At 40.7% G+C, this 144179-nt stretch overlaps 7 protein-coding genes across 10 annotated transcripts; 4 read left to right on the top strand and 3 right to left on the bottom strand.

The window, feature by feature from the left end:
- Positions 1-20263: 20263 nt before the first annotated feature.
- On the bottom strand, positions 20264-21463 carry rps29 (ribosomal protein S29). Its single transcript, XM_083899135.1, has 3 exons — positions 21362-21463; positions 20765-20864; positions 20264-20379 (listed from the first exon to the last, which is right to left on the bottom strand). The coding sequence occupies exons 1-3, from the start codon at positions 21421-21423 to the stop codon at positions 20371-20373; spliced, it is 171 nt and encodes a 56-aa protein (XP_083755261.1). The 5' UTR covers positions 21424-21463; the 3' UTR covers positions 20264-20370.
- Positions 21464-22071: 608 nt separating this feature from the next.
- mgat2 (alpha-1,6-mannosyl-glycoprotein 2-beta-N-acetylglucosaminyltransferase) lies at positions 22072-26148 on the top strand. The gene is made up of 2 exons (XM_083898271.1): positions 22072-22200; positions 24351-26148. Exon 2 carries the CDS (start codon positions 24597-24599, stop codon positions 26013-26015), a length of 1419 nt encoding a protein of 472 aa, XP_083754397.1. The 5' UTR covers positions 22072-22200; positions 24351-24596; the 3' UTR covers positions 26016-26148.
- Positions 26149-30754: 4606 nt separating this feature from the next.
- Positions 30755-38058, bottom strand: wdr20b (WD repeat domain 20b; the record flags this gene model as incomplete). 2 transcript variants are annotated; one of them, XM_083899145.1, is made up of 5 exons in its annotated part: positions 30755-32560; positions 32850-33333; positions 33535-34373; positions 34466-34648; positions 37810-38058. In XM_083899145.1, 5 exons carry the CDS (start codon positions 38056-38058, stop codon positions 32504-32506), a joined length of 1812 nt encoding a protein of 603 aa, XP_083755271.1. In that variant the 3' UTR covers positions 30755-32503. The 2 variants fall into 2 exon arrangements, with proteins under 2 accessions (XP_083755271.1, XP_083755270.1); XM_083899144.1 differs by having other exon boundaries at positions 32850-34373.
- Positions 38059-39616: 1558 nt separating this feature from the next.
- hsp90aa1.1 (heat shock protein 90, alpha (cytosolic), class A member 1, tandem duplicate 1) lies at positions 39617-44023 on the top strand. The gene is made up of 11 exons (XM_083898740.1): positions 39617-39758; positions 40639-40788; positions 40878-41244; positions 41339-41472; positions 41575-41880; positions 41971-42136; positions 42270-42460; positions 42552-42699; positions 42809-43077; positions 43168-43501; positions 43599-44023. Exons 2-11 carry the CDS (start codon positions 40639-40641, stop codon positions 43706-43708), a joined length of 2175 nt encoding a protein of 724 aa, XP_083754866.1. The 5' UTR covers positions 39617-39758; the 3' UTR covers positions 43709-44023.
- An 884-nt stretch (positions 44024-44907) lies between these two features.
- LOC310934936 (heat shock protein HSP 90-alpha) lies at positions 44908-51016 on the top strand. Its single transcript, XM_083898741.1, has 11 exons — positions 44908-45013; positions 46803-46952; positions 47229-47595; positions 47685-47818; positions 48797-49117; positions 49229-49394; positions 49540-49730; positions 49842-49989; positions 50107-50375; positions 50455-50788; positions 50888-51016. Exons 2-11 carry the CDS (start codon positions 46803-46805, stop codon positions 50998-51000), a joined length of 2193 nt encoding a protein of 730 aa, XP_083754867.1. The 5' UTR covers positions 44908-45013; the 3' UTR covers positions 51001-51016.
- Positions 51017-52814: 1798 nt separating this feature from the next.
- On the top strand, positions 52815-76135 carry ppp2r5cb (protein phosphatase 2, regulatory subunit B', gamma b). 3 transcript variants are annotated; one of them, XM_083898401.1, is made up of 16 exons: positions 52815-52902; positions 53414-53473; positions 54889-55054; positions 66280-66479; positions 69242-69352; positions 69456-69548; positions 69634-69764; positions 69857-69916; positions 70059-70167; positions 70280-70333; positions 70685-70855; positions 70959-71086; positions 71206-71307; positions 71524-71596; positions 72142-72258; positions 73213-76135. In XM_083898401.1, the coding sequence occupies exons 1-16, from the start codon at positions 52876-52878 to the stop codon at positions 73345-73347; spliced, it is 1737 nt and encodes a 578-aa protein (XP_083754527.1). In that variant the 5' UTR covers positions 52815-52875; the 3' UTR covers positions 73348-76135. The 3 variants fall into 3 exon arrangements, with proteins under 3 accessions (XP_083754527.1, XP_083754528.1, XP_083754529.1); XM_083898402.1 differs by having other exon boundaries at positions 54892-55054; XM_083898403.1 differs by lacking the exons at positions 52815-52902; positions 53414-53473; positions 54889-55054 and adding an exon at positions 62663-62809.
- Positions 76136-98405: 22270 nt separating this feature from the next.
- On the bottom strand, positions 98406-99710 carry LOC310935300 (thyroxine 5-deiodinase-like; the record flags this gene model as incomplete). Its single annotated transcript, XM_083899163.1, has 1 exon — positions 98406-99710. The coding sequence occupies one exon, from the start codon at positions 99708-99710 to the stop codon at positions 98904-98906; it is 807 nt and encodes a 268-aa protein (XP_083755289.1). The 3' UTR covers positions 98406-98903.
- Between the last annotated feature and the right edge of the window lie 44469 nt (positions 99711-144179).

Genomic DNA, 144179 nt, shown 5'->3' on the forward strand with positions numbered 1-144179 from the left:
GTACTGACCTGTCCGGTGCTGGGAATAAACAAGGACTGGTGGTTATAAGTGGATGTGGCTCTGTGGTCCAACACGTTTGTGAATTCCATAAAACGGCAAGGCATCTGTAGGAAGGTAAGTGAAAACACATAGGCTTAGAACTGGGGGAAACAAAAAAAACTGCTCGTACTTAACTCAATAGCTGGCGGTAGTTGTACCACGTATGGATAACCAACAATCTGGCGGCGAGCGAGCAGCTTAAGTGTGTTCAGTGAGCCAACACTGCCACAGGTGAGTCGAATGAGCAATCAGCCCACAATCACAGCACCTGCCAGGAAGTCCACCAACCAGCACTGGGAAAACAGGAAAGACTACAAAATAAAAGCATTGCCAAAAAAAAACCCCACAAACCCTCACAATCCTTGAGCAATGAATGAATGGCAAAACTGTAGTGTTAAGCAGTTTGTCAAGACTAGAAACTCTTCTTCTTCTGATTTTATTTGGTAGTAACGAGTAACAAAAATAGTTAGAGGAAATGTAATGGAAGAAAAATAAGAGTTTCATCCTTCCGCCTTTCGCCCTCATATGGAGAATAAAGCAGTTGAAGATGAAAATGAGACACGAAAAGCAACAATAAAGTCTTGAAATCTATCGATTGGTTTACAAACCCATTTACGAGGATGAGAGATTATGTGGCATTTTTTCAGTTACGTAAACCCACCAACCATGAGCTCCTCACAGTCTGAGCCCCTATAGCAAGCTGCAACCTCAATGGTCCTATTGATCCCAGTGACATTCAGATCGACTGAGTGAGAAAAGCAGACCATTTCCCTAAATGGTCCTCCATTGCACATACAGAGGACAACGCGTGTTCCGTCCTCCTTCATCATCTCACACCTCCCTCCCTCTCCCTCTGTCTCTGTGTAAACTGGGAATGCTTTTCATGCTTCATTTAGACGAGCACCGAGTTTCCATTTAAATCCATTACTTCATAAAGCTCAGCGACACACAGTGGTGATGATGTTCTCATAACCCCATTTAAGACTTCATTGCTGCTAAAATGAGCTCCGGTGTAATTCATAAGTACTAATGACATTTAGACCAGTGTCGCAACAGTTTCTCTTCCCAGCGTCTACGACGGCTCTTTGCCAGGGAAACTCATCTGTTGTGCCTTATTGCGACTCAATCTGTAAACATCATTGATAATTCTGCGTAAACACCAGTGCATAGAGAGGACACCTCATTCGTCGTTCCTCGTCGCACGCTGAGAAATGTTCTCATAAAAGCAACAGAAATATAATGTAATATTTTCATTCATCCACATGCACAGATGTTGTCAAGTCCATTTGGAAGCATAAGCCCCCCTCGCCCTCCACAATGAACTGTTTTCTAGAGTTCGCAGAGGAGAAGGCCGTAGCACTTAAAGGGGTCATATTATACCCTATTTCTCCAAGTTAATCTAGTTCCCTGGTGTCCTAATGGTCAATGGTCAAACTACCATAAGAATGAAGCACCACAGCAGTTCAATCACTCTGCCAAAACAGCCCTGTTCAGAACACTCTGTTTAGTAGTATCTCTTTAGGTCCACCTTAAAGGTCCACCTTAAACAAAAGTAAAACGAAACTTAAGGGACAGGCAATGACATCAGCCATAGAGGCTACTGGGAGCTAACAGCAGTTAGTATTTGGAAAAGTGATCATATGCAGGCTCTAGCAGGCACATTGCTGTCATATATAACATGTATCCACTAGACAGATAAATCCTCTGAGGCTGGAAGTTTGTGTAGAACTCTGTGCTGCACTGAGCCAAGAATAGAACTTTTCGCGAAACTCCGGTTTTCGGATACTGTTGCCCTCGCCAACACTCTCACATGTTTTACGGACAAAGCAGAGCTCCGCGAGTCAACAATTCCAGGAATTTAGCGCATTGTGATGTTCCAGTGAGTGTGGAAGTCAACATTGCGTGTTTTATCTCCTGTACTTAGACTGAGGAGGATCACAAAACATGAGTGAGTCATCTCTTTCCACACTTTACCGGCTGATAGGACTCCAGAGTCCCAAATATAAGGATTTAAATCATTAAAAAGTTGATTTGTTTGTTATGATAAACCTCTTACCTGTGTAACCCCCCACCCCACCACCACCACCACCACTTCTTAATAAGCTCCATTCATCCGAATTCCATTTGGCCACAATCAACCACAGTGATTTCTTCCTCTCTCAAGGCTAAATTATGCCTCATACATCATCATTTCCTCGAGCCAGAGCAGATGCTCCAAGCAGAATGAGGTTGGAAAGGGTGTATCAAATTAATCTAAATAATTGGCGCCATAGCTTGTTCGAGTGGACTCTCGCACAGATCGCAGACGGCGTAATGAAGTCGGGACGGCCGCTCCCTAAGACGAGGAGCGGGCCGGTCGGCCACAGCTCATGAGTAGCACGTGTTATGGGCATATTAAGTGGTTACGTCTACGGTGAGGAGAGACGCCGCGTGTACAGAGCACCCCTGACCTTAGCGCTCATAAATCATAAGCGCCATATTGTCGTCCTAATCTTGTCTATAAATAATAGTGTCAAGTCCAAAGCTGCTGAATTATTCATGCTTGACTAATGGGAGTATTTAAGGATAGTTTATGTTGCTTTACACGTGTAATGTGAACACTTTACCTTGTTAAAGACTCTTGGGATATGTAAAGACAAGCTTTAGCGGAATCGTTCATGTGAGAAAGGCCGACCATGGGGAAAAAGACACAACACGATCCTTTTTAAATAATAATAATAATGATTTAAAAAATCAGTTTGGGCTATCTGCACATATGTTATTTATCCTTTTTTATTAGCCTATTTATTGATCCTATTTTTTTAATCGGCTGGCTTGCAGTGGATTATTCTTCAAGAAATCTGGTCAGAGTTTGGCAAAGATTTATGAGGTTGTTTTTTTTCTGAATCTGTTGCTATGAAGCTAAATTCCCAGCAGTGGTAACTGGTGCGTTTCAATATAGCTGATGTCCTCTGCTCCATCCAGCTCGGAGTAACTTTTAAATCTAAATGAATGTCCGTTACATTCTAACCATGCTCAAATGAGTTCTCCCACTGCTGATTAAGCTCATTGGGTATGATGACACTTTGTGCCATATTGTGGAGCGCATCCAGACAATGTTTAATACGCGCATTTGTTGTTTTATACGCAAAAGGTCAGTCAATGATATGGCACAAACTCAAAAATATAGCAGCGTTTAGTTTCTGTGTCATCCAGCGCTGGAGAGAGATGCTTTTTACGTCTGAAGGAAGGAGGACGGAAACATATGAGCTATATTAAGCAAACGATTGGTATATGGATCTAGAGACAGACATAGTCTGTGTGCATGTGTGTCTTCCTCACTGTCTGTTTTTGCTTGCAGCAGCTTCAATCAGCAACCATAAGAAGAAGAAGAAGTACCCGCAATGTCTTTGATTCGCTGCTTGGTCACAACTTTTGTGTCATCAAATTACTTCTTCCCTTCCTACAAAAAAATAAGAGGAAAATTGCATTGCCTTTCTGCCTTGTAATAAGAAAACTTCACTAAAGTAAGAAAACTTGGTGGTGTTGGTGTCCAGAAGATGATTAAAGTCACTATAGAAAACAAAGCTAAACTTTGAAACTATAGGAGCAGCAACAGAGATGTAACATTATGTGGACCACAAAGTTTATCTTTTGGGCAAATTGGTCAATAGCCTTGCTGTACAAAGTTCCCGGGGTTCCCTCTCTTCATGTCAGCATGGTTGAACATAATTTGCTCATTTGCACGTTTGAGTGCAAGAACCTCAAATGTTCTTCAGGCGAGTGGCAAGTGGCACATTATTTGCCAATGTAACAAAAAGAATGCAAGGCTTGCACTTCATCTTTAAGTTTCTCTCGACCATCTGCTCTGAAATTAGCCATAAATCCCGCCTGTCTCAATTTCTATATCCATTTGGTCAGAGATGGAGCAGCAGAACGCTTCACCTCAGCTATTTCTCGCCATGGGTGTGAGGTTATAACAAAATGTTTCATGCTGGAAAACAAGACTCTCCCACTTGGTTTGGATCTATGTCAAGACTCAAACTGTGGCCTCTGCAGAGTTTTTGTTTTGCTATTTTGCCCTGGAGCAGGAAGTGTGGAGGAAGTTTGTATACAGCAGTGATTCATATGGAAATACTCAAGTAGAGGAAGCAGTGAGGACAAACTCAGATGATCAAAGACAAGAGCAGGGAAGGGGAATAGGTGTTGCATGATGTGCTTTAAATTGTTTTTATAAATAAAACTCGGAACTTCCCCGAACCTTTTCTGCAGTGATCCTCTCAGAAAAGACAGCACAGATGCATTTTTAAAACGTACACAAGCAAACACGAGCCTGTTTCTACTTGGGTTTTTCGCAACATATGCACACGCACTTCGCTGCGCACCGCAATATTACATCAAGCGCTCTAAACGACGCTGCTAAATGATGTGTACCAGCTACATAATGAAGTGTACTCTGTAAAAATGTCCTGTTTTTGTTTCCTGCACAGTGGAGCTTGAGAGAGAGAGAGAGTGGGGATAAACGGAGGGAGCTCTTGCTGTTCTTTGAGCAGGGGCACAGAAGCATGCTGAGCGTTACTGTGATTTGCTATGACAGCCGTGCCCCAGTGCAACATTCATTTAAAGCACAAAGTACAGTTTGTCCATATGTTTCCGCTGCTGTGTGTGTGTGTGTGTGTGTGGGTGAGCACAGGGGAGGACAGTGAGATGAATACATTTCCACTGCCAGGCGGAATCAGACTGTCTTTTCTTTCTTTTCTTTTTTTTTTCCAAATGACAGATGAGCTCAGAGACCATCTACATATCCTGTTTTTGCCAGACTGATCACCACAAGAGCGCTGCAGTCCCTGCAGTGCCTGGATTGTAGACTTAATAATTTCATGAGAGGCTGAAGACGGTGACAATTACGCCAGGCAGACAAGAGAGTGTGCTTATTTTCAGCAGCAGGCAGTCAGGCGGTACTATATGACTGCTTATGATATTAAAGAGTCACACACACACACACACACACACACACACACACACACACACACACACACACACACACACACACATGAACTGTGTCTGACGTGTTCTCTACTTCATGTTGTCCCATCTGTTCAGATATGGCGCGTTTCGAACACAATCGGCAGAAGCCAGCACTGTGTGCCGCACCAGGGGAAGGCTCATGTCCTGAAGTCTTCTAAAAGTCATATTTACATAGATGTTATAATACTAACTAGCTATCTGACATTTCAAATTAACTTTTGGCTATCTGTTTTAAGTTAACATTAGCACTTATAATGTTAATAATATCCCCTGTATTCATTCTAGGTACTAGATGACGAAACAACATTAAAACGTGCTAGCTAACGCTGTTTTGGGTTAATATTAGCACTTATAATGTTAATATTATCCTGTGCATTAATTCCATAATAAATGGCGAAACAACATTAAAACACGGTAGCTAACGCTGTTTTGGGTTAATATTAGCACTTACAATGTTAATATAATCCGGTGTATTAATTCTACATACCATACTAGATGGCAAAACAACATTAAAACGTGCTAGCTAGTGCTGTTTTTGGTTAATATTAGCACTTACAATGTTAATATGATCCCCTATTCATTGTAGATACTAGATGGTGAAACAACATTAAAATGTGCTAGCTAACGCTGTTTTCAGTTATTAGCACTTATAATGTTAATATCACGTGTATTAATTCTACATGCCATACTAGATGGCGAAACAACATTAAAACGCGCTAGCTAGCGCTGTTTTTGGTTAATATTAGCAGTTACAATGTTAATATTATCCCCTGCGAAACAACATTAAAATGCGCTGGCAACTTGTTCGATTGTTCTCAAATGTTAATTAAACACATTTACAGTACCTTCTTCTTCTTCTTCTTCAGATTCACTATAGTCTGACAATACATGATGCTGCAATCCACAGAGCTCTCCTGTTATCGGTGGGGGCGCTGATGTAAGTAACGCTCCCATGGGTCGTATTCGAGGGCACACACAAACGACCTATGTGGTCGTATGATTTGGAGGGCTTTTTCTTCTTTATTCTTCACTCCTGTGTCTAAGGATTCATCAAGAAAAATGTGATTACTGCTGTTTTGGCTAAACAGTATATTAAACTTGATTCATGTGCTGTTTTATATACATGCAAAGAAATGAAGGGATATGTGGGAACCTATTGAGAGTAAATGTTCGGGGGAATTCAGATTTATGCCTCACGTGGAGGACTTGAAATTGCGTTCATCATTGAAGGGTTCTGTAAAAGGGCGTTTGTCTCTGGCTCCTGACTCTGTTTTATGTGTGCGAGGTGACTGCACTCTTTATCCTCTCTGTCTCTCGTGGCACTGCCCATGTCCATGTTGCTCTCGGAACCGTTTGTCATGCAGGTTCATGAGATCAAGTGGGTGTTTGTCATTCTCCGGCACACTCCTTCACCGTGGTTGACTGCCTGTGTCCCTGTGATACCACAGCGGAGACAAAACACACTCATCTTCTGAACAGAAAGGGAAAGGAGAGAGGCCGCTTCTCGGATGTTGTTCTGTTTTACTTTATTGATGATGGTCGGGCAGAAGGTATTTGTTTGAGTCTGGTGTCAGTGCTGTGGCAGCTGCTTGTACACCACCGGAAATATAAGGCAGATGCACGGTGGAATAGGGAGTTCACACACACACACACACATTGACAGTCACAGCAAGCATGAGAGTGACCTCACTAATAGCGATGAGGCTATTACAGCTAACACAGTCGAGGCTGGAGCCCGGAGACTGTGCGACAGTAAGAAAAAAAAAAAAAAAAAAAAAAAGGGAGAGTACAGCGTGTTCCTCGGAAAGGCCAGAGTTCAGGACGTGCTTAGTCCCTCGCACTCGTCCTCAGCCGTAGATACAGAGGACGGCGAGCCGGTGACATCACAGGGCCACTGGCAGTGACTCGCAGACACTAATTATGGTTTCAACCTCCTGCTCTCACTCAGTTTGACTCCTCTCCACCTCACCGCTGACATTTCCACCTGCGACATTTTGACAATCCCTCTCAAATCTCTCGCTCGCGCTTTCTGAACTTTCTCGCTCACCCTTTTGTGCGTGTGTCTCCCTAACACACACACACACACACATCCTTTATGCAACGATTAAATTTGATGGCAAAATTTACATTCACTTCATGTTTGAGTCATCATCTTCTGTGCCTCGCTGTCTCCCAGCAGACCTTGCCCTCTTTGGAAATCACATTTTAAGTTCCTGTAAGAGCAGAGAAGCAATTGTGCACAGTGTCTAGAGGAAATGGACTCAGGGGGTGATAAAATTCTGACAGTTGACTGGGGGAAAAAAAAAACTGAAACAATTGTTTGGGTAAATCGTCTTTTTTTGGGGGGGGTCGGGTTTGTGAGAATCCTATTAAGGGATGATGCACTCGACATCCACATCCACTCAGAGACCAGTGAATGGACCGTGGTAGAAAGGTTTCATGATGAAAAGAGAGATGTGGAAGAGTGAGGTGGGCGAGAAGGCAGAGATTGTAACAAGCAAACTTTTGCGGGGGGAAACGGCTCGGTAATAGGGACGGTTTTGTCTGCAGCAGACAGTCGGGTGGGTTTCTGTTTGCACAAGCGGTTAGCATCTCGGTTGACTGATATGACCATGCCTTGGCAGAGCAGTGAGCCGTGCGGCCTACACACCTGAGGAGTAAACATGACAGATGCTGATAGACCCTGACTCAGACTGATAAGCGCTCTCTCTCTCACCACTATCCCGCCATTGCTGTCCACAGCGGTGCAGAAACCTTATCGCGCTCTGCACCGTGCCAAGCCTGCCTCCCTTAACGCTGCCGCCATCCCATCCCATCGCAGTCACCCACTCACGCGGCCACCCTGATAGCCAGGCAGCACACCACCGTGAGCCCAAACGGCCCGTAGCGTGACGTAGGCCGCGCGCGCTCGACCCAGCGGGCCCCTGGAAATTATACTTGACTCCTACAATTATTCATCTCATCTTGGTTACCAGCATGTTTTATTAACATCCTGAGGCTTGATTGAGTACCACTCCAAACCCAAGTGTAATGATGTAGAGCAGGCTATCGCAGGGAGAGAGAAAAAAAGAAAAGAAGAAAATGAATGATGAGATGCCAACATCACACCAGTTATATGGAAATCGGCCAATAAAGATATCTCTCTATGCAATTATGTGTAGGCTGAGAAATAATCAAATCAGATGGACGAGCCTCTGTAAACGGTCTCTGTGTGAGAAGAGGTGGCAGGGAAATCAGATGCAGGGAGAAGTAATCCCTCCTAATGCCTGAACTCTGAGACTGAAGAGCAACTTCAGGAAGTGCATGCAGTAATAAGCAGTCCTGTCAGTGGGTGCACGACACCAGGGCCTCGGAACCTGATGCAAACCTGAGCCACAGGGGCTTTAATAATGTGTTATTTGTGTGCTCAGACAGGCAAACACAGCAACTGTCACAGTTTTGACTCCACCAAACTCCACTATCTGCTCAATAACTCAATTAAAACTTTATTCAAGACTCACAAGAGAGTCCTCAGCAGATACTTATAAAGAAATAAATAAAACGGGAGTATAATGTGTATAATTCAGCTGCTTAAAGCCTCAAAGAAGCAGTTCACAGATTCATTAAGGTGACACATCAGACATGACATGGGGGAAAAAAAACTCTAATTTGTGGGTTTGGTATCATTCCCATCAACACTTGGGTGATGCTCCATTTTGCTGGATCAGCAAATGGAGCACACCCTCAGAAAGATATTCACAGATTTGAACTTCCACGATCGATAGCATTTAAAGAAAACATTGTTAAAACACATATTTTGAATCAAAGTGATGCAGACGACAAGCTACAAGCTCATTTTCATCCAAAAGAGCTGGAGAAACTACATCGATCTCTATGTGCAGTCGTCAGTGAGAGCGGAGCGCAGGGACCGTGTATTATCACGTACAGTACCACTGTGACATTTACAGAACGGAAGACGGCTCTTTTTGATTAAAATTAGTTTCTAACTTTACTTAACTTCGGTAATAATGATTCCTTGCGATGCCAGAGTAATCTGTATCTTTGTAATATCTTTCTAACTCATTCCCAACCTAAAATTAATAAATCTCCCGTTTTTGCTTATGCAGCTCTCAAGGTAAATCATGGAAAAGATATAAAAGGTACCCTAATATATTCTATTTCTCCAAGTTAAACTAGTTCCCTGGTGTCCTAATGAACATGTCTGTGACATGCTTTGGTCAAAATACCATGAGGATGAAGCACCACAGCAGTTCAATCACCCTGCCAAAACAGCCCAGAACGCTCTGTTTAGTAGTATCTCTTTAGGTCCACCTTAAATAAAAGTAAAACGAAACTTAAGGGACAGGAAATGACATCAGCCACAGAGGCTACTGGGAGCTAACAACAGTTAGCATTTGGGAAAGTGATCATTTGCAGGCTCTAGCAGGCACATTGCTGTCATATATAACATGTATCTACTGGACAGATAAATCCTCTGAGGCTGGAAGTTTGTATAGAACTCTGTGCTGCACTGTGGAGCCAAGAATTGTGTTTTGCAGACAAAGCGGACAAAACGAGAGACCAATTCCTGGACTTTCTTACGTCTTGTGATGTCCCAAGGAGCGCGGAAGTCAACATTGCGTGATTTATCTCCTGTAGGACCACAGAAACATGAGTGAGTCATCTTTTTGTCACACTTTGGCGACTGGTAGGGCCTCCAGAGTCCCAAATATAAGTATTATTAAATTATTAAAAAGTTGATTTTGCATAAAATGCGACCTTTAAAATAAATTTGTATTTTGTGGCGACAAATTCTAGTTCCCCCCCCCCCCCCCCCCCGTCTGGGGCTCAGTACACATAAAGGAAGACGAGTGGACACATAAAAGTTGACTGGCATTTTTCTCTCTGAGAGTCAGTTAGATCAGTCAGAACGTTTCCATGCACACTTAAGTCGAGCTACAGCTGTAGCTCAACTACACCGTTCAGTTAGATTACTGTTCTTGGCCAAGTTTACAAGCGCTATTGAGCTCATTGCCACACTCCTCACTCACTGCACATCTTTATAACCCTCAACCCTAATCCTACCCCCTGACCGTGGCGCGAGCCGCTGGATATCACTGGGGGGGGGAATCCACTTATTGAATGAAGTGCGACTGCCTCTGCTATTAGGAGGTTTAGCTGTCGGCTAGTTGTTAGCATTCTAAGTCTTCCCGACGTCCATGACCTTTGAAATATTCAATTATTTAAGATGTCAGAGCAGAAATAAGTTTCCTTATCAGTCCAGCACGTGTCGGCCTGGATTTCGCCTTGTTTTTGTCACCGTTGTCTTCAATCCCCCTCTGAACTCACTGGTGATTCTTAAAATGCTTATGATTTCTATTGACCTGTCTCCAGTGATGCCTCTATCAGCCTATACACTCACCCAATCAATGATATACATAACTCTAACTGATCCCTATTACTCTCAATTACGCCAATCACACTTTGGTCTGCTGATCCACCCGCTTCTTGAATATGTGGACTCTGCATCATGTTAACTGGTATCGGATCCTCTGGTGGGCGGACAGGCTGAAATCAATAAAGGCAAAGAGGATCCCAGTGCAGCAGCAGTAGCAGTCGCGAGTGGGCAGGTCATGCTGCCGCAGGCAAACAGACGGGGAACCTACTGGGGAAAGACTCGTCTCAGCAACCACAATGTACTAGACTATGCTTTTCTGCGCGACTTCTTAATCCTACACTTGTCATTGCTGTGGGCAAGAAAACCATTGTGCTGTAACCAAGTGATTTAACCTCTCCAGATCCCAGAAGTCATAGAAAGGTGTCTTAAGTTATGGTCTGACGAACATGATGCAATGTTTAGGCAATAAAATTGCACACACTGTGCAGTATATATATCATAACATATAGTGAAAGGTTGCATAACCTCTCATCTAAAGCACCAACCTCCAGCAGAACATGTTATTACTCTTGAAGTGCAGCCCTAAAAGGCTGAACGTTGCTGAGTCTTCCTCTCAACAATAAAGGGAGGCTTTCATCAACATAATAATAATAATAATAATAACAAAAACATAATCAGCAGTGAGTGCTGAGGTCAAAATGGTAGTTCATGCAGAGACGGCGCCAGACAGACAAACACTTGATCTGCATTACAAATGCAGCTTTGAGTGGCGACTAACTGTGCCAGTCGGAAAAAAAAGTGCTCCACCAAAGGACAAAGGTGATCAAGTGCTCAACTTCCAGTGTGTGTCTGTGTGTGTGTGTGTGTGTCCTGGAAATGTGTTTTTCTGAAAACAGTAAGCGTTAGATGACTCAAAGTCGGCATTAGGCCTGTTTGTCAAAAAATAATATCCGTTTTGCACCATCCATCTATTTCCCTCAAGAGGAAAATGGGCCTCTCTGCAATGACGGCATGAGGACTGTGTGTCATATTTAATGCCAGTCATTTCCTGGTCAGTCCACAGAGATGTTGTGCGTAATAGCCAGAGGCTTAATGGTCATAGCAGGAGTGTGGTTAACAAAAATAAAAAAAATAAAAATTAGAAAGGCTAAACCTGGAGGTTGCAGCAAAACTACGACTCCTCCAATCCACTGTGGCTGCATCATTCACACGTTCATCCTGAAAAACACAGATGCATCTGTCACTGTCACTCCATTTGATTACCTCCCTAAAATATTCTAAATTTGGAGAGGAAAAAAGAAAAAGGATCCAGCCTGCGGATTAGCCCACACTCCACCAATACAGGTGTTGTCACGGAAACCATGCTACCACTTTTAACAATGAAACATCTCATTTTCCCCTCCCTCCGCATTGTGGCATGAGCGAAGGCCGAGCCGTGGCAGAATGTCACAACTGGATGGCAGACGCTTTCGCAACTTGAGGCGCAGTAGAAAGAATTAGCGACGACTAATAAGATCAGTAGGTGGCAGCTGTTCACTTTGCCGTCTTCAACATCTGCCTCTCTCTCCCACGTCAAACGAATCCGGAGTCTGCGATCCAGGGGAAGCGGCTCCGCGGCGGCGCAGGAACGCGTTAGTATCTCTGCTGTTGCAAAAATAGAAATCACGTATCAATCCGTCAATCTGACATCTTCTCCTCCTGTCATCTTTCCCTCTGCGGCTGATGCCGTGCTGCTGCTGCTGCTTAATATGCACCTCAGCACAATGCGCATGCAAATCACATTTTAACATTTCAATTGTAGTGACGCAGGCGCTGTCTCGGATACACATAAATGTGACGGAGAAATGTTAGCAAGGGTCATATTCAGGCCAGGCATTGTGAATTTTAAAGGTTAACATTCAAACCAGTGTACAAAAGAGATTGGCAGACAGGGTTATGGCGGAATATTTCCATCCTGCATAAAGACTTTATGGTTATGTCAGGACTCTGGAAGGCATGATTGCACCTATATACCTACCTCTGCTTCTATATGCATGGCCATAATGGCGGATTATAACAAAACACCACAGAGTAGCGTTAAGTATATGGTGTGATTGCCCAGCTATGACCTGTGTGAGAAAAATAAATTACAACGCTGACAGAACATCACATACACTTAGCCCAAGAGAGAGCTGGGAGGCAAGGCCCCGCGTGACACCATTTCTTCGTAGGTTGTTAAATGCCACGATTTGATCTTTTCCATTTATGAGCAATATGTTTTTTTTCCCCCCCGCTCCTCGTGTGCTAAGCTATGTATGGCGGTTCCAGCCAAATGCTGAAGCAGCCACTGACCTCCACTGTTGAAACTAATACCCTTTTTCATTGCAGGACGCCTTCAGATCAGACTGAAAATAATGACCCTACGATTTAAATGGGACATATTATGCAAAATCAACTTTTTAATCATTTAAATCCTTATATTTGGGACTCTGGAGGACCTATCAGTCAGCTAAGTGTGAAAAAAGATGACTCACTCATGTTTTTGTGTTCCTCCTCAGTCTAAGTACAGGAGATAAAACATGCAATGTTGACTTCCGCACTCATTGGGACGCTAGAGTGCTGGCGAGGGCAACTGTAAACTGGAAGTCTATTCTTCGCTCCACAGTGCAGCACAGAGTTCTACACAAACTTCCAGCCTCAGAGGATTTATCTGTCCAGTGGATACATGTTATATATGATGGCAATGTGTCTGCTAGAGCCTGCAAATGATCACTTTTCCAAATGCTAACTGCTGTTAGTTCCCAGTAGTCTTTTTTTTTTTAAATGTTAAGGTGGACCTAAAGAGATACTACTAAACAGAGCGTTCTGAACAGGTCTGTTTTGGCAGCTTGATTGAACTGCTGTGGTGCTTCATCCTTATGGTATTTTGACCACAGCATGTCACAGACATGTTTTTTAGGACACCAGGGAATTAGTTTAACTTGGAGAAAATAGGGTATAATATGTCCCCTTTAAGTGATTTTTTTATCAGTCGCTCTCCTTCACCTTTCATTTATTCCGCAGATGACAGACTCGTCGCCTGTGGATTTCCCCGCATTCATTCGGCGCCGCCAACAGTACACGCGTGAAGACGACGGGAGATGTTGAACAAACATCTTATGTATTTCGCTCTTTGATTTGTGTTTTTGTTTGGCGAAGGCTGCTCTCCCACTGTGTCCGCCCTACGCTGGCTTCTCTTTTCCGCTCCTGTGGTACACTCCACACTTCAAATGGCATGCCCTAGCCCATTCAATTAGTCGTGCCTCAAGCTGACAGCATGATCAAGGTTGTCTCTTCCCTTCTTCTGCGGCTCTCTTTTTTTTTTCGCGACTGAAGCACTCCTTTCCAGAGAACAGCAGCACCTCTTGTCACATCGCCTCTCCAGTTCTCCTGGCGCCTTCCTATCTGAGGCCCAGCTTTGGCACAACACTGCCCCAACAGGCATGGTTTGGAAAGGGCAAAATTATTATTTGGAATAAAAATCATTATTTCTAATCTTGTCAATGTCTTGACTATATTTTCTATTCATTTCGCAACTCTTTTGATGAATAAAAGTGTGACTGTTAATGGAAAACACCAAAAAACTTTTGAACGGTAGTGTATATCAAGAAATTATAAAGATACATAAAAAATAAGGAAGCTACAACACAAAACAGGGACACCCACAAAAACAACAACGGTTCCACATGCTTGTCAGGTCAAGCAGTAGAGATTGAAACTAATTTTGAGAAATTATACATCAAATAATTAAAATAAATGACATATATCATCAAAGTTTACAACATAATTGGCATTGTTGCACATTAACATTAACATTAACCATTAAGATGTGACTTTCTTCAATAAAGTACATTTTTCCAGCTTTTCATTTCCAAAGAAAAATGTCAGTTTCTGATGGATTCAATTACCGTGTGTAATCTGTGACATTTAGCGGCGTGCCAATCACAAAAGTCCCCGCCGATCACGTCGGGTCTCTCTGTTGTCATAGTTGATAAGCGATGCATTTGTCGACGCACTTATTACTTCAGCCGCGAATTAGGGAGTGACAGCGAGGCGTCGGTGCAGATCATCTATCTCGCTTTGCAGAGAGGTGAGACCTTCCTTATTCCCCCTGTCATCAAGCAGAGGTAAAAGTATTGGCGATTAATATTAAGTGCACCGGTTCTATATTTATACAGCACAGCTGTTTGAGCTTCATGGGTCGATAACCTGCTCTCTGGTCTGTGAAATATGAAGGTGTGTGCACACTAGAACATTTGGCCCAGTCACGACCGAAGATGTAAAGATCTTCTGTAACCTGCACTGCTACACGCTTAGAAATAAAAGTGGAAAGTAGAACCATATAAGGTTCTTCGGCTTGTCCTCATAGGAGAACCCTTTTTGGTTTCAGGTAGAACCTTTTATAAAGCTTCCACCTTTAAACCTTAGTGTTACCAAGAACCCTTTAAAAACCCTTTATGCAGGAAAGTGGTTTTAAAGGGTTCTCTGGATCAAAATGGTTCTTACTGGAACCATTAGTGTTACCAAGAACCCTTGAAAAACTTTTCTTTCGGGAAAGGGTTTTTCAGAAGCAAATGGGTCCAGGTAGAAGCTCAAGCCTTTGTAGAAGGACTCTTTTGGAACCCTTATTTCTAAGAGTGTCCAAAAACATGCAGATTTGAGGATTAGGCTAAATTAGACACTCGTAGGTGTGAGTGTGAGAGAGATGTTGGCCCTGTGATGGATTGGCGACCTGTCCTTTGGCAACTATGCCAGCTGGGATTGGCACCAGCGACCCTCATATGGAGGATAAAGCGGCAGGAAAATGGATGGATGGATAATCGTGGGATGCTTGGTGGTTAGTCGTGTTACCACAGTTGTACTTCCTGTTCCTGAAACACACTTTCAAAGCTACAGTTCAACCTCTGAGATAAAAGACAAGACTCGTCCACACTTTGAAACTACAAAGTGCTCAGAAAGCCCATACCTTCTTTAACACTTGAAACACCCAATCTTGCAGTGTTTAAAAAAAAAAAATCTGTATTCATCGCTTTAATTGGATCCGCTAAAAAAAAAATTAATGACTTCTTTGAGGACCAAGTCCCACCTCCAAAAATATTTCATAGAAATCAGTTAAATGGTTTTTTGAGTTATTCTTCAGACAGCACTGGAAACCTCCTTAATAATGAATAATGTATAATGCATATATACTGCACATATATATTTGGAATTTCTCTTCACATGTTTTATCTTTTCTTATCTTGAAACCTTTTTTTGTGTGCTTGAGTGAACATTCATTTTATAAACATGTCAATCTGCCTAACAGCTATTAGACAATATAAACTTTGTGTAAGTGATTATGTGGTGGTTACAAATACTAATACAAATAAGTACAAATACTATGTTACTGTGCTTAAGCACACAATTCACGTATCTGTACTTTACTTCCTTATTTGTGTTTTTCGCAACTGTCTTTGTTACTCGTTACTACCAAATAAAATCAGAAGAAGAAGAAGAGTTGGTATTATGGTCTGTATTTATATGGACCTTTTATAGTATTAATGATCTGCTTTACACTACAGTTTTGTTATTTGCCCATTCACACATATCTTTCATACCCAATCACACACTTCACTTGGGGTTAAGTGTCTTGCTCAAGGACACATATAGACGAGCACACTCTTAGAAATAAGGGTTCCAAAGGGTTTCTTCTACAAGGGCTGAGGTTCTACCTGGAACCATTTACTTCTGAAAAACCCTAAGAACCATTTTGATCCAGAGAACCCTTTAAAGCCCTTTTCCTGAATAAAGGAAAATGGTTATTGTATAACCCCCTAACCCTAACCCTATTATTATAATATAAAAAGGTTCTACCTGGTGCCAAAAAGGGTTCTCCGGACAACCCGAAGAACCTTACACCTGCAACCTCTGGACTGGAAAATACACCATACTAGCTTTCCACAGCAGCCATTTTGAGATGTCATTGCATGTGAAGCACACGTGCAACTAATAACATTGACAGTGGCTGTGTTCCACGTTAATGTCCCAGTTAGCAGCAGTGAGCCAAAATACAGCAGGACGCTGGAGCTGGTTTCACCGACATGGAAAGCAGCCATGATTGTTATTAATTACTCATGTGCCCTTCCTGCTGTGACACATCAGCCGGGAAAGAGTTAGAAGCTTTTTTCTTTTTTTTTTACTATAGCTCAGAGTCATTTATTAGACGCTGCCATTTTATCCTTTTATGTGACATTAGTGTGAAGACAGATAGATAGACTCCACATTTCTCTGTAATAAGGGCTGTGGGTGAAGTCCGTGTTGTGTGCACTGCTTCCAGGCAATCGTCAGTTTCCATATCCGCACCTTGGAATCTTCAGAGAAATTAATGTTTGCTAAAGTCATCTCATCCTAAATTGAGGCTTAGCATCGGGAGAAGGCTTTATTCCATGGTGGTTTGAGAATTAGCTGCTGTTTGACCAGAACAACTGAGTCAGCCAGGTGCTCCATACTGGGCTGCAATAAAGCTCGTAGCAGTGCACAGCTCACTTCTCAGGGGGAATGTGCCTTAACAGGGGGAAATATCCAGGAAACGCCGCAGTCTGGTGATGTTTGTCGCTAATATTAGTTTTTTCTGATAAAAAAAAAAAAAAGGACTAGATTTTAGAGCAGGGATGTCAAACATACGGCCCGCGGGCCAGAACCGGCCCACCAGAGGGTTCAATCGGGCCCGCAGGATGAATTTGTGAATCCAATCATAATGCGATATATTATTCTTTTCAGTTCCAGATACCTGTGACTAAATGTTTTGTGCATAATATTGTTGAAAGTGCACTTAATTTTTCCATCTTATATCCGGTTGTTCATGTGTTTTGTAAAAAGATGCTTTGTTGCCCAAAGAAAATAAGTGTATCATGATCAAATGATCAGATCATGATCAACACTTAGAGCTGTGTTCACCATAGCCTCTTGATTGCTTTGCAATTTCACAATATAAATCAACTGCTCCTTTACCAGCGCTGCTCTTTTGATGAATTAAACTTCTCTTCTCTGCAACATTTCTTCATTTGTTTACTTGTTTCATTTTTATTCCATTTATCTTTCTTTTTTTGTTGTTGCCATCGCTGAGCAACAACAACCCCCGACTCAAACAAAACTGAAGGAGAGCCTGAATGAGCCTGCTCACAGCCCATTTGAGGAACCTTGTAACAAGAAGTGCCTCTTGATCTAACATTTGAAAGGTAGGTAAACCCTCAGGAATGTTTCCATGCCAACCGTGCACCATATATATATATATATTTACTATTTTCCTTCCACCTATTTCCCCTATAATCTCGGAGATGGTATGTGAAAGCCCTGTGATATACCTGGCACTCAGTCTGAGCAGCGTTGAGACTTCGGGTCCCAAACCATCACACAAGTGATCCCTTCTGATTTCCTCTGACCAGTGTTTCACTCAGGTTTGCTCTCAGTGGTGAATCTAACCATGACGCGTCCACACAGTAAAGTGTCTTAGAACGGGCTTCTAAAATAGGATTTTTTTGCCATCATCATGTTACTTTATGGAATATATAGCATCCAGTTTTAGGCACTTCAATCACACTACAGATCAAAATCAGAATAACTTGGCCTCTACCTTTTTATTTTCCACTTGTGACCTTCCACCCTCCCTTATTGTAAAAGAATATCACTAAAACACTACTTTAACACAATAAAACTGACAATCTTAATGACACTAATGTAAGAGAAAATCCAGTAGTAACAAAAGCACACACACACAAGTGAATATTAATGTAAACACACACACACACACACAAGTGACTATTAATGTTCGCAAACGATGAGAAACACAAGTAAACGAAAGCGAATGTTACTACATACTCATCTCTATGTGTAAACACACACAGTCCTACGCCATTACATCTATAATGAGGTGATAATATGTCAGGACTGTATATGCATTTAAGTCGAGGACTTCTTCTGCCCCCATGTGGCAAAAAAATGCAGTTTCATACAGAATATACTGCATGTATGTTTATTTTTTACATGCTACTGGACATTTTAAATCAAATATTACATATTATTATTTGATACGTGGCTCTCTTATGAGGATGGAGTGGTTCTAATTGATATGTTTTAGACTGAAACAATGAGGGCCAGTTTGGATTAAGGCAACAACAGCATTAAAATTGAACTGAAAAGACAACACCGTCCGTCCTCCTTCACTCTCTGCCGCTCCCACACTCCACACAAACTCTTCTTTATGCATAGGAGTTAGTGCTTATATAATATGCACATACATATTTAATGAACGCAGACATGCTGCATCTCCTAATGCATGCCAGCCTTGCAGATTGTGTTGCCATTTCTTGTTTTTTTAATGAGATAATGAAATTTAAACTGCTCACATAATGAATATTATGACAGTTACATACTGCATGTTCTTTTACTCCATTATGTATTCCATTACCACTGAGATTGCTCATTTGTGGACGCGCACGATTTTCCGTCACATAGTCGAAGACGCTAACACCTTACGGCGTGTCATCTTCACTTTGTCGCAAAGTTATTTTTGTACCAATTGTGCTCAGGTCAATTAAAATCGAGTCTTTAAATCTATATTAGTTGGGAGAAACGAGGCAGAACGATAAACCACACATCTAACAGTTAAGTCCATGAACAGGATATCTATATTCAGTGATTCTCCCAGACAAACTGGACATCTTTAACATCAAACCTGTTACTCTCTGTTTACTGGACACCAAATGACCAGTAAGATCACACTTAAAGAATTGTGAATGGGTAAAATGATCATATCATGAATTCAGAAAATGCTTAAAAGTTCTATTGTGTTCAACAATATCACTGAGGTTGAGTTATGAAGTGTTGCTGCCACCTAGTGCTTCATATTTAGCCCTCTCTCTTTGAACCAGGGGAGGAAAAAAAAAAATGAAATCCAGGGTAGCTAATGTAGGATCAACATAGAATCCCTAGTGCCAAGGTACCTCGCAACTGCTGAGCTCATCTATTATTTAAAGTTTTGTGACCAAAGTCACAATGCAATTAGCCGCACAGCAGGGGAGCGCAGATTTCATTCATTTTTAATGACCAATATCTCAGCATGTTACAAAGTCTTGATGTTAAGAGGACATGCTGACTTTGAACATCTATTCAATCGCTTAAGATCATCGGTTTCTCCTTTGCTGTAGTCACAGTACAAGCTACCGTGATCAATTGCCATGTTTAATTTCTCATAGATAAAAAAAGAAAGGCTCAGGGGATAAGCCTGTTTGTGATGTTCAGCGATGTAAGTAACAGGGGAGTTTAAATATCTATTCCCTCTGGTTTTATCTACACACAGATAACCAGCATCTGTTTCTATGGTTAACTCAATGTATTACGCACCATCTATTAATTATGAAGTGTGCATTAATCACTTTGACTGTGATTAGATGACAGCAATACACCAGTCTGATATAAACAGATGTGATAATCAGGCTTACAATCTCCCTTTAACGTTACCTTTTAATCACAGGCCATTTGAGCTTACTGGAATCCGTTACCTCAAATATTTAGCAGTTGTGTTCCATCACCTGACGGCAGTTGAACCACCATAAAATGTTTTCACCATCAACTTTTGAAAATTCACATTATCATATCCTTATCTTATAAAGCCCATTTGTGAAAGTGTGAGAAAACCAACCAACTCAAAACACCCATTAAAAAATTTGGAATTGTCAGATTAACAGTTAACTATTTGGAAAACTTGAAATCAGCATCTTGACAGTCCCAGCGTAAACACAGCATATTAAGCAGAATGTAAATAACCAAGCTGCACAAATCAAGTAATTTGGACAAAAAAACACATTTATTTGCAGTGCTGAATTATCCCATCATCTCGGCTGGTCTTCCAGAGATCACTTGACCCCATCTGAAGTGACAGCACAAGAGATCTAGTCCAGCTGTGAGGAAAAAAACAAACAAGGCATTAGTTTTGATCAAAAAGACGCTGCACTTGAGTTCAAAACTCCCAGGACCTATCATTTAGCATATCATTAGCTACATTATGATAATAGCATATCATAATATAGCAAACACCAAACCAGAAATACACCTTTGACAATGATTATGAATTGCTGCAAAATGTTAATAAGAACTACTAAATATTCATTTAAAATGTAAAATACAAAATTTGCACAACTTGGAACTATGCTCGTGGAAAAGTGATCAACTGCTTGGATGTTTACAAGTCTTTATGACACCCATTACAAATGTACACCATGTACAAACACAACCATGTAATGTCACACAGAGCATTAATTAAATATAATGTATAATAGTACTTGCCTTCACGAAGCCGATGTCTTTAGCGTACTGCCTGAAGCACTGGCGGCACATGTTGAGCCCGTATTTACGGATCAGACCGTGTCTGTTCGAGCATACACGGCTGGAAAGAAAAAACAAAGTTGGATGGATTATTAACAGCGACTGCGATTAAGTTTTAAGCCAATTTATTTATAATTACAGGAAGTGAAGTGCACCTCTCGTAACTGCCGGTTAACAGTACTATTTTCCTTTAACATCAAGGCTAATCCTAGCCTAGCTCAACTAAATGCATACTTTCCACCAATAATAGTTAAATAAACTGGCAATGTTCGAATATATAACATGACGCGTATCACCTCAGAACACGCATATGAAAGTGTTTTAATATTTAAGGAAATTAAACGCGGACAAATTCGCTTTAAACGCAGTCCGCGATTGACTCAGGGCGGCTGTGATGCTCGTATCGCACAGGCTCAACCGCCATGTTAGCTCACGGCCGGTCCCCATGCGGTGCACGAATGGTGATGAATTATCACTTATTTCAGACCACAAACACAGCAAAACCGGGTATTTTCGGCTCATAGGCGGATAATCGTCTCGTTCAAGGCAGATACTGACCAGGATCTGGATCCCTGACCGAATTTTCTGGGGTGACTCCAATAGAGCTGTTGATGGCCCATCTTGTCTCTTTCGCTCGAGTGTCGGAAAGGAAGAAAGAAGGCCGCGCGTGCGCACAAGAAGCGTTCACAGCCTGTGCTTCCGGTAACGGAGTTTGCGCACACCGCCCCCTAGTGGCAAAGAGAACAACAGCAATGGCGCAAGGACGCCTGAGGGAGGCGCTACGTGTATGAAACAAACTTGTCATAAATGCAGGCAGAGCCTTACACAGTCAACCAAAGAACAAGTGATGAAAAGAACGTTTTACTTCATTTGTGGGACATACCGTAGCTGTTTTAAAAATATAGCCGAATTCAATAAAAAACCCTAAAAATGATTTACATTCTGACAACATAAGTTCAGGAGGCCTAAATTAAACCCAGTGTGATACGTGTATCTCACAATGTTGTTTATTTAAAATAGAAAATATAATTAGAAAATACAGATGTACATTGACTGGCAACTCTGGTAATGATAATAATAAATAATAATAAATGCTGTGTTTGGGTTGTTTTTTTGCTAAACCAAAATATCTAAACGCAAAAGTAAACATGTTTGGTCTATGTATGTTTGAGTACATGATATAAAGTCATAAATATTAGGGTCTCTCGGGTGCCCCCCGCTGGACCAGTGCATTGTGGGACAGCGGCAGACAGCACACAACTGGTTCCCTATTTAGGATTTCTTTAGCTAGCTTCTAGTTGCGTTTCCATGCAGCTCCGTGGAGGGTATGGAGAGAACGGGAGCCCACCGCACTGACGTTTCCCGCTGAACGGACCGCACGGCTGCTCCAGTTTTCGGTAACTAGTTTCAAATTTGGTCGCTGTGGTTCGCCACGGACGGGGTTGTTGACGAGGCTCGCTGTGAACGGACGGGTTGCTCGCAAGTTGCTAGCTGAAGCTAAAATACAGCTAGCATTGTTTATCTTGGACGCCTGTTAACAGATAAACGCTAAAGTGACACGACAGCTGTTGTTTTTAGTCGCTTCAGCAGCGTTTCACATCAGTCATAACGGTAACGGCGACTCATGTAATATACGACATGAGCTGTCGTTGGCTCCGTTTCATGAACAGCGGCCAATTCAGCACACTGTAACTAATGGTAGTAGTCTTCGAATTCATTATCGCATTTTTAAACGAGGGGGAAAACGATGTAGGTGCAGATATTTGTAGAATAAAACGCATTTTCAATGGCTATGTTAGTGCAGTGAAAACAGCAAAACAAACGTTACACTTGATTTGACTTTTAACATGTAGATATACTGTACATACATGCATGCTTCACTAAACAGGGATACAATAGATGCAATGTGCAGCCAACATTGCTTTCAAAGACTGTAAAGTCAGATCAAATATTTCTATCTTTTAAATATGTATGGACTGGTAGCATGTCAGTGTTTTAAGTGTTTTATCAGCAACCATTTGCAATAGGATTATATACGATGTTATTACGGTGCGATATACTTGTATTGTCCCCGTGGGGTAATTGGTCTTGGATTCGATTTTACATAATAATACCTTTAACACATGACAGGCTATAACACTCAAAGTGAACAGTGTATTGCACGCACCCCATACTCATAAATACGTAAAAATAATGATTAAAAACATCACGAGTCTGTTGCACAATCTCTACAGCCTCGAGCAGAGTTATTTAAAAGTCTGATTGAATTTGGCACAAATTATTTTTAAATGATATAGTTTACAGTGGGGGACTCTGTAACATCTGTAAAAACTCATAATCTGTGGAGAACATGTGATGTGTCAGTCACTACTCACTATCCTCTGAGCCTGCCAAAAAAACAGACTGCTCATAGATTGTCTGAAGGGACAGGTACTTTGTCTTCCCCATCACTTATCTACATAGCATCGTGTTGTACCAACCCCGGAGAGCTTTTTTTTTGCTGTACAGCCAGGGTTACCACACCACTCTGACGTTCCTTATCTGACTAAGCTCTCCAGTACCACCTGATGACTTAATAATCATACTCAAAGATACTGTCCTATGTCTGTGTGCCAGTCCTTCTGTGTCAACATTAGTATTTTGTAGCATTTGATGTTTACGAATCTAAAAAAATATATATATTAAAGTATATTATAGTTTAAATAATATTGTGATTTGCACTCATCATGAAAGTTGATGTTTATATCTATATCCTACACCAAGTTACCATTATCATATACTATGGTAGATGAGCTGAGGAGTCTGCTGGCAGAGATTCGCCTGATGAATGGGGTCATGTACCAGGAAGCCACTAATTTAATGACAGATAAGTGATAGAGTTTTGTTCAGCAGAAAGGCCCGATCAATATTTATAAAGCAGTTAACAACAGAGATTTACGCTCAAGAAAATACACTGAAAATATAATATGCGGTAACTCAAAAGTGTGACAGCAAGCCCAGGTTTAGGCATGTAATAAATCATGTTTGTGGTTTTGGTGTTAATTATTTATAGTTGAGTAATTTTTCATAGAGACCAATTGACTCTTGTTTAAATTAAGTGTGAGCTATTTTTGCAAATGTATTGTACTGGATTATAGTATCATATTCCAAATGAAAAATGCCCGCCTATCATAATTGAATTATGTTGTCAATTTGCGTCCAGAACGTTGGGACAAGTATTTTCACATGATATTAACTGTAGAGCAACAAGAAGCTTTTTCAGAGCTTTAAACTACATCTCCTCAACAAATCAAGTTTGCTCAGTTGTCGTAGTGTGTTTTATTTGTTTTTCGTCAACAAGCAACCTACACAATGTGCATTTTTTTATTGAGATGCCTGTGAGCAGATCTTCAGTTAAGATTATTCTGTCAGTCTCTGACTTGAACACATATTGAATTGAACTAGACAGGTAATTGCCAAAAACATCTCTTCTTTTCTTTTTACAGTGTATTTAACAGAACATATTGTGTATGGTCTGGATTAATTTTGTGTCTTATTTTCCATTCAGGTGGTTCATGCACACTGCAACACTGCTGCCTCCCAGCACCGGTCATGCCTTATGGAATATTTATTCACCACCAATGACATTCCAGTGGGATCCATGTTTACAGCAACAGTTAATTTTCTCAACAATTAGCCCCATTATAGCTTCCTTTTAATCAAGCTTGCTCCCTGTAAGCACAGCTGCAAACCTGTGGTTTTTGTTTCTCTACAATCAACTTCTCTCCCTATCGCAAGAGGCTGACCCCCTATCATGAGATTCCGAATCTACAAGAGGAAGGTGGTGATACTGACTGTGGTGGTTGTCGTCTGTGGCCTAGCTTTCTGGAGCAGTGGAAGGCAGAAAAAGAGCGACGGTGGATCGTTACCCAAGGAAGGGGAGCCGGTGAGGAAAAGCAGCAGCATTAGCAGCAGCAGTAGCAGCATCATCAACAACAACCATATCCCGGTGCAAGCCACACCTGCGGTCAGCAGGGCACCTGTTCCACCTCCTGTTTTACAAGCAAATGACACACATCCAGAAAAAGCAAAGGATAAGGATAAGGAGAAGGTCCCCAAGCCAGAGGTGGATAACACCACTTTAGTTTACCGTGGCATCGTCTTCCAGCTAAATTTTGACCAGACAATAAGAAATGAGGAGACGTTTGAGAGCTCGCGGAAGAAGGACGATCTGGTTGTGTTGGTTCAGGTCCATAACCGAGTAGACTACCTTAAGTTGTTAGTGGACAGTTTGCGGAAGGTCCAAGGTGTGGAGAGCATACTGCTGATATTCAGCCACGACTATTGGTCCCCTGAGATCAACAAAGTGGTGGCTTCTATTGACTTTTGCCAAGTCCTTCAAATTTTCTTCCCTTTCAGCATCCAGCTGTACCCACATGAGTTTCCTGGAAATGATCCCAAGGACTGCCCCAGAGACATCCCCAAAAAAGATGCCTTAAACCTGGGATGCATCAATGCAGAATACCCTGACTCGTTTGGTCACTACCGTGAGGCTAAGTTCTCCCAGACTAAACACCACTGGTGGTGGAAGCTGCACTTTGTATGGGACAGGGTCCGGGCTCTGAAGGACCATAAGGGTCTGGTCCTGTTGATCGAAGAGGACCACTATATGTCTCCAGACTTTATCCATCTCTTAAAGCTGATGTCGGCTCTCAAAAGGGAGCAGTGCACAGACTGTGACATCCTCTCACTGGGAAGCTACAGCCACATTGGCTACTCGAGTAAAGCAAATAAGGTGGAGGTGAAGGCCTGGAAGTCCACCGAGCACAACATGGGAATGGCTCTGAGTAGAGAGACGTACCAGAAGCTTATTCAGTGCACTGACACATTCTGCACTTACGACGACTACAACTGGGACTGGTCCTTGCAACACCTGACCGTGTCCTGTCTGCCCTCCTACTGGAAGGTCATGGTGAGTGAGGCACCGCGGGTGTTTCATGCCGGAGACTGTGGCATGCATCATAAGAAGGTTTCTTGCATGCCGATCAGCCAGAAAACCAAGATAGAAAACATCTTACAGAGCAGTGGGAACCAGCTGTTCCCAAAGAACCTCCTGATAACAAAGAGACTGCCAGCCAACGGGGTCGGAGGTGTTGCCCCACATGTGAAAAATGGGGGCTGGGGAGATATCAGGGACCATGAACTCTGCAAGAGTTATGTTCGATTACAGTGACCTTAATTGCTACTATTCTATATTATTGTCTCTTTTGCATCCTCTATAAAGAAAAAAAGCCTTTTAAAAGTAAATCTTTATGGAATATTCTTCATATTGCCTGTTTTATTGGACTGTTCTAAATAAAGACGAATGTTGGATTTTTGCTTCTTTAACAGAACTATGTCTCCACATTGACTTATTTGAATGACTCCTGCCTGGTCTACACACATTCATAGCAACATACTGTTGTGTTTTATTTAAAGCCTTTCAAATGAAAACAGTTTAGTGACTTAAAGTTTCCAAAAATGTGCTGTAGCGCTTAACTTTGAGTTGGAAAGAGCAAGCCAAGTGCTCACTGGGGCAGTCTTAAATTTGGGGAATCTGCAATGCCCCTGTGAATGAATATTTAATTTGAGGATATTTATATCACCTAGCAGCTAAATGGTTGAGGACAAAAGAGACCCTTGGAGACGCCTATTCTTTTTTTTAAATAATCTCCCATGTAGCTCATCTTCAACAGGTATTTTTAAACACGTGAAGATTCTTGTCACTCCTTCAACTGCACTGAAGAACACAGCATTAAGTCATAAAGTGGAAAACTACTGTGTTCCATTGGGTCGTGTTGTACAGTGCGGCGCAAGTTGCAATGCATCACTGTCCAGTTTAATACCTCACATACACTAAAGCTAAATCTGGCCTCTGTATCCGTGCAGAGATAACCTCACAGAAAACTGCTCACCATGCACCTGCACAAATCCCAAGACGCTGATAGACTTGGTCTTTTGTGTTGTTGCCGTTGAAGACGCATTTCCATTTTAAGTGCTTAGACCACAGCTCAGTATTGATGGTTTCCGCAGAGGCTCGAGCACGGAGGCTGCGCTGGTAGCTGCATTAATTCCCATCCCCCTCCTCCTCTGCCAACGTTTAACAATCGGTTCTGCACACTGTTCAGAAATCGGGAGTAACTGCAAAGTTATTGCTGACTTGCCTACAGTTGGTAATAAATAACTATATCCTCTGGCAGACTCTGCTGTAGGCCGTCCTCACTGCGAGACACATCCTCTGCATAGATGTTCACCAAGACAAACGACCGTGTCCCGAGTTGCACTGAATCCTTGTCTGCGAATGTCTTCGGGGGTGAGAAGCCCCGTCTCATTTTCTATCCATGAACTTTAATTCTTAATGCGGTGTGAAGACGTGACGCTGGGAGTGTTGTACTGAGGTCATGTGACTGTCAAATTTGCAGCTGCTCCCATGATGGAGGCCAAGTAATTGGGTCCGCACCTCAAGGGACTCGGCTTAGAATAGAATGGAGAATAGGAGGAAGTGGCACTTTGTGCTTGATTCTTGGTGACTAATGGTTAACACCTAATGTGTTGTTGACACTGAGAGTGATCGTCTGTTTGTTTGAGGGCCATAATGAAGAGGAAAGTATGTGAAATCTATTCATGGGCCGGGCTAATGTATTCCATTTATCTGCACTTTTAGCTCGAGAGCACATTTTTCACAGATTGACTAATGATGAACAATGCTGCGTCATTAAATCACAAATTTAATTGTAGTAATGAGTTCAATTTAAGGTAAAAATGTATAATTTAATTTTTTTTCATAGGAGTGGAATAATTGATATTTTCCTCTGTCTCAGGTCCACTGATTTCTCCTCATGATTTATTTTTAAAAAGTTTTAAAAGTGTGGATTTTCTCTCCCCGTCTGTGAAAGCGTATACAGCTCTGGGATATTAAATTACCTGAGAGCGCCGTCATAATAAATGTTTAATTCGAGGTCAATCGAACCATGTCTTGGCAGTAACTCTTAGAGTTAGATTTGAGTTTAAAATCAAATGTATAGTGCAGTTTAAAAACATCATAACAAAACAATATTGATAAAAGATGTTTACTTTTTTTTCCACAACAGCCTCATAGTTCACATTAAAGCAGCTATGAATGTATAGATTTCATTATACAGTCATTATATCTACTTTGCAACATCTTCTGATTTCACTAATGAGCTCAAAGGGGCTAGAAAATGTGTTATTTAATTGTAAAACCTTCTGTAAAACAATGATTTTCTTGCAACACATTGCATGGTGCTTATTATGCCTATATAGCTGTTAGCAACTGCAGTAATAATTTTTTTTGCATCGCTGCAGATATTGCAAGGTAAACAAAACACTGGGTCAATATATGGAGGCATGCAGGCAACTGCAACACACTGACAAGATCATTTAATCGGGGCCTTACATAAGAAATGGGATTCTCTCTCAAGTTATTGAATTTCCATTAAGTGGGACCAATTTCCCTAAGGATCCAAGATAAATGAAGCCGTTTTCATCGTTTGGACTGAACGCCACGGGATTACATTGCTATTGAGATGAGAGGGTGATCTGATGAGTTTGTACAAATGAACACGTGTGGACAAAATCTACGTGGAGACGCAGGAAAATCAGAACATACAGGAAATACCGTCACACACACAGTACAAATCCTGACCGATACCTGTCCAACACTGATGTGTGTGAGCAGCCTCGGGGGGGGAAAGCTGGCAGACAGTCACTCACTCAGTCTGTCACTGAGTCATTGAGTCAGATCCTGTCTTGCAGTGGAGTGACACACTGACAGGATGATCAGGCCTCTCCGGCCAGATGATCACACTCCCCCACCCCCCCACGCTGATGCCACAGGCTGCAAAGTGTTTCTTCTCAAAGTGACTTATAAATTATGGAGGGGCAGTTTTATTCCCCACTTGGTTTATAAAGTATATATATATATATATATATATATATATATATATATGTATGAAGAGCAGAGATGGGGTGGGAATGTATTGGCAAAGGGAGACATAAGCATGTACATATGGACAATGTTTTTCCCCATTTCATCAAGGATGACTGTTAACCCTTTAAGTTACTACTCAACCATTTGGTCGACCACACTGTAAGTTACTATATCTAATTGAAAAATGCATAAAGCTGAACTCACTAACGCTTAAAGGTGCCATATGTAAGAATGTGGCCAAAAACGTTTACTACATTCAAATTCAAAATACCGAGGTCTTTTAGGTTTCGTTTTCTGACGTAACTGGCAACCCGTGGTTGCTCGGCAGCTGAGACTCTACTGACTGCAATAATTGATAGATGTCGGTAGGTGGCGCCACATGCCAAAATATGATTTCAAAACATAAACATGATTTGCAGTCTGCAAAATACATATATTTAATGCAAATATTTTGTCTGTACTGTTGTTGTTGGTGAGTTCAGTTTGTTATATGAACATTATTCCTGAGTCTCTGTGACATATTAGGAGGATTTTATGGCCAGTTGCTTTAGATTTATTACATAATGCACCTTTAATCACTTGCTCTGAATGTTGTACTTTATGAATTAAGCAAAGCAGGTTTATTATGAACAGACGTCTCAACCGTTTGGTAGAGGCTTGTATCTGAAATACTGTAGGGTCTAATTTAAAAAATATATATTTTTTGATTGTTGTTATTGTTATCATAAGTATATAAAATAAAGTAATAAAAAATGCAAAGAAATAATTTTTTCTTTGTTTTTTTCTTGGTACTAAAAAAATTGCAAGATCACTATTAGTCTGAGCAATACTGCCCCTTACTGGCCAGCTGGAACAATAACATTCCTTTTGCAGATACTTTCAAGTTGAGTATTGTGTTGAAATGTGAAAATACAAAGTCATAATCTAGACCAATATTAAGAGTTTATCCTCAGATTTTTTAGGACCTGGTACATTTATTTTATAATAATAAATCCCGCAGTTTATTATTGGCTTATTTCGCAGAATAATTAAACAAACCCAAACATAGTAATCAGTAAGCATCTACGAGGGTACGTATAGATTGCAGCTGTAGTGTTACCATTTACACTATTTTCCATTATTACAGTAACTTCATAATACTACAACTAACCAAAGTCACAAAATTAAATACAAAATGTGCATCATATAATGTTGTTGGAAGACATTTGAAGCTCTAGCAGAGCAGGAAATGCATAGGTGACAATGGCTTTGTGTGAGGGCAGTGTGACAGCGAGCCAACCTTTAAACTGAGGAAGCTAAATGGAACACAACCATCGTTATTTTGGTTATTATTTCCACCCGTGTTATCCTGCTGACTGATCGAAATGTCATAAAAGTAGCCTCCAGTGTGGGGATGAATGAGGGAATAACTAAAAAACAAGTCTCCAATAACTCCAATAAATCATGTCAGGAAAATTAGATATTTAAAAAGGACTAAAATCAGGGAATAAAACAAACTTGACCCCAGTGAGGAAAACATACTGGAGGCAGTAAAACATTGGGGGGGGGGGACATTTGGATTTCTGGGTAATATTTTTCCAGGAATGAGGAGGAAGTAGTACATTAGAATCAAATGGCTGAATTCAATTTGCATCAGCTGAACCTTTAGTTAGTGTCGTCCTTATTTTCTCCACAATAACCTTTTTGTTTTATATATAAAGGGCGGTTATCATCACAGGTTGTTTTCTACTGTAGGTCCAGTAGCTTACCTCATTCCATGAGAGTCGGGACAATATGACAACGAACCACCCAGAAACTGAGGAAGTAAAATGGAACTCAGTCATCCCTAATTTGATTGTTTCCACCTGTGATTTCCCAATTGTGACCCGCCAAAATGGCTGCTTTGCAAAAACCCATTGGTGTCGAGAATATTCTGCATAGTTCATGGGGGCGATAACTACTGTGTGGACACTAAAACAAAATCAACACAAACAGAACATAAAGTCTGTCAAAGCTGTTTTAATAAGCGTCACATGGAGAAAAAGACTCCTACTATTTCTTTTTTTTTTTTTTTTTAAATCCTCAATCTTCCTCGGTGGTGGGTGCTCGAGACATCCACCCCCTCACTTGAAAACACTCACACCACCGTCGAAGTGCTGACATCAGTCAGTTGGTATTCAACACAGTGTCAAAAGTTTGTTCAGCATCAGTTCAGTAATTATTATTTCAATGCAGCGGGAGTCACAGGTCTCAGCCCTGTCTGCAGAACGTGGTTTGTCAGTCAGTATTTGTTAAAGTCAATTCACACTCGTGTTTGATGGATGGGACCAGTGCTAACGGGCAGAGGGGGGTGTGTGTGGATGGGATGGTGGCGGGGGGGATCTATGCCAGCGTTAGTCTTTCTGTGGTTTACCTGAGCTCAGAGTGATGGCTAAATCAGAACGCTACGTCTGCGCCTACCTGCCTATGTTGTACAAGGAATCTGCAGCAACAGGCTAGCTAGCATTCAGCACTACCTGTAAGATAAGAGGACTTCATAGGTCTCTTATACCAAACTTTTCATTAATAAAAAATACACCTGAATTCTCTTTATGTACAACAGAAAACATTTTCACCTGCATATTCAAGATTTATTTTTTAATATTAGGTATAGATTTTCTGTTTTAGAAATATCACTATTTTCTGAAATGAGCATCTTTCAACTAATGTAATAATCATTTCATCCATAAATCATTGAAGTACAATATTTACATATAATACAGAGCCCATTTAATCTGAAACAATATTAAAATAAATGTTTAATAGATACAAAGGTTTGTTTTTTTAACTCTATATTTCAACCTTTCAGGGAGTCCATACATACTCCAAAAATGTAAAGCCATTCTCCTCTAACAAACTATTAAGTGCAAACAAATTTTTCTCCATGTAAAAAACTATAACTGCAGCATCCAGCGTAGAGACAGGAGGCAATAACACACCATTTCCCCCCAAGTGCTTCCAAAAACTGTCTTCAAATTGTTTCACTCGTGTTTCACTGTCATGAATTCAAATATAAGGAAAACAAGAGAAACAGAAAAAAAGAATATCTGTGCAAAATACAGTTTAAAGTGTGACACTTCCGAAGCAAAAACAAAAAAGTTCCAGTCTCTCTTGAGCAGGTGTTTTGAGGAATGTGGCAGTGCAAGAGATCACCCAGAAGGTAAAAGAAACCAATGAAAGGGGACATAGAGCTGAGGATATGCTGAATATCCACCGTCTTATTCCCTTTATCTTTGGGGGGGATTATTATTATTAAAAAAAACTATGACCAAATCAAGCCCATGCAAAAGCTTAGGTTAAAGCATTATCGCAACACTTGCAGCATCTCTAATCTTTGAAGAACTACAAACACAGAGGGTTGTGTGTATGAGAGTTTGTTATTTTTAAAACAACGACTTGATATGACCGGGAACCGCTTTCATGAACCTCCTGGATAATTTCACGCTTGCCCTGCAACTTCCCATAGCACCCTTATCACCCCCACTAGAGGGGACAGAACGGGGGATCAGGTCTCTAACCCTGGCTTGGCCAACATTGGATATTGAAACAGGTACACAAAAGAGAGCATTTGGGTGGTTGTAGTGATGAGAATGAAGGTGACACTGGAGGTCATGTGGTGTGTGACAGTGTATGAAGAAGCGCTGCAGGGCCTTGGCCATGGTCATCCCCGTCTCTGATGCATGGAGCTGTCATTAGCAGCACCAGCACTGGGGCTATACTACTGTTCCACTGGGGGAGTTGGCTGGGTTGTTTTGAGTTGATAGCAATCCCTGTGGAGAGACAGATAACACAATGATAACAAACAACAGTGTAATTTGACTGTAAAAGAAGCGGCAGAACAGTGAGGCCATGAGGTTTACTGTCGGGAAGAGGATGTGCTGTACTAGTTTAACCATAAAAATACTGAGAACTTAGTGCAAATTTGACATGAAGTAACCGGAAGCGATGCACGGTGGTATTAGCAGCTTCTGAATGCAGCAAGAAAAAAATTCCTGTACTAGAAGCAATGTGAGTTTAGAGGTGTCACATGACAGTATCCTCGGGAGGCCTGTCACTCACCACTTTCCCAGGCCTAGCCCAAGTGCAAACGAAACCCTCCTGACAGGCTGTTACCAGACAGTCCTCAAGGAAGATTAACACAGTGAGTCTCTCATGAGCAATCTTCTTGCACACCAGCGGCTCGAGCAGTGGCACTTCATCCATGCGCGGGCACAGGGTAGTGCCCAGAGTCTTAGCTGCGTCAGCTTTTGCCGTCCGTGTCGAGCTAAGCTGGTTGAGCTTGTCACTGCTCTTGCTGCTGATGTGGCCCATGCTGTGGTTTCGTTTGTGGTCCTTCTCGTGGCGCTCCTTGCGCGAATCGTGCAACGACAACGTTGCAAACTTGCTGACTCCAGTGGCAATGAAAGCACTGTCAATTATACTGTTGCCCTTGGTGGTAGAAGCAGAAGTAGAAGTAGAAGTAGAAGTAGAAGTAGAAGTAGAAGAAGAAGTAGTAGTAGTAGTAGTAGTAGTAGTGGTGGTGGTGGCTGCGGTGGTACTGCTGCTGCTGCTGTTGCTGCTGCTGCCTGTGTGACTGTTGGGGGTGTTGCCCCCTGTTGGGTTAGAGTGTGGCAAGCTATTGGACCGGGGCAGGGTGCTGGGGAGAGAGTTAGCTGGGTTACCAATGGAGCTGCTATTGCTCACATTATCTTTACAATTGGAGCCACTGGGATTAGTAGTAGTGGTGGATACAGTAGTAGTAGTAGAAGTAGTAGTAGTAGTAGTTTGTCCAGTGGCTGGAGGACTTGTAGCGCTCATAACATTCGTGTGAGTCCTTGTGCGCGACAAAGGAAGGTGAGGGAAAAGAATGTCCTCTGTAAGGTCCCACAGACAGAGCTGGGTGTCCTGGCCCACTGAGCCAAATCTGTAGGTCACACTAACAGGTCTACTGTCTGTAGAGTTTCTCTTAGAAAGCCGAGAATGACTGCTGTTCGCTCGATCTCTGCCTGTTCCAAAGTGAATCTGCTCATGGAACTCCTCATCACTCCCACTGAACTCCGCAGGGAGATCACCATCTTCCACGCTCGTGGTGCAGTGGTCAAACGCCACCACACTCACCCACGACTTGTGACCGTGTCCCCGTGCGATCACTCTGCAGTCCGAAAACGACCACACTGTCACCAGGTCGTCCTCCCCTCCCGCCACAATATATCGTCCGTCCGGGCTCCAGCACACACAGAGTAAGCCACCAAAGTAGCTTTTCATTGTTCCGTGGAGCTCGGCAGCGTCAAAGCCAAAAACACGCAGGAAGCCATCCTGGCTCGCGCAGGCGAGAAACTTGCCATCTGGAGAGAAGGCAAACTCGTTGAGTGCCCCCTCACCCACTGTCCACCGGAGCAACGGGTTACGAGCCGACTTGCTCTTGCAGGTATGCACGGCATAGTTTTCACCCTGCTTAAGGAGTTGGTAGTGAGGTGCAGTGGTCCCACAGGTGTTTTCCACATTGTACAAATACATGCTTCCACTGGAGTGAGCCACCAGGAACAGGCTCTCTGAACCAGGAACCCATCTTACACACGTGACTCTGGACTTGTCTATTAGTCTCTGGAGGTGACAGGGACAAATTGAGAAAAAATTAGAGACTGATCGGCCACTTATTCCATTATTATGATTAAGTAAGGCAGACTGTAACCCACCTCTTCATTGAAGAGTTTGCTGGTTTCCTTCTTTATTGGGTCTATGAGCTGAACCTGGCCTGCTGAAAAGCCCACCAGGAGGGAGACGCTCTCTGCTGTAGCTGTGAGTGGGTTGAAATCATGACATGTAGGCTGCGTTCCTTTATATATCCTCTTGTCTATGGGTTTACTGAGATCGGCAGCCTGGAACAATAAATTCACACAGATGAGAACATTTGAAAACATACAGGTTTTTGTTTTTTTTGTAGCAATAGCAAAGTTTATCCTACTAAGAAAAGACAATAATCAATAGACTTTTCCTTGGTTACTATTGCAACTCCTCCTACAAAGTGACTAATACTTTGCTATGCAACACTTGTGTTTACCTCCTCCTCCTTGACTTGCTTAAGATTTCTCATACAGGGAATAATGAGGATATATTTCAGTCACAGTATAGAACACATCTGTAACCCCTCCAGAGGAACTCTGTCAGAGATTAGAATGTGAGAAATTGGGCCACTTAAACTCTCCATCTATGGAAAAATTACACTTACATGCCAGGTATTATTACGTAAAAAGCATTGTTGGATGCTTTTGCTATTAAGTGCCCACCCAGTGTTCCTGGTGCATTATGATTATGGATTTTGACATCCATCTAATCTAAAGCAAATATGACACCATAAAGATTTCAGACCTGAAAAAGTGGTGTTTTTCAGAGGCAAATGACACAATATCTTCTTCTCTTCCTTTCCATTAAACAACTTCTTTTTTTTAATTTAATGTTTATCAGTACTTAAAGCTTTTACATTACAAAAATCTATAAATAAAATGATGCATTAACTGCCCTACGATTTTGGACCAGTTTTTTTACGAGCAAAGTGCAACAAATAATGGCACAGCCTTTTATTATTTTACCTCTTGTCATTTACATAGATGTTGAGTAACACCAGGTAAGCTGCTCGAAAGCAAATGGCCCAGAGGAAGACAAGGCAGCAGAGCCACAGTAGCGCATTTTGTAATTACATAATATAGGGCCCTATGAAATCCGTTTTATTTTTTTCCAAATTCCGTTTTATTTTTTCCCAAATTCCGTTTTTTCCGTTTTAATTTTTTAGAATTCCGTTTTATTTTTTTTTATTCTGTTTTTTTTACCTTTTATACTTACTTTACCACCATATAATGTGTGCTTTTTGTGTCAGTGAATAAAATGTCCACTGAAATGCAACTTTCTTCTTGAATCCACTGACTTCTCAATTGTTCAATTGTTTTGACTTAAGTTAAATCCTAATTAAGTAAATGCCAGTGAATCTTAAAACAAGCCATGCAATGCTGGTCACATTTAAAAGTAAAATAATTAACATAAAAAAAAAAGTGGTAGTGCCCCCTCATCTGGTGCAGACGGATTTCTGAGCACCGCCTCTGCTCTGTACTGTTCTCCCTCTCCTGCGCCGTGCGCTTCTCCGTATCCGACTGGATCTTTTCTCTACACGCAATATTACCCCTACAACTCTGCAATTAAGGGAATAACAGATGCATCAGATGAGCTGATGTCTTTAGTTAACTGTTCAAAGAGAGAGAATGTTCTCTGCTGTGAAGTGAAAGTCGCGGGGAGTTCATAAGTTTCACTTTTGCGCAGAGACTTTCCAGCATTTAACAGGCGATGTTCCACAGTTTACTCGCCGTGTTTCGGCCGCCGAATTATCGGTGCATTCCTTAATAAAACATCTTTATTGACAATAACAATATAACCGTAATAATCGCGTATTTGATGGTGTGACTTGAGTTTCAATCGGCACCTGGACAAGGGGACGCTCGCCGGTTACATGCGGGCGCAGCGCATTTGTTCCGCGGTTTAGAAAAAAAAAAGTGTATATAGCAACACGCACTGGGGGAGACCCTGGCCGGGTGAGTGTTTGTGGGGAGATGCACAGGTGGTGCCACGAATGAGCGTTCCCCGGAACATTTCTCCAGACAAACGTTCCTTCTCCTCACGATGACAGCATTTCAGTCACATTATGTCAATTTCCGCGATATTCCGCGTTTAACATTAGATTCCGTTTTCATTGGCCAATTCCACGATTCCGTCCGCGATTCCGTTAACACGGAAATCATAGGGCCCTAATAATAATAATCAGTGATAGTTATAATAAAACACAAATACAGAGCAAAATGCCACATATCGGCCCCTAATTATCAGCCAGGCTGAGTGTGAAACAATGAATAATAAGTTAACTTCCATACAACCTGCTCCCAAATCAAGATGCCAAATGTAGGACAGCTAAAACTGCATATACCTTTGCTGGCTACTTGACAAATTGCACCTGCTCAATTGCTTGTAAAAGCAATATTTACAAGGCAACAACTCGATGTGTTTCGTCATATAAACGTGGTCAAGATGAGCTGCTGAAGTTCAACCCGAGCATCAGAATGGTTGAAAAAAAAAGAAAAAAAAAAGGTTGATTTAGTGTAAGTGGCCATGATTGTTGATGCCAGACAGGTTGGTCTGAGTATTTCAGAAAGTGCCCATTTTCACAAACACAGCATCTCTAGGGTTTACAGAGAAAGGTCTGAAAAAAGAGAATGTTCAGTGAGTGGCACTTCTCTGGGTGAAAGTGCCTTGTTGATGCCAGCGGTCAGAAGAGAATGATCACACTGATACAAAGGCAGACATAACTCAGATAGCCCCTCATTATAGCCTAGGTAACCAGAAGACCACATGTGAACCATCAACACATCAAACCCAGAAGCAGATGGCTGAAATATGTATATGTACAACATTATCCTAAGCTTCTGTGTATTTGTAGTATGACAACAACCCAACTATCACTGTCACCAGTCATGCTAATCAGCAACTTGCTGCAATACACAAAACCACTGTGTACAAACCACAGCCTGGATCACATCACCCTCAAACCCCGACAGTGGAATGCACACATTGCATCACAAATAGCAACACACCCTTTACCTTTACACCAAAGCTAAAGCTAACTCCTGTTAAGTCTGTTGACATCATGACACTTCCACAGAGGATTACCATGTAAAGAGCGTGGAATAAACAAACACACCCCGAGCCATGACACGACACCCCTCGGTTACACGTCCCCCACGTCACTCGCAAACCTCAATAACTTCAGTGCACACAGGTCGTTCCAAGTTAAAAACAACTGTGGCGATGTTAGCTGAGAATGCTAATTAGCTCCTAACTTAGCCAGGTCTGCTACATGGCCTTGTCGTTGACTGTGTGCGCACTTCAATGACAGACGCTGAGTGAGTTGACAGCCGGAGTGCAGCGCGTTTTGACATGTCAAATCGGCCAGCTGTTCCTGGACAGCGCGGGCTCCGTCGCCCCGGTCGATATTGTTTACCTTTCTCACGCCTTTGTAGATATAAAAGTAGAGTTCCCGGCCCACATTGAAACAGATCCTGTCGCCGTTGCCGGACTGGTCGTTTACATTGACGAAGGAGACCTTGACGGGATTGGAGCCCTGCGAGTTGAAAGGCACCCTGTTTGGGCGACTGTATTCAGAGTGAGTGAGGAGTTTGTAGACGCCTTCTCGAGTGGTGAACTGAGTTTTAATTTCGTTCATCTCCTTCCCTCCTCCCTCCGCCGCCATCTTGGAAACTTGCGTTCATTCTTGTCCGAGTCCCGGATGTAACCGACAGCGCATGCGTGTGGTTATGGAAGCACAGGAGTCATGCGTGTCCGCGTGTTTATACATCTACATCCTACTGAAGATTGTTACATAAAATAAAATGCTGTAATAATCATGGAATAGCGTGCAGATAAACAATAAAATATAATATATTACATTTGTAGAAAACATATGATAAGATATATACAGTATGCAATTCTAAAATAATACAACAACCCATTTGGAAGACTAAAACGGATACAACAGTAATACACGATACACGGTTCACATCATGAAACCCCTGCAACTAAACAACTTTATTATAATAACTTTATTCAAATAATATCTGTTCTTAGATACAGTCTTTATATCCACTATCCATCCTAAATTCAAGACGAATCCATGTGTGTATCACACAAACATAGACTCACCATTCTAATGCAGAACACTATTTCAACTATGGGGAACCTGGCATCACTGTTTAAGAAAATATCACCTTACACAGTGTCCTCCTATTAACTGGGAACATTTGGATGACGTAACAGATGTGGCAAGTGAAATATACTGCCATCATCTGGTCAGATGGAGTCACTGACACCAGCATAGACCAGTGCACTGTAGTCTTCTATAGTAATAAAGGTTGTGTTTATGTATGGAGGACGAAAAATGAAAAATAAATAAAATATTGGATGAATACATTAATACATGAATGACTCAATGACAAGACAAATACGGACATTTTTACAGAAATACATTATTATTGACATATATTTCCATGTGCACCATATACAGATTGTAAAGTGTGTACAGTTCTGTCATTTATGGTTTCTGTTTCATCTTAGAATCTCATTTTAACTTGATATCATAATTAAATAGCATGTGAATACTTGCTCTTTAATTATTAAATCATTCAATTAAATGAGACAAAGGCCTGTGTTTTCATACTGTCTCACATGTCAAAAACAACAACAAAAAAAGACTGCTTCCACTCATGAACACCATGACATTTTCATGGTATTGACCTTGTGCAAAGAATGTGTAATATTTCACAGTATGACTCAAACCTCTTTGGCCCATAAAATTCCAGGGCCAATTGTGTCTCTGCGTCTCTGGGTTAGGGTTATACAGCACACAAGCTGTCTGAAAAGATGTCAAACCTTCTGCATTTACTCCACTTTTACATGCCAAAAAAAGAAAGGAGCCTATGGTGTGTATGTGAATGTCCAGCACTGCAGCAGCAGCTGATGGCAAAGGCAGTGCACAGCTGTGATGCTTACAGGGGGGTCTGGGGCCTAACAGCTAGACAAGCTATCAGGAAAGCTCTTGCTGTGAGTGACAGGCACTCCTTGTGACTCCGTGCCCCTATAAGGACACACAGACTTTAGGTGTCTCAATCACCACCCCCCGTTCCCGGCGTTTCCCTGACCCCCTCTCTCCTGCTGCCGTATCTTCTAGAAGCTTCAGAATGGGAGCTTCTAGAAACCACCCCTGAAGTATAAAAAGACACCGGCATGTCATGAGGTCTGCATAGAGTCAAAGATACTCACTGGAACACACCAGAGAGACTTACTACACACAGGCGCAGCGCAGCACATGCTTGGACCTCTACACTAAGAGAAGACAAGCTCAGTGATTTGATATTGGACAACTATCAACAAAAAGTCACAGGACACAAACTCAAGGTAAGACTGGAATGACTAAAATCACATATTACAGTATTTCTTTCTTTTTTTGCAATACTCCTAAAATGTTAACTTAAATGCTTGGAACAAAGTCACAGACACCAATGTTTTTGCTCAAATGGTTCCAGAAAAGATCTAATTAATTAAATTACACGTAACACACACATCAGTTAAAAGTGTTGAATAGTAGCCTTCTTACCATCACTATCTTAATGAGTCTATATTATGAGGAGCACATGGCAAGCAGGGTGACCCTGAGAGTGAGAGCAATGGCGATTGGGCAAGAAGGAAAAAAAGTCAGCACAAGGAGCAAATGCGGCACATTTGAATCTTAATGCAAACAATATTAACATGATGGAAGCAAACTGATCGATCATATATTACCTTTAATTAATCATAAGTCATGCATGTGTTACTAAGGAAATGAAGTAATGATAGAACAGTGTTCTGCTACAGACATATACCAGTTTAAATAAATAAACGATCCTCACTGCTCTCTGGATCAAAACACTTTTTCCTTTAATCTTTTTAGTTTGAAACTGGCATTCATTCCTTTAACACTAAGGTGGCACATGTTAACAACCATGGGGGTTGGGAAAAGCATCAGAGCTCCACCCATATTCCCAAATGGCATCTTTGATTGACAGAAGGGACATGTGTTCGTCTGGCATTAGCAGTAGCTCACCCCCCCCCCCCCCCCCCTTTAAGCCACATGGCTGTCAGCAACATTAGGGAGCAAGAGAATTTAGATATTTCAGCAAACTGTTTCCAAGATAACATAGGAATTAAAATTTTATTTTAGAGCAAAATAGCTGTTCAACTATAAGAGCTATTACAATGAATTAATAAGATGTTATTAAGCATATGTGCTTTCCTTTAGATGCCTGAGAACGCTGGACACGTTATGGAGGAGGAAGTGGAGACCTTTGCCTTCCAGGCTGAGATTGCTCAGCTTATGTCTCTTATCATCAACACATTCTACTCAAACAAAGAGATCTTCCTTAGAGAGCTCATCTCCAACTCCTCAGATGTAAGTAAAATCAGCATTCCATCGACATTTGTAACACACATATATACACGTACACATATATTTAACGCACCTATATCTCTTCTGATCAGGCCTTGGACAAAATTAGATACGAAAGCTTGACAGACCCCAGCAGACTTGAATCCTGCAAGGAGCTGAAGATTGAAATCAGGCCTGACCTGCACGCTCGCACGCTGACCCTGATGGACACAGGTATCGGCATGACCAAGGCTGACCTGATCAACAACCTGGGCACAATCGCCAAGTCTGGCACCAAGGCTTTCATGGAGGCTCTGCAGGCTGGAGCCGACATCTCCATGATCGGTCAGTTTGGTGTTGGCTTCTACTCTGCCTACCTGGTGGCTGAGAGGGTGACAGTCATCACCAAGCACAACGACGACGAGCAGTACATTTGGGAGTCTGCAGCCGGAGGCTCGTTCACAGTCAAACCTGATACCGGTACGTTTTATTTCACTAAAGAATCTTACTCCATGTAATAAAATGCACTAATTTGACTGATTGTTCTCATCATTGATTTTATTGGTGATTTTAGGAGAGTCTATTGGCAGAGGCACAAAAGTCACCCTTCACCTCAAGGAGGATCAGACAGAATACTGTGAGGAGAAGCGCGTTAAAGAAGTTGTGAAGAAGCACTCGCAGTTCATTGGCTACCCGATTACTCTTTATGTAAGTTCTTATATGAAGAATCAAACAAAGACCGAACCATTTTTCTAAACAGTGAGAGTGACCCTGAATTCATAAATGTCCTCCTTTTTATATAAATTTAAGGTGGAGAAGACAAGGGAGAAAGAGGTGGACCTTGAGGAGGGAGAAAAGGAGGAGGAAGTTGAGAAAGAGGCTGCTGAGGACAAGGACAAACCAAAGATCGAGGATGTCGGCTCTGATGAGGATGAGGACTCAAAGGACGGCCAGAACAAGAGGAAGAAGAAGGTCAAGGAGAAGTATATGGATGCACAGGAGCTGAACAAGACCAAACCTATCTGGACCCGCAACCCCGATGACATCACCAATGAAGAATATGGAGAATTCTACAAGAGTCTCACCAACGACTGGGAGGACCACCTCGCTGTCAAGGTATACCACACGACAACTTCAATGCTTTGTTATAATCAGATAATATTATACTTTTAAGCTAACAAATCACATCTCTATCTTGACGCGCAGCATTTCTCGGTGGAGGGTCAGCTGGAGTTCCGTGCCTTGCTATTTGTTCCCAGAAGAGCTGCATTTGACCTCTTTGAAAATAAGAAAAAGAGAAACAACATCAAGCTTTATGTGCGCAGGGTCTTTATCATGGACAACTGTGAGGAGCTGATTCCAGAGTACCTCAGTAAGTAACATATTATTAATGTGACAATATAATAAACATACTATAAATCACACTGAACTATGCATTCCACCTTTGAGAAATTGATTTTTGTCTGGTTTTGTATAACTAAACAGTTTTTATCTTCTTCAATCAGATTTCATCAAGGGTGTGGTGGACTCAGAGGATCTGCCCCTGAACATCTCCAGAGAGATGCTGCAGCAGAGCAAGATCCTGAAGGTCATCCGCAAGAACCTGGTCAAGAAGGGCATGGAGCTTTTCACTGAGCTTTCCGAGGACAAGGACAACTACAAAAAGTTCTATGAGCAGTTCTCCAAGAACATCAAGGTAAGTTTCTTTAACCGTAATTCTTTAGAATAAATATTTGAAATTCATCGGCTGATTTTCATTCGAAGTAATGTTTTGTGTCATATTTAAGCTTGGCATCCACGAGGATTCACAAAACAGAAAGAAACTGTCTGACATGCTGCGCTACTACACCTCAGCCTCTGGAGATGAAATGATTTCCATGAAGGACTATGTTTCTCGCATGAAGGAAAACCAGAAACACATCTACTACATCACAGGTGAGCTGTTCTTGATTTTCATTCTTTCTGGTCATTTCAATTTCCTTTGCACTTGTGATTTAATGATAAAGATGTGGATTTGATTGATCTGAATCACTGAATTTTACAGGCGAGACCAAAGACCAGGTGGCCAACTCTGCCTTTGTGGAGCGCCTTCGCAAAGCCGGCCTGGAGGTCATCTACATGATCGAGCCCATTGATGAGTATTGTGTCCAGCAGCTGAAGGAGTACGATGGCAAGAACCTGGTCTCAGTGACCAAGGAAGGTCTGGAGCTGCCAGAGGATGAGGATGAAAAGAAGAAACAGGAGGAGCTCAAAAATAAGTTTGAGAACCTTTGCAAGATCATGAAGGACATCCTTGACAAGAAGATTGAAAAGGTAATGGAGATGACAGAATAATTTATTTTACCCTATTTTACCCAATTGGGACAAAGGATGATGCTATTGTTTCTTTACCTCCTCACACAGGTCACTGTCTCCAACCGCCTGGTCTCTTCCCCCTGCTGCATCGTTACCAGCACCTACGGTTGGACGGCCAACATGGAGAGGATCATGAAGTCTCAGGCCCTGAGGGATAACTCCACCATGGGCTACATGACAGCTAAGAAACATCTTGAAATCAACCCCATGCATCCGATCGTTGAGACCTTGAGGGTGAAGGCAGAGGCCGACAAGAACGACAAGGCTGTTAAGGACCTGGTCATCCTCCTGTTCGAGACCGCCCTGTTGTCCTCAGGATTCAGTCTGGAAGACCCACAGACACACGCCAACCGCATCTACAGGATGATCAAGCTCGGTCTTGGTGAGTTTTTCTCTGTGGCTTTTGACAACCACAGACCAAAAGTGGAATGATTCTTCTTATTGAAAGTGTCTGTTTGCTAATAAATTACCACTTTCAGGAATTGATGATGACGATTCTGCTGTTGAAGACCTCATTCAGCCTGCTGATGAAGACATGCCAGTCCTGGAGGGTGATGATGACACATCAAGAATGGAGGAAGTTGACTAAAAAGACCCAGTGTACTTTTCCTGCTTTTTTCTTTCTTTTTTCTTTTTTTAAATTTTTGTAATATACAGTATATCGCCTTTTCAAACAGCCAATTCATTTTCACAAAACAAAAATTTCTTAAGCTGCAATAACAGGACAATACAGGTTAATTTAATTCAGACCACAGTGTAGATGAATCTACATTATTTCAGCTGCACATACGGTACTACTGACAACGATTAAGATTAATGTAAAGTCACTGGGAATTCTCTTTTTGTAACGGTTACATTTTATATTAAATAGATTCTGATTTGGAATAAAATTCATTCAGAACTAGATTTGTAGTCTGACTGAGTCTATTGCTTGCTGTAATTCATGGCTTTGTTTGTTAATATTCTCACCAATAATGTCTGAAATTACAAAGGACTTGAAATACATATATTTCTAATTGTTAAATGAACTTTTCCCCCCACCAAATGCATATTTACAAACCTTGTTCTAGAACATGTGGACCATCTGAGATTAAAGGCATAATCTTCCAATAAAATGTAATGTTCTGTACTGTAAGTTAAAGGTGCCATATGTAAGAATGTGGCCAAAAACGGTTACTACATTCAAATTCAAAATACAGAGGTCTTTTAGGTTTCGCTTTTTGATGTAACTGGCAACCCATGGTTGCGCGGCAGCTGAGACACATGCCAAAACATGATTTCAAAACATAAACATGATTTGCAGTCTGCAAAATACATTTTTTAATGTAAATATTTTGGCTGTACTGTTGTTGTTGGTGAGTTCAGTTTGTTATATGATTAGGATAGGATTTTATTGCCAGTTGCTTTAGATTTATTACATAATGCACCTTTATGGCTTAACAGAACATTATTAATATGTTGTAGATAGATAGTGCAGACATTTGGAATGCACTCATAAAACCTGTCTGTCATGGTTATTATGTTCAGTTCTGGAATTTTCGACACACCCCCCCCCCCACACACACACACACACACACTAGTTTGCATACAACCGGCTGGTACACGGTGCACAGAGCTCCCTCCTTTAATCCGGCCTCCTCAGCCAATAAGAAGCAAAGGAGGCGTGCACACGCCGTGATTGACAGCACAGCGGGCCAATCAGAAGCCACCGGCCGAGCTTTTGCGAGGAAGATTCCAGATGGTTCTGGAAGCTCAAGTTGGTTAATTCTCTATTGCTCAGGGGGGAGAAGACTTCTAATAAAGCAGCACTTCTCCCACTTTGACAACCCGTTTTCCACCGACTTCAAAGACGAACCCCACGCCGAAGTTTTTCGCTGCAACACCGAAGAACACGGTAAGTGAATAAAATACACACGTTTATAATTACAGAGGAGATGCCAAACGATAAGAACATAACATCACTTTAACAATTTTTGTTAGCTTAGTTGTTATATGGATGTCATTTAGCCGGATAGCATTGAAGCAGACGTTGTATAACGTATTAGCATAAGGAATGTACACGATGTAATATTGTTATGATAATAATTAATCACAGGCCTATCATTTTCAGACAGGTTCATATCGTGTTTATTGACATAATCACGAGACGTTTCCAAGGAAAATCAATGTCACCCTCATTAACTTAGTAATCATTTCCCAGCATTATCTTAGTTAACGATACTACCGTTGCTACATGGACCACATGGTGCATTCATGATGCACTTGATTGACAGGAGTTATTATAAGTAGGCGCTCAACTAAGTGAAGCCTAATCAGATTTCCTCATGTAATTAAGCTGTAATATAGAAACGGCCCGTGTCCCACAGGTCATTTGATTCAGTGTAAGATCATTTAAGAATCCAATTCACAGTTCATTCTCAAATGTTTAAGAGGAGGAGTTTTCTTTTAAATGTATTGTGGAAACTGCTACAGTTCCTGCTTGGTACTTTCTAGAAACTTGCACTACGCCCATGAAACCGACAGGTGGAGTCATTTCAGTTGATTATAATCTGTAATTCTAGCCACCTGCAACGCTCTGATTCATTAAACAGTCATGCCAAAAACAGGAGGATTGTGCGGTTCTTTTTGTACATGTACTATTTGTACTTGGTTGAACAGATTTCTATTAATTAACACCACTAAGATGTCACTTGTAATTTTTTAAATATAAACTAAACAAAATCTAGATTTTGAAATTGTGTCAAATACAACATTCACATTACCATCCTCATATATATATATATATATATATATATATATATATATATATATATATATATATATATATATTTAATGCTCTTGCAAATGTTCAAATAATAAATGACTTGGATGAAGCAGGTGGCTCAAGTCCCCTTTCCCAGAGATGGATTATAGTGAGGTGGAACAGTGAGTAGACCTGGGCAGTCTGTCACACCACCTGTCTATGTGTGAGCTAAACATGCTTCTAATAATCTAATAACCTTGTAGGGGCACCTAGTTAGTCAACAGTATGAACAGATCTACATTGTGTAATCTCAGGGATGTGTAAGAAATATTTGTACTCTAACAGATTTGCTGATTTAGCACTAGGGCAGTTATTGGGATTGTGTGTGTGTTTTAAAATAAAATATTGTAAGGTGTACTTATATTATCATAATATATTACAGTGCTTAATATGGGTCTGACTGTGTAGTGACTCACACTGTGCCGCAGCTGCAATGATTAATTGAATATTAAATGAATCACCAACCAATTTGATAATGGTTTGTGGTGTCTTGTGGGTCCATAGTAACTAATCCAATCCACTTTATTTATAGAGCATTTTTTTTTTTTTTTAAATCAACACAGTAACGAGAGAAATATGTAACTCGAAAACACATTATCTTTGGACTGTGGACAAAACGAAACATTTGAAGATGTTGTGGAATCCATGTTGTCATTCTATAGACCAAATAATACAATAGAACATATAATAAAAGGGTTATTTGATTATGAAAAGAATCAGTAGTTGCAGCCCTACCACAGACTAATTAACACAATCCAGCAGAAAGGCCTGTTAAATTTCTTTTTTGTTTGTTAAATAAATTGAGAACAAATGGAAAACAGTGTGCAAATATAAAGAAAATGTCAGCTGTCTGTTAAATGCATGTTTGTCTCCTCTTTAGATGCCTGAGGCACATGACCAACCAATGGAGGAGGAGCCAGAGACCTTTGCATTCCAGGCTGAGATTGCTCAGCTGATGTCCCTGATCATCAACACTTTTTATTCAAATAAAGAGATCTTCCTTAGAGAACTCATCTCCAACTCCTCAGATGTAAGTAAAATTGTAACACAAACTATATACACTTACATATTTTTAACACACCTATATCTTAGGGAGATTATCTCCAACTCCTCAGATGTAAGTTAGTAAAAAAAAAACAAGTCTATAGATGATGATGATTCCTTGAAGGTTGTGCAAAACATGTAAATGGAGCTTGTTTCATATTATATTTTATGACCATATAAGATATGCTGATAAATACCAAGTACTAAACAATTGAAAAGGTGCAGCATTTCTATCAAATATGTTGACATTTTTTCCCTCTAGGCGCTGGACAAAATCCGCTATGAGAGTCTCACGGACCCCTCCAAACTGGACAGTGGCAAAGACCTCAAAATTGAAGTAATTCCCAACAAGGAAGAACGCACCCTGACCCTGATTGATACAGGTATCGGCATGACCAAGGCTGACCTGATTAATAATCTGGGCACAATTGCAAAATCGGGCACCAAGGCTTTCATGGAGGCTCTGCAGGCTGGAGCCGACATCTCCATGATTGGTCAGTTTGGTGTTGGTTTTTACTCTGCCTACCTGGTGGCTGATAGGGTGACAGTCATCACCAAGCACAACGACGACGAGCAGTACGCATGGGAATCCTCTGCTGGTGGCTCATTCACTGTCAAAGTAGACAACGGTAAGTAATTCACTGGAACTGCTTTTGTTTTGGAAGTTATGGAACATTGAATTCATATACAGATAAAAACGTCTCTTATCCCCATGCAGCTGAGCCAATAGGTCGTGGCACCATGGTGATCCTGCACCTGAAGGAAGACCAGACAGAATACCTGGAGGAGCGAAGAGTCAAAGAGATAGTGAAGAAGCACTCACAGTTTATTGGCTACCCCATCACACTGTTTGTATGTACTCCTTTTAATCATTCACACATTTTTAAAAGTGTAAATCTGCTTTCAGATGTACCTGCAATAGATAAATAAATAATATCACAGTGGCAATTAATTATCGAGACCGATTCCATAATATCCTAATATATAATAGCATATAATATCCATAATATATGCTAAAAACACATTTTTCGGCTTTATCTTCCAGACTGTTGGAGATATTGCCTTCAAATGTTGTACAATGATTCATGTAACAACTATCTACAAGTACAATCATTATTACTTTGGCTATGATTGGTAATAGTTACATAATAAGTTAACTAGTTAACTTATTAGTGAACACAGAAAAAATAGTTGAGGCATTTTTTCTCTATTATTGAGCTCATTTGGACACATTGAGGATATCATGGGTTTATTTAGCACTTTTTCATAATATTTATTACATTATAATATACATTTATTTATTATCATATAAAAAATAGTTAAGCCTCCATTTCTTTATTAATGCATTGAATGGAAAGTTTGAGCATATTGTATGCTTTTTCATGAAATTGATTAAACATAGTGTATGCTTTTTTATGAAATTTGGACACTTTGAAGATATGGCAGGTGTGGTTAGCATTTTAATATTCATAATATTTAACAAGATATAATAGGTTAACTAGTTTTATTAAAAACTAGAGAGAAATGTATGAGTTCAGGTATTCTGTGTTCAATATAGACTTTATATGGATACTTTGAACATGTATAAAGTGTAGTCAGCATTATATCATAATATTTAACAGTTATTTTGTTGAATTTATTAATAATTAATTAAAACAGTTAGTGGCAGGTGTGAGTGCGTATACTTTGGGTATATTGGAAAGTTGAGGATTGGACAAGTTCGTGGATATACCCCTTGCTGTCGGCCCCCGACAGCGTAGGCTAGTTTAAAGGGTAGTTGGTCAGTTGTTAGCTGTTTCAACCTTTGGCTAACAAGTGTATTTTCATCAGGTGGAGAAAGAGCGTGACAAGGAAGTGAGTGATGATGAGGCAGAGGAGGAAGAGAAAGAGAAAGACAAGGATGAAGAAGAGGAAAAGGACGAGGAAAAGCCAGAGATTGAGGATGTTGGGTCAGATGATGAGCATGACCACGACAAATGTTCAGACAAAAAGAAGAAAAAGAAGAAGATCAAGGAGAAGTACATTGACCAGGAGGAGCTGAATAAAACCAAGCCTCTGTGGACCCGTAACCCAGATGACATCACTAATGAGGAGTATGGAGAGTTCTACAAGAGTCTGACCAATGACTGGGAGGAGCACCTGGCTGTCAAGGTAGCTGTCACAGTGATGATTTTTCTTTTAAATATTTAAGTTGTTGTCATTGTAATATTATTATAAACAAATTTGGAAAATTACTAGAATCTCAACTTATTTTCTCAATAGCACTTTTCGGTCGAGGGTCAGCTGGAATTCCGTGCCCTGCTCTTTGTGCCTCGGCGCGCTCCCTTTGACCTCTTTGAGAACAAGAAGAAAAAGAACAACATTAAGCTCTACGTGCGCAGGGTCTTCATCATGGACAACTGTGATGAGCTCATCCCTGAGTACCTCAGTGAGTATCAGCCCGAGTGTGGAATTTAATAGCTTCTCCATTTGTTCCTAAATAAATCAATACTTATGCTGTAATATAAAGAAAATGCATCTGTCATCTCAGTTATGTGAATTTATTGACCAGGGTGTTATATGCATCCCATTAGATTTCATCAAAGGTGTGGTGGACTCAGAGGATCTGCCCCTGAACATCTCCAGAGAGATGCTGCAGCAGAGCAAGATCCTGAAGGTCATCCGCAAGAACCTGGTCAAGAAGTGTCTGGAACTTTTCATGGAGCTTGCTGAGGACAAGGATAACTACAAAAAATACTATGAGCAGTTCTCCAAGAACATCAAGGTCAGTGTCATCTGCAGGTTGTTCTTATCTTGTCCCTTAAAAACTATTGGCAGCCACCTTGAGTTAAACCCAGAGTAATAACACCTGATAATGTTTTCTCCCTATTCTTAGCTTGGTATCCATGAGGACTCGCAGAACAGGAAGAAGCTGTCTGAACTGCTGTGCTACTACACCTCATCCTCTGGAGATGAGATGGTTTCTCTGAAGGACTATGTCACACGTATGAAAGATAACCAAAAACACATCTATTATATCACAGGTGAGGATGCGCTTCATCTATATGAACAATATAAATATAAAGAAGCATTTTAAAATCAAGTGAATAGAGTTACTGTGATATTACATAAATTATAACGTTTCCATGTTTGTATCTCAGGTGAAACCAAAGACCAGGTGGCCAACTCTGCCTTTGTGGAGCGTTTGCGCAAAGCCGGCCTGGAGGTCATTTACATGATCGAGCCAATTGATGAGTACTGTGTCCAGCAGCTGAAGGAATTTGAGGGCAAAAACCTGGTTTCAGTGACCAAAGAAGGCCTGGAGCTGCCAGAGGATGAGGACGAGAAGAAGAAACAGGAGGAGAAAAAGTCTCAGTTTGAGAACCTGTGCAAGATCATGAAAGACATCTTGGAGAAGAAGGTGGAGAAGGTGAGCAGATCAATAAATGAGTTATGAATGTATAACCATAATTGTGCATTTGGGATATTAATTATCTACTTTCACACAGGTCACTGTCTCGAACCGCCTTGTCTCTTCCCCATGCTGCATCGTAACCAGCACCTACGGTTGGACGGCCAACATGGAGAGAATCATGAAGGCCCAGGCCCTGAGAGACAACTCCACAATGGGCTACATGGCTGCTAAAAAGCACCTTGAGATCAACCCTGAACACCCCATTGTGGAGACACTGAGGCAGAAGGCAGAGGCTGATAAGAATGACAAGTCTGTGAAGGATCTGGTCATCCTGCTCTTCGAGACCGCCCTGCTCTCCTCAGGATTCAGTCTGGATGACCCTCAGACCCACTCAAATCGCATCTACAGAATGATCAAGCTGGGTCTCGGTTAGTGTCTGTTGCACAATGTTTTTGCAAATGACTTATGGTTGTTAATGAATCACACACTGCATGTCTCCTAACCCTGATTTATTACCTCTTCTCCAGGTATTGATGAAGATGATATGACACCAGAGGAAGCCACACCTGCTCCCACTGAAGAAATGCCCCCTCTTGAAGGTGAAGATGATGACACTTCTAGGATGGAGGAGGTGGATTAGGCCTCTTTCTTTAGTAGAGTACAGTAAAGTCAAGTTAAAAACATGTCCTCCACTCAACCTCTTTTTGACCAACTTCTCTGTATCTAACTGCATATTAACCATATGCAGTTCAGATCAATTCCATTCAGATCTATTTTTTAAGTTGTTAGGTTTTGTATCATAAGTTTTGTCAATTACTATTTGTTTTTGTATTTATTGACTTTCCAATGTTTTTGTGTGTTCTCACATTAATTGTAAATATTTGAAAATTGATACCGTTCTTAAAAATGGTGGGACCCATAAATAAAGGTTCATGTTAACAAGCTTCCTTTTGTCATCCTTAAATGGTTTATAACAAATGTGAGTGACAAAATAAACTTGTATAGAGGTAATATTTTCAGGGCTCAGTGGGCTCTTTGTTACTGAGCAGCATTTGCACGGTATGGCGATCACACACTTTGACTGATTTGGGTTATGTTGATGGATGGTACCATGCATTTTATAGTGTAAATCTATCATAAGCATCAATATATGGGTGTTACTACAGCCAGTCTTGTAGTGTGTGGCTCATCTAGAGCTATGCAACACCATGGATGGGTGGGAGGTGTTGCTTGTCCAACACAGAAGCATGTTCAGTGATAGACTCATCCCACACACTCGTTTTTGCAATAACAAAATCCATTTGCTATATATTGTGAATTCATTCTTTGCTGCTACTGTAACTGCTCTTCTGAGCCATGTGGGTTTGACAGTTGGATTATATTTTAAACTGCTTTTTGTGCATTATATGTGCACACTATTATACAATTATATGTCAGAATTTCAAATGAGTTATAAAAGGGTCATATTTCCCTCTGGAAAGAGGCTGTTGAGGACCAATACAAACCTCTGCAGCCGATCTCTTCAACAAGAAGCAAAGGTGCAATCATCTGCCACAACTGTGCCCTGTCTGTCTGTCACCTTTGACCCCATAAACTGCTACTCAAGCCTCCTAATTTCTGTTTTGACTGAATGCACAGCTCCATACTGCACAGACAATAGCTACTCTCTGTCTTGACAGAATGTAGTATTCATAGTGCACTACTTTTGCACTGGGTCTCATTTTGCACTGATGTTTGTTTTAAATGATATTCACTCTGTTGTAAATAAGTATTTTCTATTGTATGTTCCTTATATTATGTATCCATCTTTATCTTTATGTATACCACTGAGCAAATTCCCAGTTGCTTATTATAATTTATACCAAGTTCTATATTTAATGCGAAATGTTTTTGTTTTTTTTCTTAATATTCATTAACTCAATTTTACACAATATTAGTTGTTTGTATTGTGTTTTGATAAAGGTGTTTTTGTTTTTCTACTCTTGAGTGTTCCTGGGTATGGAGGACGAAACCTGACATATCAATCAATAAATAAATATATACAGGAATAAATAAATAAATATATAAATAAATGTAAATAAATACATAAGTACATAAAAAAAAAACATACTTTACATACTTTATGGATTTATTTAATTATTGATATGTCAGGTCTGTCCTCCATACCTGGGTTCCTGAGTGTAATTCTGAAGGAGTAAATGCAACTGAATTTTCTTTTCCTTGCGATTCTGCTCGTCTTTTAATATTGTAGTAATACCTGCCGCCACCAGGGGGCTCCCACCCTCCTCTGCGCCGCTCACCCTGTCATTGCCGTGGATGGTCAGTGTGAGGCGCTGCAGTCAACTGACCTACAGCCAGCAAATCACAGCGCGATGACAGGCTGAACCGCCTTGCAGTGTGTGTGTGTGTGTGTGTGTGTGTGTGTGTGTGAGTGTGAGTGTGTGGTACCCGAGAGTTGTCAAGGTTCTGGTTGTGGAGTATTCGGGAGGGGAGCAAGGGCGGCTACGGTTCTACAATGCCGAATAAAACGAAAAAGGACAAGGTGAGTTTGAATTTTGCCCAGAGTTTCATTCAGAGTGTCATTTAAAATGTATTCATATATACGCCGGCCTCGCGAGGGAACATTTAGCTCATAGTAGCGATGTGTGTCCCATATTTACGCTAGCCGACCAGCAAGCATCAGCTAGCCGCAACCCTCTGTCAGCATGTTAGTACTTTGTACGTTCCGTCCGCTTATTTTAATAATGCACATGTTATTCTTTCAATGCGTATAATTCCCCACACAGCGTATGTGTATTGAGGTGTAAATGTGATCACTTTTTTATATTTTTATAGCTGAAATCCGGTGTCGCGCAAAGGTATTGGCAGGGAAGTAACGTCATCGAGCAAGCAGATTTATCAGGGTGTTGAGAGAGGTGTGAGAGGCTGGGTGGGCAGGCGTTGCTATATTTAGCCAGGACTTTGCATAGCGGCGTTCACTTATAGACTCCCTGTTGATGTTGTCAACCTTCTTATGTTTATGACACTGAAGTGACTCAAACTTTTGATTTCAGGACTCTGCGAAGTCTGCTAAAGTGGGCAAAGGTGGAGGACAAGAGAATGCAGAGCATGAGGTGAGACTCTTCCCACGTCACACTTGGGCCAATCCTTTAATGCCACTAATATTGCGTTGTCACTGGTTGACAATGGAGTGTGTTATCAGTGAGATAATGAATCGACACGCCCAGTCCTTGCATTAGTGTTGCAGTCTTGTGATGTGATTTAAGTAACCCATGATTTAATGCCAATTAATTATGAGAAGATTTGCCACACAATACGTTCCTCCCCTGTTGTCCAAGTGAATATATTATTTCCGAAGCCTTGGATTACCTGTCCATATCTTGCTTGGTCATAATCATGCATGGTGTGTGTCCGCAGATCTACTAATACTAAAGCTTTGTGTCAAAATTAAAATTGTTGGCCTCTCTGAGCTGCTCTCATTACCACCATGCCTTTTGTCATATGGACATCTGTTGCATGTAAGTGAAACGAGATTGAAGGCTTATTTGTCTTGTCTCAGTGAGAAGCATCTGTGAGGAATTGCACTGAGAGATCTTTTATTACATTAAAATGTAATCTAGATCATAACTGAGGCCAGCTCAGCCTCGTTTCCCCACTGCACTCAACAGCTTGCTAGCTGGCCCAGCCTCTAAGCTCCTGTCCTGAAGCATTGTACGCTGTGTCCGCCTTTAACCCGGGCTTTCATGAATTTGATGAAGCCGCTGTGACTCAGTTGAATTTGGGAAGCCTTCAGGTCTGTGGTGGTGAATGAACACCAACAAGCAGGTGGGACCAGCCCACTTTTAAATTATATCCAGCCTTACAAACCTGTATGTGTTTACTTTAAAAACATTAGCGTGGCTTGATCTGCACAGCCATGATTTTTAAAAGTATAGTTAAAGATATTATCTGTACATTGGCTGATGGTGAAGATGGAGAATTATTACATGTAATTTTAATCGAATAATGAATAATGAACTGTCTCGTAGAGGACCATGACACTCACTCATCTTCTACCGCTTTATCCTCCACATGAGGGTTGCGGGGGTCACTGGTGCCAATGCCACCTCAGACAGGTCACCAGTCCATCACACTCATGGTCAATGTAGAGTGTCCAATTGGCCTAATCCACAAATATGCATGTCTTTGGACTGTGGGAGGAGATAACCCACACACACACGGGGAGAACATGCAAACTCCATATGCAGAAAGACCCTTGTTCTGACCGGGTCGCAGACCTGGGTCTTCTTTCTGCAAAGGAAAGAGTGCTAACCACTACACCAACGGTGTGTCCTGAAATGGTGACACATTGTATGTAATTGAAAATATCTGTCAAGTGTATGGCAGCCAAACTGCTTGGCTGGGGTGGCTACATGCACACAGTTGCATTAGATTCCTGCAGAGGCAGCCTTTCACACTGTATGCACCATTGACTGGCATGTGCTTGCTCTTACATCACTGTCATTAATGTGCATTTCTCCTGTTACAGCAGAGCTCAAACAGGAAGACCAGTAACAGCGTTCCTCCCACCACTCAGCTGCTAAAGGGGAAACAGCCTGGTTCCCAGACGCCTGTCAAAAAGGACAAGAGGCAGAGCTCCTCTCGCTTCAGCTTGAGCAACAACAGAGAGCTGCAGAAACTGCCGGCTTTTAAAGGTATTTACCTGCACAGTCCCTCTGTCCCGTCACCTGATCATATGATGAACTAAATACCCAGTGATCTCTAGGTTTTATAACTGTATAACTCTGCTGTTTCAATGCCCAAATGTTTTGCATAAGCAACAGAATTTGTTACCAACAAACCGACAAACACGATTGCATTTAGTGTAAGCTTCACAGACTACCAGACACTCTCAGTCAGTATGATTCTGTGCACAGTTAAGTCGAGCTACAGTTGTAGGACGACTGCCTTTCAGCTTGTTAATATGAGGTGTTTTCCAGTTTAGCTGGCGGCTAATTCCTAGTGTGTTCGAGTGCCATTCAGAGTCCTCCTACCATCCATTACGTTTAAAATATTCAGTTCTTTAAGCTGACGGAGCATACTGTCGATCTCCTTGTTAGTCAAACAAATGTACTGGCCTGGATTTCTCAGTTTGTTTTTGCCACTGTTTCTTCTGTGCACCAGCTTCTTCTTCTTATTCTGTTATGTAGGGATCTAAGCAAGGGTGTGGGAACTGTGCTGCATCCCCAGAGCCCCCAGGCCGGCTTCCGTCTGACTCTGGTTCGACGAAATGTATACATGCACTATTAATTAGACTTCCAGCCACAGTATCTAACTGTGTTAGTCTGACTTTAGTACCATTTCATTTGGCCTAACATGTTTACATGTATTTTAAAAATCTGGTGTTAATCGGATTATCAGTAATTTATTCAGATGGAAAAAAATTATTGAATAATTAAGTCAATAATAATGAACATCCCTGGCTGCATCACCGTCATTTTACTACTAAAGCTAGCATGACATTATGCAATACACGGAAACAAATAGAGGATGTACATGGCATGGACTTTGTGCTGGATTTAACCCAAGTGTCTATATTTAGTGGTAATCCAGAGATAAAGCTTTAATTCCTTGGTCCCTGTGTTTCAGGCTGTTGTTAGTGACCAGACAAGCTGTGTCTCTTCCTCTTTCTTTTCTTCCTCCTGTCGAGGAGAAATTAATGGATCTTTGCAAATGAATATTGATATTTACTTTGATGTCCAAGCTCCGTGTCAGCAAAGCACCAGATGGAAAAGCAAGGACTGGACACTGACGACAGCGCTCTGGACATATTGTCTATACATGATTGTGGGCGTGCATGCACGAAGCAATGCTGTCCATTGCTTTGTTTCAGCTAGTTGTCTAACCTTAGTGGTGAATTGAAAACAAACTGCTATGACTACATTATGGGATAAGTACATATGCAATAAATGCACATTGAAAAGTAAAGGCAGTAAGGGATCGGATACATGAAAACAATTTCAGGAGAATAAGTGTTAAGTGTTTTTAGTGTATCAGCTTTTTATTCACACAGAACTAGCATTTTGGGATCACTGAAAGACTATTTTTGAAAAACAGGTCCTAGAGTGGGAAAATGCGTTGGCGTTCACTTTCTTCTACGTCACCTTCCTCTTCTTGTATTGGATTTCACTTTTATTTTGATCTCTTGGTCCCCCTGGCTTGTATCATTCTGTCTGCATTTAGGTAATTGTATACATTGTCATGTATACTTGCTTTATTTTAAAAAAAGGTTTGCACACATTGCCTTCTCTGCTTTGTGGATAAAGACATGAAACTTGAAACAATGCCTTGTTTATGGCAAACTTTGTGAAAACGACAAAGAAACAGATTGTATAGATAAAGTTCTCTTTCTGTGGGGATAACATCTAAAATTGAAAGGAGTCAGCTGTTGCAAAAAAGTTGGTCATTGATGCTAAATACATAACTATAATACATCTACATATACAAATTAGCAACAGTCAGAAAATATGAAGAAAAAAACAACCTGAGGCAATTTGCACTTTGATCATAAGTTAAATGACTTCACATTTTAACACACGAGGTGTTGTTTGATATCTATAGAGAATACACATAAAAAGTTTAAGTTACCCTTTTCCAAGAAAGACTATGTCATAGTGTTTCTCAGTACTTAGAATTCATTTGTTACTTGCCACTCCATGACCCCCCCCCCCCTTCCTTCGCTCTCTCTCTTAATTAAAATAAAACAATAATGTTTATTAGAAAGTCAGGTCATGGAATATAATGGTTTTAACTAACATTTACAGTTGTCAAGACTGTTTTCCTGTCTTCCTCTTCTCCTTGGACATAGCTCGTTCATCCTGTGACAGCCAATCTCCATTGTTAGTGTCTGTTCATGGTCACTGTCTTTCTCAGTGACAGAGGTCATATAATCACCTTGGACTGTATGTCATCAACACATTTTGTGTAGGTCGGTAGGTCTGAGTCGGTAGTTTACTTATAAGAGGACCAGTGGCTGAAAGTGAGCTTCTGCAGGAAGAACAGCACTTGGAACCCCAAATTGCCCTAGAAGTGGACAAGTGATAGAGGCGCTATATATGGAACTGCACACTAGCAAAGGGTGCATGCTAAAATTACATTTCTCTTTTTGGAAGTCTTGCCATTTTCCTTGTTTCCACCAAGTGGTACAGTGCAGTTCAGCTCATCGTGGTGTGGTTTGGAACGGTACGCCCTGATTTGACTTGCATTTCCACCATGGGGTGTGTGGGCTGGATAAGTAACTTATGTAGCTATTATGTAATATGTGTTGGCGACATAATAGCGCAATGTCATACCAGTCCAACACAGTGTAACCTGTCAATAAATTCCACAAAAAGATGTTGCAGTTAACTTAGAACAACAATGGAGGACATCCAGCATTCCATGTTGTTTCTTTTTAGCATGTGCTTATGATAACGCAGCAGTTTTCCCTACTGTTGCAAACAAGTCACGGATCTCTGTTGACAATTCAACAGATTGCAGTGTGTCAAGCTCCACCCTGTAGAAACCTTACCACTGTGTTTGGTACACGAAGTTGGTACACTGAAGTTCTCAGTGTTTGATAGTAGGAATGCAAATCATTTTGTGATGCACTGAACTAAATTGTACAGCTGTACTGGAAATGGGGCTTCAGTGTCATATAGTAAAATAGAGTCACAAATGGAGTCTCAAGGGAACAGCAGCTGTTGTTGTGCACCATTTGTTTACCAGCCTTTTCGATTAGAATTATAGGAAATGTAAAGTTGTTTGCTCAACCATAAACTATACCCGCTTCGTCATTGTGGTTAGCTATTACCCTAAGCCGTAACTTGATTTCTGATAAGGGCTGTTCACCTCACACACCCCAAGGAGGACTTTGATAACATTCTGCAAAACATTATCCCAGAGTGGCTCAGTAGATGTTATCATCACTCCGTCCTGTCCAAACAGGCTCCTTGCTTGGCCTGTTTTCACTCCAGGCATGTTCACCAGGTCCTGATGGAAGCACATGTCCATGAGCTTGTCCTGCAGAGCCACGAGGTTAAGACAATAACAACAAACTCTGACCAGAATCAGGCCTTTCCATCAATTCACCCCCCAAAACCCTGCTCATTGCATGGCATTCCAACTTTTCAGTATCTTAGCAGTAACATTTTTATTACTTTCTGTTAAAGACTGTTTTCTGAAGATATAATGCCTGAAGGAAGTTAAGATATAGATATATTTGTTTTTTACATTCTAAAAAAACAACAACAATTGTTACCTCCTGAATGGTTTCTCTTTTAAATTGCGAGCGGTCCTGCATGAAGTATCTGACCAACTGGGTTTGTCGACATCTGCTAGTTACAGCATAGAGAAAATAATTCTCCCTCAACAAAGCAAATATTTTCAAACTCAAAATGTATTATAAACTGTACTTAACCTGTGAAGTTAAGTGCTTTTAAAAACATGAAACTCATGAGGGGATGCGTCATAATATTGCACTGTAAAGCAGTGTAGATTTTTTCCTTTGGCACAGAGTTGTTTCATATGCATGAGAATGAGACTTTGGCTTCAAGAAGATGTTATCTAACGGAAGAGGAAATCTGCATGTATCTTACCTCACCCAATACATAAACAGTGCACAAAATATTGTGTGCTTAAGACCTGCAACCTTATCAGCAGGTGACGCATAAAGACAGTCAGACAAATTGGCAACAGTGCTCATAAAAGTTTCTTGCGTGTTAGCAGCCAGTTTAAAACTGTGCCTTTTGACGTGACATCATACATACACAGGCACTGAATGGTTGCTCTGATCACGTGTAGATGACGCTACTACAGGGCTGAACGCTCTCAATCCCTCCTGAATGCTTCCTTGGATCAAAGTACGAAAACCACATTTGCCTGCGTTTGAGGACACGTGGACACAGTCCTCACAGTCTTTCCCCACAATGGATTTGTGTTTTTTTTTTTCCTTACACCAATCAGTGCTGGTACATACATTTATTTGAAGCCACCATCACAATATTAACATTGTGTGCTATGCAATCTTTCTCATGGTTAAAGTCTTAATTCATGTTATAGCACCGTGTGTAGAGCTTTGATTAATTTAGCTTTTCACCACTCTCTCTCTGTCAGATATGCTGATACACAAACACATTGCCATCAGACACATCTGCACAACGAGACTCATTAAAGAACAGACATGGCGTCACTTTGAATTTGAATAGACACTTGGTGCTGTATGCATGCGATCGGTTCACTGGGGAGATGGATGTTAATGCCAGGTCTGAACAGGGCCTTAAAGCAGGATGCAGAGGCCAAGGCGAGTTTCAGGGAAGGATTTCCTTTGCCACTCCCACAGGTGGTAGAGGAAAAGACTCCCACATCTCATGAGAATGACTTCCCTGAGCAGCTGTCTCGCATGAAAACACACAAAGAAATCCCACTCCCTGACTGTGATCGCGACCTTGAGCACCTAGCGTAGATGTTTGACGTGATTGTGATCTCACACAAGATACAAGAGAAAAAGATGAAGGCAAATGTGCCTGAGTGCCTGCCTGCACAAAAAAACAAAACAGTCAACTGGATATAAAAAAAAAAGATATCTCTCCTCTGGCTTTGGGGCATTAACAATGCATTGTTGATGATGATGTTTTATTGGTGAGCTTAAATGCACAAGACAACTTTTATGGAGCAATAATACAGTTCTATCACAGAGAAAACAGAACCTATGTCAGAGCAATAATTTAGCCTCAGGGCATGTTTTAATACTGAATGCCATTTACCACCACGTCTTCTTGTCAAGAAAAATTGTCAAATCTTCCATACGGATATGATGAACTGTTGCGGATGAATGTGACATCATTTTTGTACAATTATAGATGGCACAGGTTACACATTTCATGTGTATTTTTGATGGGCTGAGTTAAATTCTGAATCTGCTGCCAAGAACCTGTTTTCTTTTCATATTTTCAGATCTGGTGTCAAAGTAATAGACACAGTAATAGATAATTTGATCATTTTTTATATCAAGTGTCAGGCTAAGCACGTAATTGAGAATTAATGTGAGACACAGGAAGATCTTTTTCTGTCTTTGAAAGCTCCTTAAGGGTAAAAGTAGTTTTCAGCTTGTATCCTCAGCTGTGTTGATTGATCGGTTTCTCCAAATAGATTCAAGCCTTAAGCGTGTATTAGAGTGAGGGCCGTGACACTGGAAATCAGCAGACCTAAATAAATTGAACCATACCACTGTGAATTTTAGGCTGGCCTGCTCCCACAGTGAGGAATATAGTGAAAGCCCGGCCATAGTTGAGCACACTGTCCCCCATCCAGTGCAGACTCATGATGCCTCACAGGTTCATTCTCTTTCTCCTGCCAGAAATAGCACAGACAAAACGGAAAGCACAAGCCTGATGAATGCATGTGCCAGAGGAGCATTTGGAGACTTGTTTGTAACAAGCGGTCGTATTTAGCGCTATCTTGTCTTCGTCTGAACAGCAGATCTTTAGATTGCAGTTTGCCCCATGATGAGTCAATAGAACGGCAAGAAAGAGGCTTTTATATGCTCAGATTCAGCCCTGCTGCTGAAATGCACCATTATTGTATATAATATGCAGTATAAAGATCAGCCACACTTAATGTTAAAAGTTATTTTGCTCTGCTGTTGACTTTACAGCATTACATTGGGAAAGGACTGTTTATCCCCCAAATCAAGTTTCTGAACTTGCTGATAGATATAGTGTAAATGGCTTTTTTTTAAACACACGTTTTCAAGTTTGCAAAAGCATGCAAGTGTTGCGTGTAAAACTGACAACAGTGGTAAACATATTGTTGTTTTCACCACTTTTAGAAAGGTTTTGTTTTGGATTCATTCTTGTTCTGTCTACCATTTTATTTCCTTGCTGCTCCTTTCTGTGACTCTGCATCATATTGTTTTAATTTGTCGTCCCGCTGCTGCCTGTGGTTGAAAAACTGAAAATCCTGTCCCAACTATATCATCCATAAGATATTAGCCCTACTTACAGACACATCTGCTGTACAAACTATACAAAAATAAACTAATAATGCATAAGTGGCACTTAAAAAAAGATATATTATACTGTATTAAACATAATAAATCATGTCAAAACACAATCTGCTACATTTACATGTCACCATTGTGTTTTAAATTAAAATTAATGCTCATTCTAATTTTGAAAGTATACTCCTCTTTAGACATCTGTGGGGTTGGAGAAACAAACATTAGTTAAATCATTGCACTAACACACTAACTGGGCATGACACATACACACAATGTGATGACAAATATACACATGGGGATTGGGGTTGATATATTGTGTGTTACAGTGTGTGTAATGTCTGACTGGTTCAAGAATTAACTTGTTGCTGCACAGTCAATGTCATATGTGTATTTGAAGGGCTCCTGTAATTGCAAATAGTTTGTGATTATTATTGTCTGTTTCTTGCACAGCTTCACAGTGCAGTGATATGCTGTTGAGACAGAGCGTGTGCTGCTCACTGCATGTGCACATCCTGTGCTGCTCACATTGAGACTTCCTGCCTTCCTGTTTCTCTGTCACATACACCTGGGCTCGGGCTGTGCTCCTCAAGAGCCATCTGTCATGCAAAAACAGACACACACTGTCAGCACACATATAGGCAGATGCACAAGTGCCAAGGGCTTTTATCTGACAAGCGGCGTTAACGCTGCCACTCGTCTTCTCTCATAAGACTTAGGATTTGGCTGTTCTTAGAGGGGTTTTATATTAAGCAAGAAACATGTTTGAACTTGCCTTGCCTTTGGCTTGAATATTAACACTTTTGGTTACATGTGTAATCTTTAGTGGATTCAGCTTATTTGCTGCTGCTTAATAAGTGTTGAAAATTTTTGTTGTGGTTTTAGGGTTTGTTTGTAGGCTGCAAATGAGCCTAGTGTCACTGTACTTTTGTGATTCTTGCATGCAGTCGACATATTGGATTGGACTGTGTGTTTCCCAGTTTTATTCTTGTTTTTATATACATTTCTAAACAGGCTGAAGTGAAATCAGACCTGTGGTTTGTTGTAAAACTCATGGCAGATGTCGCTTCTGACGCTTCCAATCACAGTCCCACCCCTTCCCCGTTCAGCCCACCAGCCAATCGCTTCCCTCATGTTTATTTATTCTGACCGACGGCTCATGTGACTGCAGCCAGCCAACCGGGCTGCTGCAGTGGGGGATGACATCACTAACTAGCTGGTTCCCTCCAGCAGCAGGGGAGATTCATTTTCTGCTCCGAGTGTTCATGCTAAAATGGAGGCTGGCTCCTCGTCTTAGCCTAGGCTGGCTTCTTCCCCCATATCTCCTGCCTCTGCTCACTGATGTTGGCATGTTCTAGAACTGCCACTGGGATGGTTCTGGATGTATCGAGCACCAATGGGCCTTTCCAGCCTGTGGATCTCATGCATTTTAGAGGTGAGAATAGGCTGTGTACCACCTTCTCTGCTCTGTTTTCCTGTGTTTCAGGGGGCAACAGGCAAGAATGTTGTTTTCATTCAGCAACCGCAGCTGCTAGTTTGGACTTTATAGAAGAAAATGTCTTTTCTAAAAGTTACTGTAAGAGATTTACAACATTAATTCTATTTCGAGTAGGTGGCATGAGTATTTTTTGTAAGAGGAAGCAAGGGATTGTGTGTGTGTCAACAAGGAAGAGTGATGACGGTTTATGTCAAGACATTGCATCTTGAGCTTCAGTGTGAGAGGGAGGCTGAGAGAGTTCTACTTTACAGTCCCCCATCCCCCATCATGACTGCTAATGTCATGGGATGTGAGGTCAAAGCTTGCTGTCAATGTAGGTCTGTATCTGCAAGTTGAAATGTGCTGCATGCTGTCGCTGTATCTCCAGCAGACTTGAATCTGACACCTACACTAAGTCGACTCTAAATGAATGCTGGTACCTTTGAATTCAAAGCTAGAGAGACTAGTATATGAAGTCTGCAGTAGCACAGCATGTCTCTTAATATTTTAGGCCTCTTCAGAAACCCTAGTACTGTTGTGTAACATGAGCTACTGACTGGACCTCTTAGCTCTCAGGGAATGATGAGATGAGAGATGCTCTGTGTTGGGGCTGGACCCATGTTCCAGATTGTGAGAATCTGGTGCTGATTCTCCATAGTTTTCCTCTGTACGGTCTGATAAATTAGATACTATTATTTATTACAAGTGTATTGTATAAAGGGAAATAAGAATGACACTACTGCTATTCTGCATAGTGTGTCAATACAGACTCTAAACTGTGCTGTAGTCAGTTAGCTTGCTGTTTGAAGATTCATACTGCAGCATTAAATATAAATGCACTCACAGAAGGAGGTGTGCACTATCTCAAGTTTTAAATAAGAGTTTCAGGGGAATTATAAGAAGAAAAATAAGTGTATGACATTAACAGGTCACACAGAGAGAGCAGAATTTTGTGCTGTGTGTTAAATACCTGCAGTGCTACTCTGACTCACTGCTGTGGAGGTGTAGGAAAAGTCTGATGATGATAATAGCCCAGAGTCAGATTCTAGTCTGTGTGGGAGTCTGCACTACCCACAGTTCGTTCTGGATGTCTAGCTATCAATCAACTTCGCCCAGTGCCAATTCATTACCTTCACCAGCAAGGTTATGTTTTCATTTCACTTTGTTTGTCTCAGATAGGGTGTTTTAAGTGTTTGCAGAGGTCTGTGCTCTTGGAGCACAGTGTAGTGTGGTTCTAATTTTAACGGACGTCAAAGAAGTCCATTCAAAAGAGTTCTGCACAGAAAATACAATAAAAGTACAGATTTGTTATTGCTGTGTTCACTGTTTCTTAACCTGAAGGTTATGAATACATCTACAGGCTTAAACAATGTCTCATAATTTTAAAAGATGGCTACACAATGTTTGAACTAAACTTGCCAGGAAACCTTAGGCTATTGTATGTTTAGAGGAATGTGCGTGCACATGCAAGTCTTATGATTGTCAGCTTATGTACGGTTTTATGTATGCGTCCATTCCTTTAAAGACACACACATACTACCTTTATGAACATTTGAAACTACTCTGTCCGTTTGCCAACTTCTGCATTGTTTGTTTTACTAAATGAATAGTAAACTATTTTGATAATCGATTAAATTGGGGTGAGTTTTTTTATATAGTTAAAACAAACTCTGATTTTTCCAACTTCACAAATGTGGGTTCTGGTTTCCTTGCATCATAAAACAACGAAATCATTCAAATATATATTTTGGTTTGTGGACAAAATCAAGACATTTGAAGGTTTTGGAAAGAGTTATCAGCCTTTTCATCAGTTATGAAAATAATTGTGAGTTGCAGCCCCAGCATGTTTGTGGTTAAAGTGTGTGTTGAATCTGGTGATACTTGTAGTCATATGATGTAAAATAACCATTTTGTTTTTGTTTCATTAATTCGTTATCAACTGTTGTATCCTCCCATAACACGCATATATTAGTGTTTCTTCAGGAAAGCAGAATTACCCTCATGCAAGCTGAGTTTCACCTTGGTGCGCTTTTGTCACTGTGACTTCTGAATAATACTGAATAACAAAGAAAACCTCTATAACTATCTAATACTTGATAGCTGTGATTGATAACGGTGGGTAAATGATTGACGGTGACAAGAACGAACCGTCTAATTTCGTTAGAGCACAGTCTCTTTGCTTTGTCTTGTTTATAAATCCCCGTTTCAGTTTGGCTCACATGTCTCCTGGTTACAGCTGTTCATCAGCAGCATATGATTGGGCTGTAACAGCTGCCTGCGTGCATCTGTAAAGAGCAGCAGTCAATGTCTTGTCCAAAGTCCTATCTGTATTCATGGTCGCCATGGTGACATACAGGACACATGCTGATCTTTAATGAGATGAGATGAGACTGACTCATAAATCAAAGGGTGTGACAGACAAATTAATGCTGCCACATAGGTGGGTTTTATAGCATGACATTTTGTTATAAGTCACTAATCCTCACCGAGGGTGATAATGAATGAGCACCACAGCATCTGTCTTGGTTTCAGGGCTCTTTGTGTAACCTGGGAATGTGATCATCTGCGGCAAATTGATTTAGCAGGAGAGGCTGTTGTTTCTCTGTTGCTTCCAAACGGCTTCTTGCATTTTATTAACATGAAAAGAAGAATTGAACCAGAAGTATCTACAATTACACTCGACCCAGGACTCTGCTGCCTGAGAACTGAGAGTGGAAATGTGTTGTTTGTTGACAAACCCCTGCAATAGCTAATGGTTAGAGTTTAGCATTGGTTATTAACTAGTTTGGGAATAGTTTGATTCAGGATTTAAAGCTAGCTTCCTTGTGTAATAACTGGTTTACTCCATTGATTCTATTTTATTTGATGCAGCAGTTGTGTGGTGATGATTATGCAGTCACGCTGACATAGAGCCGAGGTTGACTCGTCGTGACACAAACACAATGATACTGAAATTGCAGGTTAATGGTTGCGCACAGGCAGGTGCGGCCGTGTAATGCTCAGGGCTTACTGAGCTTAATGCATCATTTATGCAGTGGCGACACCATCATCTGAAAGGCTGAATTATTGATTTATGAAGTCTTTAAAATTAAGTCTCTGCGTGCCACTGCATGAACTCTGCTCGTAATCTAGAAACTTTGGTGCAAATGATCAGACAGGTAGAGAGTGGACAAATGTGGATAAAGGAAAGCAAAGAGAAACTTTTAAAGGATTTTTGGCAATGATTACCATGAGTTTCAAGCATATAAGCCACGTCATATACAGCAGTGATTACGTAAGTGCTAAAATTGTGGCAATTCTCTCCATAACTGTTTTGTTATGACTAATATTTACCTTTTCCTGCGTCATTTGGTCTAGTTTTGAATGACTAAATCTCCCCACTTATGATACTTATTTATTCCCATTTTTCTACCATTTCTGTCTCACAGATGTCCCCCCCGCAGAGCAGGAGAAGCTGTTCATCCAGAAGCTGCGGCAGTGCTGCGTCCTCTTCGATTTTGTGTCCGACCCTCTGAGCGACCTGAAATGGAAGGAGGTGAAGCGGGCGGCCCTGAGCGAGATGGTGGAGTACATCACCCACAACAGGAACGTAATCACCGAACCCATCTACCCAGAGGTGGTTCACATGGTCAGTATTAAAAATGAAATAAATGAGTGAGTTACTTTTTCCGTTCTATGTCACATCGAAAACAGCTCACTAGGATGGTGAGCTTCATGCCATGTGGGACTGGGTATCTAGCTCACTAGGATAGTGAGTTGTTTTTTTTTGTGTATGAGGTTGTGAGTTAAAACTTAAAGGGGACATATTATACCCTATTTCTCCAAGTTAACCAAGTTCCCTGGTGTCCTAATGAACATGTCTGTGACATGCTTTGGTCAAAATACCATAAGGATGAAGCTCGGTTTAGTAGTATCTCATCCACCACCTTAAAGGTCTTCTTTAAAATAGGTGAATCAAATATTAAGGGACAAGAAATTACATCAGCCACAGAGGGTACTGGGAGCTAACAGCAGTTAGCATTTTGAAAAGTGATCATTTGTAGGCTCTAGCAGGCACATTGCCGTCATATACATAACATGTATCCACTGGACAGATAAATCCTCTGAGGCTGGAAGTTTGTGTAGGACTCTGTGCTGCACTGTGGAGCCAAGAATAGAACTTTTCGCCATCAATGCCAATATGATGTGTGATATTATTATTTTTTGTTTGTTTTTGGTTCCTCACTGGGTCATAGGAAACTCATAAGCCTCACTTATGATGCAAATGAGCGATTTGTTATGATTCTCTGAAGTGGTCACTTAGCATTGTTTTACATATCCTTCACATTATTGTCACTCTCTGCCTCTATAGAGCCCGTCCATTGAATGGTGCTATAGTCAGTATGGCTGTGTCACTGACTTCCCTGTGCATTTATTAGATGTGTCCCTCTGAGGTTGTGGCCTGGGTGTGTTGTTCGTGGTGCCAGGTGATGCTCTCCCAAGCCAAACTGAAAGGCCTTTGATGGTTAATCAAAGGCCTTATGCATCAATGCGGCATGGTAAACTGCAGATGATCAAGGTGCAAATTTCCCCCCGTCCTCCTCATCATGGCTTTATTTGATCATTGGCTGGAGAAAACGCGTCTTGAAGCTGCCAAATCAGCATGAAAATATACTCTTATTCCTTGGCAGCCCCCTTTTCCGCTGCCCTCTTAAAGACAAGTGCAGTTTGTAGTTCACCGACAGCTTTTATCATCAAAGTGAGGCGATTCACAACAAACTCCTTCATAGTCACAAAGACCTGATTGTGATGTTAAGGCTTTATTATTTATTATTTTTTCCATTCTTTACGAGCTTGTTTGATGCCATCGTGTTAAAACAGTATTTTCGGTCGGCTTCTGGGTCACACAGTACTGATCGCTCTGTTTGTAATATTCTTTTGGAGGAAGTAAGAAATGGATTCTGCGTTGAATGTGAACATTATTGTGATTGAGTGTGTTTTGACCTCTGTATGTGGAGGGACTGGCTAAGCAGGTATAATAGATGCTTCCCTGTTTAATGAACTGTCTTACAATAAAGTATCACAAGATGGAATAATTCATCAACGTTTCAATTTATTCTCTTTTTTTTCCAGGAAGTGCAACATTATAACATTTTGAAGGGATATTTGTATCTTGACATGTTTATATATTTGTCTAATATCAGACAAATACTGTGTCTCTTTGGTTTCCGAACGTCTCTGTTTCATTATATCAGCTGTCAGACGTGTTTTCTAGAAGCAAACATTCTTTTGATGGTTGTTGGAGTAACGGGTAGAAACCTAACGGCAGGAAGTAACAGTGACTAGGGTTTCATCGTGAAAACTATTCTTTCTTACCCGGCTTGAGCACAGCATAACAAATAATCATAGATCAATGCACAGCGTGAGTAAACAATGGTTCATAAAAGCACACTAATGATCCTCAGTCACCTGTGAAGAACAATAAGACCAATATCCACTTACTTCCTCTGTACATTTATACCTTTGTTTGAGATGCTTTTCATTAATGGTATGTTATTCAGTTGTAATTTACAGCACCAACTGGAATCTAATTTGATTTCAAATAATTTATTTGGCTTTAGTAAAGTGAACACTGAATTCTTTGTTATTTAATGTCAGGCTCATGCTAGACTATAATAATTGGAAGCATGGTCAAATAATTTTTCTTTGGATACCTGGTGTTTGAGGAGACTTTGCCTTGCCTTATATTCCAGGTGATTCCATTCCGATCTTGTAGTATATTGTGTAGTCAAAGAGAAAGATTGAATCTTACACTACTGTTCAAAAGTTTGGGGTCACTTTTGCAATTTTTTGGTGTTTTCCATTAAATCTCACACTTTTATTCATCAAGAGTTGCAAACTGAATAGAAAATATAGTCAAGACATTGACACGATTAGAAATAATGATTTTTAATCAAAACCTTCAAATTTTGCTTTCATCAAAGAACCAGCAAAACTTTTTTCAGCTGTGCTAACATAATTGCACCATGGTTTTCAAGGGTTTTCTAATCAACCAATAGCCTTCTAACACGATTAGCAAACACAATGTACCATTGGAACACTGGAGAGATGGTTGCTGGAAATGGGCCTCTATACACTTGTATGTATGTATATATTACATTAAAAACCAGCCGTTTGCAGCTAGAATGGTCGTTTACCTCAATAACAATGTATAGAGTGTATTTCTGATTCATTTAATGTTATATTAATTGAAAAGTGCTTTTCCTTCAAAAATAAGGACATTTCTAAGTGACCCCAAACTTTTATGTGCAACGGTAGTGTACATAATTTGTGTCTGTAGTTCAAGCATAGCGCCACAAATTATTGATTTAAGTGTTTCTTAGCAAGCCTTTCTCTCTGTTTTTTCCCCAGTTTTCGGTGAATATGTTCAGAACGTTGCCGCCATCGTCAAACCCCACAGGTGCCGAGTTCGACCCAGAGGAAGACGAGCCAACATTAGAAGCTGCATGGCCACATCTGCAGGTAATGCGTTATTAAACAAGGACAATGATTTAAACTAGTGAGAACTAAATCCATTCATTTTCACTTTCAAGCATTGAATATCTCTTTTTTCCCCCTCCCTCAGCTTGTCTATGAATTCTTCTTAAGGTTCTTAGAGTCTCCTGACTTTCAACCAAACGTAGCCAAAAAGTATATTGACCAGAAGTTTGTAATGCAGGTGAGCACCAACAATTATTATTAGTATGTTGTTTTTATCTTTGCGACATCAGTGGATAAGTAACTTTTTTTTTTTTTTTGCACAGCTCTTGGATCTGTTTGACAGTGAAGACCCCAGGGAAAGAGATTTTTTAAAAACCACTCTGCATCGCATCTATGGCAAGTTCCTGGGCCTGCGAGCGTACATTAGGAAACAGATTAACAACATATTTTATAGGTGAGCATAAAGACAGTTGGACACATCAGTGGCATGTACTGTATATTGTTTTGTTTTGTTTTGTTGTAAACACCATGTTTCTGGTTTGTCAGCTTCATTTATGAGACTGAACATCATAATGGAATAGCGGAATTACTGGAAATATTAGGCAGGTAAGATAACATTATAGTTTTCATTCATTTCCAGTAACGCCCATCATGATAACATGCACAATGGTTCCTGTGTCAGTTTGAATGGAGCTCCTAAGTACAATTTATGCACTCAAGTCCTTTATGACCGCCGTTCTCCTTACAGCATAATCAATGGATTTGCATTACCACTGAAAGAAGAGCACAAGATATTCCTACTGAAAGTTCTGCTGCCTTTACACAAAGTCAAGTCTCTTAGTGTATACCACCCACAGGTAACTATATTGTTTTTGCTCCGCCATAAACGAGATGTCTCAACAGCAGAGTTTATAGCACTGCAGTATTTCTGATACATGGAATTCATATCTTCGTGTCTTTCACCCTCAGCTGGCCTACTGTGTGGTACAGTTCTTAGAGAAGGATAGCACCCTTACAGAACCGGTGAGATTTAACGTTGTTATGTTGTTAATATAGATGATTGAATTATCCTCCAATATCCTGTCTGTTCAAGATAAGCCTCTTCTGTGAACCCGAGGACTCCCTTGTCAATGTCACGTTTCCATTCATTAGTTTCCTGTAAATGCAAAGTTGTAATGAGATTTGTCCGCTTTCACGTGTACAGTGTTGTTTGTCTAGCAGCAAAACACACGTACTAAAATCACAGTATACACACATACACAGCTGTCTGTGTTGCCTGTTGCGTCTGTGGTGTGTGTGTTATCTGTTAAGACCAGAACTGTTGGACAGCTGACTTTTTTGATTCATGACGTTTTCCCCTGTCTCACTGTGTAGACAGTGATGGCTTTGTTAAAGTACTGGCCAAAGACTCACAGTCCAAAAGAGGTTATGTTCCTAAATGAACTGGAGGAGATCCTGGACGTCATTGAACCATCAGAGTTCGTTAAAGTCATGGAGCCTCTCTTCAGACAGATGGCCCAGTGTGTGTCCAGCCCACACTTTCAGGTCTGACACACGTCGTTTCTAAGACAGTCATGTGTTTCCGTGTGTGTTGTGCACACGTGATGTGCATCTGTAACCCGTTACGTACCATGAACGTGTCATATAGGTGGCAGAGCGAGCGCTTTACTACTGGAACAATGAGTACATCATGAGCCTGATCAGCGACAACGCCGCCAAGATCCTGCCAATCATGTTCCCGGCCCTCTACCGTAACTCCAAGACCCACTGGAACAAGTGAGTCACGCCACTGGCTTTCGCTTGTGTCTGCCTCGGTGTTTCAGTCTGATGATGGGTTGTGATGATAGTTAAGTACGTAAACTAAGAGACTTGTGGTCACCTCTGTGCGTCTGTAGGACAATCCATGGGCTGATCTACAATGCGCTGAAGCTCTTCATGGAGATGAACCAAAAGCTGTTTGACGACTGCACCCAACAATTCAGGGCTGAAAAAAGCAAGTAAGTCACAAGTGAAAGGTTGTGTTTCACATGGTCTTGAAAACATCATACAAACCTCATTATAAATTGAAAAGAACTGACACACCACAAGGAATGTTGACGAAACCACAGCTTCTGAAAGCCTTTGAACGTTACAGATCTGTCATGTCGGTGTACAATGAGCACATTTTTCCTGTCGATGTTGTCTCGAATAGTATTTGTGGTTTGTTGCCTCAGAGAGAAAGCCAAATGGAAAGAGAGAGAAGAAGCATGGCTGAAGATTGAGAACCTGGCAAAGTCAAACCCACAGGTGAGGAAAAGTCCACATGGCCTCAGTAACCGTAATAGTCTGATAGTCTATTGACCACATGGGAAATTTGTGTTGATCAAGTCAGTAGCACACAGCAAAGGCTACATAAACAAGGCAATCAGAGATGGCAGACTTCATTTTATTCACGCAACAAGCCTCTGTCGGCCTCTGGTCATATTGGCAAGTGCAAGTGTGGAAGCACAAACAGTCAGACTGACACAGAGCGAGTTTAAAATCTTGTACCACAATATCATGTTTCTGTTATTAAAATTAGCAGTTGAGTTGTGACAAGTGCTCGACTTATGTTTGTCCAATCAAAGCTTTTGTGACTTCACTAGATATCAATCTAACCAAAACATGCAGAGTTAAAGAATGAGACGGAGACCTCCATATTTGTACATGTAAGCATGAGTGGAGAGCTCATTGAGTTCCCATGGTTTTGAATGTGAAAATTCAACTTAACTTGCAATATACAAGACAAAAAAAGAACTTGCACTACTGGTCTATTCTCTTCTAACATGCCCCTCTCTCTTCTCTCTGTATAGTTTGTGGTCTATGTGGACTCGATAGGCTCAGGCGGTCCAATGGACATGGAGACAGACGGGCCAATGCTGGACGATGTCAACAAGCTAAAGAAAGCAGTAGAGGAGGAGGCAATACAGGTCAGTGTGTGTGTAAATCAGATTATTATATCATATTTATAAGAATATTAGATTTATGTATTTCTTTTTATTCTTTTATTATTAAGAGTTCAGTTCCTCCCTGATTGTCACTCCTGAACCTGTTCTCAGGTATTATATTGGAAGTAAAACAGGCATCACAATGATGAACATATTACTTTTGAGAGCAGCAATAAGAGTACATGGACTTAGTTGTCCTAATGAAAGGTCTATGCACAGGAAATGTCACATTATGTTCAAATAAAATTGATTTGATGAACTGGCGAGTTCCACAGAAAGGCTATCTTTATACCTTCCCATATTTTCAAAGGTGGTAGGTTGGTAGGTAATCATTATTAACGAAAATAACCATAATAGCGTAATAATAACTTTTACTTTTTAAACACAATGACTACTTCGAAAAGATAACAATCTCTACTGAAATCTGGCTCATTCACACATTTTCAGGTAATGTTAACTTGCACAGAGAAAAACTTGTCTCCTCCATCACATAAAAATTGTGGGTCATGTGAGTTGTGAGTCATGTGATTCACCAAGTATCATCCCAGATGTCTTCTGCCTCTTAAGTGGAGCAGAGGGCAACAACCAGGAGAGTTTTAGAGCTCAAACTAATTTGTAAGGCATGTTCTGTAATCATGCAATTTTTCTGTTTTGAATGTTCATGCAGCAGATTAAGGTTTACTCATATTGGCAACGTTGCTTTGCACATGTAACCATAGTGCAATGTGTGGACCAGACTCTTTTTTTTTTTTGTTGTTGTTAAAAGTGTGAGTGCAGGCTGCGTGAGAAGACAGATGTGTTTTATTAGTCTTGGATTTCAGATGTGAAACAATGCGAGAGATAAATGTCCCACATGTTTCCTATGGCAGGCAGAGGTTCAAATATCCATGAAGTGTGTGTTGTTGGTGAACGCTTCTAATCCCTCCATGTGTCCAGATCCAAAAAGATCAGAGAAGAGAGCGCCCTCTCATGCGAAGGAAATCTGAGCTCCCCAAGGACATCTCCACAGTCACAGCCTTGGAGTCGCACCGGAGAGCCGAGGAAATGCTGACGACGCACGACAGCCACTAAAGAGAACATCCTCAGATCCACCGTAAAACCAGCAGCAACAGAAGTGTCCACAGAGGAACCACAGGCCCACAGAGGCCCGCACAACAACAGACGTCTGGTATCTCAGTCCAGTCCAGCACAAACGCAGAACTGAACCGTCTCAGCTCCACCTGACACAGGAAATGTGTAAAGCTGCACATCAAAGCCTGGCTCAACTTTTTGGACCAGAGGTGCTCGGCACTCACTGATTCCCCCCTCCTCCTCCCTCTTGTTACCTCCCACCTGATAGTTGTCCAGCAGAGACATCTGTGGTGCTGGACACTCCTGCATGACCATGACATGCTCCATGAACTTAACCCAAGATACTGTGTTGTTATCTCTTCTCCTCCCTGGTGTTTCTCTATTCCTGTCCTTGCCACTTGTTCTGTTTTTTGGGGTGCTGTGCTGCCCCCTTCTGGTCATTTCTCTCAGGTGTTTTGTTCTGTGTGTGAGTGAATGTGAGCGTGTGTGTGTGAGCAGTCTTTTCTTCTGGCCTCTTCTTTCTAGATGTCGGGTGCTTGTACAAATATGAGCAGAGGTCGTCTTTGGTTTAAGTTAATTAATGAGAACTTGCCACTTGTTCTTTTTCCTACATAGCTCTTCTTAAGAGTCCTACACACTTGCCACCTGTGTAGCTCCTTTGTGTGGCTTTTTCTATTTTGTTTCACTTAATATTCAATTTGCTGAAGAAGATTCGTTGACGGTTCTGTTAAATCAGGACAGGGTCACCAGGGATTCACCAGCAGGGTGTGGTCATTAAACTCTGCTGGCATGACGGATGTAGAAACCTTGTTTGGTGCCAACACCTTTCAGTAAATTATTTCCGTTTATTAATAATAATAATAATAATAATCCTACTTTTATTTGTGTAAGCAATAAGTTAACAAAGGTTGCTGCGTCTCATTTTCATATTTGTCTGTGGCATGAGTCCTCCCAGTTTGCTGCAACAGTCACATGAGAGCAGATGATGGGATTTATTTTTGGTCCCCCATTCACACCCAGCTATCGTAGGAGTATGTCTAACATTGTCATTAACATTCAGTACAAGTCACTGTCATTCATGTGAGGCTTAGCAGAGGTCAGAGATTGTTCGTCGTGCTTGTCTCGGATTTTACACAAAGTTGCCGTGTGTTGGGAGACGTCACACAGGGGCAGATCATGTGCTGTGATAGTGATCCTTTTTTTTTCTCCTACTCTTCTCTAGCAAGACCCTTTTATTTATAAGACACCTGTTCGATATTAGACCGCATCAACGGGGGAAGGTGTGTTTGGTCTAAGAGGTCAAACGTAAGCCTTTCTTTTCACAGTGCCTTTAATAGTCTAAGGGGATATTTGCTCAATTGAGAATCGAGTAGCACGCCAGATCATAAAAAAAAAACAAAAAAAAAAACACGAGATCAAATATGTACGCAGCACACCTCTGGCCCCTTGGGCTCCAAGCACATGCCTTGTTTAAGCTACAAAGTTCAGTTTGTAGGTGAGAAGTTGGAGAGGAGAAGACGAGTGGTTGCCCCTCCCCCCCAAACCACTTCAGCAATGAAGCACTTCCTGATAAAACTTGAAAGAAAATCGAAACACAAACTGAAAAACAACAACAAACTAGTATAAAGAACTGAATTCAGTGATGCTGTCTGTCTTGGTGTGTGGGTTCACCACCCCTGGGTGCCCGTCGATAAGAGTTAGCCCTCCACAGGAGAGGAAATCACCCCCCGTAACTTTATCCTTGCTGTCCCATTCCGTTTTTTTTAAATTTGTACCATTGATTGACTCCTTTTTCTCCCCCCCCTCTACCCATGAAAAGCAGACTACTCTTCTCTGTAGGGCTCCCTAATTGGACATCTGTTTGTTCTGCTTCTGGATGCTTGCAAGTTCCTTTCGTTGTGGTTTTTAATCCTCCTTTTTGCCTGCAGAACCTCTTGTCAGTGTTTCAACTGAATGTGCAAATTGTAAATAATACTGCAGTCACGTTGTTTCCGTCTCTCCCGCGTTTGTCTCGAAAGAACAACACTTACCAAAGGCTTTCACGAAAAACCTCATGCTCCTTCACCTTCTGGTGTTACAGTGGATGTGATGAACCACATGTGACTCTGTCCACTGATCTGTTAGTTGTCTGGATGGTCATTGCAGTGAAGCAACAGTGTTGACGCATATTTGTACTTCTGCATCAAATCAACGCAGCATAGTCTACATGCTAGCCTATACTGTAGCCTAGTGACTAGAGTAAATGCTCACAATAGTGTAGACTACTTGTGTTGGCGTGGTGTCGATCCTATGCACAAGTATAACCAGGCTTCAAAATGTCCCATTGGTGACTGTTGTTCTTGAAATGGCTTTAATATCGGCTTCTTTGGAGCTCTCGTCATTTTTTTTTAACATAAGCTTTGTTTTCTTTTTCCTCGAAAAAGAACGATTATTGCAAGTGTCCTTTAGTCTCGTAACTAAATGGCTTCATCTAATATTGTACATATAATGTACTTTTATTTTGTGTTATAACTATTATTAAATGGTAGATTTCATATTTTGTACAAAATGCGTGTACAGAATAAAGAGGTTGTTAGCGACTGCAGACGGTTGTATGTGGCACAGATTTCAACACGTGGCGATTTACATTTAGGAACCATACATATAGTTTTTTATCTACTGTAATCCAACATCATTTCCGTTTTGTTTCCCCCCTCTGTCAAACATGTGTTGAGATCCTACATACATAAGCTTTGTGTGTGTGTGCTTTTATCCAAATCTCCAGTGGTGTACATCTATATTCAGCAAATAAAGAGAACATGTGAGTTTTATATTTTCATCCTATAAAAAAAATCAACTTGTGCGAGTTATTGTTAGATGAATTCAAGTTTTTTTTTTACTTGCAGTGAACTCACTGTGACGTACATCTTTTCATGGCTTTGTCAGGTTAGCATTGACATGTTTCTCCGTCAGAAGAGAGAAGCAACAATCAGAGTAATGAGGGTACTTTATTCAATCAGTGTCTGTTGTGTCGGTGGCAGTACACCGATAATCGTGTGAGCTAACGGAGGCAAATAAAGGTCGAGTAATGATTCCATGTAGGCGTGAGTGTGAAGCAGAGTCTCATTAGTAAACCAAGTCTTTGTGAAATGGCTTTAATCATTGGAAAATCGAATGACTGACAACGTTGTGCCAGAGGTGTTGACTGTAAAGGTAGAATATAGAGTAGTGGCCCTTTAGCACACCTGTATCATGAGGAAAACACAGGTGTTATTAATCCCAAGTGAGGAAGTTAAATGGAACCATGGTTGATTTCATCATTTTCACCTGTGACTTTCCCGTGGTTGTGCCGAGGGCCTGTGGAAGCCAAAGACAAGTCTCAAAGTAAGTGCTCTTTGTGGATTAATCCAGGTAATTAACTAACTTCTTTATACATGTATGATATGCAAATATCTGGTTTTACTCATTTTTAAATACCAAAGTCTTTAAACTGGTTTACTTGTTTAATTTGTTCAAGTTCAGTATGACCACACTGTATGCTTCACTTTGAATATGAAAGTGCAAATTCATACTAGGCCTCTTTTGTGCTTTTACTGCCTATAGCACAACTATAATGCAATGTATAATGTCACATTTGTATCAGTAATAGTCATAACACCGGCTACACCAGTGCTTCGCAATTATTTTCTTTTATGACCCCCTTAGGGGATAGGATATAAGGAAAACATTTCGCGCCCACCCCCCCATAATCAAATCCAATCCACTTTTATTTATATAGCACACTTTTAAATAAACACAAAGGTTTCCAAAGTGCTGCACAGTATGGTACAACAGTTAAAAATAAAATATAGAGATAAAAAATAAATTTCAGCATGTGTCCACAAATACAAAATACTATAATATACAACAATACTATACTATACTATAGTATATACATATAGTATAACAACAACAACAAAAAATAACTTGATTAACATTGTTTTTTATTAGTCTGTAACAGAAAAGATTTAAAGTGCATCAATTTGTGGATGCGGATGTGCAATTTCGCTTTATTCTAGTACGGCAGAAACTGCATGTTCCCCGGGCTCGCACCGCACCCCCCCAGGGGGGCCCGCCCCACTATTTGAGAAGGACTGGGCTACACTGAGGTGGTGGAAGAGGGGGCCCTTAAATGCTTGGGCCAGTGCTGATGATAAGGCAGGAACTGACTTTGACACAAGTTCAAAAGCAGATAATTTGACCTTAACCTCTAATTTTAATACTTGTTTAATCCCATGAAGAAATGGCAGAAGTTATAGGGAATAAGATTTACATTCAAGTATTGTAATAAAAGATCACTTTAGTATAACACTAGAGTTGGCTGTGACTGAAAATCCCTGTAGATTGTCAGTTTCTAAAAAACACATGGTCCTAGACCAACACTCATGCCACATTCAAAGTCATGTTAATCTGTTTCCCCAAAATGTTCAAAACTTTGTAGATTTATGACCAAATTCACAACTACTACTACCTGTCATCATTACTGTAATTCTAGAAACAATAAATAAAACTCTCCTGGTCACAACCCAGCTGCTCAGATCCACTCCACACAAAGATAAGTGGAGCTTCAAAACATGAATAATATAATAAACACTATGATTTCACACATTATGCCAATAATAGGCAGTCATTTTACTGCCACCTGCTGGACAAACCTGGTAGAAATATTCAAAATTGCATGCATGACTCATAATATTAATCACATTATAAAGCATTTCACTTTGAATGCACTATTTTGTATTTCCAGTGTCAGTAACAGCAGCAGGGTAAAAAAATAAATAAATGAACAATTTGAATTTCTCATGATAATTAATGTTAAAAGAAGCACGTCTTCCATCCAAAGCCTGTAATTAAAGCTAATTATTTTTTTAATCTGAACTTAACATCTAATTTTCAAATGCCGTCGCCAAGCAACATTTAATACGACGCACTCGCAGATTTAATGTGTCACAATTTATCACGCGAGTCCTATCCTGTTGCTTTTGTTTTGAAATCCTGTCCCTGCACAACACTGATGTAGAGGACACACAATGAAATGGTTGATTCTCAGCTGGCACTGTGATATTCTACTTCATTCACACACACAGGCGTACATTCAACAACGTTGAAGGACGCCGCTTGATTTGCTCTGAGATGTTGCTCAGATGTTGCTCAGAGGTTGCTGCAGTTTCACTTTGCCCCTGAAGTCTCCAAACTGGCTCGTCTGAGGTCACCTCAGTTCCTCTATTCATTCGAAGACAGCAGTGAGGTTTGGCACTCGCCCACCCTCTTGTGTCTAGCGCCCCTGCTGGGATCTGCGCTGAACCCAAATGAACCTGCGGGGATTTAGCAATGGAACAGACTTGCACAGTCTGCACCTCCACAACACAAACACTGAGCCGCTGCTGCTGCTGCTGCTGCTGCTGTGACACTGGTGATGACAGAGTGGGAGGAAAAGTGACAAATGCATCATTTGTTTCTGTGTATTTTTATGTGATATATCTGCCCGCTGTGTTAAATCTGCACAGTCTACTTTCCAGGGTGAAACATGACAAAGTGTGGCAGCATAAAAGCCCTTGTCTCTAAATGACTGTCCTAATGAGGATGCAAATTGTCTCCCCCCCCCCCCCCTCCTCCACAAAACCTCCAATTTGCTTAATTATCAACACATTGTACGACTATTATAAGAGGAAATATTCCTCTGGGCTGCATGCGTCATTGGACATCAAAATACGTCAGTGGTTGTTGTGGGTGTTAAAAAACCTCTCTGCTCTCAGAAGAGGTCATCTGGGTTCACTGTTTATTGCCTGCAGTGACAGTTCCAGAGCTGCACTGTCACTGTGGACTTGATCTTTGTTGTGTTTTTTTTTTTTTTTTTTTTTTATTGATGACAGTCTCCTTCGGCTGTCAAAATTCTTGCTGTGCAAAAAAAAAAACACCCACTCGTCTACTTGCCCCCCACCCGCTGGTCCTCACAACCCAAAAAAAAAAAAACCCATATCCTCTCACGACAGGAGATGTCAGAATCCATCGCCATGGAAACAGTGCTCAAAAGTTTGGAGCGTCGACCCCCATTGTGACAACATCCAATCGGATGTTAGGAAAAGCTTTTAGCTGCTGCATTTCTTCAGTGTGCGGAGCAGTGTCGGCTCCATTTGTCTGTATTTGTGAGGAATGGGAGGGAGATGACTCATCACTCCACCCCAGGTGTCTGAGATCTGGATGAGCTCTGTGGCCTCATATCTTATCCTCCGACCCACTTCTACCTCCACCTCCACCTCCACTCAAACCCACACCACAGACTCAAACTGTAGCACCTGAAGTCTTCTTGAGCAAAGTGACGAGTCAGCCAGCACCTGCTGCTGCCTCCCCTTCACCCGCTTTTTTACTTTTCTGGAGTTTGTGGTGCAACCCAGACCCAAATTCTTCTGATGCTTTGTCTTCAAAGTCTTTCTCATCAAAGCTCAGGGAATTGGGATCATGTCCAGCTGCAGTTTAACATCGTGCCTTTATACACACGAGAGAAAGCAAAAGTTCTATAAAACTAATAAAAAACATGACAGACTTTTACAGATCAATAAAAATCATACTGATAGACTCATTTATTGCAATATTTCATGGCTGTAACTAGCAGATATATATTTTCTACATTGTAGATTAAAAAAACGGTTACTACATTAAAATTCAAAATACAGAGGCTTTTAGGTTTCATTTTCTGATGTAACTGGCAACCCGTGGTTTGCTCAGCAGCTGAGACTCTACTGACTGCAATGATTGGTAGACGGCGGTAGGTGGCGCCACATGCCAAAACATGAATTCAAAACATAAACATGATTTGCGGTCTGCAAAATATTTTTTTTTATGCAAATATTTTGTCTGTATTGTTGTTGTTGGTGAGTTCAGTTTGTTATATGAACATTATTCCTGAGTCTCTGTGACATATTAGGAGGATTTTATGGCCAGTTGCTTTAGATTTATTACATAATGCACCTTTAATACTAAAAACATCCAAACTTTGAAGTAACACATATTGAATCATGTAGTAAACAAAAGTGCTAATTAAACCAGAATATGTTTTAAATTTTAGACTCTTTAAAGTACCTTTGATGACAGCTTTGCAGACTCTTGGCGTTCTGTCAATCATCTTCATGAGGTCGTCAAGTCTTGAAGGAGTTCCGAGAATTGTCGCACGATGTTTGAAACATGATCGGTTGTGTTGTGCTCAGGTAGTGTTGTTACTCATTACTGTTCAGGGGCCACATGGAGCATAACATGAACTCAAGTGGGCCGGACCAGTAAAAATAATTGTATAATAACCGATAAACAACAAGAACTCCAAATCTTTAAAATGTTGTTTTACTAAATCACACGCCTCGAACAAGTCCAGCTTTAGACTGAGCCCCAGACCCTCCTGCCTCATCTGCATGTGGCACAGAGATGCAGAAATAATTGATGCTTATTTATCTCCTTTAATTATGTCTGTATTTATTATTTATTTATTTCTGTATAACTGTGTCATTTATTGTCCTCCATAATCACAGATATAAGTGTATGTCATGTGTTCACCCCAAGCTCCCTGAATACAACGCTACAGCGCTTTCATAAAAGACTGATTATCTCCAAATAATTTTTAAATGCACGATTCACATTTTTACATCTCATTTATTTCCTTGTGCAACGAGTTCACACTGGAAATGTATCCTCACCTTCACTGTACATATTTGTACTGTCAATTATACAGCGATTTGCGTCATTATCCTTTTATAGGCTCTGTCATAATTGCTAATATCACAACCATGGTTTTGTTTTTCTCACGAAGAGATGATATTGAGATGAGATTATTTTAGTTATAGTTATACTGCTAAATCATAGTAATAGTAAGTAAGTACAGTAACCGACTTTAAGCAGCGAGTTACTGTCAATGTATACTCAAATATTGCTCAGTGTGTACTTAAGAATACCCTTTGTAAAACAAACATTAGAGAGAAGGAAAAATAAACACAGAAAAAGTGCAGTAAGGACTGCTGTACTGTTACTGTGGTTTACTTTGCAAACACCTACAGTTTTAACAGACATCATAAGGCTGACAATATGATGACTTTAAAGGTGCAGTGTGTCAAATTTGGTCTGCATTGTTTCACTCGGTACAAAATGAGAGCGTGGGGAGGTGGCAATGCATGAAACCGCCACTAGATGTCACTAAATTCCACTCGCTACATATTGAGATAATAAAATAAAAAAAAGTTGCAGGAGTTGTCAGGATTGGAGGAAGAGCAGCAGCATATCAATACCACTGTGGGGTTTTTTCCAACACAATTGGAAATCCATGTTTTGTTTTGTTTTTCCATGGAACAGTTCATTTTAAATGACTCCAAACTGCAGTATTGTATTGACACTGGAATATGTACACGCTAAAAGGTGTTTTGGAGCGTCTTGCCTGAATTAGCATGAGCAAATATGAGTTTGGATGAGTAATCACCTGATCGAGGACATTATACCAGGGTAACAGGGGACATTTTATCTTTGTATAAGCATATTTGGAGAAAATGTGATGAAAAAAAAAAGAAAAATCCCTTTTCTTATTTTATAAAAGGTATTTTTTAATTATCTGAGACCAGGCTATAAAAGCAGACCAGCTGCTTCATGGACCAGCATCTAGAGTTGGAGATTATCACTGCCATCTGATTCTTGTTGTTTCCATGTGGCCGCCTTTTAGATCAGTTTCTAGGTAATTAAATAGGAAGATCAGCTTAGTGCAATAGCTCTTTTTCAGAGGCCTGTTGTCCTGCACATGTAGACGGCTCAGGGAAAATGTGACCACACGCTTGGGTTTCAGATAAAAAAAAAAAAGAGAAGGATTTATCACCCAACCTTAAATCAGTCACTTTGCAGCCATGTGTCCCTTGAGGGTCCACACGGAGCTAAATGTCACATCTGCCTAATTACAAATGTATGTAGAACTATTATTTTTACTGTTTTGTTGTGTTGTTTTGTTCAGCCTTTTAACGGCCGCCTATAATGTTGCACATTAGTACTTGTCTGCTTGTAGTTGTGATGGTTAGGGCAAGGGAGTAAGCGAATAAGGGAGTAGGGAATGCATGTAGTGTCCTCGCTAAGGATGCTGTGCAAGAATGTGTGAGTGGTGTGTGTTTAGGGGCGGGGTTTGGGAGATAAAACTAAAGTAACCCTGTGTCGAGCAGTAATCCTGCTGTCTGTCAGTTCAGGCATAACACAGTCTCTGGGACTGTTTAGAAAACAAACACACACAAACTACACAGACACACACTACACAGACAGCTAAACACACAGTGGCTTCTTGCTGATAATGGTTTCTAAGCTGTGGAACAGTTCTGCATGCCTCTCTTTTATCGTTGGCCCTCCGTGCTGTTTGGGCAAGATATACCTTGGTTTTCATTCAACTATATTATTTATGTCCTTAACCAAATGAAGTACATTTTCAGCTGTAAACCCGCGTGTATGGGTATCTAGTAATGTTATTTGTTAAATTCTGCATGTGATAAACATCGGTGTATCTACTGCCCCTCTGGTCAAACACCAGGTATTGCATTCAAATTTTGCCACTGGTTTTGTTCGTCCATGCTTCTGTCACTGGCTCAAACTTGTCCCAGGCTCCTCCCCTTTTTATAATTGTCGTGGCTGTCTCTTCATCGGCTTTCTCTCAACAGCTTGACGTGCAGTGTGAGCGCTTGAGAAGTCAGATTTCACTGCCAGACCACTCCCCCCGCACTGATGCCCACACTCCCTCACTCAGCTCTCAGCCCACTTCTTGGCATTTATCAAAATCTGCCATTGGGCAGAGTTACGTCCCTTGCACACCGGGCGCGTTTTTTTTTTTTTTTTTTCTTTGCTAATTATTCACACATTTCTATTGTAAATATTTTCATAATTATGTGGAATCAATGCAGCATTCACATAGGCTGAATTTACAGCTAACCAATCAGAACGAGCCCAAACATTTAAAGGTGCCATATGTAAGAATGTGGCCAAAAACAGTTACCACATTCAAAATACCGAGGTCTTTTAGGTTTCGTTTTCTGACATAACTGGCAACCCGTGGTTGCTCGGCAGCTGAGACTCTACTGACTGCAATGATTAATAGACGGTGGTAGGTGGCGCCACATGCCAAAACATGATTTGCGGTCTGCAAAATATTTTTTTTAATGCAAATATTTTGGCTGTACTGTTGTTGTTGGTGAGTTCAGTTTGTTATATGAACATTATTCCTGAGAGTCTGTGACATATTAGGAGGATTTTATGGCCAGTTGCTTTAGATTTATTACCTAATGCACCTTTAACACAGAGGTGGATCGTTTGTTTCTTTTTAATCAACAAGAAAAAATAATTACAAGAAGTGTGGAGTTTTTTTTTGCATTGTGCTTAATGCGTATCTGAGGGTCATAATAAACATACACATTATTCACACTTTTGTCCCTTAAATCCCTATATTAGCCTCAACTGTGGTCAACTGAGGCTGTTTTATAAATCTGCTATAGAAATAAGCTTTACTTACTTATACACACAAACGCACACAACAGAAGCCTTTATTATTTTCCAGTCCAGTATCTGGGCCACCTGAGGACAGCCCCATTGTCTGCTGAAGCCATGCAGTCACATAAGCGCTCTGTCTGTACGAGGGACCCAGATAACCGTCTGACTCTTACATGGGGCAGATCAACCAGGAGAGGTTAGACACCACGGCCTCACCTGACTGTCTGGAGACTGGTTGCTCTAAGCAAACAAGGTCAAAACCCACTTGAGGGACATTAGGGGCAGAGCACTGGCCTGTATTTTGAAATAAGACCAAGGAGACAGAGGGGAAACTGGAGAGAAACAGTCGAGCCAAAACACACACACACACACACACACACACACACACACACACACACACACACACACACACACACACACACACACACACACACACACACACACACACGTTTTTCACACCCTTTTACCCTTTTTACACTTGGTTAAATAAACGACAGAATGGAAGCAGCCCTTTTGCAGGAGGGGATGTTCGGATGAGAAGCTTTATCTAAACAGCACAGATGAATTACTTTTTCCCAGCGTGTGTTTGGATGCATTTATGCACGGACGCTGGTTGTTTCTCTGTGTGGGGAACTGGGGACAGTGTCTCATACAAACAGTAGCTCATCTAGTGCAGGTGAGGGGAAAATAATGATCCTTTGATGTGGACTGTGTTGCTGCTTTCTGTGCGTACAGTCTCATTTGTTTTGTAGCCTGCAGGTGTTGGAAATTTGGAAAAAACTCGAATGGAAACAGGCGCGTGAACTTGTCACTTACACTTCATAGACAGGCCATATTGTAATGATTAATTAAAAACGTGTTGCCTCCAGTTTGCTGAAGTACTGTATGTGAACAAGCTCTGTTGGTTTGTCTTTAAACCTTTCCACATTTATCATCTTCATTTCTGATTCACTTTACTGTTCTGTTTTCATGAGTATTAAGGCCAAACTGAAGAATTCGTTTTTTTTTAAAAAATCATTTGAGAATAAAGTTGTATTATTATGAGAGTAATGTGGAGCCTTTCGTCAAGTAAAATTTTTATTTGGGATTCACAAATAAATAAATAACTACCTTATATTTTTGTCACATCAGCACCACATTATCTTTAGCATCAGGACTTTATTCCCGTAATATTCTGACTTTATTCTTGTAATATTACAACTTATCTAGTAATGTTCCGACTATTCTTGTAAAATTATGACTTATCTTGTAATATTCCCACTTTGTTCTCGTAATGTTCAGACTTTATTTTCGTAATGTTCCGACTTTATTCTTGTAATATTCCGACTTTATTCTTGTAATATTCCGACTTTATTCTTGTAATGTTCCGACTTTATTCTTTTAAAATTACAACTTTGTTCTTGTAATATTACGACTGATCTCATAATGTTTCGACTTTATTCTTGTAATATTCTGACTTTATTCTCGCAATATTCCGACTTTATTCTCGTAAAATTACGACTTTATTTTTGTAATATTACGACTTATCGCGTAATGTTCCGACTATATTTTTTAATATTCCGACTTTATTCTTGTAATGTTCCAACTTTGTACCCGTAAAATTACAACTTTATTCTTGTAATATTACGACTTATCTCGTAATGTTCTGACTTTATTCTTGTAATAGTCAACGTTATACTCATAAAACTGCGACTTTATTCTTGTAATATTTCAACTTTATTCTTGTAAAATTATGACTTATCTCGTTATATTACGACTCTTGTCTCGTAATATTCCAACTTTATTCTTGTAATATTACGTCCTTATTCTCATAAGATTACGACTCAGTTTGGCCCTAATACTCCGTCGTATTATCACAGCTCCGGAAAGGTTAAAATGAAGAAAAGCACATATAAGCAGCTCAGTAGGCAGAATGGGTGGTTCACTTGTCACACAGTTGCTTGTTTGATCCCTGGCTCTCAAGGTGTTGGAAGCGCCCTTGGACACGATGCATGTGCTGCCAGCATATGAATCGTGTCTGATAGAAAGAAAAATAAATAAATATGAAGCCGAGTGAGCGTGAAGGGTAAAACTGCTGCGTAAAGTGTTTATTATTGTCATCAAAACTGGAAATGTGACTTATGAATACATACAATTTACACGATACCACCACAACAATGCTTTACCATATAGGTGGACCACTATTATGGGAGCCCTTGCTTGAGTTTTGCACTTTGACAACATGGTGGTTCAATAACACCACTGTCAACGCAGTAAAACCAGAGAAGAGTGAACAAAAAACAAATCCAGCAAGGCAGGAGTCTTGCTGGATTCAATCAATGTGTTTTGTGTGCTGGGCTCGAAAAATACATGCGTTAGTGACGTTGTTTGATGAAAATGAAATGTTTATTTGACAATAGAAAGGTTTGGATGTGTTTCCATACACTGGGTCCAGCAAAAGGGAGATGATTATGTTTTAAACGGGACATATTATGCAAAATCAACTTTGTAATCCTTTAAATCCTTATATTTGGGACTCTGGAGGCAAAGTGTGAAAAAAGATGACTCACTCATGTTTTTGTGGTCCTCCTCAGTCTAAGTACAGGAGATAAAACACACGATGTTGACTTCAGCACTCACTGGGACGTCACAATGCGCTAAATTCCTGGAATTGTTGTCTCGTGGAGCTCTGCTTTGTCCGTAAAACACACAAGAGTGCTGACAAGGGCAACAGTATCTGAAAACTGGAAGTCTGCTAAAAGTTCTATTATTGGCTCCACAGTGCAGCACAGAGTTCTACACAAACTTCCAGCCTCAGAGGATTTATCTGTCCAGTGGATACATTTTATAAATGACAGCAATGTGCCTGCTAGAGCCTGCAAATGATCACTTTTCCAAATGCTAACTGCTGTTAGCTCGCAGTAGCCTCTGTGGCTGATGTAATTTCCTGTCCCTTAAGTTTCATTTTACTTTTTTTTAAGGTGGACTTAAAGAGATACTACTAAACCGAGCGAACAGGGCTGTTTTGGCAGAGTGATTGAACTGCTGTCTTGCTTCATCCTTATGGTATTTTGACCAAATCATGTCACAGACATGTTCATTAGGACACCAGGGAACGAGTTTCACATGGAGAAATAGGGTATAATATGAGTCCTTTAATATGATTACAAAAAGACAGAATACTCTGCATTATCTAAATATAAACATAATGGTCAAATTCTTGACATGAAGCTGGCTGATTTTTCCCTCTGTTTACTGAATGTTCATGTCAGTATTCATGGAAGTTGTGGATGCTTCAGTTTTATATACACGGATGGGAGAGCTGGGCGTTTATCCTTCACGTCGTGATGAATACACAAGACCGAGGAGCCATAAAGGGATTTTCATCCGCAGCTCAGGGGTATTAAGCTCTGGAAAGCGAGTAGGTGGTATTCCCACTTCTGCACAGATCCACACGTCAGAGGTGGGGAGACATGCGTCAGGCAGGGGCTGCCCTGCGTCGTGCAGCTCTGAAGTGGAGGCGGATGGAAGATAAGAGAGATTGGAGGGGAGGGCTGCAAGTCAGGTTGCACTTTGATCTTATGGTATTCATCTGAGAGACTCAGCACTTGACAGCGTGGATTAGGTGTGGTGGTGTTCTGACAGAGTGATCAGAGAAGGGGTGATGATGCCACTGAGTCTGATACTTGATCAGTATTTTCAGTCTTCAGTAAAAAAAAGAAAAAGAAAAAGAAAAACAACCTTTCTCTGATTTGGGGTCAGAACGAAAGATCAACTGTCTGTAATTTGACCAAAGCTTTGTTTTTGAGAGCAGCACCCAGTGACATCTGCAACGGCTACTAGATCTCTGCATAAATTGATCTCGTAGCAACCGCGTAGCCATGGCAACCAGGATACAGATGCCACCCTGAGGTGATGTGCACGGTGACTGGCTGCCAGACTGGCATTTTTTTTTTTCCATAAGAAGAAAAAAGCCCCTCAATGATTCATAGTTTCCATCCCCAAATTATTGTCTGCATCATTTCCGGTCTCATTGTTTTACTTGTTGTTGATGTTTTTAACATCTCATCCTTTATGTTGAACTTAATCAGTGAAAAACTTTGAGAACTTAAAAAAAAAAAAAAAATGTTTTTCACATTTTCTTAAGCAATAATAACAAGTGTATGTAGGTGTGTGCACACAATGTCATCATGTACTAACACATGTACACATTACACTTACACACTGAAATAAACAGTTTCCTATCATGCAGTAACAGGTTCCTATACATACACGTGTGTGTGTACCATATCTACATAATTGCTTCTATACAGTAAATCACTCATACGTCTTACAAATGTGCACACACGGTGTGTTTTTTCTCTACAAACTCTTAAATAACATATTTAAAAAATATATGTTATTATTGAAGTTTATCTTAATGTCACTGACTTACAGTGAAATAACGACAATTTATGATAAAAGAAAAATGTAAAGTTGACATTTTTCATGTGTTATCGAGTGTTGTCAAACAAAACTCAAACGCCTGTGTACGTACTTTGACAGAGTTGTGTGTGTAAACACTTCCGTCAATGCTGGTCAGGGAGTTCTTTTACATCCTAGTTCATGTGTTTATATGTGTGTGTGTGTGTTTGCTCAAGTGCAGCCTCAGCTGTCCATGTTTTTACTGTTATCCGTCTGGAACGTCTCAGCAAAGGAAATGTGTTGTTTTCTTCCATCCATACAGCTGATCAGGTGCACGCGTGTCCTATGTGATCGGTGCACGAGGATTGATTCAAACACGGAGGAGAACACAAATAATAGTCGAAGACGAGCTCTGAGGACTTGACCCTTGGACAGTCCCATGAGACAACGTGTAACATGTTCTTTTCTCAGTGATAACAGAGTTCTGATCATTTCCAAACTCATTTACTTTGCACAGGAGCCATTTCCTCTTCATGTTAGTCAGTCAGTAAGGACACCGTGACATTGAGCCAGCATGCACCTGGTACTAAGCGATCGCTGACTTGAGTATTTACACCTGTAGTTACCTGACTGTGACTGCAGACACAGTGCTGTGAAGGTACAGGATCCAAACTTTTCCAGTTTGATTGTGTTATTTATTTAATTGTTTTCAAACAAACAAAACAGACAAACATACGTACATGAAAACAATAGGAGCTTAAACATGGGAGGGAAATAAAACAGCCGAGCAGGTAATAATATAACAGACAAAGACTGAGTACAGAGATGTGTGAGGGCTAAGTCAACACAGGTGAAAGTCATTAGACACAGGTGAATCACATCAGGACAGGGCCAGACAACACACACACACACACGCACGCACGCACGCAGGCACACACACACACACACACACAAACACACACACACAGACGAGACACAAGGAGAACCAGTGAAAATCAGCAACAGAGAAATAATTTTAAAAAGGGCCACAAAGACAACAGATTGTGTATTATTCCAAATGAACAAATCACCAAATATAGAAATTCAAGTCAGACACCAGCCAAGATTTAAAAAAAAAAAAAAAAAAAAAAAAAAAAAAGTCCACCTAAGCTAAGAGAATTATGTCTGCATAACAAACTGATTCAGACACAGGGAGAAATGTACAGAACTTCACAACTGCAGAACGCACATTATTCACTCAATATTCAAGGTGGTTAGTCTGGATAGAAGTATTTTGGATATTTACACGTTTCATGGTTCACCTCATGTGTTACTTGAATTTATAACTGTATTTGTGTTTCCTGACGGCTGCTCCATGTGCCGTTGAATTTCCCCCTGGGAAAAAAATCTTGAGTTAGCATTGGTAAATTCTGGTTGTGGCTGACTTGTGCTAATTTAAGACTCGTTGTCGGGTGGGACTTGCTTGGTATCAATAGGTAGCAGCTGTTTTGTTTGTGATCGGTAAGTATTGTACACAATAACTACAAGAAAAACTTGTAGTTATTGTTATGTGACAAAACAGAGTAACTATCCAAAAATAACAGTACAACTTTGTCAATAAAGTGGCTTTAATTTGCGAGCATTAGGATCAATTTCAAAACAAAAGTCCTGGAGTAATGGCAGGAAGAACATAATAATGGGTGTTGATGATCCAAGTTCACACACTTCAATAACATGTGTATCCACCATTAGCCTCACGCAGAGCGGTACACCGACGACGCATGGACATCAACCCAGCACTCAGCAGGCCAATAGCACGCTCCCTCATGATTTGTGACATCTGTAGCATATTGACAGGTGACAAAAGTCCACATTTTGGTGTGACCTTTCATTGACCAGACCATAAGGAGTGTCTGTGTACTGGTCACACATATTGACCACCACTCTGCCATGCTCCATGACTCTGGTGAGTTGAAATACTCAATCTGAGATTGTAGTCCATAGGAGTGGCCAAGTGACACTGGACTACTGGGTTTGAGCAAAACAAATCATTCCATAAACAAATGCATCAAGAATCTGAGCAAAAATGAAAAAAATGAAAACTATTTATTTTTTTGTTCACCATTTCAAGTTTGTGCATTTATATTTTTGTTGAGTATAGTTAAGACCACACTACACTCTTAGAAATAAGGGTTCCAAAAGTGTTCTACAAGTGTTCTTCTACAAGGCCTGAGGTTCTACCTTGAACCATCTACTTAATAGAAAATAGAAATATAGAATAGTAATAGAAAAAAACATTTACTTAATTAGAAAGGATATTTCAAGGTCTCTTGGTAACACTTATGGTTCCAGGAAGAAACATTTTGATCCAGAGAACCCTTTAAAACCCCTTTCCTGAATAAAGGGTTTTAAAAGGGTTCTTGGTGGAACACTCCAAAAAGGTTCCAGGTGTAACCTTTATAAAAAGGTTCTACCTGGATCCAAAAAGGGTTCTCCTATGAGGACAAGCTGAACCGTATATGGTTCTACTTAGCACTTTTATTTCTAAGAGTGTAACCAGGACTGAGACCAAGACTTTAAGGGCTGGAGACTGAGTCCAGACCAAAACCAACATATTTAAAGTAATGTTTTATCCATAACTGCGTATTTGAGCCTTTGTCCTCAAAATCAACTACTGAATGAATGTTCTACATGTTTATAACCTGGTTAAGCAGCCTGCACTCTTAGAAATAAAAGTGCAAAGTAGAACCATATAAGGTACTTCGGAATTGTCCTCATAGGAGAACCCTTTTTGGCTCCAGGTAGAACCTTTTTATAAAGGTTCCACCTGGAACCCTTTTGGAGGGTTCCACCAAGAACCCTTTTAAACCCCTTTATTCAGGAAAGGGGTTTTAAAGGGTTCTCTGGATCAAAATGGTTCTTACTGGAACCATTAGTGTTACCAAGAACTCTTGAAAAACCCTTTATTCGGGGAAGGGTTTTTCAGAAGCAAATGGTTCCAGGTAGAACCTCAGCCTCAGAGTGTAGTTATACCTGTACAATTATTTCATAGAGAGGGGGAGGTGTGTAAATTGAGCTCCACTCTCTTCTGTCACATTGTCAGCTCTAACCCTCAAACAAAAGAGAGTTTTCAAAAAGAGTTTTTGTTAAAAAAAAAAAAAAAAAAAACACAAAAGGGAAAGAAAATAGCTGAGCAGGTAATAATATAGTATATAATTGAGAAAGACACTGACTACAGAGATGAATATTCTACATGTTTATCCTGAAAAGCAGGTCATACTTGTACATACACTTTACACATACATTTTTTTCGTTGGCCTCTGTGGTAAACCTGTCTTCTTCTGTCACATCTCCAGCTCTCTCATGCGTTTATCTTTTGATACCTTATGCAAATTCATATTTTGTGGTTTTGGCGGAGTAAATTGTTTAACAGACACTCCCAGACAGACATCATGTCCTCTCGTGAACCTTACACCTACTTTGTTGTGGAGGAGATGGGGTGTGGAATCAGCTGTGACCAAAAAACAAACAAACAAACCAAACACCAATTAATGACTCCTGTTACTGATTGTATTCCCTCCAGGTAATATATGACACTGTAGTTCTCCAGTCACTCATGGGTTTGCTCTTGTTGCACGTCCTTCAGCTGGTGCATCTCAAACCTCTGTCAAACTATCAATACATTACAAAACACACATGATGAGCACATTAACATACCTCACTAGCTGCACATAAGTGAGTCAGCTTGATAAACAATGAGTCACTTCTTCAGCCCTGATGCTGCTTGCAGATCTTGCGCCAACTCAAAGTGTCGCCCCCACAATCAGAATCACATTACCATGGAACATGTGTATTATAAGTGGATTCTTACTGAACTTCAGTGAGTTCTCTCTAAAAGGATCAATGCAAAACAACAAAGGTCATCTCCAACACACAATGGCAGACTTGTCTCTCAGGTAGAGTACGGCCAAGTAGAACTGTTTGATGAGAAAGCGCCAGAACAGCTTGAAACTGGGCGAGGGGGTTTAATGACAGAAATCTGAAGAGGCCTTTCTTATCTTATCATCTTATCTACAGGTAATGAGGAGTATGGACTCTACATCTTGATGGAAACCTTGTCACAGACTTCCTTGAACTGCACATTTGGACCTCTGCTCATTTACAGACTGATAAATGTGCCTACGCAGCAACAGCTTCGACTATTTGTAGTTGATCTGGAAGACAGATCTGTGGTGTAAAGTCTGCTTCCCCACGCTAAAGGATTTTCAAATCTGACTGGATTTTTAAAAAAACGTGGGAGATCACAGACACAGTGTTGTAAACCTGACACAGCACGGACTAGATGATCCAGTCAAGATCAAATCAAATTTCAGGTAGGAGGAGATTACAGGGATTTGGAATCTCACAGAAAGTCAGAATATAAACTGACATGGAGGCGGACTGTCGGCATCTTCAGTTAATAACTCTTGGTGTTACTTGGTGCTAAAAGTTAACCCCTCACACTACAGGATCATTTTGATCGATAATCCTTTTCCACTCAGCCTAAAATCCCAAGGCCACAATGTCAGAAGGTTCAGATTGGGATTGAAATCTCACCAGTCATCCTCTAGCGTGATGAAGAGGAGCGCTTTGAAATCCTGTGTGATATCAAATTTGACAGGTAATCTAATAGCAAATATACCCAATAATACATAGGTATTATGCACTCTTAGAAATAAAAGTAGAACCATATATGGTTGTCCTAATAGGAGAACACTTTTTGGCTGCAAGTAGAACATTTTTTTTATAAAGGCTGCCTTTTGGATGGTTCCACCAAGAACCCTTTTAAAACCCTCTATTCAGGAAAGGGTTTTTCAGAAGCAAATGGTTCAAGGTAGAACCTGGAAACCAAAAAGGGTTACCCTATGAGGACAAGCCGAATAACCTTATATGGTTCTACTTAGCACTCTTATTTCTAAGAGTGTAACCAGGACTCAGACCAAGACTTTAAGGGATGGAGACCGAGTCCAGACCAAAATCAACATATATACAGTACTGTTTCGGCCATAACTGCATATTTCCTCAAAATCAACTACTGAATTAATATTCTACAAATGTATAACGAGGTTAAGCAGCCTACACTCTTAGAAATAAAAGTGCTAAGTAGAACCATATAAGGTTCTTCGGCTTGTCCTCATAGGAGAACCCTTTTTGCAAAAGTTCCCTTTTGGAGGGTTCCACCAAGAACCCTTTTGAAACCCTTTATTCAGGAAAGGGTTTTTCAGAAGCAAATGGTTCCAGGTAGAACCGCAGCCCTTGTAGAAGAAACCTTTTGGAACCCTTATTTCTAAGAGTGTAGGAACACCAGCCTGATTACATAGATATGATCAAAATGACTCACCTTTTGGATGATGATAAAGTTGTTCTGCCTTCTTTAGTATAGACTTTTAATTCCAGTGTTGCTCACAAAGAGATGAGCTGCCACATGTTATTATCTGTCCATTCTCTTTATTATTAGTGTATGCTGTTTCCACCATCTACACAGTCTGAACATCATGTGGGACCTGACTCTCAGGAACTAATATCACTGCTCCAGACCACAATACAAACAAACGTGACTTTATTACAGTTGTGTCTTGTTGGTGTTCAGGTGTGATGAAGCTGCCACACAACATGATTGTTCTTTCTGATTAACAACTGTGAGAGTGAGGTGAAACCAGCGCTGATTAACAGTTCCCTCTATTGTGTGGCACAGAGACTGTTTTTTTTGCCACATGAATTCTCTCACGTCCCATGGCTACAAACTTTGTTTTCTACATCATATGACTTCAAGGGGCTTGGAGCTAAATTATAAGTCATGGGATTTGCTTGATGAAGAGATTTTGTTTCAAACAGCAGTGGCAGCTCATTTGCTTATTTGAGCTTTTTTTCTCCCCAGGGTTATTATCATGAAGAAATGGAATATTTAATCATCTACAATGAGTGGAGTGATTTTGAGAACTGGACAGTTATTTTGTACAATAATTTTTACTGACAAAAGCAAACATAAGATAAATATATGTATATAATAATATATAATATGTAATAGTGGGGTCACAAGGTCCATGTTACTTATAGAGTTATACTTAAAGTAACAACAAAAATCCATCCATCCATCCCACCAGTCAACAAAAAGTATGTCTTAAATTCAGTTGCGTTGTCAACAGAACCTTACAGTCATCTTTAAACAATAACTATAACAACTACTACCACATCACCACCACTACTAGGACTACTTCTTCTATTACCACTACTTCTACCATTTCCAGTTCTATTTATAGTATTACTACTACACAGTCTTTTGCACTTAAATTTTAGAAGCAAAAGTAGCAAAAAAGTGACAAGTAAGATTTGAACCATGGTGGCTCAGTGGTGGGGCGAGTTGTCAGTAGACTCTGGAAATGAATGCTGAAACTCTCAGGTAAGCAGGACATCACCAATGGTCTGATTCAGGCAGTGTGTGAAAGTTGGCCAAAGCGAGACCGTAACCACTTTAGTCATCAAGACAGCGCAGAATCAAAGATGCCTTCCAGGTTGTGAGACTCAATCTTATTGAGCCAGTTTTTTCCGATTAGTCTACCGTTTTTTTTCTCTTCCCGTATGCTTATAGTCATCAACTGCTTAGATGTTCCAGTAAGACAGCAAACTCATTTATATTCCCACTCTATTCCACATCTGAAACACACACACACACACACACACACACTGACACAGAAACACACATTATAACTGAAACATAACGTCTGCGCGATTTGTCATTATTTGTGTCGGTTTAGTTTAATATAAGATGAACTAAATACAGACTACAATGATGCTGCAGTATGTCGTAGTAGGTCTAGCCACGTGCGCCATAGTGTGGTGCCAAGTTTTCCACTCCTTGGAATTTCCCGGCATCATAATAGAGGGATTATGAGCTGAGAATGTCTGCGTGTTGTCCAAGACTTAATGACTTCAATCAGATTGGCCGCGCTCATCATCTCAGTGATGTTCTTGCTACTTGTGCTCGGTGCCTTTTCACCTGGGAGATAAATACACAAATCCATGATCAATGGATGGCATTTTTCCGCGTGGTCGACCTGTCAAATTTGACGCCTCCGTAATCGCAGTTGAAAAGGCACGTCACCACGTCACCACCTAACATCGGGTGACAGTTCTGACAGAAACTTACAGAAAACTACTTCAACCCTCCTGTGGTGGACAAAGCAGTAAAGTATTATTGATTCATGTTTATGAAATAAGAACATAACTTCTGTTAAATGCCCAAGTAAGGCCTGTGTTTTCTTCCCCTCTTTCTCTCCCTCACCTACACACACTCTTTAAGTTGATTGGCGATTGACAACAGACTGTGTCTGGCCATGCTGCATGTGGACTGGCCAATCAGCAGCCAGGACACACTCTATAAGAAGAGCAGGCTGGACTCTCTCTCAGAACCTTCCTGCAGCTGATGTGTCATGTTGAACATTGTGTTAATTGGGGATATTGAATAGATGGGATTTGGGATCCTGATTGATACTGTTGATATCACCCTGTGTATTGTTTTGATTATGTATTTCTGTAGAGATGTCAGTGAAGGATTTTTGTTTCATGATTTCATTTGGTTTGGCACAAACACTTTGTCCTATACCCTCACCCACCTAACCCCACCTTAACCCTTTAAGGTACTACTCAACCATTTGGTCGAGCACACTTTAAGTCACTATATCTCATTGAAAAATGCATCAAGCTGAACTCACTAACACTTAACGTGACTTGTTCTGAATGTTGTACTTTATGAATTATGCAAACTAGGTTTATTATGAACAGACGTCTCAACCGTTTGGTAGAGGCCTGTATCTGAAATACTGTAGGGTCTAATTAAAAAATAAAAAATAAAAAATATATCTACATATATATTGATTGTCGATAACGATTACTGACAATGTAAATGTGATGATGATTTATTAGACATCAGACATGGTGAAAATACAGCTGAAAAAAAGATTTCCCAGCTAGAAATAGTAGCCAAAAGTGGGCACAAAACACAAACTATATTCTGTATAAATAGAATAAAAACAATATTAGTAAATGAGTGTGATTTGTGATTGTGGAACTAAAGCAAATCAGATAAGGAGAGTCTGTGTCATGGGCATGAGAGGTTAAATTGTTGGGGTTTTTTTTTGATGACAGGCTGCAGGGAACAAACATCATCAGTCACATTTGTGAGTGACACGTGAGTCACAGTCGCACAGAAACTAGCAACTCCTACAGCCACTGACCCAGTACTGACCTAATGTGAGACACAAAGATATTCATGAACTCCTCTTGTACCTGGGGGAGTCTTCCATATACGTCTCTTTAAACACATCAACAGAGGGGACGCGTCAATAACCACGGCGAACACAAATCAACCATATTAACACAAGTCGACAGGTTAACGACGGCCACAGACTGGTGAAGCGGAATCTTTGGCTTCGGATTATTTCAACATTTTATTGACGATTTTCCTCATCTGTCTGTCATCTGTGGTGTTTTTCTTTTTTTTCTTTTTTTTTTTTTTAAAGAGAATAAGACACTGGCCAGACAACTGTGTGATAGCAATGGCCTGTTTTTTCTCTCCTCACTGACCTTTCTCTCAGGTCTCTGCTGTAATTTTAAAGAGGTAATTGATTCGCTGACCCTCGTTATCTCTGAAACACTGTTTGCGCCTGAAGGACTGTAATTGATTCCGACAGGGAGTTTAAACCAGGACAGGCTTTTTTTTTTGTTTCCTTTTTCCTCTATGAAACAGTGAAGCAGTTGTGAGGACACACACACGTGTCTCTCCTCCTGTGGTCAGTTGACCTCAAGACAGAAAGGAATCGACTGAGACGCGAGGGAACCTGAGTACGTTAATAAAGCCACACAGCAGAGACTTGGCCCCCACGTGGGATCTAAAGTAATCACATTGCTGTCTAATCCTAATTGTATAGGGCAGCATGTCTGTGTGGGGATTCCTGCTGGAAAATGACAAGGTGAGAAAAAAGTGTTGGGGGGGGAAAAAAAAAGACAGATGGATTATCATCCCAACTCATACCATCTTAATCCTGCTTTTGTTTCCCTCACACTGATCAGTATCACAGTGGACTCGTGCTGTTATGTATGATTTATGATAAGTCAGGTAAAATGAATAAACATAAAACATGTAACATTTACTATTAACTATTTGTTTGACTCTACATACATAATACTTAATAAATAAATAAATGTCCTTTTTAGCCTGAGTCTTGGCTGAAAGTGGGTTAACTTCTTAACTAGACTGAGTCACTGCTGTAGATTACTGTGCTAATGCTGGGTCACTTTGACCTGAATAGGCCAGAGGAGAGAAACACTGAATGGAGTTTTTCTTCTATATATTATGTTACTGTTTTTAGTAGCACATGAGTGTCATTTATCTGCATATTTAGGTGGAGGCTTCATATACGTCCAACAGAGCGTCTGCTTCTCCCTGTTTGGTTTTTATTTGGTTTTATTTTATTGTCATTTTTGTGTGCCGAATTACACAAATCAAAATAAAAACACAACAGGATTAATTATGAACCCCTTGTGTGCACAGATTGACCCCAGGTGGTGCTCAAGTACCTGCCATTTTGCCTGTTAAGACCACAATTAATTTTTATTTCTGAATTTTACATTATGTTTTTATGTGACCAATATCACGAATTCTGAATTAAAAGTGTGTAAAAAAACACACACAAAAAAAAACAACAACAGTAAATTGGTAGACTTGTTGTTGTTGATTATTACTACAAAAATGAGTGTATGAATTTATGTGGAAGTAAATACAAGATTTGCTTGTGTAACTTTTAATTTTTTTAGTTGTGAGGGTGAGAAAGTGGGTGGTGAAGTGGCTTCTCTGTCACTTATTATAAAACATCGCGAAAAAAACAAGAGAGGGCTATGACGTCATCTGAATTTTGCTTAATAAATAAATAAAAACATTTTTTTTAATTGGCCTCACATGAAAAAAGAAAACATGATTTTCTTGGAGAACATCACACACACACACACACGTTTGTTCCACAGCCGACAGTCAAAATGTTTGTGATCATGTGACATTTTTATTTATTTATTTATTTATTTATTATTTTTCACATTCAACATTTTGTTCACTCTCATCGAGGACACACATGTTAACATGGACCCGCTCCCGGTGTCGCTGACATCAGTGTCGGTTTTCTGGCTGCGCCTTTAAAAAACCGAACTTCATAGAAACATCCGAGTGGAGTGTGATATTAACACACGTGCACGCGCGCACGCACGCGCACTCTCTCTCTCTCTCTCTCTCTCTCTCTCTCTCTCTCTCTCTCTCTCTCTCTCACACACACACACACACACACACACACACACACACTGTAGAAAAATAGAGTGATTACTATTTGAATCCAGCATCAACCGGTTCAAGACTTTTCCATACGAAATAAAAAATACAAAAATAAATAAAAGAAAATCGCTATATGAGCAGTCAGTTGAAAAAAACAAATCAAGTACAATTTTGACACTGTGTTCTGAAAATTGTGATGCAAAAAATTAATAATAATAATAAATGTGCCATGTGAACATTTGATAATAGCAGCATCTTAATATTTTGCACTGTGGATGTTTGGACACTTGGAGCAGAACGAGCACTTCAGACACAGTTGGAGCATCTTAAACTACACATGCAGCACCGCTGTTCGGGAATCCATCAGATCGCTCTTGTATTGCTCCAGCCAGTTCCTCAGCCCGGATATTCTGTATCCCTCCGGACCTCTGCCCCCCTGATACACCACCCTCTCGTCCCTGATGATGTAAAGTCTCTCAAAGTAGGCTCCGTACGCGGCGTTGGACGAGTTGTCCATGTCATCCACCACCACGTTCCCTCCCGGCAGCTCTCTGAGCATCAGCTGTGCGGCTGTCAGTCTGTCCTCCAAGCAGCGGTGCTTCGGGATCTGATACGGCGCGTCCGAGCTCACCCAGCCGTCCGACGGGTGCGCCTCCTCGATATATACAACTAAAAAGTCCGCAATGTCTGCGTACTGGTTCACGACGCGCTGGAACGCGGCCAGGCGCGTCATGAATGGCGGTCAGGAGCAGCTGCCAAAGTTCAGAATGAGCGGTCGCTTCCCTTTCATGCAGTCCAGGATCCTGACCCGCCGCCGCTCCTGGACCAGCACCACCTCGGTGTTGGGCGCAGTGCGCCCGAGGTGCGCTGATTTGAAAAAGTCTAATTTCTGCCCGTACCACACGGCCCTGAGGGACTCCAGCGTGAACATCTTGTTGGAGTCGGAGACGCACACCGGCGGGTCCTCCGGGCTGTCCTGCCGCTCTCCCATTTTCTGCAGCACTTTTTTCCTGATGCACAAGAAATCCAGGAGCCACAGCATGACAGCGGCCAGGAGGAACCTGGGCAGCAGCATCAGGCACAGCGCTGCGTGCTTCAGCGCACGAGCCATTTGGACTCCACCGGAGTCCTGCGTCATCTCTTCCCCTGTAGATAGGATGCGACTGGAGAGACAACTATTTAGTCACCTTTACCCATTGGAGAAAAGTATCTGACGCACGCAGGCACTCCTTTTATAGGTACAGCAACATTTGAATAATGGAAAAAAAAAAAGAAAAAAGCACACACACACACATACACACACACGCTCGCGCGCGCACGCACGCACAAACAACACGCCTCCGGTACCCGCACCGCCCCCTCACATGGTGGGGATTACCTCCCATCAACTCTGGGCTTCAGATCCAGAGTGGAGCACAGAGGCGCGCGCTCCACAGAGTCTTGTACGAGTGTCTTCAAGTCCTCGTGCGCATGAGGATTATTAAAAAAACAAAAAAAAACATAATGTTTTTCATTTAATTTGTGAGACACTCGTGTTAGATTTAATTGGCTGTAGATGAGCGGCACTCTTCGTCTCACAAGTCTGGAGAAGAAATGGAAAGAGAGAGACGTGACTTCACTTATGTCAACGATCAGACCTCGCTGAACTGAAGTGCAGGAGCCTCCGTGGCCACTAGACGGCGTTGGTTTCATACGGAGTAGAAAAGGCTGGATGAGTCATGCAGTGATCTGTGCCTATAATAAAGTGTTCATTAGCACCTTGAGAGGAAGAGGAAGCAGGATGAACCTAAAACACTGGCAGAGCAGAAACCTCCAGACACACGGAGGACATCATAAAAACATGATTAGTCATTTATGATTTTCTGAAAATGTATTTCACTTCAAATAAATAAATGTACCACAGTGGGTGTTTTAATGTGATTTAAAGGTCAGCTTCATTATTGCACTCTCTTTGAAGGTGCAGTGCATAGCTTTTTGGTGATTTTGTCTGTTTGTTTGTCACATCCTTTATCTGAAGATGGTGTCTCTTAACCAGAGGGAGCGTTTGTGTGTATACAGCAGTTGTTTATTTCAAAAGAGCAGTAGAATCCACTTCTGTAGGAGTGACAAACCAGGGGTGTCAAACGTTTATAGTTCGGGGGCTCGTATACAACACAATTTGAGCCAGACCAGTTAAATAATAGCATAATAGCCTATAAACAACAACATTTTCCCTTTGTTTTACAGTTAATGAAGTGTTTTTTTTTACAAAACGTAACGAAAAACAAGTGCAATTTCAACAATATGATGCAAAAGTTTTACCATTAAATGGTACATTTTACACGTGTGCATACCGTGGATCTACAAAGGCACCAGACATTTAGTCACAGGTGTCTGAAACTGACTAATACAGTTTTTCACACCATGAGCACACTGTGATCACAATAGTGACATTTTAACACATTCATGTTTGACAGCCCTGTCCTTAACACTGTGATACAGGGAAACATGGCAAGATTTGTGTGGAGCCGGAGAACAATGGTGTTTGTTTATATTTAAAGGTTATGCACTCCAGTTTTGACGACAGGTGGAGATGGTGCGACGTCCATGTGACCGCTCACGCTGCGTTTCTGCTCTCCAAAAAAAAGTCTACTCACCTCTGTCTCACCTGTCAAACCTGTCCTTGTCCCTGACTTGTGCACGTGTGGCTAAAAAAGCTAATGGTTAATCCATGATACGGATTGCGCTTTGACATGTGAGTGTGACCTACATGCTCACAACACACAGGCAATAACAATTATTTACATCAGGAAAATGCAAATTTTTACATATACGGTCTGATATTTGTTTTAAATCCTACATTGTGTTAAGGAATTTCCCGTCTCCTGTTTACACTGTTGATAACTGCATGTTTGAACATAGTGTTCCCTTTTCATCTTAGGTTCATCACATCTTAGAGTGACCCTCGCCCCGCGTGACCCCTCTTGTGATCCATTAACAAGTCGGGGAGTTCAAAGTATCAACGTGAACTTACACACATGATTAACCAGGCGTATGTATGGATGTCAACAGGGACCAATGTGAACGCAAATGTGAGCCACATTTGAGTAACAAGAATTATAAGAATATTCCTTTGATAAGGACTGGTTATCTATAGATATATTAGGATTGAATTGAATTAGCAATAACAAACATCCAGGTGATGCTGCAGAGGTGGAGGGACATTTAAGGACAACATAGATATATTTAACGTGAACAATCTGCAGGAAAAAATGATTGAAGAGGCCCTTCATCATTTGCCTGAGGAAAAATGAGGATGATTCAAGAGGTGGTGTAGTCCTCTGGTACATTCACAGGTTGTGTGTGTGTGTGTGTGTGTGTGTGTGTGTGTGCGTGTGTGCTCTTGTCTTTCTATGCTTGTGTGGACCAACCCCTGGAAAAACACCTTTGTCGTGGGGACATTTTTCATCGTGGGGGACATTATGCTCGGTCCCAACAAATAAATGTGGTAAAGATATATATGTGTGTGTGTGTGTGTGCACAAATGTACTTGATTGTGTCTCAAAATCTCCTTTGAGAGGCTTTTCAATTTTAACCTGACTGCTGCTGCTGCAAAGTTCTGTGGGTTATTGAGTGCCTTCTCGTTGACCGTGTGACCAGTGTGTGTGTCTTTGGAATCACTTCAGACAGTGTGTGATTGGCTCTTATTACTCTCTGTGAGTCGTATGGTCATCAGCTGAGATGAGGGGGGTGTTGAAAATCAGAGTTGCAAGGAACCAGGTGAAGAAACAGTCGGGAACAATAAGGTACACAAAAAAGATGTATGAATCGTTAGATAGAGATTAATGGATGATTAATTAACCCTTTAACACCGAGCATATCGCACTTTGCATTACCGTAATGACGAGACGGTTTGTGTGGTTTCTGAAAAAACCGTCGAATCAGCGCCTCTGTCACCATTTTTTTGTTATTTTAAATGTGTTTTATATTGTAAATTTATGACACAGAATCTGGGTTTCGTCTCTACAGTGTTTTTTCCCTAAATAAAACCTTGCTTTTCTTTATTTCAAATTGTTAATATAATACTTTAACAAGCAGGACATTGTACATAACTGCCAGATATTGAAAGTTATTGTGGAAAAATGGGCAAAAGCACGTACTTACAGCAACATTTGTTAACTAACAATTAACTCATTATTAATTCAGAAATGAATAATGAAAGTACCTTGTTGTAAAGTGTGACTGGGGTTTCTCGTGTCGTCAGTCCGAGATAAACTTAGACAACAAAGATCGCCCTTTTATTCACTGTGGGTCATAATTTCTCTCAGATGTGATAACATGACATCCACCACAGTACAACTGTGAAATCTGTGAATACAAGCCTTTATCACTATGCTCAAGTCCTTCAGGGCAGGAAGCAAACAAACAGACGATCACACAAAACAACAGGCTCTGGCTGTGCTCACAGATTGTTTATTTGTGTCTTTTGGTAACTTTTCACGTCTTCATGAAGAAAATCACTCAAACACAACGTAGCCTGCAAATACTATGACATACTACACATTAACAAGCCAAGTTAAATGCTGAAATTCAGTGTTTAATCAGCTTTAATAACAGACTTTTGAATTACTTGTTCATTCAAAGTAGAAAACACTACATCTTTCTTGACTTTTTCTTCATTGCAATCCAGATTTTAGTGTTTATGCGACCGTTAATCTCTTCGGCACACTGAGGAGAGCTGCAGATAAACAACAAGGCTTTCAGGAATAATTCTGTTCTAATCTGTTTCACAGGTTAAGCTGACATGTAACTTTTCACAAAGGATAACATTTCATTATTTGGGAACAGCGTGACATTTGAAAGACAAAGACGAGATGGTAACGAGAGATAAATCCACTTTATAGTAACTCCCCATGTGGACCTCATATCTGTGGTTTGCCAAAAACATCCACGCTACACTAACACTAACAGTACAAAAAATACAAATTTGAAGTTATTCTTTAATTTATTTAATTATTCACCACTTCGAGAATCCAAGAAGCACTTTTAAGGTGTCATGGTCGACACTCGCAGGCCTTTAAAACAATATCACAGATTTTACAGTTTTTTCAAGTCAAGTGCACGTGGCTCAAACTCTCAGTTTTAAAGGGGGAAAAGTGTTTGCTCATTTTGTAAATTGACGGGATTCTTGTACTTTATATAAAATTAGCTGGTACACACATTATTAAAGCGAACGTAGAGAGGAAGTTCCAATTAACGCTGTTTTTTTTGGTGTGTGTCTGCATCATTACCTTGTTTAAGAAGCCCTGAAGGTTCTAAACAAACAGTTCAGCATTGCTGAGAACGCTGTGTTTTATTGTAATCTCGGGCTCAGAGAGAGCTATGAAAAAACCTGATCCGGTTACGTAAACATCGGTTCTCTGTCTTCTGGGTGTGAGATTTCAGTCTGAAACACCGCGGCTGAGGAGAGCGTCAGTAAGGTGAGATTTCTATCGGCTCATTTACAGCAAATAGGAGGTTTTTGACCATAAAAAAAGTTAATGTATGTGAGTAGACCTCTATAACTCATAAATGTGCAACAGGACCACTCTATGTGAGCTTTAACTAAGATGAATGTGGTAAATGAAGGTGATTCACTCCTGCGTTACCCGTGGGTGGAATTGTGAATGCACGATTTGATACGACGCAAAAATCACAACGTACAATACCTCCAGGCACTCGAATAATACTATAGAGAGAATGAGAAACCCAGCAGATTCAATGAACTGACGCTTGTTAGTGGACAGAAAAACCAAGAAGAACTACGTGGCAGAACTCGGAGACTTCGAGGCGTGCAGCCGCGTGGCTCGGTCAGCTGATCGATACATTTGGATCAATAAAACTGAGCTGAACCGAGTACAAAAATGTGGTTATAATTAATATACAGTTGTAACAGAGCTATATCTGTGTATAAGCTACTTGCCAGCTTGACCGAATGTTCGTCAACCTGTAGGGACCAATTAGATTTGAATTTGATTAGAATTTTTTTTTACACATACATCTCTGCAAACTGCAATCACACTGGAGGGGACGCGGAACTGTTCAGCAGCTGTGGCTGTGATGATGTTTCCCAAAATGACTGAGAAAAGCAGATGTGCTACAGCCACACATCTCTGCTCCCTTTTGCCTGGACATGTGCAAATGTGATGTTGGTTTGTTTAATAAACAAAGTAGTATAAATGAATGCAAGGCTTCGTCGACAGCGAAGAGAACATGGTGATGTGATCATGGCGGAAAGCTTTTGAACAAGGAAAAACAAAGCTAAACTCTGACCTGCCGCTAAATGTTTAAAATGAACTGTAATATACAGTAATCTGACACATTATTAGGTACATGGGACATCTTATAAAGTGGCCACTGAGTGTAGCTCTTGGTGTCATTCATCAAAGCGTCATTTCTTGAATGAAAGTCGTCTTAATTGTGTCACGAGTTAGTTGCTGCTGATGTGATTTAACTGTTGTCCTGTGATAGGGTGGAATCAAAGCAACTCTGATGTTTGAAAAGAATCATTTCGTACCAGGGTTTTTGCAACGACCTTTCCGTGCACATCTGACATGCATTTTACACTGTGCAACTCTACTAAGTTGTGATTATTAAAATTAAAAAAGAAGGGGCAAGCAGATTTTCCATTTGAATGAAAAGATGTTGATGTGCAGAGGAACAGGCCGTGGGCACCAATTTAGCAGACTGATGAGATACTCATCTGTGAAAGTTCTCAGGAATGAAGATCGTTGTCTTTTTTTGACGTTTCACCTCTCATCTAAGACACGGCTCATACTTTCCCCCCCCCTGCTTTGCATTTCTGCATCACACCAAAAAACGAGGGTCCGCATCAGTCTTGTGAGCTGATCTCACATTCCATTCCAGCGGTGGTGATTTCTCGCCAGACGTTCCACCGCATTTCGTATGTCTTGTCTTGTTTTCTTGTGCTCAATGGGTGGCACCGGCGGATTTGTCCTTGCATAACCTCGTGCTCACTGCCATGGTTACCGACCGTCTTTTTCTGTCTCTCTAGACCCAAACATGAGCACACCACCACCACCACCTCTTGACTGTGCTATACGCTCATTCAGCTCGTGCGGTCTGTGCAGGAGTGTTGATCACGGCCTACGGCAGAAATGATGACGGATGATGAAATTGAGTGTGGACGTGCAGGTGAAGCGTGTTGACTGCATCTCTTCTACTCTCCCATCCAATCCATATACACTTAGAAATGTCCTTATTTTTGAAGGAAAAACACTTTTTTTCAATGAATGTAACATTAAATTAATCATAAATACACTCTATACATTGTTAATGTGGTAAACGACTATTCTAAATGTTTGGTTTTTAATGGAATATGTACATAGGTGTATAGAGGCCCATTTCCAGTGTTCTAATGGTACATTGTGTTTGCTAATCATTTTAGAAGGCTATTGGATGATGAACCCTTGAAAAACCTTGTGCAATGATGTTAGCACAGCTGAAAACAGTTTTGCTGGTTCTTTGATGAAAGGGCAAAATCATTATTTCTAATCTTGTCAGTGTCTTGACTATATTTTCTATTAATTGTGCAACTCTTTTGACGAAGAAAAGTGTGACTTTTAATGGAAAACATAAACAAATTGTACAGGTGACCCCAAATTTTTTGAATTGTAGTGTAGACAAAAACGATATCAAGCATGTGCCGTCTTTTTTGTTCCTAAAACATATCAACATCTGAACTGGGTGCTAACGGCCCTTTAATCACGAGATCCTGTGTGTGTGTGTGTGTGTGTGTGTGTGTGTGTGTGTGTGTGTGTGTGTGTGTGTGTGGTTTCTCCGTACGGCTCTGTTTAACTGCTGCGATCTGGATTAGACCACTGGCGTCGTTCGGTTGTTTACACTCGGGCTAAAGAGAGAATGGAGCATGTGTGCTGTGACTTGTGGACAACTGCTGGCCAACGTTGCATTCTTGGGGCGGAATCTGATTTTCTCGGGAATAATTACGACTTCTTGGATCAGCCGGTGTGAACCCACGGGTCCCGGAGGTCATCGCAGGAATAATAAGTCACATAAGCTCATTAACACACACTCAGTCATGGATCCCTCAGAGCACACACACACACACACAGACACATATGTTGACCGGTGAACACCTTCTAAGCACATGATTACTAATGAGATTGGAAGAGTAGGGCAATGATTTACTTTTACTGTTACCGCCTGAATTACCCGCGGGTACATCTCCCTCGCACGCTCACATCAATCACTTTCACCATTCGTTAATCTGTTTCGACTTTTTGTTTGCGAGTCTCGCTAAATGATGTCGTTTCGCGATGTCGTTGATTGCGCGGTTAATTCATGCATGCGCACAACAAACAACGCAATAATAACGATACAACATGACAAATTGAATTTATTAGCCGTTTAAACGTAGCAAAGTGTTTTCGCTTAAAAGGGAAATCAAAGAGCGCCGAAACTCTTTCCATTGCGTAAACACTATTCCTCTTTTCAAAGCCCCCCTCTTCTGCCGCCACAATCCCATAGCTACTTTTCACATTCTCGACCGCCAGCTTGACAAGTATAGCTTAATGAAACACTGGCGGTCTAAGACTTGATTCTGCTTTTTCTCTTTTCTCTTTTTTTCTGAAATAAACTGCTGGAACCTTGCTTTCATTAGACACAGCCTGAATCTTGGCATGGGAACGCAGGTCATACAAGGACATCCCAGAATAGGAAAAACAGCCCTGGACAGAGCCTGAAGCTGAGACCCAGACGAAAAAACCACTGCGAACACGCTGACCATTTGGGTCGTTTGAAAAACACACACGGACACACACACACACACACACACACCTGTTAATGCGAAAATACACGTACAGGCCGCGTCGTTTGAAGGTAAAGTTGCACTTTTTCACAGTTTGCGTTGACAACAGAACCCTGTCCCTTTTGTCGAGCCCTTGAGCAGGTTTGTAGTTACTAAGCAACCGTCACGTTGTCCTTCTCAGGCTAATCCTTCTAGGCCGCTGTGGCTGCATGGAGCTGATGCACACTGATACATCACCTCGGATCACCCGAGTCCTTTTGTCCACGAGAGCAGCGCTGATACACCAAACGGCACATCTTTACAGACGGTTATTTTTACTCAGCCCGGTCATTTAGCCGTGGAAAAAAAAGGAACTAATCTGTTCTACTGATTAAGAGTCGGTGGGAGAAAAGGGTTACCCTGAGTTATATCAGTGTAATCAGAAAGGAGCCTCTTTTGACTTTTCGTCCAGAAACACCACCAAAACGAAGCAGATAAAACCGGGGGGACAAAGTGCAATCGGACGAGGCTCGATGCGATAGCTGTGAAAGTGACCTGCTTGTTCTCCAAAATACAAATGATTATAGAAGGGTTTCCATTAAAGGTGTCTCGTGATGTTGTGTCTCAAGTTGTGTGCAGTGAAGATAGTGTGTGTGTGTAGTATGTTTGGAGTAACGTTTGTTATTTTTGGGGCACGATAACAGAGAATGTCCTTGTTTATTTGACCCACTTGGAAAATGAAACTGTCATTGAGAGCTGACACCTAAAATGCTCTTTCCTCTCTCATTGAAGAGTCAATATACGTTTTATTCACACACAGCAGATTTAAATTGACCTGTGTATAGCCTTAAGCCCGTCAGACACATCGACTCTTTAGTTTAAATGAAATGATTGATGCCGCTCTCGAGTCCGACTGCTGGTTAGCGAAGCACAGGTGAAGGCCGTCTCTGTCTCAAGGAACCGATGTTTATCTAAAGAATAGATTACATTTTATGGAGACGAATTACAGCCAGGCCTGTTTCCCCCTGTCAAAGCTGTAGTAAGCAAACCTGCAGGCGGGGATTTCTGACTGTGCAGTTCATCAGAGCGGTCAGTGTTCACATCCCTGCAAAAAAAAATGTATACGCTACTCACAAAATGTTAGGGATTCAATTTCAGAATGCACCTAAAATGGTACTATAACCTTTACAAGTGAACTCTCTAAACTTCTGAACGCACATGATCAATTGTTCAGTGTTTTAATACTTATTGAATAACATGCTGTTCTCTAACAAGGTGACTGTCTGGTGTAGTGGTTCAGTGACAACAGTCCTCTTCATTGTGGTGTTCACATGTTGACATCATGAGACCAAGACACTTTAAAACTGATCAAGTTATTGAGACATTGAGATTTTTTGTTGTGGTGTTGCCACCACTGTTGTTAGCTCTTGTTTGAGATAAACAAGCTATTTAAATGCCCTGCTTTCATTGTAGAATATCACTGTAGCATGAACTTTTCATAGGGATATTCTTGTCCAATATCCCTTACTTAGTAGTGTATATAATACAAAGGTTTTTTTGTTGTCAGAAATTGAGGAAATCTATTTTTTTTTGCCTGATATTCCGGATTTCAACCTGATTTATATCATGTCAGTCTTTTATTATTCCCACTACTCCACAGACGACACCACAAAGATGATAATCAATCATATGTGAAGTTTTAACACATCTATATAAGCGTCACTTATCTAAACACAGCATATATAAAAACAGGATGACAGGATTTATAATAAAGTTCTGTATGCTTGCATGAATAGCATTTTTCAAGTAAAACATTGATCTTTTGTGTCGATTATAAAACAATATACGCTTGATGTACTACATTACAGTTCTATTACACTATTAAATGAAAAAACTGAATATTAGGGTGTACTAATTTTCATTTAATGAGTTATTCACGTGTGTTTCGATCGACCGTAACGCAGCACGACTTCCTTTGGTTCCTTGTGAACGTCTGATTTGAACGCAGTTTTCCTCTCTGTCCTGTCCTTTAAGTGTTCTCACTCTTGACAATGTGTCATTGATTTTACAGCCTTCAGCCTTCTTCTTCTTCAGTTACTCATTATATACGAGAAGCTTTGCCAAGGCTGCACATTCCTTTAATTTGAAAATAAATAAATAATAATACTTCATATATGTATATTTTTTAGTTTAGCTTGTTTTTTTTTTCAGTTTGAACCTTTGCCCCTCCCTGACCATATCTGTCGGCTAAACTGGTGATAGTAACGCGAACCATGTGAAAACCCTAACCTGTCAATTAGTAACAAGCCACATATGGTTAACAGTGCACCCACAAAAAAAAAAGCGCTTTGCACTTTAATAAAAGGTGATATAGATTTCTTTAAGAAGCTACGTGAGCAAACGTCTGCATAATTCAGACACCACTTTTTCCTGCTCCCTCATGAACTGCTCTCACCTCACATGACCTGAACTCTAATTTATGCGGCTGCTGGATCACATACTTGCACAGAGCTGAGGCTGAGCTGCTAAACTCCCTCTGGCATGAAGGAATTCTTCTTTGCTTGCAAGTTCTTCATCAGTAGGGGCAATTTAAATGTCAAAATGTCATGTGTGTTTTGTTTTTTTCATGCGACGCGTGGCTGTCCAACACTGTTAAACTTTAACAGTGAAACAAGACGGGAGGGGATCTGCATGTGTGTGCGTTTTGTCTTTCCTTGCTGTCATATGTCTTTGAATTTAGTCATACACTGCCAAATCATAACAACAATTATTCCAGGGCACATTTCATTTGGAGCAGGTGTAGACTCAGCATTCCCAAAAGTACAAAGACAGGGGACGGGGGGGGGGTGAAGTTCACAAACACAAATAATTCTTGCAGGGCAGAATTTGACCACAACCTTTAACAATTTTGAGCGATCAGAGATCGGAGTCTGGCTCTGCAGCTCCGATCAGCTCTGTTTTCATCCACTCATCAGAGTAAAGCAAATATAGGATCTCATTACTGTAAGAGATACAAAGCAGAGTCCGTCCAGTCCCAGAGAAAGGACGACACAAAATGGTCCAGGGAGAAAAAGCCTTTGGTCGGCAAGAGAGACAGAGACAATTCTACAATCTGAGTCTTGGATTCCACACGTAACAATCTGTTCTCAGCATGTGATATTGTGTAATATGTGCATTAATTATGACACATTATCAGCTCTGGACTGATGTGATAAGGCTTATGTAATAGTGTGACCTTTTCCTCTTGTCTGCAAGAAATTGCAGAACACGTAACTGCTCCTTCTTTTTGAAGTTAGAATGAATGTATGTGTTGAAAAAAATGTCGGTCATGTCAAGCAGTTTAACTTTTAGCTGCTCGATTTCAATCCTCTTCGTCAGAAAATCAGCGTTTCTGAGACGATCACCCGGTGTTTGTGACCCACATGGGGCAGCGCTGACACACGCTGCTGCTTATGAAATGAGAGGAGTTACGGCTGAATGCAGAGCAGCCACAGGCTGTTTATACCGCTGTTACCATGGAGACGTGAGCGAGCCCAACTCTCTGTTATGTAATGAAGTTTTAAAATGCATCTTTTTTACGAGGATGAAAGAGCAGCGAGCCTCGAACCCTTCAGAGGGTAGTGTTGCGAAAAAGTGCTTCGCTTAGTCATCGAGGTTAAACAACTTTGATGACTTTCAATGTTTGATATCACCACATAGACGATGAGTCACAGTTAGAGAAATCTATTTTAAATCTTTATGAAGAAACACAGCGTACAGCACCACCATGAGCTATAGGTATGTGTCTATTAGAAAAGAACACACTTACTTTGCTGATGTCATTTGTCCTAGTTCCCTTCATCTGTAGAAAAAAGTGTCGGTGATATCACATCATTTTAAGCTGAAATGCAATATTGTAGAATACAGTATCTATATTTGAATTTTAGAAATTTAAAGCCATCATTTGCTCCTCCTGCTCTTATTCAGCCCACATGTTCACATTTGTCAGAACAGATGATTCTCCAGCTACTGGAAATCCTTATTTGATTTAAGTTTGGTTGCACCATTGTTAAACATGAAGGAGGTTGTGTTGAAATGTTATCACAACCCAAACTCGCTTGCTCCTTGTGCACGGCACAACGTCTCTGGATAATGACCAGAACAATTCACATATCCATTTAATGTTTGGAATCTTTCACGGTAAAGCACATTTTAAAGGGGGCATATTATACCCTATTTCTCCAAGTTAAACTAGTTCCCTGGTGTCCTAATGAACATGCTTTGGTCAAAATGGATGGATAAAGCACCACAGCAGTTCAATCACCCTGCCAAAACAGCCCTGTTCAGAACGCTCTGTTTAGTAGTATCTCTTTAAAAAAACAAAAACAAAAAAAAGTAAAAAATGGAAATGACATCAGCCACAGAGACTACTGGGAGCTAACAGCAGTTAGCATTTGGGAAAGTGATCATTTGCAGGCTCTAGCAGACACATTGCCGTCATATAACATGTGTCCACTGGACAGATAAATCCTTTTGAGGCTGGAAGTGTGTGTAGAACTCTGTGCTGCACTGTGGAGCCAAGAATAGAACTTTTCACGGATTTCCACTTTTCGGATACCATTGCCCTCACCAGCACTCTCACGTGTTTTACGGACAAAGCGGAGCTCCGCGATACAACAATTCCAGGGGGACCACAAAAACATGAGTGAGGTTTTAATGGCTGATCCAACCAAACGAGACATTTGCCATTTATCATACATCCAAGAGATGTTTATAATATACAGCCGGGGTTCTCAAAGTTTTTGATACCTGAGGGCCAATTTAGGAACCCAACATTGGACTGAGGGCCGCCAAAGGAAAAATAGAAGGAAAAAAAAAACAGAAAGAAATCCCATTTGTAATAATTCTAATGATCAGATTGCAGTTCTACAGTTTACACGTATTGATCTGTATCCAGTAATGTCCAATAAACATTTAACAAGCTTAGTAGCTCCTGGATTAATCAACTATCAACGGTAATTCATTGCGGGCCTCCATTGGCTTACGAGAAACGAGAGAGAGAGAGGGCTCTGTGTGTGTTTTCACACATGATCTAACACACTTCATCACATTATTAAGAGACGTCGCTGAAAGATACGGCGTCACTTCACTGCTGCTGAACTGCAGTAACGACAACTAAATTGGGGGCAAAATTTGCGGAAGAAAGACCTCATATAAACACAACAGCAACAAAACACGTGGGTGGTGGAGGAAAATGAAGCAGACGAGGAAGAAATACATGTTTTCACCTGGGGTTTGAGTCATTCTGATTAAACTCATTCCCACTGGTCTGAAACTAAATTAAACCCAGTATTATTATTATTATTATTTTTTTGACCAGTGAGACTGGGGTTTCACTTCACACCTTCTGTTGCCGTTACACTATCCCCAGTGCACTGCGGTGGGAAACATGTTAAACAGAGGAGGAGTCATGGAGCCAGCCTTTTTTTTTTTTTTCTTTAACTCTAACAGCGGGCGACGACTCTAATACACAGAGAAGCAGCAGGAGGGAGCGAGGCATCGAGTCAGAGGATACACAGAAGCATCGGGGGTCACACGAGGCCAGTGAGTCTCAGAGTCACTGCCTGGGGTGTGTGTGTGTGTGTGTGTGTGTGTGTGTGTGTGTGTGTGTGTGACTGATGGATGACACACGTACACACACAAAGTGATGGAAATGTGACGGGAGTTCAAGTTACAACTGTGCTGCCAGCTACTGTGACACATATGTTGAGCTCCGAAGACACCCGCCCACACACACACACACACACACACACGCACACACACACACACACGCACACACACACACACACACACACACATGCACAGCAGGATGTGGCATTACAGGAATGATGATTGAAAACTCGACCCAGGGCACTTGTCAGAACAGAGAGTGCGAGGTATTTTTTTCCTTTGCGTTACTCAACACTGGTGAATGATGAGAGGAAGACGACGTTAGAAATAGAAATAAACTACACTGGAATAGACTGAGAACATAATTCAGTGCAGTGGTGCTTGGGGAAATAACACCTGCACAGGTACCTGCACTGCACTGAGATCCACCCACATCTGACTGGGTTTGTTTACCAGACCCAGTCAGATGTGGGTACGGCAGCTCTTTTATGACACCAATGGGATGTACTGTACATACCGTTTACATCCTTAATAAAGTCTGGCTGATAGCGTAAGATAAATGGTGTCAACAGGAACTCAATGGTTTTTGGCACTCTGATGCCAGTGCCAGTACCAAGCTCATATAAATGGGAGGGTTGCGTCAAGGAATGGCATCCAGCCAAATTAAAGATGTGGATCAATAAAAGAGCAGGTGATCTGGGGTGTGACCCATAGAGAGAAGCAAAAATAATGTTGTATTTATTGTTAAACTGTACATCTGCAGAATGGTTTGGACTCATTTCAGGAACCTTGAACTCTTCACTCCAGAGGGGAGGATTCTAGCTTGAAGGAAACTAATCCTACTTATAATTTACATGTCATTTTTCTATCTTTATTTCTTTGGATATGTGGGGATTTAGATGTTTGTCTCTATATGGTGGCCCTTTGATGAACTAGTGATGAACCGTCCAGGGTGTAGCCCGCCTTTTGCCCTATATGTCGGCAGGGACTAAGATTCTCTGTCGTTAAAGGAGGTAAATAACGGTGCTTATCACCATGCATCTTTGCTATCTTTGTGGGCATGTACATCTTTCATAAAATCGTTTGAAAGGGTTGAGGTCACTTTACATGTTTGAGCTCATTCATGTGGCTGAACCTAAGCAAAAATGTGACCGAGATAACGTTAATAATAACTGAGGTGTCCCCGTCTGTGACTGTAAAACTGTTAATATGTAACCGTGACCCAGAAAAAAACAAACAAACTGGGGCACAACTATCAGTACAGGACAAGAGTTTTACTAAAGCAAATCCAGCAATATTTTGCTTGAGTATGCAGCTAAATAAATGTTAACAGATATTAAACAAAGGTGGGTCAATGATATTATTATAATATATATATAGAGTGCAATACAAACTGCTACAAGACGTTTATTCAACAGTCGTAGGACAAAGGAGGGGGCTTCTCTTCCAGATCATTAGGCTGGAATCTTTTTAAATCTGTCCTTGTGGTGATTGGATTGAGTTAAACATACCATCAAGTTTAATATTAAACAGTCCAAAACTATAAGCCTGATCAAGGCAGCAGAAATAGCCCTGACCCTTTCTGTCCTGCTTTCTCCGGTGCTCTAAATACGTAATGCTGCCAGGATTAAGGGTTGGCCACTTTAAGTGTAAGGGAACAGATCAAAAGGTCACATCTGTCTGAATCAGGGCCAGGATAATGAAGACGCTTGTCTTTCTTGTCTGGATGGGTTTGACCGTTGAGCGACCCTGAAAAGGAGTTCTACATACAGTCATACATATGTTTATCTTAGTCCGATTTAAAGCGGACTTTAAAGATACATGTAAACATGTTAGTCTGACTAAAATTGGACTAATTCAAATTTCTGAAAGTTGGACACAAGTTATTACTGGATGTATACTAAGTCAGGCTGGTTATAGACGAAGCTGGTACCCAGAAGAATAACAACAGTGAAATTAAGGCCAGGACAAATTTGCTAAATTGCTCATTATGCTAAAAACTATCTGCAAAATAAACTGAAAAACCTCCTAATACTAACCAGCTGAGTGCTGTTACCATCCACCGAGCACAGTGGACCAGGGCACACATCAGTCAATCTATTCTCCACCAGTGCTTATAGACAGCACTCTTAGAAATAAGGGTTCCAGAAGGGTCCATCTACAAGGGCTGAGGTTCTACCTGGAACCATTTTCTTCTGAAAAACCCTTTCCCGAAGAAAGGTTTTTTTTTTTATCAAGGGTTCTTGGTCACACTAATGGTTCCAGTAAGAACTTATTTTGATCCAGAGAACCCTTTAAAACCCTTTTCCCGAATAAAGGGTTTTAAAAGGGTTCTTGGTGGAACCGTCTAAAAGGGTTTCCGGTGGAACCCTTATAAAAAGGTTCTACCTGGAGCCAAAAAGGGTTCTCCTATGAGGACAAGCCGAAGAACCTTATATGGTTCTACTTAGCACTTTTATTTCTAAGAGTGTGGGACAGAAGTCCAACTCAATGGCTTAGCGGAGCTCCGACCGCAGATCGTCTTAACCGTGCATGGAAACAGTGCGGCCTCAGAGTCTGACACCGTGCACTGAGCATTAGCGGCGATATTCAATGAGACTTTAGTCAGCCTTTGTCAGCGGTAGACCAAGGTAAACAAACCTTTTTTTTTACAACTTGTAACTTGGCGATCGTTCTCTGCAAACATCTCACTGTGCCTCGAGGTTGCAGGTGCGTGAAGTATCACATAAAATCAGTTTGCATAACAAGTGGCGACTTGTGTTTGAAAGACAGGCACGGAAAAGGAGATGGGAAAAAATGCGATAAAGCAAGATTCTAATTTGTGAACACATTTTTTATATGAGAGTTCACTCAATGTGAACCTGGCTGTAGGTGCATGTTACCATCTTGATGCATTATATTCCCTTGTGATAAGAATAAGGAAGTAGCAACTCCGACTTCTGACCAGGTTTTTGCAAACAAGTACAATCAAATGCTGCAACACGTTACCTGACCTCACCATACGATGACTTCTCAAAAGATATTTCTGGTTGGACCAAAAAGTGGGAGCAACATTCTGTCTGTCGATCCTCCTGCTGACAAGTACAAATCTTAAATTTGATTAGAGCTACGTGATGCGCAGTTTATTATTCATGTGAGTCCATTCATGTGTATGTCAGACAGAGAATGAAACATTCAGATGAATGCTTTTATTGAATGAGGTAATGGCTGGTTCATTCGAGGTGAGTCTATAATAAGGGCACTATAAAAACATCGCGTCTCACACTAACCTGGATTTCCTTTCAAAAACGCTGCCAACTTGTGAAGTGTTTCATAACAGGCCTCGCAATCTGGAATGCAACCATGTAGGTGTGTTTGTGTGTGCACACGTCTTCTATGTGTGGGAATGGTCAAATGATTTCATTCATTATTTCAATGTCAAACTCACTGTGTGTGTGTGTGTCTGTGCCTGTTTGTGTTTGTCCAGTGAGAACATCCCTCCTAAACTCACAGAGTACATTTTGTTTGTTGATGTGGTGGTTACGCAACTTTTTTTTTTTTTATCAGGCCAGGATTCAAAGTCACCCGATGTAGTTCCCTTCACTATCTGCACAACACGTCAGACGAGTCTACTGTGCCATCTCGAAACTCTGTGTCCCGGGACAGAGGTTGACTGGAAATGTTATGTACTTGAGAGACTTGCGTCAAGTTTTCCAGTCCATGTTTGAGTCAGATGTATCATTACAGGATGAGAGGAACTCATGTTTCATGTTTGAAATATGTTCGATTCTTGAGAGATTGAGGATTTAGAGCATTTTTTATGGCTTATGATGTTTTTTTTTTATTTCTTGCACTGGATATGGCTTAAAAAAATTTTTTTTTAACACTGTGGTCCACTACAGCCTTGTTTCCACCAAGTGGTACAGTTTAGTTCCGCTCACTATAATGTAGTTTGAAATGATAAACCCTCATCTGACTTGTGTTTCCCCCGACGTGGCCAAAACACAGGCATGTGTGTGCATAAATTACCATTTATGCACACACATGTACGGTGGCCCAGAGGTGTCAGGCTAAATACAAACGCCACAACACAAATACAAAAGCCACAACACAAATACAAAAGCCCCAACACAAATACAAAAGCCACAACACAAATACAAAAGCCACAACACAAACACAAAAGCCCCAACACAAATACAAAAGCCACAACACAAATACAAAAGCCACAACACAAACACAAAAGCCCCAACACAAATACAAAAGCCACAACACAAATACAAACACCACAACACAAAAACAAAAACCACAACACAAATACCTGACACCTCTGGGCCACCGTACAGACCTTTTTCATATAGTGTGATATCATACCATAACAACATATTGAACGGCTCCAAATCGTACCGTTATATCGGACATGGGGGTTCAAAACACTACAGATTTAACATAAATATGAACATTATACCCCCGTGTGGGTGGTGCGTGGGCTGCACAGCGGGAGACAAGGACACTCACCCCGATCACTTGCTGAGAAAGATCTATCTGCTGCTTTCTCACATGGCCTCACGCGGACATTACCTGGAGATTTATAAGGAGCTGACAGGAGAAGTTTTAAAAAAAGACTTTTGCATTCTCACATACAGCTCGTCTGGAAAAAACATTTCTGAATGTAACCAGAAACCCGAAAACACCAGAGCTTACCCTAGCTTGCTAAAAGTTCAACAAGACACAAAGAAGAAAAGATAAGGTGCTAACAGCAGGTGTTTGTCGCAAATGAAAGACGTTGTTTTGGGAAAATGACTGCCAAGAAAAAGGCTGGTGCAGAGCGATCCAAGGCCAGAGTGAACATTGGTGAAAGGTGGCGACAACAAAAATTCATTCACATTCTCACCAATGGTCAATTTAGAGTGTCCAATTCACCTAATCCCCATATTGCATCGTTTTTGGACTGTGGGAGGAAACTGGAGAACCCGGAGAAAACGCACACGGGGAGAACATGCAGAAAGGCCCTTGTTCCAACCGGAGCTTAATCCCGGGTCTTCTTGCTGCAAAGGCAAGAGTGCTAACCTAAATTTGTATTTGGTGACAATTAGGGTTTTATTGGGGTTCTGGAAAACCAGTGCAACTGATGCCATCCCTCCCCGTCTGCTCTCTCATCAAAGTTCCACCATTGAACAGACATGCAGGTCGACAGGTCAGTGAGTGAATGGTTAACCAGCAAATTGATCAGTTCAGTCTGAACATAATGGTCGGTAGTTTATTACAAGCTATTACATGGTTATCAGGCCACACATACGATAAGAGGTGGTTTTCTTTTAGAAATAAACAACATACTATAGCTTTAATACGATAAAGCAGACACACAGAGAGAGGCCAATATTGGGAAACCATATGGATTTGCACATTGTACTAATGCACTATTGATATTGTGTGTCTGTTAACTTGTTTTTTATACCTTATTTCATATCCTTTGTGGTCAATAGAGTTATATTACATTAACAAGACTGCAGCTGGTGTTTATTTTAAAAGTACATCACTTAACATACAGCGTAATGGTAACTCTAAAGGCCACATTATACTTCTCCGACTGCGTAATGCGTTATCCGACTGCGTCACCACGGAGACAGCTCGAGCCTTCATACTTCTGCGTCGTGGTGACGGATATGCGCTGAAATTTCCCGCCCAATCAGTAGGGGTCGATGCGCAAGGTTGTTATGCTGGCTACAGTGAGCAATGGCGTCCGAGAGAGAAAGACTGTTGTTGTTGAAAGAGTGGCCGTTTCTCACTTTTCTGTGTCATGGAACGCAGTTTTAAGATAATATGAGGCGAGAAATTGGCCATTTAGAGTCAAAACATGTGCTGTGTGTGTTAAGATATGACGTATTTATAGTTTGGCAGCGGCGTTGTCGGCGGTGATCAGCTCCGCCTCTGTGGACGCTCGGTGCGCACTGTGAGCCGGCACAGAGCAGATTCGCTCGGCCTGTCCTGAGGACCAATCGCAGCTCTTGCCGTCTCCGTTGTCCCTTGACGGAGTGACGGACACTTAAAAAATATTTTGTGCAGTCGGAGACGATGCAGAGGCTCCCCGACAGCCTCTCCGTCGACGCAGAGGACTCTGCGTAACCTACGCAGAGCACTTTACGCAGGAGTATAAATTGGGCTTTACTAAAGGTACAATGGGGTGGAGTAGCTCAATGGTTAAGAGCGGTACTCCTGTGTGCAGAGACATCATGGTCACAAGTTCAACTACACCCCAGGCTGGTTGTACTCAATTGTAAGTCACTTTGAATAAAAGTGTCTGCTTAATGACATGTAATGTAATGCAACAATGAAACAAAGATGATTGAGCAATTGTGTGACAACATATGTGGTGAAATGCAGTGCAATCTAGCTCATGTGTTAGCCATGTGAACGCTGCAGTCAACGCTCCTATGACTCAGGCTTCGCCTCTTTTAACCTCTGTCTTACAGCCGTTAACAGATATGCCTGTGGGTAACGTGAATCTTATCAGTGTGCACCACGTATAGCTCGCACATCACAGTCTCTCTGCATGCCAAGCAGGCAAAAATGTATGTGTAAAATGTATATGTATAAATGTACAACATGACAGGAACTCATAAAGAGGGCATGGGTGTAATATATTTAATGTACTGTCGCAACCTTTGGCGCACACTTATCTCTCTCTTGAGTTTTACACTGCCATTTGTTCTCTGTCTCTGCAAATAACTTAATACATTGTACATTCCCAATAAAGTCTGCCACATCAGCAGTCCACATTTCATGTGATATTTTACGAGGACGTCAAGAACAGCTGGCCTCCTTGTCAGCAGTGGTCCATGATGATATGACGGAGAATGACCCGTTCAGCCTCTCTGAGACTGCTGGTTGACAGCACACAGGACAGAATGTACATACTTTCAGTAGGATATCACTGTTGAACTTATCGCTAAAAATGGTCGGTTTTATGCCAGGGTTACGACCTCATCATAGAGTTACATTAGATTTGGACCCCATTTATATAAAGTGTGTTGTCCCAAAAGAAAATTTGCTGCCAGAGATGAATGATTAAAAAAGTCAAAAAAGTATTTAAATATTAGATTTCAAATCATGCAAAATTCAGCAAAATTCTCTGCTTGAAACAGTGGGGCTGTGTCCAGGAGGTGCAAAACACCCCCCCTCCCCCCCACACCCACACACAAACACACACACACATGCTTTAGTGGAGACCAAAGCAGGTGAATCGTATCAAACCTGTCCTACAAACTTGTAGAGATGCTCACCTGCTTTGGTCTCCGTAAAGCGTCTCTGAGAAGCTTCTCTTCTTGTGCCACACATGCCTTCACTTTCACGCTTTGGTGGGTACCAAAGCCAGTGAACGTCAGTGTTTGTACAGCATTTGAATGTAAATATCGAACCACTTGTTAAACAAACAAATGTAGAGAAGCGACATTTTAGGATATCGCCATTTCTGCTGCACGAGTGAACTTCATCTATCTGTATTTACTGTGATCCTTATTTTATGATTTAGTTTCACTGTTAATTTCAGCACATATTTTCTTCTTCACTCCCATATTGGGGCTAGGGTTAGCCTAACCCTAACAAAAACTCAACACCTTAAAACCTCAAAGATTGACTGTTTGTACTCCACAGTTAACTTATACTCAACAAAAACATAAACGCACAAATTTGACATGGTGAACAAAAATAGAATATCATGACATTTGCTCAGATTCTTGATGCATTTGTTTATGGAATGATTTGTTTTGCTCAAACCCAGTAGTCCAGTGTCACTTGGCCACTCCTATTGACTGCAATCTCAGATTGAGTATTTCAACTCACGAGAGTCATGGAGCATGGTAGAGTGGTGGTCAATATGCGTGACCAGTACACAGACACTCCTTATGGTCTGGTCAATAAAAGGGCACACCAAAATGTGGACTTTTGTCACTTGTCAATATGCCACAGTTGTCACAAATCATGAGGCAGCGTGCCATTGCCATGCTGAGTGCTGGGTTGAGCGTTTACAGCTGTGGCAACACAACTGAATGACACATCATTCCACGATCAACAACCTGGTGATGTCCATGTCCATGTGTGGACACACACGTTATTGTTTGTGAACATGGATCATCGACCCCCATTGTGTTCTTCCTGCCATTACTCCAGGACTTTTGTTTTGAAATTGATCCTAATGCTCGCAAATTAAAGCCACTTTTATTGACAAAGATGGTTATTTTTGGATAGTTACTCTGTTTTGTCACACAACAATAACTACAAGTTTTTCTTTGCGCGTTTATATTTTTGTTGAGTGTATATATTCCAACAGAACCTCTGCATTTTGCTTTACATGAACTTAGATGTGATAACACGTGCTCACTTTTATGTAGAAGCCACGGCATAAGGCTGTAAATCCTGCGAATAATTTTACGAGTACAATAAAGTCACAAATCAAAAGTTTTCCAGCTGTGCAACAAAAGAGTGTTTTTCGAAAATAAGCTGCAGATGGGTCACGTATTCATCAGACACACACAACATTACAACACTGTCCCCATTTTTGCTGAGATGTTTACGAGAGCAGACTGTCCTGGTTTTTCCGGGATGCGAGACGTGCGCTTAGTCCAGTCCCTCCACTTGCCCTAACACCGCTCCATCTGCTAAGAGTAAATCTGTCACCTTGTGTGAACTGCAGGAATCCCCCCGAGCTCAGACCCACACTGAATGACCCATCCTCCTCAGCCCCGGCTACAACTGCTAACACCCGGAGTGCAATAAATCTTCATACCGCTGGAACTTAACAGAAACCAAAAGGGTAGTTATTGTGTCATTAAATAAAAAAAAAATACCAGGCTTGAAGCCAAGAAGGAAAACAAAAGTCAACTCAATCACAGCAGACTGACATTTCAATTTCTCACAGCTCATTTTAGCTTCTCCTGTCATTATGTAATGGTGGGTGTGATCTGTGTGATCATGGTCACAGTAAAAAAAATAAACACATGAACATGCGTCTGTGTTTTCATGTCTTTCCTCTGTCCTTTCATTTGTCTGCTCACATCCTCCTTTACTTTCCTTTTCTGTCCTGTCCTCTTTTAGCCTTTCCTTTTTTAACCATGTCCTCAACTCACTTTCTCTCTCTCATTCCTCTTGGCACCCGCCTCTGAGATCGCTAAATCCTGCCGGGTCACGGGTGAAACCCCGAATAACGGTGTTTGTTGTGCTACACAATATATGTCACCGCGATCGGCTACGCTCTACCCTGTGGTGTGTACTACGTCTGTGCCGTTTCTATTCAACTAAATTCACCGTACAAACTCTTGGATTTACATGTGACTGCAAACGCTTGTGCCAGGAAAATCCCCACGCAAACAAAAGAGGCACTAAAATACGTGATGGTCTCTTACAGATGAATTGAGGACACGCTCTTAAAAAAAACATGTTTGCTCTTGTCGCGGTATCCCATCCTGTGCTGTCTCCCGCACACCCCCCCACCTCTCTCGCGTTGGTCTGTCCCCACTCTCCCAAATCTCAATCGCAGGCCAGAGTTTTTGGCCTCAGAAGGGATTCTCTGAGCCAACAGTGGGGACATGACCTCGGTGTTCATTCCTTTGTTGATGGTGATGTCCTTTATTGATGTGGCTGTCAAGCAGAGTCATCACAGCGGTAATCAATTCACCTGAGCTAACCCTGGAGAGCACACAAACACGCGCTAGCGAACAGAAACGGATCACTGAGCAACAGTGTTTCGGGGCATCAACAAGACGAAAGTGACGAAACATTTATAGATGATTTACAAGCGCATATACATTAATAGTTTCCTCTATACATTTTTGCGCTTTTGTATACTTGTGGATGGGAAAACTTAGCTTCTGTTTAACAGCTTATTTCCTTTTTGGAATATACGTTCATTGCAAAACAACCCTTATTGTTGGCTATTTCTGAGATGAATAGCAGAGCATTCACCCTTTTACCGGGCACTCACTTGGACTTGAAAAACGTCAACCCTGAAGTGTTATTTGAGGATATAACAAGACAAGACAACTGGAACAACTTCGAGCCCCGGTTGGAACAAGGGCCTTTCTGCAGGGAGTTTGCATGTTCTCCCTGTGTGTGCGTGGGTTTTCTCCGGGTTCTCTGGCTTCCTCCCAGAGTCCTAAAACTCACTCTAAATTGACTGTAGGTGTGAGAGTGTGAGAGAATGGTTGTTTGTCTCTATATGTGGCCCTGTGATGGACTGGCGAACTGTCCATGGTGTACGCCGCCTATCACCTTATGTCAGTTGAGACGGGCACAGTACCTCCCGCGACCCTCCGGTGGAGGATAAAGCGGTAGATGATGGATGGATAAGACAAGACTTTTGTTTCCTGTCCTTTGTCATGCAGAAAATCAAGATCCATGAAGTTACCATATGGTTTCTTGCTCGTCTGTGGAAGAAAACCCATGTTTTAGATGTTGCCCTGCTCCAACACACCTGATTGATTTCATCAACTTTCCATCACTAGTTTCTAAGATATTATTGTAGAGGCAGGAGAAAACTGAGCTGTATGATGGCACTTTTTTGCCTTCTGGAGCTGCACTGGTTGGTCAAATGTCATTATGACACTTTCTGTGACAGCACAGTTTCGGATGTCTGTAGAAGTCACCAAACATAGTTATTTGCACGGTAAATGGTGAAAGAATATACAAATATGTGATATGACTAGGCCCCACGGTTGGTGTAGTGTTTAGCACTCTTGCTTTTGCAACAAGAAGACCCGGGTTCCTGGGTTCAAGCCCTGGTTGGAACAACTTCGGAACAATGGCATTTCTGCAAGGAGTTTGCACGTTCTCGCCGTGTGTGTGTGGGTTTTCTCCCGGTTCTCCGGCTTCCTCCCACAATCCAAAAACATGCGATATGGGGATTAGGTGAATTGATCACTCTAAATTGACCGTAGGTGTGAGAGTGTGAGTGAATGGTTGTTTGTCTCTGGTCCTGCAATGGACTGGCGAACTGTCCAGGGTGTACCCCGCCTATCGTCCTATGTCAGCTGAGATAGGCACAGCACCCCCCGCGACCCTCTGGTGGAGGATAAAGCGGTAGATAATGGATGGATGGATAAGTTACTGTAAAACTGCCTGATGTCTGAATACTTTTATTTCAGCTTGAACATGCTTTTACTATGACACAATGCTGGGCTATAGAATACAATTCTGGAACTTATGTTTCTAGAATTTGGCGAAAAAAGAGAACAATTCTGAATCATATATCTTGTATCACAAAACAATCTTGCAGTACTTGCAGGTGCAGCTCTCCAGACCCAGAGATAATCTCTCCCATTTTGCTCGCCTATTTCTGCCGTTTTGATTTTGCAAACAAATAAAAAGCACATGTATGCTTTGCACTGATTTACTGCACTACGCATTTCATTGATAGAAATGATCACACACACACACAGAGGAATGTCCAATAGGAATGTTTGTCTGACACAGTTTCGGGAATTTGTGACGTATGTAGAGAAGCGCACTGGGTGCTGTTAAGCATACTTAATGTTTGAAACAGATGTGTGCTCTTATTTTTTAAGGGGAAGATCACGTTGTACTGTATATCCAGCACATCCAGATGTGAACAAACATCAATATAAATCTTCGGTCATCAAGTTTCCAGATCAGCACGTTAGCAGTACATTACGTGTTTGTTTAGAGGAGAACAAGAACAAGAGTGAATCAACACACAAAGAGAGGCTGTCGTAGTACAAGAACTGTAATAAATCAATCATTCAACTGAGGTCACACACGCACACACACATTCTTGTACACCATCCTTAGTGAGGACACTCATAGACATAATGCAACCCTTGACTTTTATATTTACCTTAGCTACATGAGAATAAACCAAATTTTGGACTGACCTAAAATGTACAGAGACAGTGTCCTAGTAATAGTAATAGTTGTTATTACTTATGGTCCAGGTTATTATAGCCTACATTTTTAAAGATATGGGATCTGGAATATTCAGTTTTGTACCTTTCTGTACAAAAGTGCCAACAACAGACAATGACCTCCCCTTTAATCAGCAACACCATGGATTTATTCTAGCGATAGTTCCTCATATTCTGATATTTACATTCAACTCATGACAAAAAATTCCCACGTCTCTTAGACATAGAAGGGCATTGTTACACTCTTAGAAATAAAAGTGCTAAGTAGAACCATATAAGGTTCTTCTGCCTTTTGGAGGGTTCCACCAAGAACCCTTTTAAAACCCTTTATTCAGGAAAGGGGTTTTAAAGGGTTCTCTGGATCAAAATGGTTCTTACTGGAACCATTAGTGTTACCAAGAACCCTTGAAAAACCCTTTCTTCAGAAAAGGGTTTTTCAGAAGCAAATGGTTCCAGGTAGAACCTCAGCCCTTGTAGAAGAACCCGTTTGGAACCCTTATTTCTAGGAGTGTAGGACAAGCCAGTGTGGATATAACTCATCTGTTATAATTTAGTGGGTGTGTTTTTTTTCTTTCCGTTTTTGAAGCTTTTAGTATATTACTTTCATGGGATGTCACAATAAATGAAATATTGAGTTGCTCAAGTCGGAAAATCCCAATGTTGCCTCCATTATTTGTGTCAAAGGTCGTTGTCTGGTCCTTTCTCACACAACGTTACTGTACACACTGCCCAGTCACAATGGGATGAATATATTGCCTTTCTTTTAAGTCATTAAAGCTTAATTTTGGACCACTTGTAATCAGAAGAGAGTGGAATTTGACCACCACATAAACCTAAGGCTGCAGTAAAAACGTTTGACCTGTTTATCTAAGTTGAAAAAGTAGAGTACAGTTGGACCCCGAGATGACTCACTGGATAGTGTCCCATTGCACAGTGAGTTGCAAAACATTTCTTGAAACCGATGTCATCCAAGCGGTTAAAGAGTTTTTAATCAAGCAAGCGTTGCGATTATGAAGTAAATTGCGCTTTCTATCAAAGTGCTTTACAGTAGATAAATAAAAACATGCAAGTGTAGTGAAATACACACACAGTTTATACACAATATACAGCACTGATAAAAAAAATAACACACCTCCTAAAACAACACAAACCATTTTAAGACTGATACACCACGGTGAACAAGTGCGTCTTCAACTTTGATTTAAAAAACCTCAACAGAGGTGGAACTGCCTGACATCAAGAGGAAGACTGTTCCATAACGTGGGAGCAGAAAGGAAAGGCACGCTCACCAACCGCCTTCTCTCTGACTATTAGGATAACCAGACGGCCACTGTCCTGACAGGAAGCCAGTGAAGAGAGGCCAGCACAGGACTAATACGCTGCTGTGTAAATACAATCTGCTGCATTTTGAACCATCTGCAGGCCTCTGAAACCCTTTTTGGGCAACCCTGAGTGCAGCACACTATAATAATCCAGCCTGGATGTAACAAAAGCATGAATAAGAGTCTTTTTATGCAAGGACGGGGTCTGATTTTGCAATTTTCCTTACATGGAAAAATGCTATTCGTGTGACTCCTTTGCATGATTATAAATATACAGTGAAAGACCCAGCTTTGTGTTAGTTCTACACTGGTATTTGGAGCAACAATCCACTGCAAAACTATAGGATCTATGCATTTCTTCACTAATGAGTCTTGTGTCAGTTAAACACATGAGGGGAACAACACAGAGGTTCAGTCAGGTCAGTGACACCAAGGTTCATTGACCGAGCCTAATCCAAGTGGGACTAACACCCTTTACAAATCAAGTCATCCAAAGTCAAGCAGCATTGTTTTTTTGTGTTTGTCTGTGCCAAAACAGAATGGCGGTTACAAGTAGGAATAATTAAGCCCTTCCGAAGAATACCACAGAGTCACTGCCAACTTTGTCACACTAAAATGAAAGTTTGGCCTGGTTTCAGAGAGCTGAGCGTGAAGCAAATAAAGCTCTGCAGCAGTTTCTGTATGTTGCGAGCCTGCTGAGTCAAGTCCTTGTATAAGTACAACGACTGCTTGTTTGACCTCTTTACTCCTGAGTGTGTGTCAAGAGTGTCAGGTCACGTCAGCTTTATCAGCTGTTTAGGAGAACATTACTTATGATGTTAGAGGTGATCATTATCAGTTAAAACAGAGGTGTGAAACTGGCGGCTCGTGAGCCTCATGCGGGCCCCCAAATTGATTACATGCGGCCCACCACCATGTTATAATGAAAACAAGAACCATGACCTCATGACATATATTCATGTTTGGTGTTTTAAATACAGTTGTCCACATTGTTATTTCCTTCATTTTAAACTTATTTCTCTTATTTTGCTTATTATTGTGAAGTACACAACGTTACATATCAAAACAAGCACTTTGAAATTATGTGAAATATCATCGTGAATATCTTTACTGCCATATCATGATGGAATATTTGTGTTATAGACCGGTCCCCCCCTTGACCAGACTAGACGCTTATTGGTCTTTTGAGTTTGACACCCTTGAGTCAAGATTACACCTGTATAACTTCATAAAACAATATGCTACACTCTCAGAAATAAGGGTTCCAAAAGGGTCCTTCTACAAGGGCTGAGGTTCTACCTGGAACCATTTGCTTCTGAAAAACTATTTCCCGAATAAAGGGTTTTTCAAGGGCTCTTGGTAACACTAATGGTTCCAGTAAGAACCATTTAAAACCCCATTCCTGAATAAAGGGTTTTTAAAAGGGTTCTTGGTGGAACCTTTATAAAAAGGTTCTACCTGGACCCAAAAAGAGTTCTCCTATGAGGACAAGCCGAAGAACCTTATATGGTTCTACTTAGCACTTTCATTTCTAAGAGTGTACATATACTGTGTGGATAATATGTGAATACTCCCAACAGTAACATCAATCAATCAGACTTTATTTAGATTGCTCTTGTCATACAAAGTAATTAGAGCTGCAACTAACGATTATTTTCGTAATGGATTAATCTGTCGATTATTTTCTTGACAAAGCAAGTAATCATTTGGTCCAGAAGATATCAGAAAACGTTAAAAAAACGTTGATCAGTGTTTGTCAAACATGGAAATGATGATGTTCTGCAATGTCTTGTTTCGTCCACAAACCAAAATGATTCATATTTAATGATATCTTATAAATATATGGAGCAAAGAATTGAAGAAAATATTCACATTTAAGAGGACAAAACAATAAGAAATCTTGTTTTAATCATGAAAAAGCTTCAAACATTTTCTTTGTGTAGTCTTTTACTATGATTTCCTTCTTTGCGTTGCATTTGTGAACGTAAACCAGGAGATATGGTCAGGTTAAAAACTTTAACTGTCTATTCTGTGATGTTCAGCGTCATCACTTGTTTATACTGTCTGATCACGTAGTAAGAACAGGAGAACAGTGGACGCACCTGCAACTTTAAATATTATAACGTTTTCACACAAGAGATAGCTGTCTGCATAAGTTACATTTAATTTAAATACATTATATGCTCCTCAACATCTCATTAACATTCAAATTTATTTATTTATTATGAGTGCAATGCAAATGTGACACATTGATTACACATTTCATGTTGCATTACTACGGAAGAGGATTATGTTATTATATTGAATATTTTATCAAATTTTTTCATTTGTGTTCTTAAAGTTGATATCTGTTTTTCGTATGCTCTTCGGCATCAATGGACAAATGAAGGACCTGCTTGTTCATTTCCACTCGCAATGGAATTTTAAACAAGTCTACTCCATTTCTGCCGGCTGAAATAAGATAAGCTGTACTGTGAAATATATATGCATAATACATGTCTGCTGTGTGGTTGTGAGGTTTACCTTGTAAACAGCATCTATACAGAGTGATGAAACCTCCATGATTTACCTGTAAACTGATTCAAGCAGTTTGGGGCAAGACGTGTCTGTCCACAGCAGACAGTAGAATTCACTTCTGGCACTTTTTGTGAGCACTTCTTTGTGTTTGCAGTCATACTCTAATTCAGGGGAGTCAAACTCAAATGACCTGGGAAGAAAAACAACAACTTTTCACTCGGGGTTGGGCAATAATGAGCAAACACAATGTTCCATCATGATATGGCAATAAAGACATGATGATATTTTACGGAATTTCAAAATAAAAGTGCTTGTTTTGCTATGTAATGACGTATACTTCACAGCAACAACATATTTAGGATGCAAAATAAAATAAAAATGAATCTCAAACTAAGGAAATAACAACGTGAAACACCCAAAAAACTTTTATATATATGCAAGTACATCCTTGCATACTTGGGTATTGAGAAACGGCCAATGCACTCTATAGGAATCACCTCCTGTGTGAAATCTGGGAGCGCTCCACCACTCCAGTCCTTGTTTTAACTGTGTCCTCGTTCTGTGTGTGTGCAGGAGCAGCTTGGCAGTGTTCGATTGCACGCACCTGTGTTTCATCTCCACTCATTTCCTGCAGCATAAAGACTCCGGCTCTTCGGCCGCTCGTCACCAGAGGGTTCACCTCTCCTCGTCCCCGCTGCCTTGAAATTGAAGTTAAACGGCTGTTTCCTGCCTCTGGGTCCAGATTATACACACCATTACATGTTGTGTGAATTCATTTAACACTGACATTTGAATGTACCGTGTAGGACCTTTGATTATACTTGAAGGTTACACACTACAGCTGTACGGTCTCTCTGTCTGCTGTGTTTAAATTGTTGTGTTGTCTTCTTTTGGCTGCAGCCTCCTTGTTGACTTCCTTCAATAACACACTGGTGACCTTTTATGGAAGTACTATTATTATAGGAAGTGTTGGATTATTAAATTAAGAAAGTATCTAAATACTGTTTGCGCCTCTCAATGGCTTAAATGTGTTGGATTGTACCACACAAATACATACAATAGGCTATATCAAATGATTTTAAAAGACTATTTTATTCAACGTGATAATTCTAGACCACGCTATCCTCCTGCTTTGTGAGAAGGTCAAATAGAACACAACAAAGTCACAACAGGGAGCAAAGGTCTGATTTATAATCAGGGCACAATTACATCATAATGAAAACCATCTCCACGGGAATGTCACGCATTAACCTTGCCTACGTGCATCCTTCATATACTGTTTGTCCTCTTTCAGCCTTGAGAAGCCCATGTATGTATGTCGCAATCTGAATTTATGTCCTTTTAAAAAAAAATCCTGTGTGAGACGTTATTTCAGGTCCTCAAGGACGGACATGATACATACGTGATGTTTATTGCCTCACATAAAAATATGAGCACATGCATAAACAGCTGGGATATTCCTTATTTCAAATAACTTCCATACAGATGTCATTTTATTTAAACATTTAGATAAAATGTATATTTCTAAACCAGTACAGATGACCCTTTATTGGTCATTTATCAAAAAACATGGAGTTTTGTTTTAGTAGCAGAGTGTCTGGATTTAAAATAAGTAAACAAGTGAGTAAACAAAGCAAATGTCACATTACAAAGCCATGGCCCATCGGAATTCTATTTACAGGCGTTTAGCTCCGGTGTGTATGTATAGCGCGATGTATAGTGTGAGCAGCATAAAGCCTTTGTTTACACTGCAGAAAAGAGCAGTGAGGGGATTCAGTATGAAGCTCAGTTACAGACTGTATTAATTAGGTACAAGGTGAAAAGCAGAGTTTTTACGGAACACTTACAAAAAGCTGTCTTTAGTTTGGAGGACAAGGACCAGAGCATGAAATTAAATTTTCAGCACCAGTATTCACTAACAACCTCAAAGCAGATCTGCTCTTGATTGGAATTTGCCTTTTTTACCTTTTTAACATCTGCGTAGGTTTGTTGAACTGTAATTAACTGACTGTTCTGTATGTCTTTATATTTAACTAGTGCAGTGCCTGTAGGAAGTATGTATTCCTATAGTGGGAGCTGAAGAAGATTTTTCAGTGATGGTAATGCATGATAAGGAACGTAAAGGCTAACGCCAGTGGCTGACAGTGTCAACAGCTAGCTACGCTAATGCTAATCGAAAATAAAAACATTTGTGTTGTGTCTAATAAGATTGTACAGTGTTTGTATTATGTTAGCCCGACGCTAATGCTAATTGTAGCCTCGCTAGCTTACTTTTGGAAACAGTTTTGCCGCAAAGTAGTAGCATGCTATTGCAAAATAAATATGTGCTCGCGTATTGGTGAATGGACACCTCATCGTTTCAGTATAACACCATGTTCTGCGGTGAACCGTGTGAAAATGTCTCACCCACCGTGAGGACAGCGCAGCCGCTGCTGATGAGCCACTGCCTGCCTGGTGTAGGGTGATAAATCGGCGAAAATTTTAATTCCTCCAAAAAATTTGAAAATCAAGGATGCACACCATTGGGCCATACTCAACCCATACCCAAAGTCTTAGGGGGGTCTCACTTATGGTCAGCGAGATCTGCCCGTCACAGACAGACACACAAACTCAACTTGCTTTATCGATAGATTTATACATATTTATTGTTTCAGGTCAGTGCAGCCACAGTACAAATGATCTCTTTTCTGCTACTTTTCAGTCATTCAATTTAAGTTGAGCATTTATGAATGAATGAGTTACTCGGTGGCTCAGTGACAAAAAAAAGGCATGGGAATGTGCAAGCCCATATTATAATGACAAAGGGCTATAACTTGCTGCCCGTGTCACTGACATCCGTGATAAAAGTCTTTTGCAGGAGATGTGATATTAATCTGTAATTGATTGGGTCCAGACTTTTATTTTCACGTTCGGTGGAGATCTACTTCAAACAAGCATTTGAAGCTGCCCCAAAGGAAACAAAAGGCTGTGGCCTCATGCAGTCCTCCGAAAGCGTACAAGGCTTCTTTGTCAAGAAGCTCGGCGTCCTCCTGAGTTCATGTGAGTGCAGCAAACCGCCCCTATCCCCTCACACCTCCAGGGCTCACATCAGAACCGATCCTGTCGTCGCTGTCAGTGAAACATACAGACACTGACCAAAGTTGAACTGCAGGATGTTTACTGTAAACCCTCCAATATGCAATATGCAGTAAACAGAAAAGAGTAAATATAAGGTGGGTTTCCCTTTAATCTACTAAAAAACTTGATTTAGTAGCATTTAAACGGCACATAATGGACCACAGCTGTAATTTGGTCGACTCTTCGAGCAACATTATGTAACTTTTGCTAGACACGCTGTCGCTGTAAACACCACAATGGAAGTGGATTTTTTTTTTAATGACTACCGATCCCCAGATCTTGAACTTGTTGGGCCTTATTTTGGCAGTTCTCACGCACAGTGTTCATATACCTGCTCACCAGATTTACTGCAAAGGCACAGGTTCAGGTGCAGAGGAGGAGTCAACGAAGTCTCCCTGGTGGTATATATAATATAATATAGTATCTATAATAATCTATAATACCCCTGCAATGGACGGGCAAGCTGTCCCGGGTGTACCCCGCCTATCGCCCTATGTCAGCTGAGATAGGCACAGCACCCCACGACCCTCCAGTGGAGGATAAAGCGGTAGATAATGGATGGATGGAATAATCTATAATAACAGATTAACATCAAATCATGTGTTTGTATCTATGCTTACAAATTAGTATAGAAAACTGGTAAAGTAATTGGAAGTTGTAGATTTTGGAATATACAGCAGGTCTGAAATAAATTGTCTCCTCTGGCTGTTTCTACACTTGTGAAAAGCATGATCAGATACAGTTAGGCTGTCACATGATACATTACTTGTACGACTTGAAACCAGCACAAGGTCAGTTCATTTTCTTAAGTAGAGGAAGGGAAAAAAAGTACATGTGATGAAAATAAAATAAGATTTAACCCTAGGTTTAACTGGCAATGGGTTATAAGAAATAGAATGTGTATCATATAAATACAACAACTGTACTTTCTTATTTTGCCTATAGGGAAACACCAATGTACATTTACAGACACAATATAACACTGTGCAGTGATAGACAGTGATCTGAGCACGAGGAGGTGCAGAAATCTAGTTCTCCCACATCACTTGATTTACATTTCGCTGAAAGGTTGTCAAAATATCTTGCGGTAAGTACAGAGATTTGGGGTAAAGGAAACATTCCCCCTGTTACCACTTAGTAAAGCTGTTATTTCAAGGTGCGAAGACAAAAGCTGTAAAGTCACACGGCGCAAAGCGTTTTTGTGAATACAGAGACTCGGGGTATCGTTATCACATCTATAGGCATTTCAGTCTCCTTTCTTGAACTCGAGCAGCTCTCACAAACTCACATTCTGACCGGGAGAACATGGAAACACCACAGAGACGGGGCCCGAGCAGACTGAAAACCAGCACTGTATGTTTATTATATGGGTTCGTGAAAGGTTCTCAGTGTGGCAAACTTGAAGTTATTGACTGTGGTATTTGTTTTAGCTCCTGTCATGTAATCAATAAAAATGTGCTATGTAAATTCTCAGTCAGTCAGACCGAGAGAAACCAGTACAGGCCTGAGGGTTCATCCCAGGAGGAACACACTGTAAATATAGCCTTACTGAGAATTGTAAAATAACAATTGTGTTATTCTATATCAATCACAACCATGTGATGGCTCATCATGCACAATATGTTATTTTCATTATAATAAGGAGAGCTATCTCTTGGCTTGTGCTCTGGGACTTAGGTTAAGTTAGGTTTGATTAGGTTCGGTAGGTTAATGTTTGGTCTGTGGAAATTAGTAGTTAGGCTGAAGTTATAACGTATAACTGCGTTTTGTGTTCGTATTCCCCACAACATCCGTGCTTTCCACACAGAGTGACGTGTTTTATTACAAATCAAATACAAATTAGTTGGAGCATGGCTCTTGTGGTTACTGTGTTGTCTGAAGGTAGAAGCCGCCACCACATGATTTCTGGCGACAGTGCTGCAATTTATAAGTTAATACATTTTAGTGCATGTGCAGAACGCCAAGTCCAACTCCAACTAAGTGTATATATGCAGGAGTAATCGGACTATGAATCGTATTATCCAGGTTAGTCTGACCAAGATTGGCTCAATTTTACTCTGACTAACGTGTTTACATGACATTAAGAAAACTGAATTATTGTCTTAGTCTGACTAAAATCTGAATTTTAACATGCATGTAAATGCAGGAATAATTGCACTATGAATTGTATTATCCAGGTATGTTAGTAAGACTAAGACTGGATCAATTTTAGTCAGACTAACATGTATACATGGCTTTTAGTAAAATGAATTATTGTCTTAGTACGACTAAAATCGGACTTTTAACATTAGTTTTTACATAATTATTCAGAATTCTACAGGGCCTAATAGAAGTTTCCCACCGGGAACTGTAAAGCTGCTGTCAGTGATGTTGTCTTTTGGCTAAGTTCTGATCCACTGCTGCTGTTAACATTCGACACCCTCCTCACTAGGTCACCTCATGAATGTGTTTGTTGAGGGGGGGCATCTATTCACCAACGAACTGCCTAACCTCAGAGCAGAGACGACTGCCTCTTAGTTTGATTTTCTCAAAACAATTTCTCCTCCATTTGCAAGTTAAGTTATTTGGATATTTTTCCTTCCGCTCACTTTCTCCTGTACAAGTATCGTCACAGTCAAGAATCTTTGTGCGTGTTTGTGTGTGACTGACCTGGTATGAACCCTCCAACACCAGGCTGCCAGAGTTAGTCTGTGATCAGAGATGCCAACATCAAGGCCGCTTTGAGGCTCGCTCTGAGCCCCGCGTGACGCCTCCTCTCCATTCACCTCTTTTACACTCGGATTTCTTTTCTGTCTGTTTTTCTCATTCTCTTTATTTCCTCTTCTCTCCCACTCATTGCTTGCCCTTGTTTGCTGCATCTCTTTTCGGACTTTTCTCTGTTCTTTATATGCCTGCTCATCCTCATTTCCCTCATAAAGTGGTTCCTCTTTCACGCTCATTTTCTTTCGTATTTCTTCATGCACACTGATGACCTTTGTTTGGCTCAGTTCTGGTCACTTTAAACACAGACTACAAGGTGACAGCTGCTTCTCACATGGCTTCTCATCAGTATTGCTGATTTATAAGCTCTCATCACTGGAGAAACTCTGACTTATCAAAACAATAATTAGTCCCAATTGTGGGTTATCTCCTTTGACAAGTCAATATATCGGCTCTGAGAAACATCTCTATTAGAGGTTAGCTGTGGTGTGGATTCCCTTTTGGGAATTGTCTGGTCTTCTGGTTCAGAAACGGATGTATAATAATTGCCAGAGCTGAGCAGAATCATAGTAAATGTTCATTATTTCTGCCCCTGATTAACATACTATGTTGTTTTCTTTTAGCTCAACTTACAGTAATGATAGATATAAAGTTGAACTTTTATCTGAGTGTGATGGATTCCTTATGTGCAGTCATACTTTTCTCCTGCTGACTGACACTTCATTTACCTTGAACCTGTTTGAGCAGCTGTCTTTCAATGCAGCTGTTGGTTCCATTTTAAGCGACTTGACTTGCGGAAACTCCTCTGGCAAAAGTCATAGACACCATTACTAGATAGCCACCGCTCCTAGAAAACTACTACAAGCACGTTTGTTGACACGTTTTCTCTTGCTCTGCGTATGTCATCTGGATCGTTGGCGTGATTGGTTGTAGCTCTGTCAGGCTGCGTACAGAGGTATTTTTGTCCACAAGCGTTTGTCACACCTTATGCAAATGGGAGGTGACTACACCGTTTCCAGACTCATACTCAATCTTAAGTGAGGAATCTCCCCAATCCTCCCCAACAGCAGATCAAATGACAGAATTAAGAGAGCATTGTGGTTCAGTGTTAAAACAGTGTGGTATATAACTTTTAAATACAGTATGAACATACGTCTATTACAAATTGCAGCAACATGCAGAGGTTAACTGGACACTCAAACACTAAATTGACCGTGAGTGTGAATGTTCGTTTCTTGTGGATACCTGTACCCCGCCTTTTGCCCTATGTCAGCTGGGATCGGCTCCAGCAGCAACTGCATCCCTCATATGGAGGATAAAGTGGTACACAATGAATTAATGAATTAATTAATGAATTAATTAATATGCACGATACATTTGAGCCATTATCAACCCATTAAGGCCTGAAACAACTGGAAAAAATGCCTGTCAAACCTATGGGCGATTTCAGAAAGGACCACTAAAACCTGAGGATCAATGCCTACTAAATGACTGATTTCTCAGCCTGTGTAGCAGACAGGAACACAACAATTCAAAAAGTATTTGAGAGCTTACACCTGTGGCTTTCCTGAGAGTTTATTCAGATACACCGTCACAAAAAATGTACAGGTAAAGTGTAAGTAAACTATTTTCAATTAAAAAACAGGAAGAAAATAAAGTAATATCAACTAGCCTCAGTGCCTTGATTTAGTACTGATGGACTGTGAAGAACAAGAACAGCATGTAATGACTGTAACAGTCTGCTTCACATGTGACGTTGACGGTGCTTACAGCAGTGTGGCCTCTGCAGGTAAATCCACTGTCACCCCTGGTGTACGGTTGAAAACACTATGTCGATTACGGTGGTAATCCTCCATCTTCTGTCACTTAAAACCTTCAAATTCAAATTGTCGTTATCGCCGACCTCGTCTTCTTCAAACATTATTATGTCGTAACCATAAATCCCGGTCGATTGGTTCAGCGAGTTCGAAATGATCAGCGATGACGTCGTCGAAGACGAAACTCCTCGGAATCACTGCCATAGAGCAATCTCTTCTCTATCAAAGACTCCACGTTTGCTCGAAGAAATTTCAAAACAATGTCATGAGGAACCCTTATACCCCCCCCCCCCCCCCCCCCCCGAAAATTGGCGTATCCGCTTTCCCGGCCTCAATGGTAGAAATGCTGCAATGCTTTCCCGGTGTCAATGGGTTTAAAAGAAGGTCACACAAAGCTAATTAAGGCTCCATACAACTCTTTCTGAATTTCATCAGTAAATAGCGGTGTTTAGATCTCATGTTGCTCTGCAACATACCCACACTGACACTGGAAGGGACCGAGGCAATAGCAACATTGTGCTAGTAAAGCGAGAGATGCATTCTACTGCTCTAAGAACCTGTTACTTCAGAATATTGGTGTTTGAAGTGAAGGACGTATGAGGACCAAACAGAGGCAGAATAATAACATCATCTACAACAAAAGTCACCTAAAGTTACACACTGGGACTTTAACAAAACGCTCAGCTGATAAAAAAAAAAATCTGTACCTGAAGTTTGTAAACTGGTCTCGAGCTTCACCAAAGTCCATATATATAAAATCAGAAGGATTGAATCAAGCTCCAATCCGAACGCTCCACAAACTAAATTCACATTACCTCATATCGCACTTGGCTTCTTCACAGTTAAATGTGGATGAGGATGCCATAGTGATCTCAGCGTTTTGAAAAAGCTATTTGTTGAACTTACACCCTCATTCTGACACAAGAAAGGTGTGGGAGGAAAAAAAGGTATCAGACGCTACTTAATGATGAAGACACACTTTACAGCCTCGGTTGGATATAACGTAACTGTCACATGCTTTAAGCCAGTCTTGACTTTTTTTATATATTTAATCAAGGCTAACAATCTGTGATCTTGCTATATGGGTGTGAGTGTGGGAAAGCACATGAAAATGCGGTGCCATTTGGTAGAAACAACATTTTGCGAATTAGCAGATGTTCATGTTCTTCATTCACTGTTATAAATTATCAAAATTGTTCCTAGAGGACAGTTTTTCGGAAAAGAAACCACTCCTTTCACCTCTGATATGTCTGATAAATTTAATTATCTCTTAACTAGAAAATGCGTCATTGGGTTTGGACGTTACGGTTTCAAAATCGAGAGGCTTGTGCTTCAAACGTGGGGGTGAATACATGTGACATTAATGGAAATACATACCAGACATTTCCATCCCTGCAGATAAGTGGCTCTGTGCCAGCGTATGAAACGGAGAAAACACATTTTGTTTGTCATGTAACAGGATGGTGCTGTGCTGTTCTGTTCCTCAGTTCAACCTTTATTCACATGTATGCTAAAGGGAACGGTCACATCACTTCCACAATTAAGGAAGCTGTGGAGAAAGTTAGTGGTCAATTTATGGCTCTACTGAGCTGCTTATTATAGGTAGCCTATGGGTCTGCATGCTCCCACCTACTTAAATGCTCTCACATAAACATCTCATTCATTCTAAATCATTTTCAGTCAGTCTTATTCTTAGCAGAAAAAAACCCCTCTGCTTCTATACTGTTTGCATGTGTTGGAATTTACCACCTGGCAGTTTGTATTTGAAACCTCATCATATATATATATATATATATATATATATATATATATATATATATATATATATACAGAAATGTATATGTATATATATGTATATATATATATATATATGTATTTAAACAAAGATAGCATTTCACCATCCCACAACTTTGTGTGTATTGAGTCTTCACGTTTACTATAATAGCACTGTCAACGGTGTTCGAATTACACCGTGACATTTGTATATATGGGCTGCCCCTATTTTCAGGTGGCAGTGCTACTAAACCTGTCACATACATAGTGGAATGATGTCTGTGTGGCAGTCCTGTCCTTTGCCGAGTACTACGACAAAAAAAACATCACTTGTCACTCGCTCGTCGTTTCCCCACCGTCTTACAATCACGCCTACGCACAACAAACAATGCTGTCCAACTCGGTGAAGAGAACTTCAAAAGGGACCGTAGCGTTAAAATTCTTCTTGATCTTGCTCACGAGATCGTCCGATTCATTTCGTAATTTCACTGAGTTACTTTGTTATTTATATTTCTAGCAACGACTACTTTCTAACTAACTATCTTTGTTACTACCAAATAAAACCAGAAAAAGATGAAGATGATTTTTCATGCCAATTTACAAGCTTCAACATGGGGTTAAAGGTGCATTATGTAATAAATCTAAAGCAACTGGCCATAAAATCCTCCTAATTATGTCACAGAGACTCAGGAATAATGTTCATATAACAAACTGAACTCACCAACAACAACAGTACAGACAAAATATTTGCATTAAAACATCTTTTGCAGACGGCAAATCATGTTTATGCTTTGAAATCATGCTTTGGCATGTGGCGCCACCTACCGCCGTCTACCAATCATTGCAGTCAGTAGAGTCTCAGCTGCCGAGCAACCACGGGTTGCCAGTTACGTCAGAAAAAGACCTCGGTATTTTGAATTTGAATGTAGTAACCGTTTTTGGCCACATTCTTACAAATGGCACCTTTAAGTGTCTTGCTCAAGGACACATATAGACTAACAGAGCCAGGAATTTAACTTACAACCTTCCAGTTGAAAGACAGCTCGCCCTACCACTGAGCCCCCATTGCTCAATCCTCACTTTTTTAATACTTTAATTTCTAAAACTTAAGTAAATTTTTGATCCGAATATTACTTTTGATACTTAAGTACAGTAAATGTCATATACTTTAAGACTTTTACTTAAGTAATATTATAAAAAAGTAACTTTAAATTCTACCAAATTCATTTTCTAGTAAGTCTACTTACTTCCCTTTTTGGTACTTTATACAAAACTGGGGATTATAAAGTAGGTAGCAGCACCACCACGCATGGTTGACAACATAAATATTTCGGAAACTGCAAAATAACGACATATTGATTTATTTCAACGAACCTCATTGTACAGAGAATCCAAGTCTGTATCCTGTGACACCAAAATGTCAACCGATGTTTCAGAGCTCCCCCTCAGTGTCTCAAAGTAGTCTTTCAGGAGAGCTATTTGGTATCTGGTAATTCAAAACACGACTGCCACGACAGAAATAGTTGGGCCCACACACAAGTATGTTGCTTACATTTAAAAGTGTTATATGCAAGAAATGTGTTATATTAAGGGATACAATCAGCACAATGTGGCGTCAGAGGTTAAGGAAACATGTTAAATGAAATATTACAATGGAAAAAGACAGTATATTAAAAAAAAAATGTATTTCCATTTGTGGCCACAAACTCTCAGGTCTGTTCCACCATCGACCAACGACCTAATTAATCTCCACTACCCCTCTCAAAAACGTCTCAACCAGACAAGACTAAATAAAGCAGTGAAGATGTGGTAAAATCTAGATTTGGGTAGGAAGTTGACAGACGGATACAGGAAACATCAGCCATATTTATCCCACACATTGTGCACAGTCCTCATCTCATTGGTGATAATACTGTGGTAAAAATAAAAGCCATTTTAAATCCATCATTTGTCACTGATAGAGTGAACACAAGGACAGTTAGAGATAGTGGGGAAGTGTAGACTTTTTAATGACTCCATGGGATGAATGGTGCCCTGTTATTACTAAGTCTGTTTATTTTACAGGTTATGATTATGACAGCAGGTTTATGGAATAGACATTTTGATGATTTATCTGACCACATTGATCAGAGAATCTGATAAATAATAAAGCAAAATAAAATACCTGATGATTTACATGAAAACATTAAATTGGAAATAAAGATTATTTGATTGTTATAATTATTATTATAAAGGAAATAGTATTGTTATTATTATTATTATTAGTAGTAGTAGTAGTTGTTGTTGTTGTAGTAGTAATATATTAATTAATATTAATATTTACATTTCAAAATAATTACTGATAATAAAAACTGAAATGATAAAATCAATATATAGACATATGAATGCATTAGAAGTTAAAAGATGGTTTACCTTATTTTACCAGCTCAATGAAACCAGAAGGAAACTTTAAAACAGGAAAAAAGGAATCAGTGAGACAATGGAATTAAAATGTTTAATTATTAAACGGCAAAAGTGTCCATTTAAATACATTTAAAATAATATATAGAACATGTAGTCATTTCACTTTGTTAAAAGCATTATTTTTCAATTAACTGCTTCTATATTTAAAAAAATGATGTATACTGTTTTTGTTCATCCCTTTTTAAAATGTGAACAGCTTTCCATTTGATAGTTCCCATAATAATTCCCGTTTATCGTTACCACTAAGATATTAAACAACGAATTTCATGGTCATTTAGTCACTGAATATTACTGAATTGTATTGGCAATTCATTTTGGGTAAAAGTAAGTCTTGCTTGCTTGTTATTAGATGAGAGCAAAGACATTTTTTTTTTATTAAATACAACAGCACAATTTGGACTGAACATCAATGAGACATATTCACTGGGACCTTGACTCTTTTCCTTTTCTGCTGGTTCATTTCAGGTAGGGAAGTACAATAGCGCCCCCACTCTTCCACCTCTATCATCACCATCACTCCTGAACAGTTATTTGACACAAAGAGTTTGTTCTTCCTCGTTCTTTATCTCTTTTTATCATGCAATCATTCTTGCTTTTCCTCGTCTTTAATTCAATTTGAAAATAATGAAGTGAAAGCTATTTTTATTTGAAAAGGATTCAGAGAACAGCTCTGTGTTTCTGACTTGTAATAGAATAGTTTGTTTGGGTCGAATTCTTTTCATCTCTGCAGTCCTATTATTAAAAATTCATCTGGCAATAGTTATATATTTGATGTTTCTCCCTCTGCGTGTCTCTCCTTTTGCACATCTCCACTGTTATCCCTCCTTTCTCTCCCCTCCCACCCCCCCTCTGTTTTCCCGGAGGTTGCTGCCATCTGAGGTTGCAGGCCCATGCAGGCCGCTGGAGCTGAAAATTTACCCAGCAGCACACGTCACTAACCGGGGAGTGCAGCGCTCCCAAAATAGCCCAAACAGCAATTGGTGAAAAGGGGCCCAAGCGGTAGTTACCAAGGACCAATTCTGACAACAAAATGAAGCTGTCCAGGCATTATGCGAACGCCCGTCATCTGATGAGTCACACTCTGCTGGTTGATGTATCAGGTGATTCAGCACTATGCTGTTATGTAGACTCTGTTATTCAGGTTTTTTGTCCACAGCGTGCACCTCCTCATAATTAGGAACTTGCAATGAGGCTTCTCCCTTAAAAAAGAAGCACAGAGATGCATAAAGTGACAGTTGAAAGACAGGATATGGGTGTCTTCTGATGCTTAGAACTCATGCCTCCTACATTCAAGTGATGCAGCTGCATGTCGCTAAATGTGGGATTGTCCACAGCTGCAAGAGGCAGCAACACAGGTGTCTGTTTCTTGCTTTACACCAAAGGGCCTGTGGACTGCGTGCAAATTCACCAGACTATCTGGAAAATGAGCGGCAGTAAAAGAAAACGTGACACACTCGACTTGCCTGCAGAGGCGCAGCTTGTGAACAGGCAAGGCAGGCAACTGCTTGGGTCCCAGAGCCGATAGGGCCCCCCCCCTCCCGAAACCTCCCTAAAGGGGCCCCACCTCACGTTAACCTCTGTGAAGTTATCGTTCTGCAAGTTGGAAAATGAAGAGGATTACAGTGTAATGTATTTTTTTTACTAAGTTTATATAGTTTTTTAAAAGCTATTTACAGTATTTTATTGTTCTTTACATTTGTGTTTTCACATACTTTTTAATTACATGTTTTTTCCATGTAATTTCATTCATTTTGAAAAAAATGTATATTTTAAACTCATACATTTTTCGTTGGTGTAAGATTATTTGTAACATAATGGTGATGAACCCTGGTTGGAAGGAAGGGCCCCCTGGGAATTTTTGCTTAGGGCCCCTACAGACTCTAGAATCGCCTCTGACTGCCTGCAAGTTTATTAAAGGAGATCTTGCTGCAAACTGTTATTGCACGAGGGGAAATAAGTGCAGGGTTTAATTGATTGAAGCTAACAAAGGCAACATTCAGGCAACATTTCCCGTCTCACAGTACAGACTGCAATTCCTAGAATTTCAGGATCACATCGTGGAAAAGGCCAGCGCTGGGTGAAAACTGAAATGAAAACATTCACACTCCAGAAGCCCTGAATTGTTTTCTGTAGAGCGATGCCAAGTATGTGAAGAAAGTAATTATCATGTCTTTAGTTGGGTCACTATCAACTCATTTACACCCATTCATCTTTTTCACTGGTGAGAATTATGAATCATTTGAACATAGGTTTTTGTGGTGAGCTTAAAGTATGCTTAGAAACACTCTTGTTTTCAGTTTGTTTCTTGTTAAGAGCTTGTAATACAAAGGCCTGCCGCAGAACTGACTGAAAACAGATCCTCTCGTGTGGTCTAACCCGACACAACCCCATCCTATATCCTCGGAGTAAAACTGTTACTCATACTGTAAAGCAATTAAATCTTTGCAGTTGAGCTCTTTATAGTATGTCTTAATTGTACCCACGGTGGGATACACATGAGCCAATTACGCACATAAAACGGACGAAAAAACGCACATTTTTTTACTCAGACAGTATCTCATGCGTTCCATAACTGTCAGTTCACACTGCACGACCGCAGGACTGTGAGATTGAATCACTGCGGTCATGATGTCTGTGGGCCAGTCAGAGCAGAGGTCATTCAGCTCTTAAAACATCCCTGAAATCCCTCTTCCTCTTGCTCATGGGGTCATCTGATTCACTTCATGATTTCATTGAGTTTGGAGGGGAAACAAAAAAAAAATCAGTAAAAGGTAGCGGCCTGAGTTCAAGAAGCTTTTGGAACTCATGTAACCCAAGAGGGTCATATGTGAGAACGCTTTCCTCCTCTTTTAGTTTCCTTCCACGCACCACGTCCAACAAAACGTCACACACACCTCACTACATTTATTATGTGTACAGTTACTGCACCGATCTTTCTTTTCTGACGCATTAGTTTATCTCGTATCTTGTGTTGGCACAAGTTTGCAGCTCCATGGGGAAAAACGTTGCCACAAATACTGTCGTTCCTGCAAGCTCCACCTAGATCAGAAAGTGTCCCGACTGTCCTTCATTACACAGTACCAACCGATACACCTGGCAACATAAAAGGGGTTTTAAAGGGTTCTCTGGATCAAAATGGTTCTTACTGGAACCATTAGTGTTACCAAGAACCCTTGAAAAACCCTTTCTTCGGGAAAGAGTTTTTCAGAAGCAAATGGTTCAAGGTAGAACCTCAGCCCTTGTAGAAGGACCTTTTTGGAACCCTTATTTCTAAGAGTATATGAGGGCCATGAGGGGGAAGCAAACCTATGTGCTTTAAAATATAGGTCACTTTCAGGTGATCTACCAGATGCCCCAAATATAACGCATACAGGAATGTTCACCCACCACAAAAAGCCTTATTTCACTAGTCCACTCCCACGGAGAGTGAGAGTGGACGGTTGTTTGTCTGTATGTGGCCCTGTGACAGGGATGTGACCCAGCCTTTCGCCCTGTGTCAGCTGGGATTGGCACCAGTGCCCCTGCGACTGAATTTATAGACACATTACCAAAAAAAAAAAAGGTCAAAAACAC

This window comes from Microchirus variegatus (assembly GCF_963457635.1).
Source record: "Microchirus variegatus genome assembly, chromosome: 12".
NCBI classification, from domain to species: domain Eukaryota; kingdom Metazoa; phylum Chordata; class Actinopteri; order Pleuronectiformes; family Soleidae; genus Microchirus; species Microchirus variegatus.

Excerpts from the sequence above, each read along its gene's own strand:
- hsp90aa1.1 (XM_083898740.1), top strand. The coding sequence starts at position 40,639 with ATGCCTGAGAACGCTGGACACGTTATGGAGGAGGAAGTGGAGACCTTT. Across the intron at positions 43,078-43,167 it reads TTGACAAGAAGATTGAAAAG|GTCACTGTCTCCAACCGCCT; the intron begins GTAATGGAGATG and ends CTCCTCACACAG. Across the intron at positions 43,502-43,598 it reads GATGATCAAGCTCGGTCTTG|GAATTGATGATGACGATTCT; the intron begins GTGAGTTTTTCT and ends TACCACTTTCAG.
- mgat2 (XM_083898271.1), top strand. The coding sequence starts at position 24,597 with ATGAGATTCCGAATCTACAAGAGGAAGGTGGTGATACTGACTGTGGTG.
- LOC310934936 (XM_083898741.1), top strand. The coding sequence starts at position 46,803 with ATGCCTGAGGCACATGACCAACCAATGGAGGAGGAGCCAGAGACCTTT. Across the intron at positions 49,118-49,228 it reads AGGAGCACCTGGCTGTCAAG|CACTTTTCGGTCGAGGGTCA; the intron begins GTAGCTGTCACA and ends TTTTCTCAATAG. Across the intron at positions 49,395-49,539 it reads GCTCATCCCTGAGTACCTCA|ATTTCATCAAAGGTGTGGTG; the intron begins GTGAGTATCAGC and ends GCATCCCATTAG.
- ppp2r5cb (XM_083898401.1), top strand. The coding sequence starts at position 52,876 with ATGCCGAATAAAACGAAAAAGGACAAG. Across the intron at positions 53,474-54,888 it reads AAGAGAATGCAGAGCATGAG|CAGAGCTCAAACAGGAAGAC; the intron begins GTGAGACTCTTC and ends CTCCTGTTACAG. Across the intron at positions 69,917-70,058 it reads TTACTGGAAATATTAGGCAG|CATAATCAATGGATTTGCAT; the intron begins GTAAGATAACAT and ends TTCTCCTTACAG.
- rps29 (XM_083899135.1), bottom strand. The coding sequence starts at position 21,423 with ATGGGCCATCAACAGCTCTATTGGAGTCACCCCAGAAAATTCGGTCAG. Across the intron at positions 20,865-21,361 it reads GGTCAGGGATCCAGATCCTG|CCGTGTATGCTCGAACAGAC; the intron begins GTCAGTATCTGC and ends TTTTCTTTCCAG.